Source organism: Xenopus tropicalis, chromosome 4 (genome assembly GCF_000004195.4).
Source record: "Xenopus tropicalis strain Nigerian chromosome 4, UCB_Xtro_10.0, whole genome shotgun sequence".
NCBI classification, from domain to species: Eukaryota; Metazoa; Chordata; class Amphibia; order Anura; family Pipidae; genus Xenopus; species Xenopus tropicalis.
Genome location: NC_030680.2, coordinates 31,691,033 through 31,807,260, shown reverse-complemented (window position 1 = coordinate 31,807,260; position 116,228 = coordinate 31,691,033). Strand labels below are relative to the sequence as shown.

General features: G+C 40.7%; 2 protein-coding genes across 4 annotated transcripts; one reads left to right on the top strand and one right to left on the bottom strand.

Annotated features, from left to right (window-relative positions):
• The first annotated feature begins 5,617 nt into the window (after positions 1-5,617).
• Positions 5,618-87,201, top strand: eps8l2 (EPS8-like 2). 2 transcript variants are annotated; one of them, XM_002937505.5, is made up of 21 exons: positions 5,618-5,800; positions 49,641-49,692; positions 50,541-50,572; positions 58,074-58,138; positions 62,874-63,035; positions 63,250-63,396; positions 64,146-64,225; positions 69,659-69,774; positions 70,601-70,680; positions 70,769-70,895; positions 72,026-72,114; positions 74,270-74,344; positions 75,378-75,526; positions 76,186-76,330; positions 77,123-77,214; positions 78,066-78,177; positions 78,278-78,406; positions 79,120-79,240; positions 79,414-79,591; positions 81,227-81,359; positions 82,764-87,201. In XM_002937505.5, the coding sequence occupies exons 2-21, from the start codon at positions 49,652-49,654 to the stop codon at positions 82,833-82,835; spliced, it is 2,145 nt and encodes a 714-aa protein (XP_002937551.2). In that variant the 5' UTR covers positions 5,618-5,800; positions 49,641-49,651; the 3' UTR covers positions 82,836-87,201. The 2 variants fall into 2 exon arrangements, with proteins under 2 accessions (XP_002937551.2, XP_004913724.1); XM_004913667.1 differs by lacking the exon at positions 5,618-5,800 and adding an exon at positions 16,316-16,379.
• A 13,007-nt stretch (positions 87,202-100,208) lies between these two features.
• Positions 100,209-113,857, bottom strand: cdc42ep2 (CDC42 effector protein 2). 2 transcript variants are annotated; one of them, XM_012961273.3, is made up of 2 exons: positions 113,654-113,857; positions 100,209-101,442 (listed from the first exon to the last, which is right to left on the bottom strand). In XM_012961273.3, the coding sequence occupies exon 2, from the start codon at positions 101,340-101,342 to the stop codon at positions 100,701-100,703; it is 642 nt and encodes a 213-aa protein (XP_012816727.1). In that variant the 5' UTR covers positions 101,343-101,442; positions 113,654-113,857; the 3' UTR covers positions 100,209-100,700.
• Positions 113,858-116,228: the final 2,371 nt, after the last annotated feature.

The window sequence follows — 116,228 nt, the reverse complement described above, 5'->3', positions numbered from 1 at the left end:
AAAGTGCAAGCTCCATAATATCTCTGCTATTCCCCCAACAAAGAAATAATTCCAGATTTTCTCTACTGAGCTATTCAGGCAAAAAACCTTACTGACACTATAAAATATATAAATCTTGTTTACAACTTTAAGTCTTGGAATCCACAGTCATAGCAAGCAGGCGCCATTTTGTGAACACTGTTATTAAGGCAAGCTCTGCATCACTAGAATGGGGGACCTGATACCCATGCACAAGATACACCATTATAGACCCTCAGAATGAGAGGAGTGCAGTGACATCTAGGAAGTGCTGAATGGAAAGTGAAAGTAACTGCCTGCCCCGTGTCTAGGAATAGAGACAGGGCAGGCAATATATGATAGGCAGCTAAGATTTTAAATACTTTTCTTTTGAAAAGAGCTTTTATTATACAGCTTTTTATGTCTGCGTTACAGGTCCCCTTTAAAGAATGTGGGCCCTAATTTACTTACAGAGCTGGTTTATTCTTGGTACTTTATTGTATGGTCATATATACATATACTTTACCCTGTTGAGCATAGTTCGTTTATATTGTGGTACAGATGTTGTAACATGATACGTTGTCCTGTTATTAGCCCATAACAGCTCTGAAGGTATATAGCAGAACAACTTGTGAACATTGGAAAAAGATTTCTATGTCAAAGACACTGTTTTTTTCTCCCCACAATCCGTGCATCGTACATGGACAATTGTCATAATATTGGCTGTTCTGTCTGTCCACATATGGCAACGTTTAGCCAGGAAACAGTTGGGCAAACACCAACAGATAGGCAGAGGCAGGGCCGGACTGGGGGGGGGGGGGCAGGGCTCACCGGGGCTCCTGCCTCAGGAGCCCTGCAGGTGCCCCCGCCGCCGTGTCACCTAACCCCCTTCATCCCCAGGGTCCCCCACCCGACGTCCTCCCTTGAGCTCGCGCAAGTTTAACGCATCAGGGGAGGAACGGTCGGGCAGGGGGAGAGCCAGCAAGGGTTGGGTCTAGACCGCCGGAGCCCACCGGGATTTTTCACAGTGTCTCAGCGACCCAATCCGACCCTGGGCAGAGGTTTGCGTTTGCATTAAAAAAACTCTGAAAAGCTCTGTGACAAACAGGTTTATTTCCAAAAATTGAACTAAAATAAAGTAAGTTTACAAAAAACTGTGGCCACAATGTGCAAATTGTCACAGTTCTTATGACCGCCAGATCCGTGCTGCTCTGTAGTTTGCCATTAGATTACTGATGCATTTTAAATAGAGGTCAGCAAACATAAAGGGTAAAGGGATGTAGCATGGTGGAGCCAAGCAGATGCATTCCTGGAATGGGAAGCCCCGTTTGAGTAGGGATGAGTTAATAAGTAGCTTTTTGTAGGAAGGACACTATTTAACCAGCACAATGGAGGACATTAGCGGCACCATTGATTGCAAGGAGATTAAAAAACAATCATTTTGACTAATCATCCTGTTTTCTCAGTCTCATAATAATAAATATATTATCAGGGGGTATAATATATTGGGCCAGATTCAATTTCATGAGAAAAGCCATATGTAACTCAATGAGAAAAACTGATCTCAGTGTTTATCGCAAAAAAACTCTATTAAAGTCTGTGGGAAAAAACAGAACTAAATAAGGAGAAAAGTCTTTTTCTCTTCAAATTGAAGTTTTCATGAGACAAACCATTGAATTCTGTCCACTGTAAGGGCAAGCATACTTATATTTCAAAACCAAGTCATGTTGTGTGAATTTTTATTTCATTTTGGGGTTTTGTATAAAGGCTGTGGCGGGGGCCCCTGAGGGCCCTGCACCCCCCAGTCTGACCCTGGCCTTTAATGCCTACGTGGGTTATGACTGTGTAATTACTGCAGTTAATGATTGAATGAGAAGCCAGAATTTTTGTAAAAGTTAGACTTTGTGTGTAGTTAGACTTCCAGCAGTTCTGGTTGCCTAGAACTTTCAGTAATTACAGTGACAGATAATACTTGTATTAGAAGAGTGAGATCAAAGATGCTACGCTTAACATTTATATGTGGCAATAGGCCATTGCTTAATTTTTTTGCATTGGAGGGGGGCACAGGAGCAGGGGGTGCAATAGTGCTCTTTGCACTAGAAGAGCTAAACTTCCATTAGAAAAATCAATTTTTTCTCTCTAATCCTCCAGAGCGCCTTTTTGCCTCCTTAGGCCTGCAGCCTTGCACTTTTATTTGGTCAAGGAATTTTTCAATGAATTCTTATATCATTATATTTTCCAGTATGGATTACACTATATATATGACTGGTTCTATATGATGATTATATACACAACACCAGGGTTGGACTGGGCTGGAAGGACACCAGTTAAAAACGCAGTGGGTCACAGCATTTGTGGACTCCGTGCCCAGGCCCACTCCATACTCTGAGACAGGAACTTTGGGTTCTTCACCCCAGGGGCTTTTTGGGGTACTTGGTACCCTGAGGCTTTCCTTACCAAGTGACACAGAGGTGCAGGGGGGCGCTTTGCTAGTGTAGAGACGAGCAGAGCCAAAATTCCGATTTAGAAATTGAATTGGAATTTCGGCTCCTAAAGTTACCAAGAGAGGCTTTTTCCGCCCCTGGTAACTGGCAGGCTGCTCCCCTCCCATCCCCATTCTTGGCTACAAATAAGAGGAACGCTGCGTGCCGGGGGCTGGGGGGGTGGTGTAGGCTGGCAGTGTGTTTTGGAAATGGGGCTACACCCTTATGGGTCCTCAAGACAGTCTGACACTGCAGTCCAGCATCCTCAGAAAGGCATACTAGATTCATATATGTTGTTTTTATGAACATGTTAGCATTTCCTTGCCTCATACCTTGATAGTTTCATAATAAGGAGTAAAGGTTGCCATACACGTGTCAGATCTCGATTGGGCGGGTTTGGTTTTTTCGTCTGGTCTGGGCTGCCCCGGCACGTTGATGCGGTCCCCATTCTGACTGGAGCCTGTGTCCACCATTTCAATTCGATCGTTTGGCCCTAGGGCCAAACAATATAATTAGCCCAGTATCGCCCACCCGTAGGTGGGCATATCAGATCAGATCTGCAGCAGATATTACAGTGTATGGCCACCATAAGAGTAAGTTCCAGAAGCTAAAATTCTTACAGATTGTCCCACAAGAGGAGAGAGCTCTATATAGGTATTCGGTGCCATAAGACAGTATATAACATACTAATTACAAAGTGGCAAAAGTGTACAGATCACTATGCAGAACAATATGTTCTTGCGCAATAATAAAGACATATAATTGTTCTGAGTATGTATAATTACCTATCATTATACAACATAGTTACATCATAAACATTCCCAGTTCACATACCCAATATAGCTGTCACCAGGAGATGAAGTATTTAGAGATATTTAGCGTAATTATATAGTGCAGTGAATTCAGCAGTATAAGGAAATAGAAGTGTTTTGGGATGCACAGTAACATTAAAAAAAGAGGCTTGTTTTAATGAAACCCAAGGGACTCCATTTATCTTTATAGTATAATTATTATTCCTATCTCAGCATGCCTGAGCCCAGTGGTGTACATTAAAGTTACAGGGCCCCACAGCAAAATCCCTTTAAACTTTAGGAGTACATTTTTTTCCATAATATATATTGAACCAATCAGTGCTCTGCTGGGCCCCTATATCTTTTGGGCACCCCAGCATCTGCAGTGTCTGCTTACGCCCCTACCTAGGCCACACACAACTAGGCAAGTGATGTTATATATGGGGTGCTTGATCCAGTGCAATCCTGGGGTTCTTTGCCTTATGCTTCTCATGCTAGGCTGTATGGGCAAGTCATTAAGCTGTAAGGGTTACTGCAATACAATATGCAGAGTATTATTCCATGGTGTTGCAGCTTGGGTGGGAAAATATTGGCAGTCCAGCTACTGGCTGTGCTGTTACTGGAAGATGTAGTTATGAACAGAGCCATTTTAATAAATGGTCAAAATAGGCCCAGGGCCCACCAGGAATGGGGGCCCACTATCAGATTTCATCTGCTATGATTTTTGACTGAAGCGTCCCCCAAAAATGGGAAACCCCTGGAAGATGTCATCTACTTAGATTTTGCATTTGATACAATACCGCACAGAAAGTTAACGATAAAACTGAGGAATATTGGCCTAGAACATAATATTTGTACTTGGATAGATTAAACATAATATTTGTACTAGGACAGATTACAAAGAGTGGTGGTAAATGGAACATTTTCTAATTGGGCCAGTGTTGTTAATATATAATCTAAATGTGAGTTGCACACTAAGTGCTGGGGGATCTTTAATGGAGAAGGATCAGGGGGTTTTGTAGCTAATTCCAGGCAGTGTCATTCAGCGGCTACTAAAGCAAATAAAGTGCTGTCTGGTATAAAAAAAGGGCATTGACTCAAGGGATGAAAACATAATTTTGCCCCTTTATAGGTCCCTGGTAAGGCCTCACCGCGAGTATGCAGTGCAGTTTTGGGCTCCAGTCCTTAAGAAGGATATAAAAGAGCTGAAGTGTGCATGAGAGTGTAATGTCAGGGGCCTGGATGAGTTCTTCAACAAGCATAGTATCCAAGGCTATTGTGATACTAATATCTACAGTTAGTATTAATGTTTGTATATATAGTTTATGTATGTGAGTGTATAGATAGGCCAGTATGAGTCTGTATGTGAGTGTATAGATAGGTCAGTATGGGTCTGTATGTGAGTGTATAGATAGGTAAGTATAGGTTTGTGTGTGCTGGGTTTACTTGGAAGGGTTAAATTTGATGGACTCTGGTCTTTTTTCAACCCAATGCAACTATGTAACTAAAAGTTTCTTTGAGGGTAGCCCCGGTTCTGAAACCTGCTATAGTTCCCAGCCAAAAGCTGTCAGAAGACAGTGCAACTTGTATTTTATGTTCCACATTGGTGCTGCCCAACTCACATATTAGCTTGATTAATATGTACAGTGTGTTTGAAAGAAGTCTGAAGAGTTGCTGGCCAAAATGAGGCCTTAGAGGGGCATTTGTGGCCCGTAGGCTAGTTCTGCTGTACCTTTTCATACAGTACAGGATTGTCCTGCCATCTGAGGGACTTTTAGCATCTTTGTAAATTAAACCACATTTATTTAAAAAAAGGCAGACCGTTATACAGAAATACCAGTGATCAATACAGGTATGCGATCTGTTATCTGGAAACCCATTATCTAGAAAGTTCTGAATTACAGAAAGGCTATTTCCCATAGACTACATTATATGCAAATAATTCTATTTATTTTTAAAAAATGATTTCATTTTTCTCTGTAATAATAAAACATTAGCTTCTGCTTGAGCCAAACAAAGATATAATTAATCCTTATTGGAGACAAAACAACTCTATTTTTTAGTACACTTTAGAAAAGACCCCTTATCGGGAAAACACCAGGTCCTGAGCATTCTGGATAAGAGGTCCCATACCTGTATATGGTGAAGGAAAAAAAAATAAATACAAATAAAAAAAAATATATATATATATATGATAGTAGAGCCCAGATGCACTTACTCCCACTGGCACAGGATCCCACACAGATTCACACAGGCTGTGGCTGAGGCACAGGTGATCCCTCCCTGTATCCTACCCATTAGACCTGTCCTTCTGGTTTCGCTCCACCTCCTCCTCCTCCTCCTCTATGCACACTGAAGCAGTCACCTGCCTTCAGAGCCAGGACTGATAGTAGTTAAGTGGTATCCAGACCCAGTAACAGGTACAGGGGACCCCTGCACAGCAGGTGACTTTTCCCCTCCACCCAGTGGAATTACAAGAGAAGAGTTTTTGAGAGGCTCCCAGAGAAAGGCCAGAGGGGAGGCTAAAGGGTAAGTCACTTTCTATTCACTATTTTTTAATTAGCAGCAAGTGAACCGTTGTATCGTAGGAGGCCTGGGAGAGGGGCTGCAAGACAAACAACTGACAGTGACGGGGAGAAAAGAAAGGCAACAAATGAGTATACAAAGATAAAATAAAATCTAAAGTCAGATAGGGAAAGTGGTGATGGGAGCAAGGTGAGAGTAAAGACAGAGAGACGGAGATGTGGCAGTTAAAAAGAGGGGCAGAAGGAGAGACAGAGTCCCAGGGAGGGGAGACAGACATGGGAACAGAGAAAGGGAAAGGGAACCCACTGTATTTATAAGAGGTAAGAATAAGCGGAAGAGAGAGAAGATACAGTTGATAAAATAGGGAGCATACATGTAGGGTTCCCCCCTATTTTATCTACTGTATCTGGGTAACTTTGTTTATTTCTGCTGTCGGGTTCCCCCCGAACCCGACAGCAGAAATAAACAAAGTTACCCAACCCAGGGATGAGCATGCACTGAGTTGAAATGACATATAGACAAACACAAAAGGAAACAATGCATTATTTATACGCTATTCACTAAGCTAGTGGGCAGTGCAGAGCTGTTGGGTACAAGCCTGCTCAGAGTCTGTTGCTTTGGCCGCAGCGGTTTCTGACATTGGTTCCATTTAACTGCTGAACTGCTTGTCTTGTGGACTTTGTGTTTTTGTGAGGTGGGAGCTGCCAGTGCCACTGCCTGGGCTGTATCTGTGCAGACAAATGCATGTAAACAATGTTCACGTGAGCCACACAGAGTATATAGATATGACCAGACCATGCTTGTAATGTGCGTTCAGTGTAGCGAGTACTAAGGTCCCAGCACTGGTACGTACAGGCTCACTGACAGCCCATTGATCTCTAGAAGGTGCCCTGGGTGTAGCACTTTGGATGCAACAGAGCTTGGCACAGCAAGTGTGTGGAAAGGAAAGCCTGCCCACACTGCATTTGAAACCACTGTCTCTGCCTGTATTTAATATGAACTGAGACTATGGGTCATAATGTAGCTCAGAGATGTTACTGAACTACAACTAACAGTGTTTCTAGGTGATGGGAAGTTAAAGTTAGATTTCTACTTCCTGACTCGGCTACTCTTCTGGCCCTTTGGTGAGAAGTGACTAATGAGGGTTGGAGGTTGTCAATAATATGGCCCCACGTTGTCTCTATTGTTGGGCAGGAAATTCTGTAAGATGAGAGGGGGTGCTGGCATCATAGCTGGAGCAGTTTTGCATATTAATGCCATGCTTGCCAGGGACATAAAGAGAAAGTAGATACGACCATGTGCTCCAGAAATTTGCCTACCATGGTGTGCCTGGACTAGTCAGACTAAAAGGAAACATAATAGAAGAAATACATTTATAAAGTGATATGTAGTACTGCATTAGGTGCTTTATTGCCAAGGGAGGAAAGTACATGTCGTTTTATTACACATCATTATAAATTGCAACATATCCATGCAGGTAGGTAGACGCGCATTGCTGCACTCTTCATTACAATATCGTGCATAATGTTTATGATCAATGGGTGGGAGGAAACGCAGACTCCCTGTACCTGGTTTTTATATGGAGATGAGAGGTTATACAGAAACTTGGCATCGGAAGGAAATACAGAATGCAGTAAAGGAAAAGTGTACTAACCAATTACAGCGTATGCAAACAATAGGAAGAGGGCATTTCTTGTCTTGCTTGGTAACAAAGGCATTTGTTTGGATACACACGTGCAAACACAGGCTGATAGAGTTGGTTTTCACCCAAATTGGCCAACATTTCCCTGTTTGTTTTTTTCTGAAACAGCCTTGCTCCTCCAAGAGATCTAGGCCTGTACTGGCCAATTTGTGTGTAAGGGGAACTGACCTGCCCCTTTCAAGCCAAACAGTTTTATCAGACCATGTGTATCCAGCTTAAGAGATGGCACTGACTGGAAAAATCATGTCAACATGCCAACATTGTTTTCATAATGGTGTACTGGACACTGCGGGCACTGTTTTGTTGATATCTGTGGCTGTTAATTTATTTTACATTAGCAGATCAAGCAGTATGGCAGCACTCAAAAGTCAAAATGTAACAAAACATGCATAAAAACAAGGCTGTCTATGCAGAATTACCTATACCCATATCCATTGAACATAGGGAAAAATACACAGTATGTATTTATTAATAGGGGTCATTTGGTCATGAAGCATCACCAAGCTTGGCAGGTACAGAAGGTGGGTCTGATTACTAGTTAAGGGCATAATGTGCAACACACATATTTACAGAACACTAATACAATAAGGGGGGTATTTATAAACATTGGAGACAGACATCACCGGTGATGTTGCCCATAGCAATCAGAGTTCTTTGCTTTTATTTTCTAACTTGTAGGTGTCCATTTAATTCAAACTACTGAATGCTATGGGCAACATCACTCATGTTTGTCTCCAGTGTTAATAAATTCATAACTCACTTGGTTTCATATAATAACAGCTGTAAATGTGCAAAGATCAGGTCCCATAGCAACCAGTCATATGCTTGCTTCCAAACAAGTTCTACTTACATGCTAAATTGTTGCTATGGGTTACTAGAACTTGTGCAAGCTGTGCTTCTTTTATTACAGTGCTACAATAATACATATTACTGCTATAAAGCACAGTGTTCTCAGTATAAAGGATTGGGAAACTCTCAGTACCATGCAAACGTTGCATTATCAAGAGATATCAGCACTATGTGGTTTTTTTTTTTTTTTATCGGGAGTTGGTATAGAAATGTATAGAACAGCGTGGCCTACAGTGCACAGTGTCAATAAATCACTAGTGATTATTAATGCATTTACACACAGAATCACATTTCATGCTGTGCAGCTTCCACAGTAGCCAGAAAGATATGAATAAATGCTAATTGGTAGGGCCAAGGAGTGGCTGAGTCACTTGTACAGGTCTTACCTGAGCTACAGGCGAAAATTCCTTCTCAGCAATACAGAAAAGAAACCACAATAATGTGCATAACCTCAGCATGCCTACGCAGTGACCAACACAACCGTGATGCGACAGCTACACTAATACAGCTGCAGGCATAGTTGTCACAGTCATGGTAATGTCACGGCGGCTCCCAGGAGGGGCAATAGTTCATCCATTGGGCCTAATAAACAAACAAGCAAGTACAGGGGAGGGGAGCCCTAAAAATGCATCATTTCATACCAGTATGGGGCCTGTTATCCAAAATACTCGGGCCCTGGGGAAGGGGTGTTTCCATAATTTGGATTATTATACTATACTACTACATTTAAACATGAAATAAATCCAGTAGGATTGTGTTGCCACCAATATGGATCCATGCAGATTAGTTACCATCAAGTACAAGCTACTGTTTTATTATTACAAAGAAAAAAGGAAAGATGTTTTGAATTATTTGATTAAAATGGGGTCTATGAAAGATGGCCTTCAAGTAATTTGGAGCTTTCTGTATAATGAGTTTCTGTATAACAGGTTCCATACCTATGCATGTTTGAACTTTAGGTTGTCTTCCCGGGGTTAGGGAGGCCCATGAAAAGATCTTTCTGTAGGAACCAATAATCTAGATGGTCCACTGCCTGTGACCACCTTAAAGGAACAGTAACACCAAAAAATGAAAGTGTGTAAAACTAACTAAAATATAATGTGCTGCTGCCCTGCACTGGTAAAAGTTGTGTGTTTACTTCAGAAAGTCTACTATAATTTATATAAATAAGCTGCTGTGTAGCCATGGGGGCAGCCATTCAAAGGAGAAAAGGCACAGGCACATAGCAGATAACAGATAAAACACTATTGTATTCTATAGAACTTATCTGTTATCTGCTATGTAAGCTGTGCCTTTTCTCCTTTTTTCCAGCTTGAATGGCTGCCCCCATGGCTACACAGCAGCTTATTATATAAATTATAGTAGTGTTACTGTAGCAAACAAACCAATTTTACCAGTGCAGGGCAACAGTGCATTATATATTTATTACTTTAAAGCTCTTTTATTTTTTGGTGTTACTGTTCCTTTAAGAAAAACAGAGAAGTACCATTGCACCATCTCTTCCCTCCCCTAACAGCAGGGGTCGCCAAACACAGCCCCCAATGTTCATTTATTCATGGCAACCCAAAATCACCAAACGGGTTTTGAATAAATAGGGAAATATGGGGTGGGGTCTATGTAGGACAGGGTATAGTTAGTTGAATTGGGGATATAGAGTAAAATGTCTTGTTTTCCTTTTTTTCAAATATTTCGAGGTTTGGTGTGGTTCTACCAACCGGGTCTGTAGCGATGGCCTGAAGGCAAATTAGACATTTAAATTTAAAGGCAAGTGATATAGATATTACTAGACATAGACCAGGGTGGCCATTCTAATCGTATTTAAATTATCTTTGACAATGTTTTGACAAAAGAGAATCACATTCATTCACAGTGACAATGGCAGGAATGATCTCTGACTCTCATGCTATGGCGTCACTTAATGACACAAACAATAACAAGCTGTTATATAACTGGCTACTTCTACAGCAAATTGAGGCCCTAAAGGTTATGGGTTCAAAGCAATATATTGACAGCCTGAAGAAGTTGTAATACCTTTTCACTCAATACAGCCCACGTTCCTAAAATGATGCCCTGGTAACCAGAAACCCAAAAGTTACAGTAATGCCTCAAAGTCAAAAGTAAAACTGTCCTCTGTTTACAGAAATCCTAAATAATCCTAACCCTCTAAAGGAATTACCCAAGCCCTTAAAGCTCATAAAGTAAAATGCATCGCCTAGTGTATCAGTGCATGTTATATATATACGTATATATATATAGAGAGAGAGAGAGAGAGAGAGAGAGAGAGAGAGAGAGAGAATAAGTGCCCCTATTGGAAAGTATAAGGATATTATAAGTCATAGAGGAGTATCATGACAATATAAAGGCACAAGTTCAAACAAAAGTGCTTTTATGCAGGTCATGGAACTCCAAGGTGAGGGGTACAGGGGGTACATTATGTATTATAATACACAAGTTTCAGTGAGTCATGTGACAGAAATTACATCACTAAGCACCAATTATAACTGATGACATAACCAAGCACTTTTTATAAAAATCTAATTTACAGGATATTCGTGGCTTTTGGGTATTGTATATATACATACATACATGCATATACATACAGATATATGATCTGTTATCCGGAAGCCTATTATCCAGAAAGCTTGAAGGTGATCTCTCATAGACTCCATTTAATTCAAGTAATTCAAATTTTTAAAAACAAATTTCTTTTTCTCTGTAATTATAAAACAGTACCTTGTACTTGATCCCAAGTAAGATTTAATAGATCCTTATTGGAGGCCAAACAAATCAATTGCGTTTAATTAATGTTTAAATGATTTTTTAGTAGACTTAAGGTATAGAAAAGACTGCTTATCCGAAAACCTCAGGTCCCAAGCATTCTGGATAACATGATACAAACTTATATGCATATATATATATATTTTATATACAACCGCAAAAAATCCTCTGCACTCACCCATTATCAATATGTAGAAATAGGACATTAGGACATTTCTGTGCATTTAGCTACTAAGAAATGCCTTCCCCCACCCCCCAGACCCAAAAGAGGGATTGTTTGTCCGTACATTGCAATATACTTCAAGCTGGCCAACTACGTCAAAGTCATCCCTTCTGGCCATATATATGTAAAAAATGCTGATGCACACCAGGAAAATTTAATCAAAAAAAGATACTTATTTTATTTAGATCAACGTTTCGGTCCTCACCCGGGACCTTTATCAAGATACTGTATATATATATATATATATACACTCATTCACATTCACTAGTGCAACACTACAGAGTAAGGGATCATGGCTTAAAATCCTAATTATGTTCTGCTGTGGTTTGGATGATCAGTTTCTTTTTGGGCTGTATATTATGGGCTAGATTCAATTAAATTCAGTTCCAGTGTTCCCTATAGATGTCAATCGGGTTTTCAGGTGATAAACTATGAGATAATTTTTACTCACAGAACTAAATCTGGCCTTATATTTGGGTCAACTCTGAACTTAATGAGCCAGACCTCATTTAATGAGGGCAATATATCTCCAGATTTTTCTATAGCATATACCAGTTTCCAAAAGATATATTATGATATATTTCTTTCTCACCGAATTCATTCTGGCTTATTTCCAATGTCCATCCTGTAGTGTAAGACACTGTTGCTAACTTTTAATTATTTTTGTTTCTATATTACCTATAATACGTAGCCTGTTTAAGCCCTTATAATGGGTAAAAAAAAGGTATAAGGATGAGCTATACTGCCATAGAACATTGCTTTATATTGGGCTTATGGGTGACTCTGTATACTTGAAATGCCAGGGTCTATTTTGACTCCCAGTCCAAGCATGGCTCATGTTGTGTGTCATAGAGCTAATTATTTATCATTCTTGAAAGATAGTATCATACAGCACTGTCACATTAATGGGAAATATAAGCTCAAACTTAAAGGGCTACTATACCCCCTTTATGGGCCATGGTTGCATTTGGAGTCTTGTAAGGGGACTCTAACAGGGCTATGGGAGGTGATAAAGGTGTGGCCAGCTAGACTGAAAAAGACTGACAGATCAGACAACAGTGAAGCAACAAGAAAAATAGCTATACATTCACCTCTTAATATTTCCCTTAGACAGATACAAAGAGAAAATAAAAACATGACTTGTGGTAGCCAGTTTAAGTGACCCATGAGAGTTATCAGATGTTTCCTTTCATTATACCAGTTATACCTCAGACAGATTGTTTGCTATAAGTTACTAGACCTAGCCAAATGATTGTCCGTGTTAATACACATCCCCCAGACTGTGCCGTTCCCTATATAGCAGCATTTAGCAATGTTCCTGCTGTTTTAAAGATAAGTTTGTAGTTACATGTATATGTTTGTAGTAATGAGATAACAAAAACCCTTTTCTAGGATGCACTTCCCTATAGTGATAAAAATGATCAGCCTATGGCCTGTTTTATCAGGGCAATTTAGCAGTTCACACATGTAGGCAAACTGAACAACATCAGACAGGTTTGCCTTTAGGCTGATGGCACCCAGGGGCATACTCTAGAGCAGTGATCCCCAACCAGTAACACGTTGCTCACGAACCTCTTTGTTGTTGCTCCCAGTGGCCTCAAAGCAGGTGCCCGTTTTTAAATTTCTGACTTGGAGGCAAATTTTGGAGGCATAAAACCATGTGTACTGCCAAACAGAGCCTTCAGTAGGCTGCCAGTGCACATTGGGCTACCAGTTAACCAATCACGGCCCTTTTTGCGCACCCCTAGGAACTATTTTCATGCTTGCGTTGCTCCCCAACATTTTTTATATCTAAATGTTGGTCATGAGTAAAAAAGGTTGGGGATCCCTGCTCTACAGAATCTCCAGAAATAACTGCCATCTCCCATGGTGGAAAACCCATGACAGCACCGGAACTGGTGGTTTTCAGCCCAAAAGACAGCAGTGCAGGACACATGCCATAACCTTCAGCCAGATGAATATTATATGCTGCACGTTTGTCAGCCTGTAACCAGCTCATGGAAACATTTCCCAATCCAATTTAATGTAAAATGCACATTGACTCATAACAGGAATAATAACTCTCTACTGCCCGTGTTTATTTAGAAAGCAGCTGCTTTCAAACAAATACCCAACCCACTTGATATTACGAACTGAAATGCCATGCCGACTACTTACACCTACTGAGCAGATGCCTGTTTTATTTGCTATACCTTATACAGACTGCCATCTATACCATTGGCATATCACATCATGTGTCAGCAGGAACACTAGCTCCAATCACCACATTCTCCATCAAATAGCACAGACAATACCATTTAAATGACAGAGAGAGGGAAGAAGGGTAGTGATGACTTTATGGAAAGGAAATGGAGATGTCTCTTCTGTACTTGACTCAGCAGTATTTATACAGCTGCATAAAATGATTCAGTGGAGCACATGGGCATTATTTTGGCCACATCCATTCCTGTTGCACAAAATCACCAGATTCGCTTGCTAATGACTGCTGAACATTATCTCAGCACATGGTGAATGCAGAGCTGCATATTTCCAAGCTGGAGCTTGGATCAACTGTGTGGTAGGCTACATTGTAGTAGTATTGTGAGCTAACCCATAGAGTGCTACTAAACCCTACTACTACATACACAGGGGATTGAATATGTTTCAGAGATGAGGCCTGGGGTCATCTGTTTCCTTTTCCATACTCTTTAACCTTAATTCACACTCTGTCTTAGGCCTGAACTGTCAACCTGTGGATTCTGGCAAATGCAAAAGAGGCTGCTGTAAGATGCCATAGACAGTCACTATTTAGTGGGCTGTTGGGGGGCTGTTCAGGGCTTTTTTGTTTACTTAAAATGCCAAGGCCTATTTTAAATCCCAGTGCATGTGTGATCTGTCCTTCCATTACAAACATAGTGCCCTTGCACTGCTAACCCTTGAAGAACCAGTAAATGTGTAATTAACTTTACAGTGGGTGGTTTTAAGCAGAAAGTATCAACTGGGGTGATTATCTGACACAGCTTCTAAACTGATCTTTTCTTTCATTTTCCAAGCTGCAGTACATTGATTAAACTAATTGCTAATGGTAACTGCCTCAAACCTCTACATATCATATCTTGTGTAACACTCACATTTTAGACTCACCCTAAGACATCTGCATGCACACAGCTATATTTTTGGTTCTTTCCTCTATTAATTCATTACTGCTGGGAAGTCATTAAGTGTGACATTACCTGAGAAACCACTTTATTTATAATCCTAGTCAGTTCATTATTGCCACCCAGTGTTGCACAGAAATAAGGCTCGCACCTTAAAGAATCTATAGAATTTTATATAAGTCCCACAAGAGGCCTAAGGGATCTGATGGGATTTGTAGTCTGGCAAAATGCTGTAATGAATATATTGGCTGGGAACAGGTGAAAAACTCCCATGAAGACATTTCATTAAATATAAAAAAGGTAGTCTCTCAGTATTCGGCTAGGATTCGGCCTTTCTCAGCAGGATTTGGACAATGGAAGTGGAACATTTTTCATTTAACCCTTCCTTCGGTTCAATATTTGGCCAAATCCCTTATGGTGGATTTGGGGGTTCAGCCAACCCGAAAAACTGGATTCGGTGCATCCCTAATAAAGATGGAGGTAGAAAAAGCATTTCAGTATTCTACGCTGCTCTTTGCTTTACAAATGTTGCCATAAAGCAGAAAAACTTGAACTTTCAAACGAGGCACTAAAATGACCTTTAAAGGTACAGTCCCTTATGACCCAATGCACATTTATATAACCAGGGGACAGCATTCCTTTCTATAAAGTCATCTTCAGCATAGTAACCAAGACCGCTATATAGCGTGCAGGTTAATAATTCAAAAAATAATTGTAAAAAAGTGAAAGCAGTCTGGTCTGGATTTTATTTTGATGTGCACCTTTGAGCCAAGAAGTGTAGTGATAAAAAGCACGTGTGACAGTTTTATGTTTTTGTTTTCAGTTTTACCTGCAATCTACTGTATGCCTGTAGGGATGGTAAAATGTTTTTGTTTATATAAAACAATATTTTCAGCTTTTTTTCTAACCATCTACAACTCCTTTCCTTGGGCAGTATATTAATAAATAAACCTCAATACTGTAATGTATTATTATTATTATGTAATATTATAAAATAATTTACCTGAGAAATTAATGTAACAAAAGTGTGACAACTGGGGGGGGCAGACCGTGGGAAAAGGGGTAAGGACTTATGTTCCGCCTTCTCCTCTACATCATGTATAGTAGTGGTTTTGGGACCCCCCTTGGAGGTCCAAGCCCCCCTGGATATTGGAAAAGGTCATTGCATCAGCCATTTAGCCACAGTTCCAAGAATATCTAGCATAGCAAATAAGTTTTCACCCCACATCTTAGCTCAGTTAGCCTTCAAATTGGTTAATCTAGGACAAAAAATAAGCATTCTTCACAAATCTAAGTGGTGTTCAGGCTGAGATCAGGTTACACCCCTGTTTTGGAAGTTTGCTTTAGGCCTTTTAAAAAAAATAAATAATGTAATGACAGATCTTAAAGAACACATACAATTCTCAAGTCTTGTTTGCCTATCAAGACTTACGTCAAACCCAGCACCCATTGTTGTAGGCTCTGCCCCGCTTAGTTTCTCAGTGGAGGACTATCCTGTATAAACAGGGTTCCCAGTGCAAATGGCTTTTCTTCCCTACCTTAGAAATGACCCTGTACTCTAACAAAATCTGAAATTGCTTTGACACTCAGTGGTAACGATCTTTCCCCAGGTCCTATCTCCAAACACTGAGGCAATTTTCGGTTCCATGTTTGCAAAATGACCAATTGAATTTATAAACCTCGTCCATCACTTTTTTTCAAATAGAGCAAATGAAGGAAATAAAAACATCCTTTAAGACATGGAGTTGCAGAATTTCAAGTTTTGCCTTTCTTGGAGGAACTTATCTTACATTTTGATCTTGAACGTTCTGCTTCCATCAACAGGAAGCGTCTGCAGCTTCTGCCTAGATACAGTAACAGCAGTGACACAGGAACATCAGGGTTATCTTACAGGTAACTAAGGTTCAAAACCACAAGCCTCTATTTGGTTCACCTAAGAAGGAAAATAACTGGCTGAATGTCAAAGTATTTTTGGCTTTTAGACAATAAACAAAAATACCTGCAAGAGGGCATCATACAGTTGAAAACATATCCAATTAAAATATCTGGTGATTGTTATCTATTTATTTATATACTAATACATGAAAAGGCAGACATTGGCTGATGACTTGCCTACTCCAGTCTATTAGCCCCCACATTGTTCTCCATGATCCTTCATGATGGATATATGATTGGGGCTCATTCAGATTTCAGGTCCAAGACTAATGGGTCTGCATGGGCTCCAAAAACATCCAGTCATGGTCTCCGATGTGTCTAATGACCCTCCCATTATATTTTCCTGCGTATTTCCTGTAGCTTACCTCAGCTGAGGTATTAATATAAATGCTCTACCATTACTTGTAGTCAAAAGTATACAGAGTCTGTCTACAGATGCCTTTGGATGAAATATAATCCATATATAAACATACAAAACCACTCGTACTTCACTGCCAAAGTAAGGGAGAATTTGAAACAAGGCCGAGTGTTTTTGTAGGGGTTGTGAAACTCCGAGGTGACTTCTAATAGCCTCATATTTTGTTATACATAAGTTTTAGTGAGTCGTATAATTAACAGAATATTCATATTCATTCTTGCGTGATATATATATATATATATTATCATAAAATTACTTGTTAGTATAGCAATGACTTTATTACTGGTTCCGCAAAACATAATAAAACAACATATATGTATTGTGGCTTTCCATTAAAGGGACAAATAGACTATTGCAATGTATAATTTTCTCTGAACCCCAAACATGCACCATGACAAACAGTTGACCTCTAGCTATAAGGAAGTTTTTATGTTTCTCTTTGGTTGTATTAGCTTTAAGTTCAAAGAAAGATAATATGGGATGAGGTATATGGTAACAAGCAGTTCCAGCCATGGTTTTCATAAGTATAAGGCCAGTAATTACTGTATATTACCAGGAATTCTGTGGAAAGCCCATTACCTGTGCACATCAGCAGATCTTTGTATTGGTGACTGACTATTTAGTAGAAATCATTTCCATCAGTTACTAAGTAGGCTTTTATAATATTTCTATATATATTTTTAATCTAAGGTTGGGGATAATAAATGTAATTTGCTGGACTTCACTGGCTGTGGTTAAATACAATCACCGCAGCCCATCTAGCTGGATTTATCAAAATGTTTTTCACATAAACAACCTTTGTAAAGAGCTCCCCCCAACCTTTTTTTTACCTGTGATGAGGACCTTTGGACAGAGGCCCCCCAACCAACCACATTCAAATGTATAAAGTGATGGGCAATTGCTAAATAAGCTTTGCGACTGGCTTGTTTGCACCATGTGAACTCAGTTTGGTAATACGCTATGCTTTATGCCTCCAAAACTTGCTTCTTAGCCAGACATTCAAAAATGAGCACCTACTTTGATACCACTGGAAGCAGCACCGAAAAGGGTGATGATTCGGTGTTAGTGCCTTAGTCTAATCACAAGCAGTTTAGGGTTTTCATCTAATTACTGTATATACAGTATACACTTGGGAAGTAATTCCCTTATGTGTGGGGTAAAAGCAGGTGTAACAGGAAGATCAGAATTCAGCCATTGCAGTTCTTTTTGCAAGAGATAACCATTGCTAGCATCCTCTTAATGAAAGACATTACCGGTACTTATATAGATATCACTTATATAATCTTTTGAAACAGTGTTTAGCACTGATGCTTTGAAGCTCTGGGGTTCTATGTTCAACATTAATATAGTGCGAGACATTTGTATTGCCAACCCACAGTTGCGTGGTTTTCTTCTGGGTACTCCCACACTCCAAAAACATATAGGCAGGTAAACTGAAAGTTTGTGAAAGCAATGGGTACCATAAGGTGGCCATACACTATAAGATCCACTCGTTTGGGCAGGTCATCAAATAAGTGGCTGTTTCTAACTATCCCACCTAGGGTGATGATATTGGGCCAAACAATCGAATTACAATGACTGAAATAGCACCCGTTGGAGCCAGGACCACATCAATGAGCCAACGTGGCCTCTGATCTAACGGGAAAATCAAACCTACCTGATCAATATCAGTCTGAAGGACCTCTGCCCACGTATGGCCACCTTTAGACTCTAAAAGAAGCTCTACTGGGGCAGGAACTATATAAATAATGAGTAATAATAGAGCCAATGATCAGGCTGAAATCTTCAGACATAGTCCTGGGACTTTGAAAGAGAAAAAATAATGATTTAGCCAGCAGACTCAGCTAGCTTGAACAACGTGGACGTTGCTATGTTACTGCTTACCATCTTGCTGACTCTGATATGGGTGGTTGGGTTTAGGCAAGTCAAGACAAAGTCTTTGCTTCCAAGGAACTTTGTATGATTATATGGGTTAGATAGGGCTTGTGTACTTTTATACATTGTGTTACATAACCCTTCCCAACAAGGATTCCGTTATTCAGTGTAAAGTATACATATCCTACAGATTTTTACTGAATGACTCAGGTTACCAAAGCACTTGAAAAATCAGGGACACTTCTAATAAATGCACAATGATGGGCTGCACTGATTGCAAATGGATTTCATAAAATTAAATGCACTTGTGCAGCCCATCTAACTGGATTTTCAACAATTTGTTACATGAAACAATGTGGTTCCAGTTTAGGGTAGATTGCTGTTTTTAGTGTTATGTAAAATATGTACTTCCTCAAGCAGTTTATAATGAGAAAATATTGCTCTAAAGCCTTCTGAGCTAAGTTTGCCATGCATGTAAAGATAAAACCACATGGAACTGTTTATGGTATATATACGCTGGTCAGACAATTCCGACTGAAATCTATGTACCTTGGATAACAGTGGGTTTGTCTGTTTGGCAAGTTTGAACATGATGCATGATGATGAGTGCATGATGCATCAGCTGAGGATCTGCAGCTCTTCTTCACTCCCTAATGTTCCAATTATTTAGGACCTTAGCTACAATGAATGGAGCAAAAAGAATGGTGGCCATAACATATATGGCCACTCATAAAGAATATGGCCCATTTGGTCCTTCAGCCATTCAGTAGGATACATGAGAGCAGTGATAACCAACCAGTGTCTCACAAGCAACAAGTTCCTCACCATCCACTTGGATGTTGCCTACAGTGGCCTCAAAGCAGGAGCTCATTTGTGAATTCTTGGCTTGGAGGCAAGCTTAAGTTGCATAAAAACCATGTGTACTGCTAAACAGATCCTCTTGTAGGCTGCCAGTCCACACAGGAATATCAATAGCCAGTCACAGACCCCCGCTGTAGAAGGTTGGCCAGTGTATGGCCACTTTTTAGACACAATTGTCATCATATTAAAATATCATATGAAGCCAGCCAACAAATCCTTAATGTTGCCTTCATGATTCATCAAGCTGGGAAACCATGTAATCCCATCTATTGTCCAAAAGCCAACAAGAGTTTTGTACCAACAGCTCATAGACACAGGCAGAAAGATCTGTGACTCAAGCAGTGCTTCCCAAGGCTGTATCATAAGTAGCATAACCTCTGTGTTTCATGTAGTTTTCATTCCCCACCCAGTTAAAAGACCTACAAGCACCAAGCTGTTATGGAGCACACAGACAGTTCTTTATCATCATGAAAGGCAACACAGCAACACTAACAAAAAATAATTATGGGTCATACAAAGCGTGCATCACCGTGCAATTTAACACAATGGCAGCGGCCTCAGGCATTTCAATCCACTCCTCCCCACTGCATGGCACTTTAAACACAAGTGACCATCTCATTGACATGATACAGAAGAAGGAATCTGCTGAAATGTCACATACCCACACCTTTAAACATAGGTTTAGCCTACACAATAAAAGGCTGTGACTGTGCTTTCATTTCAACCTCCTCAATATTCACGCAAACACAAAGAGTGACGTCAGTCTAAACTCTAAGAGCCATGCTTAATGGATCGGTCTGTGTAAGAGGGTAGGGACAACAATGTGGACCGGTGCTTGTAAGCAATAGCTTCCCAGCCAATGGCAAGCATTCAGTAAAGCCACAGCATCAACAGGCATTATACATACAAGCCTTCAGCATTATACCTCCTTATGTGCTACCGAGAGATGTCCTGCAGACATTATGGGATTTATAGGATAATCTGATCCTTATACAGCTAAGGGTTGTCTTTGCACAAGTTGGACTTTCTACTCATTGAGATATGTGTAGATTTCAAACATTTAAAAAGGACAGGAAAAGTACCTAAAACACTTTAAGCCAACAGAAGACTATGTCAGCCCCTATTAAACTATTAAACAGACTTTAGGCTAGTGTTTGTCAAGTCTATGCTATTATAACCACTAACATTTTATGCCATGTCTTGTCACTCTATGATTTGCTCCTACCAATTTTTGTGTGAGTCTTGTTGCTTTCTGGGTCCACAGATTGGAATAACCTCACTTAAACACAGTTGGGAGTATATGTTCCCTGTTCTGTAGAAAAAAATATACTATAGGTATGGGATCCGTTATCCAGAAAACTCAGAATTACAAGAAGGCCACCTCCCATAGAATCCATTTCATTCAAATAGTTCAGATTTTAAAATTGATTTCCTTTTTTTTTTTTAAACAGTACCTTGTCCTTGATTCCATTTAATGATATAATTAATGCTTATTGGAGGCAAAACAATCCTGTTGTGTTTAATTAATGTGTTAATGATTTTTTTAAGGTATGGAGATCCAAATTACAGAATTAGCAGAATTAGCTGGCTAAAATGTTCCAGATATGGATCACTTTACTGTTTCAAGTATTTCCAGTTCATATAAAAGCCTGTCTCAGTTGTACATACACAGACCAGAAACAAGAAAATGTCATTTTGGAGGCAGATTTATCTAAATTAAAAAAACTTTTCTGTATTCTTTTCTCATTGCGTCACACGTGTGAGAAAGGTTGCAGAAAGTTTCTTGCTTTCTCAGGTATTTAGCATTTTTGGCATGAATACTTTTTGAGCGTGAAGACGCCCGACGCATTGGGAAAGTATAACAAAGCAGCTTGAGAATCAATGGCAGCATTTGCGAATTCTCAAGTAAGTGGAATGCCAGGAAGACGTCCATTCAGTCATAGTCTGATTGCGTGCCGTGTCAGCCAGATACTCAAATAGGGTCTGATCTAACTGTAATAAGTTTATTGTATGAAGTGTATAGCGTATGTGATACTCACCAGGGTCACATCCCTGACAATGAAAGATCTTGTTGGTACCTATGGTGATCTTGAAGCCACAGACTGATAGTAATAGGCAATTTTGTTGCCATGGATTCAGGCAGGCCAGGACTGGCCAGACGGGGACTGGCATTCGATACCATAGACAGTCACTATTTATTGGGCTGGTGGGGAGCTTTTTGGGCCTCTGTGTACTTGAAATACCAGAGCCCATTATGAATCCCAGTCCGGATCTGGGTTCAGCAGTCCCAGTCTTGCTGAGTACAGCATAGGCTGGCTTGATAGTAATCGGTGCATTTCTATGCTAGCTAGCTCTGCTTAGATGTGTTTTGGTTGGCTGCTTGCTTTGCATCAGTCTCACTGTGCACTGTGTTATGTTATAAAACATGTTTGGTAACTCTGCCATAATACACAACTTGACTACTCAGGGCAGGAAGAACCTATATAAAGATCACCCTGTGACTAAGAAACATGTCAAAGATAATTATAAGTATTCAACCAAATTGTATTTATCTTCTGATGTTCAAAGCCTGTCTCTCTTGCACTTTAGCTTGCCCTGTGAGTGAGACTTCCCCCAATCACCTACACTACACATACTGTACTTACGTATAAATATACAGTATATATACTGCAGAGGAAATAGCAGTAATTGCTGTGTACATCCCCAAAGAGATAATCAACACATATAAGCCTTGACTGTAAGTGATGTGCAAATCCCCAGAGCTAATTGACACACCATAGCCCCAATGGAGAGCAGGGTATTGACAGAGAGTGTGCCACATATAATTAGCACAGTATTACAAGCACATCAGAGACTGTTATTTTCAGCAACAAGAGGCCCTTTTAAAGATCATGCTGTGTGTAATCAAGCATGGTAAATGCCCTGGGCTAACCTGCCCTGTTACCTACTCTTTCTACCTACAACTGCTGCTCAGAGGGGCCTCAAAATGTGTGGAGCCCAGGGACGTTGTCCCTCAATAGACTCTTATGCACAGATGCATAAGATCTGTCCCAAACTATGTAGACTTTCCACAAATCTGGGTCTGGTTAGCCATAATTACCTGCGATTACAATCTCACTTCTGATCAGTGAAATTAATTGCTCCAGTTATAAATAAGCTTCAAGCAAAATTTTTACACCCAGCCGAACAATTTTTTGGCCAATAATGCTGGGGCAGTTAGTGGCCAGATGATTGTTCATATACCATCAACTATAAAATAAGTTAACGAAATTATTGGATCGTTCTGGAATCGGTCGTTTTAAAGTAAAAAATCGGCTTGTGTATGGCCACCTTTACTTCTTCCTGATTCCTCCAGTGTGCAGGACTGCCTCCTCTGTAGGGGTGCTGGGCCGGGTACCACAGCACCTTCAACTGCAGGTTGGGCACTGCTTGTGTTCTTAGACCTGGGTGAAAAAGAGCAAGTTGGGTGCAAGAAAAGAGGTTCCTGCAATGTCTGGATAGTGTCATGTGACTGTACTCTCTCAGAAAACTGCTGCAGAAAGTGTATTTTGGGCCCCACATTTAACCATTTGGGGGGCTTCATATGCAAAGGCGGGCAAAGCCAGCCGGGGGCCCGAGGCAACCCAGCCAGCCACCTCGTCCCCACCGCTGCTTCCCCCACGCATGTACATGAACGTGTACATGCGCGCCATTGAGGAGGAGCGCAGCACTAAAGTGTGGAGACGCAGGGGGGGTAAGAGATCCCAGACTAGGGGTGGCAACAGAGGTACCTGCCCAGCGCCCCTTCACTGTTGCGCCCTAGGCAGCTGCCTCTTCTGCCTACCCCTAGTTCCAGCCCTGTTCATATGCTCTCATAAGTAGGCCTGTGTGTGGAAAATGAAAGGAAAAGGTATATAATTTAGATGTGTATTATTATGAAGAGTTTTTTCCACATGATTTTCAGCTCACACAGTTGCCATTATCAAGCAGCTATAATTAGGCCTTATCAAGCCGCAAGATAAAGGCTGACCGGAGCCAGTCCCTCTGTAAATCATGTGTATGGATAATCCAGCTTAGGCACCACTGCTATTATATACATTATATATATATATATATATATATATACAGTAACCATGAAAATAACAATAATAATAATGCAGCTCTAACTGTAACAGGAAAAACTGTGGGAGTACAAGATAAAACTTTAGTCTATTTACTGGCTGATGTGACCTAACGTGTATGTGTGCCCTTGGTTTGTTTGTGCGCACTGTGAATTGTATGATCCCAGGAGGCGGCCCTTAGAACTTAAAATGGCAATTTTCTATTTACGAGTACCCAATGGCACATAATACTAAAAAAGTGTATTTTTATAAAAACTGTTTGGGGGTGTAGTTTTTCTTTAAACCTTCTGTTAGATTATAGCTCCAATGAGCAGTACCTCCCTACCTTTCCATATGATAACTTCTAACCCTATTAGACATTTAAGAGAGGCCTATAATGCCATCCTGTCGACTCTTTGAGCATTTTCTAAAAAAAAAAAAAAAAAGGAATTATAATAACATAAATGTTGCAGATTTAATGTGACTAGCACAGAATATTCCCTATATATATTTGATAACAATATATTATTAATATCTTAGAGACAACTACAAAGATTCATTGCAGTGGGACTTGCAACGTCTCGTACAAATAGCGGGTATCACCATAACCTGCAGAACTCTCCCTCCCAGGCTGCAACACAGGGGCGAAACTTTATCCCCCTTCACCTAATGTCTCCAGCAGAGGATCTTTGGCAGGGGAACAGAAGGACACCTGCAGGCCCGATGAAATATTAACAGAGAAGGGCGTGGGGCACACGGCAGGGAGGAACGCCTGGTGTTCTGTTTCTCTGCCTTTGTCATCTACACATGGCTGCTGCAGCTCATTGTGCGCACTTAACCCCTTCCTAAGGGATTGCCGGCCACCTGGTAGCTAAGGAACTGATGGATAAACGCAGACCCTAAATTTACACTTTTTGTAGTAGTCACAGGCTAGCGGAAAATTGGTATATTTTACAGTTTGCTTAGTACATGAAGGTTTGAGGCTCTGTGCTTCTGTGTTAAAAACCTGTCTGAGTAAAAACTATTGGCCTGTGGTCAATAGGCTTAAGGGGCCCTTGGCAACAACTATATTTCTGCAAAAGGAAAATCACCTGTGGAACAGTGCGTATGAAAAATTACACTATCATGTTAGATTTTGCATCAGACATACCACCCTGCAGTGCTCTAGCTGTGTTGAACTATCAGCAGGCAATGACAGATAAGGGATGCAGGGAGTCGCAGTATGAAGCCAATTGAAAAGTCTCCTGCTGGAATGAAATGTTTCTAAGTTATGGTAGGCTTGGTTTTGTTTGATAGTGGCCCTGGATAACTTTGCACAGCTACACACCAGTTCTGTTGTGTCCCTATCACACCAGTCATCATTGTCTTGGACTTTATCCATATGATAAATGTATTTTTGCTTAACTGTATGACACACATTAATATTTCTGTTTTGAGATCTCATGTGAGATTCTCTATTGATCTGACACCTGTCCAGTAATTCATGCTACACCATTCCTTCTCTTTCATGGTCCCATAGCAACCAACAGTATGTTTTCTTTCCCTATTCTAACCACACTAGATTGATTTAAGCTAACTACTAATTGGTTGCTCTGGGTACTGGAGGGCATTAACATTTTCCCAAGTCAATGCGCTGGATGAAGAGAGTCAGTTGCATAAATAAGAACTGCTCTATCATTAATACCCAGGGTCGGAGTGGCACACCAGGAAACCAGGAAACATAGTGGTGGGCCCTGACAATGTTGGGCCTTGCCACCTGTTTGCAAATCATCCGCCCCCAGTCACCACAGCTCCACACTCTGCTGCCGTGCATTCCACAGTGAAATGCACAGCCATCTTTATTGTTTAACAGCAAGTAAGTATCGAAGCAGGAGTTGTGGAGGCTGGGGTTGAGCAGGAGCAGAAAGTAGTAGCTGTGTGGTGGGCCCTTAGGTGGCTGGGTGGTGGGCCCTTGAGTTGGGTATTTGGTGAGTCTTGGGTGCTTCAGTCTGACTTTATTAATACATAATATATATAATTGCGTTTGTATGGAGGTCACATTCAGGTGTAGGAATCCATATCTAGGGGTAGTGCCCTGATTGCACTTGCACTGATGGCTCGGATTTATTTAGCTTAAGTCTGAGAATATAATAGAGCATGCAGCATGCGTTGCAAGTTTAGCAAAAAAAAAATCTGCACAAAACATATATTATAGGAACAAAGGTTGCTCCAGGTCTAGTAACCCATAGCAACCAATCAGATTTGCTTTCAAACAGTAGATTTTTAAAATATAAAAGCATTTTCTCATCCATATGCTAAAACAACTAAAAAAAAAATCAAAGCTGTAGCCAACAAGAAACTGCTGACAGCCAGGATTCCTAGAATAATATATGGTTATGTAATGTATTATGTATGTATATATATATATATATTTATTTTTTTAAATTGGCTTTCGTACAGCACAGGCAATTTATATATGTATATATATTATATAGTAAGCCTGGGTCAAAATACAAGCACATCATTATGGGTAGTGCAATATAAACTATACAATAGACACCAGAATGGTTATATAAACGGCTTGCTGTAGAAATCAGACCTCCCTACGACAAAGAGATCAGTGAGAATAAATGGTTTAAGTAAAACTTAGACTTTATTGTTCAAGTTAAAATGAATAAAAGCAACCTATTAAAAACATAAACTCCTGGTGGTGTAAAGTAACAGGCTATTGTCTCCACGTAGCCAGCAAAGTAACCAAGTGTGAGCAAGGGTGGAAATGCTAAACACGACAAAAAAATATGCAGTTCCTGCCTAAGTCCAGATTTCAAGGTCTATTTTAATTTTGTTTTCCTCAGCTTATTATAAACCCTGTTAACCCCTAATTTACAATCTATGGTGGGCTATGCAGTAACCCTAATAATGCAATATTACATAAGAAAATACAAAGTCATTAATAAAAGTAAAATCAGAATGCAAGATGAAGAGTGTTCCTATTACACTGAAAATACACTGGCCAAGATCCTTGCATATCAGTTGGACAGCCCTACGATTTGGCCGCACAAGAGTATGCTGGCATTGTAGTGTAGGCCTGACACATGACCTCACAAATGCACTAAACTGGCCTATCATTCTGTGGTTGTGTGTAGTGGGCATTTATTTAGGCATAAATCATATATAAAACCATAAACACAAATAGTGGTTCACAGTTACTTTAAACTGTGAATCAGGCCCAGACTGGCAATCTGTGGATTGTAGCAAATACCAGAGGGGCTGCTGTAAGATGCCATAGACAGTCACTATTTATTGGGCTGGTGGGGGGCCGTTTGGGCCTCTGTGTACGTCAAATGCCAAGGCCTTTTTTAATTCCTAGTTTGGACCTGCTGTATATTGATTATATTTAGTCTATAGGTCCTCTAATGCAATTGTTTTTCCGCGTGAGCTAAACTTTTATCTTTCAGAGCTTTGCTCTCCTCAATAATTTGCACACAATTTAACTGGACTCTTAGTCTATAAAGGTGGCCATACACGTAAAGAACCGCTCGCCTGGCGAGGTCACCTGGCGAGGTCGCCACGCGAGCAGACCTTCTCCTGGTATCCCCACCTACAGGGGGGAGATATCAGGGGAATTTGGGCTGATTCGGTTGTTTGGCCCTGGGGCCAAACGATCGAATTATAACATCTGGAATAGGCACAACAAGTCGTTGTGGTCCCCGATCCAACTGAATTTTTTAACCTGCCCGATCGATTGGAGACCAGATATCGGTCGGGCAGGCCCGTTGTAGCTGCCCCTACACGGCCGATAAGCTGCCAAATCGGTCAATATTGCCAAAATTGGGACCATTGTTAGGGTGATGGCACATTAGGCACTCAGGGTAAATCTGCACTACCTTGAGCGACTAATCTCCTGAAAATGCTTTCCCACCATTAATAATGTAAATTGCTGCAGAGGAAAAACACACAGCTCACTAAGGCAACTTAATCTTAGTATGTTATGGGCTAACCGATTCTTAGCAAATTTTCAATTAGTCTTCATTTTTTATAGTTATTGGTTTGCTTTATTTTTACAGCTTTCAAATGGGGGTCACTGACCCCGGCTGCCAAAAAACAGTTGCTCTTTGAGCCTACAATTTTATTGTTATTGCTACTTTTTATAGCTTACCTTTCTATTTAGGCCTCTCCTATTCACACTCCAGTTTCTCATTTGAAGAACTGCTTGGTTGCTATGGTAATTTGGACCCTAACAACCAGATAGCTACCGAAATACCAAACTATAGAGCTACTGAATAAAAAGCTTAATTATTAAAAAAAAAACATAAATAAAAAATGAAGATTCATTGCAAATTGTCTCAGAATAGCACTCTCTATAAATTACTAAATGTTATTAATTTAAACCCCTTTAATAGCCCAGATTTCTAGTTTTTCATAAATGCAAATGTACTGAAATGCACTTTGAAATGCAGTTTGATGACTAACTAGGCAAAGACTTTCATGCATGGGAAGGTTTCCTGCAACTAACTGGTTGGGGATCACTGCTGTAAGCTGTGTACTCATGTGCACACACACAAACTTTGAGGCCAGCACAAACAGCAAATTGTGGTGTGCACAAGAAATTTGTGTGAAAACACCAAAATGTACGCACCAAAGAATTCTTTTGCGCACATAGCCCAGAAGGAATTAGAGGGAACATTGTCTGCGGGGTTGTATTGTGTAGCTGCCATTGCAAACATTCTGCCTTTCCTATGACCCTGTTTCATTTCACCAGCTTGTTATCGCTGCTTATTTTTACTTTGGCAACAACATAACTAGGAAAGATCAAGATAAGCCTTTGAGACAAGGGTGTTGGTCTTTCTTGAAGTAAGGTTGCATGGCAAGCAGATTGTTTTCCAACAACTCAGAGTCCTGTCTGACAACTGTGTATGGTTTTGCTGTTTAAAGTGTAAGTTATTCACCCTTCATAGTCAGAGTTTTCTGTAATATAAATTCTATCCTATCAGCGGAGAAGTGTCCAACACCAATGACTGCCTCTGATGGATCTCGTTTGGCCAAACACATGCCATCGGTCATACTATTCTAGTTTAGAATTCTGCTACCTTTATGCTACCCTACCCAAAGATCATTGCAGATATCGTTTTCTGCTTGGCATGAAGATTAGCACAAATCTGAATGCTTCAAACCAAACTGTCAAAGGCTTGGCTTTTATGTAGCAGAGGTAGCACATCTTGATGATCAGATAACCACATATATAAAAGAGGGGGAACTGTCTTTTTTACTCCATTAAACATAATAGGCTACGGCACAGGTCACATTAAACTGCCCCTGAGGCTGGCAGAGAAATTGGCTGCATGCAATTTAGATAGCAACACTTGTTTGCTGATATTTTAGCTCTCTTGTGCTACTGGATAGTACATGAGCTGTTATTGATCTTGTTATTGATGTCCAGTAGTAATCAGTACTAGACTGTTATATTGAGCAATACTTCTTTGATGTGCTATAGTAAAGGCTTAGCAAAGTAGGATGTTCATTATGCAACATGTTGACCTGCCATCAGAATTGCTGATATCTTTCCAACTGTGAGTTTTGGACAAAAAAGTTCACACTTGGCACACAATTGCAAACCCAGCCCTTTAGAAGGGAAGATCTGTGCCCCCAAAGATGCCCCAGAAGTTCCCCATCTTCCATTCTGCTGATTCCCTGCACATGCTCTGTGCTGCTGTCACTTACTGAGCTTAGGGGCGACTCACAATATACTGTATATACAGAATAGAAATGTCATAATACAAGGCCAATTAGTAGTTTATTCATATTATCATTATATGGCAGCCCAGAACCCAGTGCTGATTATTCAATTAGAATGGAATAATCAGCCCTGCAGCATCAGCATCTATGGCAGGCCAACCTCATTTTTTGCATTGAGCATGTGCAGTGTCAATGACACTGGTGCATTAAGTTCAGTATATAAAATACTGCTTTCTAGCCAAATTCATTTTATGATTTAGTTCTCCTTTAACTTTCCTTTTACATTTCATTTAAAGGAACAGTAACACCAAAAAATGAAAGAGCTTTAAAGTAATAAAAATATAATGCACTGTTGCCCTGCACTGGTAAAACTGGTGTGTTTGCTACAGTAACACTACTATAATTTATATAATAAGCTGCTGTGTAGCCACCGGGGCAGCCATTCAAGCTGGAAAAAAGGAGAAAAGGCACAGGTTACATAGCAGATAACAGATAAGTTCTGTAGAATACAATAGTGTTTTATCTGTTATCTGCTATGTGCCTGTGCCTTTTCTCCTTTGAATGGCTGCCTCCATGGCTACATAGCAGCTTATTTATATAAATTATAGTAGACTTTCTGAAGTAAACACACAACTTTTACCAGTGCAGGGCAGTAGCACATTATATTTTAGTTACTTTTATACACTTTCATTTTTTGGTGTTATTGTTCCTTTAAGCATTTATAAGGGGTGGACATCACAGTCCAAACAGTAAGCTAGTATAGCATGGAATAGGTCAGTGACTGGGATGACAAATTGATTAAGTACACCAAACCCAATATATATTATCATATCCCCATATTTTATAACAAGGAATATATTACTTAATATAATACTCATGTTTCAGTGAATCATGTGACAGAAATGAAATGACTAAGCACCATTTATAACAGATGACATTACTAAGCACTGTTTATAAGGATATAATTTACAGCAGGGGTCCTCAGACTTTTTAAACAGGGGGCCAGTTTATGGTTCCTCAAACTACGGTCTGCTCCCCGCTCCCTGCTGCGTCCTCAAACTACGGGCCGATCCCCGCTGCGTTCTCCTGCTCCCCCTCTCCCCGCTGAGTCCTGCCACAACCTTCTCCCCGCTGCTTCCTCACGTCATGTCACCGCGATTAGGCAAACAGGTAGTAGCCAGGGGTGAGGACGCAGCAGGGGCCGGGTAATTACCTTGGGGAGCCGGCCCGCGGGCCGTAGTTGAGGATGCCTGATTTACAGGATATTTGTGGCAAACATACAAAGTATTACTGTATAGGCAGCACTGGGCATTTTTACATTAATTACAGTAATAGAACAGTGAGGCATGCACTACAATAAATACACAGTAACATAGAGCTTACAGTCTAAATAATGACCTCCTAAGGCATCAGGGATATCTCAGAGAGTAGAGGTAGAACTTCCTGCTCAATCAGTTAAGGGCACGTATTCCAGGAACCTTTGTTTCTAAGCCAATAAGGTGCAGCTGTAGCTAAGTGCAGCACAATAAACACATTCCCTGGATTCTGGGAGTCTATAAATGTGGTTGGCATGAAGGTCAAGTGCTCTGTAAATGCAGCTATAAAACCCTTTACTGCCTAAAGAGCAAGCAAGACACCATGTACGATGCCTGCATTCTGTTGCTAGTGTCGGAAGGAGGCCTATATAATGTTAGCCATAATCATGCAGCAGTGCCATGGGAGGCAGCTAATAAAATGGCGGCAGACAGAGTTGCAGTACGGCGCTATAAAGATTACTAGCACTAGTATTACTACTATGCCTCACTCGTTGCAGTTAATCTACAGAAATCTACCCAGTTGTCTTTTCTGATATCACATTACGAAATGTCAAGTGGCAATACCTGTTTGAAAGGAAAGAAAGCAACACCCAGTGTAACTCCAAGCTGGCATGCAGCTGTGTTTTATTTACCACAAGAAGGAGCACTGTTCAGTTTAACACAAAACATTCGCTAATAAACAAATTAGAGTCCATTTTTTACAATACTAGAACAGACTGGTCCACTGGTAGTCTAAATCCCTAGAAAACCAGCTTTCAGACAGGGCTTCAGACACTATCACTGCAATTCAAGCCAGTAAGTCAAATAATTCCTTTACAGTGTCCTCACTTCCTGGACAGAGTGCTCACTTCCTGCCCCACCCATTTATTACCAATTAATTCCAACACCAGGACTGGCGTTTCCGCCTGAGTAACCACACAGCCCATGTTATTCTCCACATCTGCTGTCTCAAAGAGCATTCTGGGAGAACACACTTTACCTTCCCCCTAGGGCTTTACTAGTTACTGCACACAATATATAAATATATGTGTGTGTTCTCTTTAATTGAGATCTACATAGCGTGCCAAGTTGCTGACCATTACTTTTGAGGCCCACAAAACCAGTAAATTTGGGATTTTAATGGGTGCAGAAGCAATTTGTCTCTCTGGTCCTGTGTATTCCAAGAGTGCTTTTCTTTTGATTGTTGGTGGTTTTTGCACCGAGCCATGTGAAACTCTTTAAAAACAATTTCTTGACAGTAAGGAAAGGATTAAGAGAGTAAAGGTCTCCATACACTGGCAGATCCGCTCACTTGGCAATGTCGCCAAGCGATGTCACCAAGCGAGCGGATCTTCTCCCAATATTCCCCACCTACGGGTGGGTGATATCGGGAGAATCCAGGGTCCCTGGGGCCAAACAATCAAATTATAATGACGGGCAAAGTCGGTCCAGGGACCGCATCAGCGAGCCGATGTGGTCCCCGATCCAACTAGATTTTCTAACCTGCCCGATCAAGATCTGGTCGATTTCAGACCAGATATCGGTCGGGCAGGCCCATCGGGAGTGCCCTTACACGGGCCGATTAGCTGCCAAATCAGTCCAAGAGACCGATATCGGCAGCTACTATCGGGCCGTGTATGGGGACCTTAAGAAGCCATATATTACCGGAGATCGCTCAAAAATCCACATGTAAATTGTGAGTTCTTTACTTTACCTTGATAAGCTTATCTCAATCCCAATGACAACTACTAGAATGTTTTGGCCGCCATGTCCTTTACATTATTAACAGTAGGGGCCCATAGCCTAAGGGCAATGTTACACTGGCCCTTTTTGCCACCCACATGTATTGTAGCCCATGGGCAGGCAGCAAAAAACTGCTCAATACCCTTCTATCAATAGTCACGATACTCACACTGACCCTGCCGGCACAATGCAGGTGAGGCCATTATCACCCAAACATGCATCAGAGAGCAACCTTTGTGGCATAAATATACTTCTAAATATAGGTAGAATTTAATGTTTCATAAATATAGATAGAATATTAGCCACAAAGCACACTAGAACTGCTGCTGTATTAGGGAAAGGAAGAACACTTTACCAGTTAATTATGTTTCCATGTGCAAAGCCAAAAGTGACCAGAATGTAAGCAAACCAGATACAAAGGGTTTTGTGGATGCTTTGATGAATCTTTTTAAAGGCAATGGTACATGGGGTGTTTTTGTTGACTAAAGGAAATCTTCCCTGCAGATGACTACATTCATGTGAATGTCTTTGTATTGTTGTCTATGGGAATCAAGAAAAACAAGCTACTGGCACTCCAAGGCAGTTGGCAATAGGGAACTAGTCCCTTGTGTTTATTGTGTCACAAATTAAACAATGTTTCAGGGTGCATGCCTCTTCCATAGCTGCCCTTAACACTTTGTTATGGAAATCACCAAGCTCATTGGAAGCAATGGTATTTTCAGGTGTTTGGTTGTCTGCAGAGAGCTGATCCCCCATACCCCATGTGCCAGTGCCCAAATATACTATATAGGCATCTGAGCCTAGGGCAGCACTCACATAAATAAAAAAGTTTGTGAAAAGGAATAAAAATCAGTGACAGAGCTGAAAGGTACAGGGCAATGTTCCCTCATGTGTGTGCTGGCCTAAAATTTGTATGTGCATGTACAAGTGCTCACCTTAGAGGGAGCACTGGAGCGGGTTGGTTAGTGCGGGAATACTATAGGAACGCGTACAATGATCAGCAAGGGAAGGGGGAAGGCTGAGGTTGGTGCCAAGGTCAGCACCAGCCCTAAATACAACCCTGGCCCTAAGGGGCATGTCTAAATCTCAGCTTCCGCAGGCAACTAATCTCCCCGAAATGCCCGCCCACTGGCAGTAAAATCTATCGCTGGTGGGAAGGCATTTCAGGGGAGATTAGTTGCCCACGGTAGCCAAGATTAACTGTGGGCCATGGCCCTAAATGAGTAAGATCTTGGCATCCTTAATAAGAACCAATCTTATCTACATTGCACAACACACTAAGAGCTAACAAGCTTTTATGTATCTGCCCTTCTTAGGCTTCTGTTCCAACGAGCAAACTCAAGTTCATTTCAAACATATGATGTATTTAATGTGCATTCTGCCAAACACTCTGCTACGTTTGACACAGAGCCCTCATGGCTGTAGGCAAAGGCTATCACGCTCATTTCCTATTTCAAACATAGACAATGTTTACTTAAAACAGGTTTGATCCTAGGTAGTACTTTAGTATTTTCCTTTGTGTGCCCAATACACCAATGTATCCTGAGTACATGGTTAGGCAGCCTTTGGCATTGTAGTCCTTGCAGCACTACGCTACAACTCCCAGAAACCTCCACCAGCACCAGAATATTCTTTACTTTGACTAAAAAACAGTAAAGTTGCTGAGACAGGGGTAAATATTGCAAACCTCCTAGTTTTTTTTTAAATTTGAGACAATTTAGTCCATGCCTGTAATCTGCCTGGGCCACTGTAAATTATGCCCTAAGCCCTCTTTTCAGTATGTATTTCCTGTATCTTTTGGGTGCTGTGATATGGATGTTCCGCTTAAACAAAAGGAAAGTCATTTTGGCATTTTACTGCCATTAGATTAGCCACAATAGTGCCACCTAGAACACTATATTTATTCTGCAGAAAGCAGACTTTACTCATACCTGAGTAAAGAGCCCTAGAAGCTTTCTCTGTTTAAGGTTGCAGCTGCCATTTTAGCTTGGCCTACGTAGCTTCCTGCTTGCAGCAGTGGTTATAGCTCAGATTACACATTCCTAAGGGTGGGGGGAGTGAGTTTTATGAATTCTATTGGGAGGGGGAAGCAGGAGAAGGCAGAGAGGAGAGAACTGGCCCCAGGAATGAAGGATTTTTCTTTCTGAGAGAGGAAGTAGGATACTCTAGGATACTCTAAGAACATGTTTACAAAAGGAGAAAAGAAAATCTGCGTTTCTTTTGATAGAGGACTCTGTCTATTAACACAGGTCTTTCTGATAAAGATTACTTATTTTTTACCTTTCCTTCTCCTTTAAATCTATCTGATCTATATTATTTACAGAATTATTTGTCTGACTGGGTAACATGGTCCCTGGGTGCCCCGAGGCCACCCCTATTGCTCACCCCCCCCCCCACGCATATGCATACGCTCCATTTAACTCGCCTACGGAGCAGTGGGGAGAGGACGCACTGAAGTTTTCTGCACGTCCGGTCCCCACCGCCCGTATGCAAGCAAATTTTCTGTGCAGCTTGGGCAGCATGTTGCCCCTAAATCTGAGCCACCCTAGGCCTGGGCCTTTGTGGCCTCGCCACAAATCTGGACCTGCGTGTTTATCATAGGTGGCTGTATTCTTACTCATCTGCTCTGCAACTGATCTGCACAGTTTGGCTTTCCAAAGTTAGGGAAAACTTGAGGGGCCTTTTTGAACCTTTATAACTATATAATTAGGAACAGTTTCATGGTGGACACAGTATTTCTACTGTGTTGCACAGTCACAACTTATTTCTCAGTGTGATGCCGTTTAGATCTAATAAGTTCAGAACTTTAAAGAGATACTTTAAAGCATTATTCCATGCTTTCTACTCTGATTTGAAGTAAAACTGTGGTATGGTGTTTGGTATGTTCTGCATATGCATCTCTGTGGTGTTACCCCAATTACCATCTATAATGAGTAATTTCAGGTCAGGCCCTTGAATAACCATTAGATATAAAATTTACTAAGTGGTGTATTAGCACATGGTTCGGGTCAATAGATTCTTCTTCAGATTATACTGTTAGCTTATTTGTGTGACTTTTATCCTTTCATTTGGAATGTATACTGCAGGACTGAGAAACCAGTGACCCTTCCACTGGACCTTATAGCATGTGCACTATGATATTAGATACTGGAACGCCTACTAAGTAGGTCCCTGTGTGCCTGAATACAAAGTATTTATAAAGTTCTCCTCAGACCAATTAAAGATGGTCAATGTATAACTTTGTACTACTTTGGAAATCCAGGATACCACCTGGATTCTTGAACTTGGAAGGCATTCTCTTCCTATCTTGTAATCTTTAGTATTATAATATATATACGTCAATGGAAGCTATACCTTGGTTATCTGTCTTCTAGGTACAAAGGGTTCAGTATGGTAAGCCTTCAAGATTACAGAGGCAGCTATTTTTGTTCCATTAGGTCATTTTTGTTTTTTGGTACAGTTATTATATAGGCACCATATTATGGCCCAAATGGCATGGTCAGCAACATGGGAATGAGCAATAAACTAATACTTACTTGGCTCCAAGAGCAATTTTATTTGACTGAACATATAAGTATCAAACAAATACTGCATAGATGTTTAGTATTTGGCCAAACCCCAGTCTGAATCCTGGATTCAGTGCATCCCTAGTAGGCCCATTCAGTTATGTTTCTTAATATAACTCTTCTGTACCAAATGCAGACTGTATCTTAGTGTTTACTGGTTTAGTCATACATAGGAACTAGTGTATATATATAATGGGCTCAAGTAGGGCTGTCTATCTGGAGGCCTCCTGAAATGCAGGATAATTATCCAGTTCTGTTTGTACGGCCTTTCGCTTCTTTAGTCTGGCAAAATGACAATTGACTGAATAAATTAAGATGGAGTAGTGACCAGTTAAAGCTATTAATTTATTTCACAAAGAGGCAAAAACAGGGACAGTGAAGTACAGGTATGGGACATGTTATCCAGAATGTTCGGGACCCAGGGCTTTCTGGATAAGGGATCTTTCTGCAATTTGAATCTCCATACCTTAAGTCTACTAAAAAATCATTTTAACACCATTTAAACCCAATAGGATTGTTTAGCCTTCAATAAGGAGTAATTATATCTTAGTTGGGATCAGTTACTGTACAAGGTACTGTTTTATTATTACAGAGAAGAAGGAAATTATTTTAGAATTAAAATTATTTTCTTATACTGGAGTCTGTGAGAGATGGCCTTTCTGTAATTCGGAACTTCCTGGATAATGGGTTTCCGTTTAACGGATCCCATACCTGTATTAGTAGTCACCTCTGTATCCTGTTTCTAATAAGAAAAACATTGATTGTGTATTTTGGGAACTCGGCTTAATATACAAATTGAAACTATGAGTCCCTGGTAAGGCCCATGTAGGCTTTTTGCCACCTATACATGGCAGCACCTGTGGCTATTTGATGATAAGGTATGTTTAATATTTGCTAGACACATCCAGCTTTAGACAGACTTTATTGTCCTAATATCCTGATCCCTTTTGATACCCTAATATCAGATTATTAGTGCAAGTGGGCTACACATATAGATAGCCATAACTAGAATGGACTTATGTAACCAGGCACTGTACGAGACATGACACTTCTTGAAAATCTCCTAGGTCTAAACAGACCAGTGACAACCAATACAGCCTTTATTTCACCATGCTACCCATTCATTGTCTTTGGTGTCCATCGTAAAGACGGTCACACCATGATGCCCATTTATTGTTTTTGGTGCCCATCAGGAAGAAAGATCTATCTTCTTCTCGATATACAATGAATGGGAAGCATGGTGGGATCCCCCTCCTGGGCAGCTTGGTGGAATAATTGCTATCCTGCTTGCCATTGGTCTGTTTAGACCAAGGAAATATTCAAGGCAGAAGTGTCATTTCTTGTATAGATTTAAAAAAAACATGCAGGTCAATTCTTTATAATTGTATTCCTTTTATGTAAATCTGTTTCCATGCACACAAGTTATAGTGCACATTCGCTTTCAAGGCTATGTTCATCAGTAATGCAGACTAATATAGCAGTTCTATATAAAGAAGTAATTTACTGCAGGCCAATAAAAATCAGGATAACTGAGATACTTGCAAATTCTCAGAGATAAGATTGCACACACACACACCAAAGCACAGGGGATAAAAGAAAAACAATCCTCCGTTCCGTGTTTCACTCTCTCTCATATTATTGAATTCAAGGAGAAAGCTTTTAAAGACTCTCTTTAAGGGTTTGACCACCAAAAGAAGTTGCATAAAATTGAAAATCTGTTTTGGCCCATGTATTTATGTTAATACTCTGCCATTTACTAAGGAACTAAGCCCTTAAATTAGGTGAAATGACCATCAATAACTTCAATTTGGTAATTAGTAACTTAAAACCAAGCTGAGTTCTAAAATTAGTTTTATTTAGATACCTGCTTAACTGAACACAAACCCTGAAGACTTGAGACATAGGTTCCAATCTTTGGCAGACACCCATGGTCAGACCTGAGGAAAAGAACTTGTGAAGGTAGCAATAGCTGATTCCAGCTCTCTCAAAACCTCTAACTACTAGCAGTTTGTATGACAATAAAATAACTTCCCCTTTGTTTGTCATAACTTCTCTTATTGCTAAATATAACTTTTTCCTCTAATGCTTGTATCATAACATGTTTCCTAAAGCTCCTCACTTTGCTCCATAAATGTGCTGGCTGCATCTCTGCACCCTGATTGGTATTCAAACGTTACAAATTAGAATGGTTCCATGCAGAGCTCATTATTATTATTGTCTCTTATTTATATAATGCCAATACATTTAGGCAGCGATCTACAGAGACTGGTCATCATTCACATCAGTTCTTGCCAGTGGAGCTTGCAATCTAAGGTCACACAGTTTGAGTACCTTTTTTCTTTTACTCTTTAGTATTAGGTGCCATTAAGTTTTTAATCAAGGCATACACATGCCGTCTTATGGGGTAATTTGATCAACGTCTATTATTCTTTTAGTCTCTTAGTCCTTTATGCCAATGCCTCATAAATGTACTAGAAAATAGGAGTGGCAGATTGGAGTATGTATCTGGACAGACTGAGTACAATGTAAAGACTGGTTTGTCCATATTGCTTTGTGATGGGCCCATCCATTCATTGATGGTTGGGCAGGAACCTAAACATATTGGAGCATGTAGACTTAACTCCCAGGTATCGCTAAGTGTGTGTAGATGCTATACTACTTACTGTACTTTATTTTTGTTAAAATAAAAAGGAATTCTATGCTTTCAGCGTACAAATAGTAGCTTGCCTTTACTGGGGCGTTGCTTATAAATAATCCTTTTTTAATATTATTATCAGTTGCATAACTAGACATGACTGGGCCCCAAAACATTGGTCATTTGATCTATTCTATCAAAAACATTGCTTATTATTATTTAGGCCCCTGCACTCCTGGGCCCCCCTGCAAGCGCAGGGTCTGATTCTTCTGTATTTACCCCTGATTTTTTATTATTATAATGCAGAGACTGATATTGTTTGATATTTATGTCCTGTTAATTTTCAATTGAAGAGAGAAATAAATAGAGTTCCCGTTACACTCACTTCTCTCTTTAGTGACGTACTGGGAAGCAGAGAAGAATGTGTTGGCGACACGGATGCCAGGGCTGCCCGGGACACTATTTGTCTTCATTCCTCAGGACTATGATTAGCATTCTTCCACTAAGGCTGATAATTATTATTTGTAACAGCAAAGTGGGAGTCACTGCCTTAGACCTGGAGGAAACAGACCGGTTATATTTTCAAATAGCGGTTTCTTTTCACCATGTGCTTGAAGGCATATATTTAAAGGAAAATTATACCTTAAAATGAATACTTAACCAAAGCGAGTTTATATAAAGTGACCTTTTAAAGAATCTTGCCAAAATTGAATATATATATATATCAGTAAATATTGCTCTTTTACATCCTTTCCCTTGAGCCACCATTTAGTGAAGGGCTGTGTGTTCCCTCAGAGATCAGACAGGAAATAATGCAGCTCTGACTGTAACAGGAAGTAGTGTGGGAGCAAAAGGCGGAACTCTATCCAGTTAGCTGATGTGACCTAATGTATGTGTGCCCTTGGTTTGTTTGTGAGCCCCGTAAATGGTATGATCCCAAGGGGCAGCCATTAGTACTTAAAACTGCAGTTCTCTATTTATGATTACCCAGTGGTACATACTACTAAGAAAAGTGTATATTTATGAAAATGGTTTATATAGATGTTTTACATATGAAATATATTTTTATAGAGACATACATACCTCAGAAGTATAGTTTTCCTTTAAAGGGTAACTGCGCCTGTTATCCAAAATACATATTAAGAACCTAGCCTAACTTAAGTACATAGTAATGCAGATATCTTTATTTGCTTGCATGGGCAGGGACCTCTGATATCTGATGTCTTTTATTTATGCTTCTTCCATCACTTATAACTGTTTTGTTTCTGCCTTTGGCACAGCGTTTATTCTCTCTGATGGTACATTGTCTGTGGGGGCAACAGAGAAACAGGTATAGAGCTTGCCTGGTAACCCATAGCAACTAATCAGAAATGTTTTTTTCTTTAGTAAATGCTACTTGTTGATAAATGCTAAGGGTAATTAGACCTGGAGAAGACATTGCACCTCTTATTGTATTCCCTCAATGTTTGTTTAGTTCCCATGAGAAAAACATGACTGAACCTTTAAATGTACCTCAATAATTGGTTTCTCATGTTGCACCTCAAAGACTGATTGTCTGTTCATGTGCCAAGCCTCGGGATTCAGTGTTGCACTTATACATGAATTACTCGACCATCACTTGATATGAATGTCCATTCGCCACTTCTCTGAAACACAGATAAGCATGGAGATGCAGAGTTGGTTTTGTTAGATCTGTCGTGTATAAAAGCAAGCAGAATCATATATAATATTTTGTTATTTGCCATAGCTATAAAAATGGGCTCGGCAGCAACTCCCTCCTCTTTAGGCACATCTTGTCCAAGTACGAATCCGAATCCCGAAATACAGTCATTTCCGATGATCGAAAATGTCACGAAAATTCTTTTCGTTTCAATATGAAAATTTTGGAACTTTCAGATCGTAAGTACGAAATTTTGGTATTGAAACTATCGTAAAAGTATTGGCTATCCGAAAATCACTAATTGTTGTATCCCAACGATCGTAAAAGGCTGACTTTAAAACTTCAATGCATGCTTTGGGAAGCCTCCCATAGGGCTCAATGGCACTCCACAGCTACAACCTGGCCAAAAGAAAGTCACAATACGGAAGCTTGAATGATTTCCGAAACTTTCATACTCATTGCGATAAATACGATTTAGTCGCACAAATTGTCGCAAAGTACGCGGAAATTAACAAAAAAAAATCTCAGAAAATACGCACAGTTCTAAAAGTTAGAAAAAATACAATTTTTTTCTAATCGTAAATGGGCCCCTTTAACTAACATATCTACAATCTTCAGGTTACTAGTTTGTCATGTCATTGCAAAGTCACCAGTTTTTACCCTTTTCCAGCAAATTCATTTTTAGGGCCCCACTAATCTTTAAGAATAAGACATTTATTATAAACGTATACAGGTATCGGACCCCTTATACTGAAACCCATTATCCAGAAAGTTCTGAATTACGGAAAGACCATCTCCCATAGACTCCATTTTAATCATATAATTCACATTTTTAAAAATGTTTTTCTTTTTCTCTGTAATAATAAAACAGTACTTTGTACTTGACTGCCTGACCAATTAGGGATCAGGTTTTTAAATCCCTGTCTCTACATAGGCTATCACTGGGCCTGGGAACCCATACCTGCCTAATGTGCTAAGTGGGTTTCTAATGGTGATTCTGTTTTTTTCTGTTACCTTTGTTCCTAAATGCATTTGCTGAGGTGTATATATACAGAACAAGGAGTAACCCAGTGTGAAACAGGCTTTGCTCTCGAATTTTCTTAAATCCTCTGCCAAGCATGATACCAGTTATATAGAACTGACATAGCAACTTTAGTAACAAAAATATGTATCAATATATGAACTGCCTGGGGACTTGTGGTATGCAAGGAATGTAAAGAGGGCCCTTCAGGTATACAATGAAAACAGCCATTTTGTTCAAAGGTAACTTAATCAATGAGTAAGCCATTACTTGCTTAGCACAATACCATAAATGTGGGAGAGCACAGTGAGCACTTTTGTAACCAACTAGCTATTGCAGTAGACGAGGAGGTATAGGCACACACAGACACCAAAGATCCCTTGTGTTTGTTTGTTTTTTTTTACCAAACCAACATTCCTTCTGCATTAATTTTAATTATTCTAATTATAAATTAAAACCATGGATTGTTCATGTTTGTATGGGGCGTTACTAGGCTGTATAACCTTTCTGAATTATGGCAACTTTGCCAACCCCACCATTACCTAAAAAGATATAAACACATAGTAGTGGAATAAAGTGACATAGATATTGAAGATGAACTCAGAGCCACTTTCACATCTTCAGGAATATACAACCCTACCCTCCTGAGATTTTGTTTTCACTAAGGGGCCCTCTTGGCCTAGGATGAAGCATCTACTAAGAGGACTTTGGTGACTTGATGTTTTCTCTAACATCAACCAACTACTTACTCCTTTACATGGACCAGGGCAACCCTCTCCCTATTAACACTGAGGGACCACCTCATACCAGAACTATCCACTATAAGGGTATTACCTGTTTCACATTGCCACCTAGTGACTGGAACATGTAATAACAAGAAGTTATAGGAACCCCTCTTTCCCTTCCTGCCATCTTAACGTCAATGTTGCTATCTATAAACACATACATTCTTAATGACTCTTACATGCTATTTTTAAACATTTATGCCACAGAATTCTGTCCTTTCCTATAGCATTTGAATGTTGTACTCGATCTCAATCAAGTGCAATTCAGAGTATATATATTAAGTATATATATATTATTATAGAATAGCCTTTATTCTGTAAATAATAACTCCTCTCTCCCCCATCTTTCCTCTCTCCCTCTCCCCTCTCTGCTGTGTAATCTGAGTTCAGAGCTGTTCCAGGAGCAATGTGCAGGCAGGGAAGTAAAGTCAGACCAAACTAAAATAGCAGCTGTTATTTTAAACTGAGGGAGTGTCTATAGTCAGTTATGGTAAAGCATTCTGCAGCGTAAATATAGTGTTCTAGCTTGCACTATTGTGACTAATCTATTGGCAATAAAATGCTAAAATGCCTTTCCTTCTCCTTTAAATAAACCCAATACAATTGTTTTGCCTCCATTAATATTAATTATATCTTAGTTGGGTTCAAGCACAAGTTACTGTTTATTATTACAGAGAAAAAGGAAATCATTTTTAATTAATATAGAGTCAATGGGACCTGACCTTCCTGTAATTTGGAGCTTTCTGGATCACGGGTCTCCAGATAACCAATCCTATACTTGTACTAGTGAGAAGCATCTCCTCTGCCAGTAATTTCTTATTGGACATAAAATCAAATGATTTTGCTTTATTGCCTTTCATAAAATCCTGCCCACTGACAGGTCATAGCATTACAGGCATGGCACCCCCTTCAGAAAGAAAGGCTCAAAAAAAATCAAAAACATGTCTTGAACCATTTATTTATGAATGCAATAAAACCAAACAAAAAATGTAACCTAATTGCACCAAATGTCTTAACATAGAAATAAAGCATATTTTTCTCCTATGTGCAGCCCTCTGAAAGATATTCTTCCCACACCTATGAGATTATTTATGACTGACAATAAAGAAGAAACTTTCCATTTCCATTCATGGCAATGCCTTATTACTCCATAGAGATGAATGAGCATGCAGCTAGAAGTTCAAATACTCATGCTGGAGATAAAGTGTTCTGTATAAACAAACCCCTTGCTTACTTAAAATGCAGCATTTGTAATACAGAGCAGCTCAACAGACAGAGGAAGCCCTTTATAAAATTAGCTGGTTCTTATTACAACAAATGTGGACAGGTGATTTGTTTTATAAGCTTTCAGTCTGCAAACAGTAACTTGGCAGACAGGAACATTGACTAGGAGTCAGAAAATGGAAATATTTTTATTCTCTTTAGTGCAACAAACATCAAGAAATATAGATGTTACTCAGTTACAAGAATAGGCAAGAAGTATGTTCATCACAAGCCCCATTCATTCAGCTCTTGTTCAAGAAAGTGTGTATACTTCCCTTCCCAAATAAGATTACAGATATTTGAATGTAGATGTTCACACTGATTGATTTATTAGTTTTCCATTAGGAAATTTGAATTACTGGTGCTCCTATTCTAGTCAGGGTCCCTGACCCCAGACAGCAAAGAACTGATCATATTTGGTTTAGTTCCATTATTACTATTTTTTTCACTGATTATGTTTCTTTTTCTGGCCCTCTCCATTTTATCTTCCATTTTGACTTTCAAACCACAGCCTGGTTGCTAAAGAAATAAAGCCCTAGCAACTAGACAGCAGTTGAAATTCCAGGCATAAGAGTTGCAAAAGAAAACATAACAATAATTGTAAGTTGTTTTTGAATACTGCTATCTACGTTATACTAAAAGTTACTTTCAGGGAACTATCCCTTTAACAAGGCTAATAACAAGGTACTCTTATGTTTCAGAGTAGCTTTGTTCAATAGCTGTTGCTCAATAAAAGCTCAATGAGCACAAGTCTTGTAATGATTTAACCACGGGGGCACTGTTTGATCAAAGTTTATCAGGTGAACAAACAGTACAGCAGCTTTCGCCCCAAATTAAGGGCTATGGCACAATATGTGTTTTTTCAGCCAGTGTATATGGGCCAATATATATATATATAATATACATAATATGTTTGTTTTGACAGGAGGGGAATCTATCAGCAAAGTCGCATAGTGTGTCACAGCCCACACAATCTGCCATAGCGTCCAGCTATACGATACCCTGCATGTCAGGACAGTGATAAACTAAAACAAAGAGACTCTTGCTTAGAGCCTTCTGTACCCATTGAGAGGCTGCTCATTTGTGCTGTCAGGTTTCCTTTAAATTTATAGTTTGTTTTGGTTTCTCTGAAAAAGAAAAAATTACTGGGCAACGTTTATGTTTCCTTTAACAAATTCCCTGACAACGTGATGACAGATCTTGACAGCCACACGCAGAACTGAGAATTTAAACAGCCAGTAATAAACAAAGGTTTTATGAGACTGGGTGGTGCCCTACTAGCTGGACTGACAGTAGGAATGTCATTGTTTGCTTTTTGCCTAATAACAATGTGCAATATTGTGCCCTTTACTTCTAATATAAGTATAGATCAAGCAGTTTCTACTTGCTACTGTTCTCCCTGTGTGCCATCAAATGATCAGATCAGCCTAGGGTTGCCACTTTTGCCAGAGGCTACACCCAAAAAGGGGCAGGGCAGATGGCACTGGGGGTGGGGCAGTGATATTGGGGGATTATGAGGCCAAAGCAGGGTTATTGTATCACTTAGATGCAATTGGCTGGATTTCTGTCCAATTTTCTCAGTGTTTTAAACTGGAGAGAACATTTTGAACTAGACAGCCCTTTGAAAAACTGGGATGTCCGCTTTAAAACCACATGGGTGCCAACCCTATCTCTATCTATATTCTGCCTGATGAGTAAGTCCAATCCTTTAATCAGTGGTATTAATTGATTTGCTTTTTTTTGTTTCTGTAATAATAAGAAATGAACTGTACTTGATGATAACTAAGCTATGTTGGGGTGAGTATTCTAAAGGAGAAGGAAAGTAATTTTGGCATTTTACTGCCAATAGATTCGCCACATTAGTGCCACCTAGAACGCTTTATTTATTCTGCAGAAAGCTTTACCATACCTGAGTAAAGAGCCCTAGAAGCTCCCTACGTTTGTTTAAGATAGCAGCTACCATTTTAGCTTGGTCTTTTGTAGCTTCCTGCTGCAGCTTTAGACATTGGTAGAATAGAACACACATTCTTAAGGGGGAGTGAATTCTTATGAATTCTTATGGGAGGGGAAGCAGGAGAAGGAAGATGGGAGAGAGCTGCGCAGACTCTGGCCCAGGGATAAAGGGTTTTTCTGAGAGAGGAAGTCAGATACCAAAGAACATGTTTACAGAAAAGTAGACAAAAAAGCCTGTTTCTTTTGATAGAGGACCCAGTGCAGCTTTTCTGTGAGTGCTTATGGCTGTATTTACAGAGACCTTTCTGATCTTTCAGCTCCACACCAAGCTGAAGCAGTGACTCTGAGTGCAGACACATCAGAAAGCTGATACAAGTGTAGGGGCTGTTTCTTGGCCTGCATTTATCTGCAGGCCAAGAATCAACCCAGTGTGGCCACACCCTTAGGGGTACAAATTCACACCCCTTATAACTCATCTATTGGTCACTTGCATCCATGTGCAGCCTGCACTTCATCCCTGCATGTACAAGGTGCAGAGCCCAGCACTGTGGGAGTAACAGCCCCTCACATAAACCCTGCTATAGTACAAGGCCTGCTACATCTTGCACCCCTTGCCTTTCCTCTTATGTCTCTTTATAGATTGCAGTTTAAAATCCTATCTTGTTGTTGGGGGGGGGCACTGATGTCTGTGGACAAAAAACTGTTGATGTGTGGGGCTACAAATTTATTGTTAATGTTACTTTTTTTTCTGTCATTCAAACCACTGCCTAGTTACTAGGTTAAACAGAACTATAGCAACCAGATAGCATCTGAAATTCCAAACTACAAAGTTGCTGAGCAAAAAGTTAAATAATTAAAAAAAAACACACACACACACACAAATGATAAAGAGCAAAATGTTTGTTTAGGCAAAAATATTGTTTTCTGTGTAAATTGCAGTGATTTCCTTTATTTCAGGATATTGGAACAAGCTGTGCCTGCAGCGCCATCTGCCAAATCTCATTTGGTGTGACCTGCAGACTTTGATACCTCTGGGTATTTATCGTGCCACAGATTAGCATAAACACGCTCAGGCTTCAGCAGTCAATGAATAATGATCTCTGGATCACATTTCATCAACACAACCTTGATAAAAACCCTGCTCGTTATCAGACAGCCACAGACTGAGTCGCAAGGATTTGGATTTGACAAAGGCAGATAGTTAAAGGAACAGTAACGCCAAAAAATGAAAGTGTATAAAAGTAATTAAAATATAATGTGCTGCTGCCCTGCACTGGTAAAAGTTGTGTGTTTACTTCAGAAAGTCCACTATAGTTTATATAAATAAGCTGCTATGTAGCCATGGGGGCAGCCATTCAAAGGAGAAAAGGCACAGGCACATAGCAGATAACAGATAAAACACTATTGTGTTCTACAGAACTTATCTGTTATCTGCTATGTAACCTGTGCCTTTTCTCCTTTTTTCCAGCTTGAATGACTGCCCCCGTGGCTACACAGCAGCTTATTATATAAATTATAGTAGTGTTCCTGTAGCAAACACACCAGTTTTACCAGTGCAGGGCAACAGTGAATTATATATTTATTACTTTAAAGCTCTTTAATTTTTTGGTGTTACTGTTTCTTTAAAGGGAAAACACACTGGAATACTTTTAAAATAAAAAAATGGGTATAAGATATCTGTAGTTATCAGCACATTGGTATTTATTTATCTTTGTGACAGATTGTTTGCTCTAATGAGCTAAGCTGAAATGGCTTCTCCAATGCAGTTAAAGGGCCAACATAATGTGTACAATAGTAAAGGTCCCTTATCCGGAAACCTGTTATCCAGAAAGTTCAGAATTAAAAATGATTTCCTTTTTCTCTGTAATAATAAAACAGAACCTTGTACTTGATCCCAACTAAGAGATATTTAATCCTTATTGGAGGTAAAACAAGTCTATTGGGTTTATTCAATATTTGAATTATTTTTAGAAGACTTACGTTATGGAGATCCAAATTATGGAAAGATCCCTTATCCGGAAAACCCCCAGGTCCCGAGCATTCTGGATATCAGGTCCCATAACTGTACATGAAGGTGTTGCAGAAGTGTGTAGTATTGAGGGGGGTGAGAGGAAGGATGGGGCTCACCTTGTAACCCACCCACTTGCCAATCTTTTGCATTGGCCCAAACATAAGCAACAGCTTCAGTTTTGGCCGTAGTTCATGCATTGCTGTAGTTTAGTCAAGGGAGCAATATACAGGTATAATGACCTTAGCCCAAAGTTATAATCATTGGTCTAATGATTAAGCTACAGTGATTTGCAGGGCCACATTTCCCATCAGCAAGGTCCCAAATCCCTTATAAAACATAAAAATGCTAATGGCTTAACCATCAAGGGGCTGTTTCAATGTACTGTGACTGCCTAGCTGACTGAGGGTGGGGGCATTTGTCAGGCCTAAATCTACCATTGTGACTAGTATGTGAAAATCTACCTGCATTAGGCCTGGATTTGATTAGAATCTATCTACATTTACTCGGCCTCCCCCACCCTTCAAAAGGTTATGCTTAGGTATGTGCCTAGATTACAAGGCCTTGTAAAGTGATGCACTGATAGCCCCACAAGCACAACAAGTGCATTGTTCCCAGCCTGTTTGGCAGCCGATGAACCTTGGGGGCGAGATCTCGTCTCACTTGCAAACAGGGTGAACAGAAACTGCTCCTGCTACTGCTTGAGGCAGCCGTGGGAACAACATATATTGTTTTTTCTCTCTAGCAAAAAGGAAAGGGAATTTCTGTCCCTTAAAAGAATAAATAAAGGACCGGTAGAAATACAGCTGCTGGGTGCAGGTGACGTTAGTTGGGTGCTTGTAGATGTACAGCTGTTGGGTACAGTACCAAGTGTATTGTGCAGTAGGCTGAATGCCATTCTATACAAATATTGCATATTCATTCTTTAAGCAAAAAGCGTAACTGGAATAAATGTGACTTCTTAGCATTTTCTCTGTCTACGAATGTACATGTGATACCCCAGAATGGGTAATGTCTATACCAAGGATATACTAAGCTACTGATAGCAGGGCCATGATCAGGGAATTGCAGGTAGGACTCTTTCTAACAGCTTACTATTAAAAGTTACCTGCTAATTGGTTGCTATGGGTTACTAGACTTGTAGTGAGCATTCAGCATTTGTTACATTATCCCCTATGTACACAAATCAATTAAAGGGATACTGTCATGATTTTTACGGGGTAGTTTTTATTTCTAAATTACACTGTTTACAAACAAATAAATTCACACCATTTTAAATTTTATTCTTAACCAACAAATTTTTTTTAGCTGTAATATTGGTGTGTAATATCAGTGCATTGTGCCTGAGTCTGAGCTTTTAAAAGGAGCCAGCGCTACACATTATTATTACTGCTTTCAGTTAACCTAATGTTTCTCCTACTCCCATGTAACTGGAGGAGTCCCAAGCCGGACTTGGATTTCTTACTATTGAGTGCTATTCTGATATCTACTAGGAGCTGCTATCTTGCTACCTTCCCATTGTTCTGATCATCACCAAATTCACACCAGAAAATGCAAGCTTGGGTAGTAGTTAATCGGACAGCACATATTGGGGAGAGCACAAATAGTGGCAGGTTCCACCTATATTGTATTTAAAATAACAGGACTTCCTGTTTCAAAATGTTGAATTTTCATAGCTCCATGGTGGAAATGAAAGACTGTATTTCCCATCTGGAGCCATCTAAGGTTTAACAGATTTTAACAGAGCTACTTTAAGGTTGATGCCACACATAGCGTATGGCATATATTTTCGGCAAGCAGAAAAACGATTGCCGAAAATATCGCCACACTCTCCTACCTGTGCCTGCACCAGAATAAATAAAAAATATGCTCGGGTGCAGGCACATGTGAAGTCTCGCAGTTTTTGGCGGATATCGGCTACATGTGCCTGCACCCGAGCGTATTTCATTCATTTGGGTGCAGGCACAGATAGGCAAAAACTACAGTGGGGGGGCGTATTCTCAGCAAGCAGTTTTTGGCCCTTGGAAATGCCTCTTTTCCTTTTTATTAAAGCAACCCTATATGTTAATAAAACAGGCGGTAAGAATTATCTCATAAATCTACAAACACTCTGGCTGATTGCTCTACAGGGAACAAAGTGATATGGTTGATTGGCCAACTGTCAGATGCCCAGTATTTCAAGGCAAATTTTGCCCAGCATGTCTGTCTTCAAATTGTTTGGCCACCAAGAATATTAAAGAGGAAATTGGTATAAAAGAAAGACCTGCGATAAATAAATGTATATTGTTGTATAAGATATGTCTATTGCATTTAATGACTGCAAACCTTTTGTTTCCTTACAGTAAATGCAACAATGAGCCAGTCAGGATCTGTCAGCAAGCAGGGGTCCATAAAGTAAGTATTGAAATACAATGTACTGTGCTGGCCTATAGGCCAGTACTTTTCCGTCATTACCTGCTATAGTTTAATTAATTAAAGAATAAAAATGTTAAAAGCAGTGCTTATAGTATTTTAGATCAAAATCTAATTTTACTGAATGTTGGGTCACACTCAGGGTCAGATTTGGGGGGGGGGGGTGGCTGCAGGGATAGTTTTGGTTGTTTCTCATAAGTCATATTTAGTGTTTATTAGATAGCCTTAGTATGTAAGGAATGCCCAACCTGTCAAATGCTGTTGGAGATAGGTTAATGGTAGTTGCAACAACAGTTGAAGGGTTGTAGGTAGGACATCCATGATTTAATATATTTTCCATTATATTTGGCCTAGTTTTTATATGATACCCCACACTGGCAGTAGCTACATAGAGCCCACATTGTCACGTTGGTTGAGTGATAATGAGAAGGCATGAGGTCTAAGGCAAAGACAGAGACACATAGTGTATGGCACATATTTTCACACTCCTACCTGTGCCTGCACCCAAATGAATGGAATACGCTCGGGTGCAGGCACATGTAGCATAAAAACGCAAGAAAATGCAAAGTCTCAAGTTTTTATGTGGAATTCGGCTATATGTGCCTGCACCTGAGTGCCTTCTATTCATTCAGGTGCAGGCACAGGTAGGAGTGTATGGCGCATATTCTCAGCAAGCGGTTTTCGGCTTGCTGAAAATATACGCCATATGCAATGTGTGGCATTAGCCTAAAACATTGTGCAGTGTCCAATTATGAGCATTCCTGTGTCTGTGCATAGTTATGCATTACATCCCTATATATTGATTTTAACTGTTTCTTTGTTTGTTTCAGTGGGGGACGAATGAGTGCAAAAGATCTGTTTGGTAAGTTTTTAATTTCTTTTTATTTTCTTTTAACTTTTATATAATAACATAAATGCTAGTTATCTGCTAAATGGTAGTTTGTTGGCGGCCTCCTCAATTGAGAAGAATTTAGTGATTTTTGTGAATAACAAGCTGTATAACTCTAGGCACTGGCTACTAAGTGAATAAAACTGGCAAAAGTGGAAAAAACTCAAAGAAATGACAACATAACTATCAGTGCAGGGCAACAGTACATTATATTTTAAAGTGGACCTGTCACCCAGACATAAAAAGCTGTATAATAAAAGTCCTTTTCAAATTAAACATGAAACCCAAAATAATTTTTTTATTACCACATCCATACCCATTATAAAAGCATTTTAAAATCCCAGCTGTCAATCATATAATGCCTTAGGCATAGAGGTGTGGCAGACAGTTACTTTCGCTTTCAATTCAGAACTTCTTAGATGTTGCTGCTCTCCTCACATTCCCCCTCACTCCTCACCATCAAATTGTATAACCAGTGCATGGATATGGGCACCAGGTCCCCCCATACTGGCACAGAAACAAGATTTTGGCAGGATGCAATGCCTGCTTTGATAACAGTGTCCACAAAATGGCCCCTGCCTGCTTGCTGCAATTGCTGCAATTCCAAGGCTGAAGAAAATAAGATTAAAATAATTTATATAGTGTAAGTAAAGTTTATTTTGCTTGACAAACACAATAGAAAATAATTTGAAATTATTTCTTAAGGTGACAGGTCCGCTTTAAGTAGTTTGAGACACCTTCATTTTTTGGTATTACTTTTTCTTTAAGAAGGATATTTATGAACTGGAGAAACTAAATTGGAAAAGGGGATGGAAGATTTAAACCATGAGGTTAGACTGTCATGGTTGGGGGTATTTTCTCAGAGGTAAAAAGGAGCCCCCCCCCCCTTCCTTTAGATTAGAGGAACAGAACTTTCAGCTGAAGCAGTGTAGGTGGTCCTTCACAGTGAGGGCAGTGAGGTTGGGGAATGCCCTAATGGGTGATATTGTAATGGCAGATTCTATTAAAGTTGTTGTTTACCTTTAAATTTAGTATAATGTAGAGAGTGCAATTCTGAGACAATTTGCAATTGGTCTTCATTTTTTTATTATTTGCTTTTTTTTTTTGTATTATTTAGCTTTTTGTGCAGCAGCTCTCCAGTTTCTAGGGTCCTGTTTAACCTAGCAACCAGATAGTGGTTTGAAAGAGAGACAGGAATATGTCTAAAGATAAGTAAATAGAAAGATAATTATTATTAATAATAATAATAAAATTGCAGCCTCACAGAGCAATAGTTTTTTGGCTACTGGGCCCAAATGTAAAAGTTGATTAGAGCCAGTAGAGGAAGGCAAATAATTTAAAAACTGAAATTTTCCCGCATACGGAACAATAAGTTAAGTGGCACACATGCGCGCATGCCTGGGGGGTGGGGGTGGTTGAGGTGGGTGGGCGGCAAAAGGGGTGGTCACAGGGCGCCTTATTCAGAAATCCTGGGTTTGGGTGACTTCTTGAAAAAAGCATAATATCCAAGACGATTGAGATCTTAAGGTCCACAGTTAGATAAATATAGGTATATAGTTACATATATTGATAGGCCTGTACAGGTATGTGTATATGTACACCCCACATTTTGAGAATCATTGCCTCAATGGGAAGAAGCTGCTCCGTAGAAATGGCAATCAAATGCCCAATGTAGCAGCAACTGACACCAAGGGAGATGCACAGCTAATTGTAAAGCTAATTCTTCGTCATCTATACACAGAGATGCACTCGAGTCTGGTTTTACCTTGCTTCTCCAATACCCACTTACTTACTGCAAAATGCAGGCTTATTGTCTATAGGCTTTACCTTGGTATCATTACCTTCACTGCACTTATCTACAGTCAGTTGTGGACAGACAAAGGGGCCAGATAGGATAGTCCTGCAGAGAATGGAGTGAAACAGAGTAGCAGCGATGCCAAAGCAAGGAACAATGAGAGACAAATTGTGAAAGGGAGACACAGTACCCTATAGTTAATGACAGTTTCTTTCCTATTGTTTTATAGCTTAACATGACAAAGTCCATCCCAATGACAATATGAAAAACATCTGTGACAACCACACTAAAGGAGTTCTGTGGCTTATGGTGGCCCCCTCCCATCACAACTATCAGTGCAGCAGTGCCACAATAGTCTGCTTTCCCAACATACATTAAAACATTCCATGCTTTGTCATTTCTATTCATATATACCCGTGAAAAAGCTTGCTGTCTTTTGGGGCTGGGCCTGCGTCATCATTGGGAACAGGCAACCTTTGGCACCCTGGCTGCAACTCCAGCAGTTGGAAATGCCTGGCATGCTTTACATACTTTAATTCATGCATGGCATCATCTGGTAATGCTCCATACCATTATGTGGAGGTATAGAAGCAGACCTGGGGTCACTTTTAACATCATTAGTGCTCCTACCTCCCTTAAAGCTGTAATGCCATAAGCTTAATTGCTAAAGTAGCCTGACTGAGCCCTTACTGTATGCACATAATAAATTTTCCCCCGTCATATTTACAGTAAATACAAAGGCACAGTGAAATACACAGTGAATGAAAGCCTCGTTATATCAAGGGCAGCAGGGTGGCACAATGGTTGCTTATCTATGATGTTACGACATGCCCCTATAGAAAGGAACAATGGAACAGAGTTGTTGGGCAAAGTGTTAGGAGTGACCTGAGGAACATAGGCTAAATTGATCTTAATGCAATATTGGAACCTGTTGAATGCTCAGTTATAAATAAGCTACCTAAAGAGCCAAGGCTAGTCCAAGGGCTTGCAATCTGTAGCTATCCTGTTACCCAGCTACTATTAAGTTAGTTAGTTAGGGCGTGCTGGGGCTGAGGTTAGTAGTTCAATAAGCTGGAGAAAGGTTTTGAGATCCAAGTTGTAGAACTTGTCTGACTACTGTATGCTACCTGCGTGTCGCTGGATTGGTATCTATTTGTCTTTCTCATCGTAGTTGCTTTCCCCCTTTAGAGAAAGTGGCACATTTGTTGGCACTGGTTACTTGCCCGAGGGGCACAGCTTGTGTTTTGAACATGACACAAAAGAGTCCCCTGTATTCCCTCTCTGCCGCTCCCTCCCTTTCCTGTTTGTCTTTCCAGCTGTAAATCAGGCAGTAACACTTTAACTCCCACAGAGACCTTTAATCTTTTAAGATAACCTGTTAAAATGCTTTATTGGGTGGTAAAATGTCACATTTAACCTCTGGCTGTACCCAATAATTGCACAAGCCAATGGCTCCTTTTCAATATGCTTAACGTTAATGCACAGATGTATTGCTATGGATTGTTTATTGAGAATTGAGTGCATGACAGATTTTGGGGGGCATGTTCAACCATGTATGTTGCATTGCAGAACAGTAGTAAGCATTGCAGCTCAGCAGGGCAGGGATTTCCCTTGTGACCAGGGCCTTACATGGAATATATATGGAATTTGTGTTTATATTGATTTCTTATGGGTGCTATTGTTTCCTACAGCTACACTACATCCCTAGTAAGGAGCTTGAATTCCACCACCAGGTCCTAACTGTCAAACTGTGGATTATTATTATTATTAACATTTATTTATAAAGCGCCAACATATTTCGCAGCGCTGTACAATAAGTGGGTTTCATACATTGGACATACAGAGTAACATATAAAGCAATCAATAACCGATACAAGAGGTGAAGAGAGCCCTGCCCAAAAGAGCTTACAATCTACAAGGAGAAAGGGTTGAGACACAAGGTGTGGGATTCTGGCAAATGCCAGGGGAGCTGCTAAAAGATGCCATAGACAGTCACTATTTATTGTGCTGGTGGGGGGCTGTTTGAGCCTCTGTATACATGAAATGTCAAGGTCTATTCTGAACTCCAGTCAGAATCTGCCCACCACATACCCAGAATTCCTGCAGAGAACATGATCATACACATTAGATTGTATGGTTTTACCATTTATTCTAATGTAGTTATGTGCAATGCAGCATTTCAAATATGGAAGGAAGGCTCAAGGCTATGGTCACATTATACCTGCCTGCCCAGCCAAAAGTGGGGAAAATGTCCCACCCAATGCAGAGGTGTATCCATGCATGCTCTGCTCTGCTTTCCTCCCACAGGCTGAAAATACAGTATATGATGAAATTGGCCCTAGTGGGTTTGTGTTCCAGCGGTTTAAACAAGACAGTCAGTTGTCAGTGATTTATTCTTTGGAAAGATGTGTTACAGGTTTGCCATTTCTGCTTAGTTCAGCAACACAAGAGGGATGTGGTTTGGTCTTCCCTAGTTATGTTATGATTTTGTTCCAATATTTATATATCTTAAGGTGGCCAAACACATAATGATCAAAACAGCAGGGTCAAACGATCAAATAAAAACGCAGGGCATAGGCTGACAAAAAATCTAACCTGCCCTTTGGAGATCTGGGCAACTTTAGGACAGAAGTCAGTCGGGTAGGCCCAAGGGTGCCCATACATGGGCAGATAAGCTGCCAAATCAGTCTGAAAGACCCAAATCTGCTCATGTATGGCCACCTTTATTAGTGCTCAACATACCAAGCAGGCAGATAACGTGAAACCTCATACATTTCATAGTAGCTCATAATGCCCCACATATCAAATAGCACTACACTGTGTATAATGAATGGACACTGAGATAGCTGACCTATGAACATCTCTACATATCAATTACTAAAGAAAAGGCCTGTCTCTAAAGCACCATTACACCTCTGAATACTGCACAATATTATACGGGTATGGGATCCCTTCTCCAGAAACCTGTTATCCAAAAAGCTCAGAATTTGTGGAAAGCATATCTCTCTTAGATTTTAAGGAAATAATTCTTATTTTAAAAATTATTCTCTTTTTCTCTGTAATAATAAACAGTAGCTTGTACTTGCTGGTAACTAAGCTGCATGAATCCCTATTGATGGAAAATAATCCATTGGGATTGTTTAAATGATTTTAATAGATTTGAGGTCTAGTGATCAAAATTACAGAAAGATCCCTTATCTGGAAAACCCCAGGCTACAAACATTCTGGATAATAGATCCCATACCTGTACTGGGTGTCTGATCAACCATGGGCTGAAATTCTATGACATAGGGCACCATTTTCCTGCTTGTGGCTTTTATGTCCCAGTATGTATGGTTTCATGTACATGATAAAGGAAAGCTAAAGGGTAATTTTTAAACACAGCCACAAGTAAAATCAATGTAATTGCACCATTTATATAGTAAATAATGTACCCCCTATTGTAAAATATGAGGAAATTATACTGAGGTGTTCCACAGCCATATTAAAGCACAAGGCCAAAGGCTGAGTGCTTTTTTACAGGTCATGAAACTCAGAGGTGACTTCTTATATCCTTATATTTTACAACAGGGGGTACAATATTATCATACACAAGTTTCAGCGATTCATGTGACAGAAATTACATAACTAAGCACCGATTATAACTGATCACATGACTAAGTACCAATTATAACCAATGACATCACTAAGCACTGTTTATAAGGATATAATTTACAGGCTATTCAGGGCTCTTTATTTTTTTTTTAAAAAAAATGCCTGCTAATTCTACATATAATATGTTTCAGAAGGAGCATTAGAGGCCCCTGATGCTTAAGCATGCACATTTACACTGTCCGCAATCCAATAGTGTATATAAAATATGTGCATAAACCTGAGAAAACCAGCTGTACATGGTCTAGCCAATTTAATGGATAAGAGAAAAGGGGGGTAACACACAGTGAGCCCCGGGCTCCGATTCAGCAACAAGCACACAAACATAGTCAGTTTATATTCTGAGTAGGGAATTTGTTTCTATCAACAAAAGACTGATTGTTCGCAGATAAGCTATAGTGATATATATATATATTTATAAACCAGTGCTGAAGCATGCTGGGAACTATGGAATGCAGGTGGAAATGCTAAGTACAAAGAAACAGCCATAAAGATAAAAGAAGCTTCTCACACAATTCTGTTACCAAATAAGGGTTCAAAAAATGATTCCATGCTCTCGGAAAGATATTCAGGAATATAAATCTCAAAGGGTGAAAATACAATTCTCAATAAAATCCAACTCCATGAATTTACTTGTGAGATTTGGACTTTATATCAGAAACTTTTTGTGCAGAATTGCTCTTTTTACTTTTTAAAAATACAAGTATAGGACCTGTTATCCAGAATGCTCAGCACTCGGGGCTTTCCAGATAAGGGGGCTTTCCATAATTTGGATCTCCATGCCTTAAGTCTACTAAAAAATAATTTAAACATCATTTAAACCCAATAGGATTGTTTTGCCTCCAATAAGGAGTCATTATATCTTCAATGTACTGTTTTATTACTACAGAGAAAAAGGAAAGAATTTTTAAAAATTAGAATTATTTTCTTGTAATGGGGTCTATGGGAGACGGCCTTTCCATAATTTGGAACTTCCTGGATAACAGGTTTCCGGATAAGGGATCCCATACCTGTACAGCCCAATATGGTGGTCATGAATAATACTAGGGGGCGATGAGTCAAATGCACTTTATTTTGTTGGAACATGAGTCTACATTTTGTGCAGTGTTGAACCCCCTGGGTGGGCCAGAGGCAGGGCAGGGGGGTTTAGACTGAAGGACAGTTATCTTGAGACAGGCCCTGACTGGCAATGTTTGGATTCTGGCAAATGCCAGAGGGGCTGCTGTAAGATACCATAGACAGTCACTATTTATTGGGCTGCTGAGGGGTGTTTGGGTCTCTGTGTAAAAGTCCAGAAGTAGTAAGCTGGGTATATAGTCACTTGTAGGTCCCAGGTTTCCTTCATATGCTGTGCCAGTTTATTACATAGGGAAAGTAGTGCTGGACAACCCCACCAGATGTCAAGGGGGTCTCCTTGATCCTACATATTTAACCATGTTTCCAAGCTAAGGGGGCTCAGATTGCACCTCCACTGGGGACCTGAAATGGAAAATCTAAAGAACCATCCAGCTGAGACTATGGAAGAATGGTGCCTTTCTATCTGGGGACACCAATAGCAGCTTGACGTAAGGCCTGTAGCGCTTCAATGAATTGCCGAGCCAATATAACCATGTACTTAGAATAGCAATAAAAATCTATTGCGCAGATTTGTATTTGCTAGCTAGTTCCTGACTGCTTCAAAGGGAGGGGACACCGGGGTTAATGTACAATGAAGTGTGTTCTAGTGCACTTGCTTCCTGTTATGAGAGATATTGGAGAAAAGTCTAAGAAAACGTTTAGATTTGCGTATCTGTTACGAGACGAAGAACCCAAATCATACAACTGAAGGTTTTACTGCCTAGCCAGAAATCCTATTTTGGTGTCTGGTAGCACCTATGAGAATGCCCGGTGTGTAAAGACCTTGATTACCTGAACTCATTGGCTACTTACACTCTGCTGATGGCCGTCGTTTGAAATACAGCAGCAAGGGAAATTAGTGCGAAGAAAATTGATTATTCCGTAAACTTAGTATCATGTCTTATTTTGCAGAACAAAGGAAGAAATATTCTAACTCCAATGTCATCATGCAAGAAACATCACAGTACAACGTGGAGGTGAGTGCGTTACTGCTGCTCTGTAAACCATGAACAATGATGTGTCGCAGAATCAGAAGATCAGTTGTATGGGACCTGTTATCCAGAATGCTCGAGACCTGGGGGTTTCCGTATAAGGTACTTCTGTACCTTGTCTGCTAAAAAAACATTACTTAAACATTGAATAACACTGAGAAAAAGGTAATAGTTAATTATTTTATTAAAATTGGTTTTATTGGAGATGGCCATTCCCATAATTCAGAGCTTTCTGGATGAGTTTCTGTATAACAGATCCCATACCTGTATGGGTTATTCAGAGAGTTCTGAGTTATGGGAAGACCATCTCTCAAAGACTCCACTACAAGCAATTTTTTAAAAATGATTTCCTTTTTGTCTGTAATAATAAAACAGTAGCTTGTACTTGAGCCCAACCATGAAAAAAGAAATCTTTATTGGAGGCAAAATAATCCTATTGGGTTTGATTAATATTAATCATTTTTTAGTAGATTTAAGGTATTAAATAATGAAAACAGGTATAACAGGTCCCATAACTGTATGTGGATTATTTCTAGAGTAAAAAAACAATTTGCACTAAAAAGTAGATTAGAAAGAGTTAAGGTGGCCATAGACTTTGGAGTTATCATCTTACAGGCGAACAGATCTTGTCTAATCTTGAACTCATGTGGCTGGACAAATAGCACAGATAGACACATTTCGCTTTTTGACCGAACTGAATTTTAGTAGAAAAAGGAAAATTCTGCATGCCTTCTCACTTGTGGATCCGCTAATGCCCCATACATTAACCAAGAAGAGATATCTCTAGATTCTGTACGGAGAGCACTACTGGTTATAAATTAGCTTTATTTTTCACATTTCCCCAAATTGTGATCACATTTTGATCTATTGGGAAGGTACAGGATAAATTGTCCAAACTGCCCCCTAGACTCCCACATGAGCACCAAAGCATGGCCAAACTATTATTATAATATTGGTGTATTCATGGCCACCTTTAGTTAGCTGGTTGTCAGAGTGGGTGAGAAATGCTAGTGTAATTAATTGCACCAGTGAGGTCAGTAGAGGGGGAAATTAGGGGAATATTTATCAAAGTGTGAAATCAGAGCTTACTCCAGAAAAAAAGAAGTGTATTTATTTATGGGTGAAAGCTAGAGTTCAGCATTTGATAAATATGCTTTTAAAAATCCCATAGGAATGAATAGAGAATGGGAAGCTTTTACTTTGGTTAGTTCTAATTTCACACCATGTAAAACCTGCCCAATAAAGTGAAGTGAAGTGGGACTTGATGACACCATGGTGCTAACCGCATGAAACTGACAGCTCAGTGTGCAGTAGGTTATGTGCAATGCTTATTATGGAATTCTATCACCGACCTTTAGACTAGTAAAACACATGCCACTCCTTTAAAGATGTTGGCTAGTCCAAAGGTTTTAAAGGGAAGATGACATTAGGAAGGAGGAGCTCAGAGCATCGATAGAGACATAGGAAATGAAAAGGTTTTGATGTATAGTGATGCTTTCTGTGTGGCTCCTATCTAGATTAACTGTTTTCCTGGCGGTCTGTAGGTCTATAAAAGCAGCAATAAACCCAATATGGTTTTATCACTTAATGATATGATTAAACATCATCAAAACAATCTCTCTGCAAGTTTCTATTCTGCATGTAATTCAATGGGGCATCTAAGCTTCATTTCCTGCTCCACCAACCCTCCCTGTTAAAAGAGAACTATTTACTTTCTATTTTTAAAGGGGTTGTTCACCCTAAAATTAACTTTAAGTGTGCTGTAGCGTGTGATATTCTGAGGCAATTTCAAGTTGGTCTCCATTTTTTATTATTTGTGATTTTTTGAATTATATAGAATTTCAGCAGCTATCTGGTTGCTAATGTATAAATTAACCTAACAACCAGGGTCAGACTGGGTCCTAGTGGCCCCGGGGGCCTAGACCCAATCCCCGCAGGGCATTCCCCCATTGGTCATTGGTCTCTCTCCCCCAATGCGTGGAAGTTTCATTTATGTGTGCTCGGGGGTGGGGGTTGGGGTTCGGTGGGTGGTGAGCTCCTGTGGGGGTGTGAAAGCTGCAGAGGGGACCTGTGGGGGGGGGGGGGGGGGCAGGGGTCCCTGAAGCCGTAGCCCTGGTGGGCTCTGCACCCCCCAGTCTGACCCTGCTAACAACTGGTTTGAATAAGAGACTGGAATATAAATAAGAGAAGGATTGAACAGAAAGATAAGTAATACAAAGTAACTATAACAATAGTGTTGTTGTTTTGGCTGCTGGGGTCAGTGACCCCCATATAAAACCTATAAAGAGTCAGAAGAAGAAGGCAAATAATTAAAAAACTATACAAAATAAAAAATGAAGACCAATTGAAAAATTGCTAACAATTGGGCATTCTAACATACTAAGGGGCTGATTTACTAACCCACGAATTTGAATCCGAATTGGAAAAATTCCGATTGGAAAACGAACATTTTACAACTTTTCGTAAATTATCGCGACTTTCTCGTTACCAATACGATTTGCGCGAAAAAACGCGAGTTTTTCGTAGCCATTCCGAAAGTTGCGATTTTTTCGTAGAGTTAAAAAATCGCAACTTTTTGCGCAAGTTTTAACGCTACGAAAAAATCGCAACTTTCGGAATGGCTACGAAAAACTCGCGTTTTTCCGCAAAAATCGTATTGGTAACGAAAAAGTCGCGATAATTTTCTGAAAAAATCGCAAAATACCGATCATTACGAAAAAAACGCAATCGGACGCATTCGGCCCGTTCGTGAGTAAGTAAATGGGCCCCTAAAAGTCAACTTAAAGGTGAACTACCCTTTTAATTACTTTGCCAAAATTCTTTTGGAAAAAAATGTCCTCCCATAAGCTGGGGGCTCCAGTTTGAAAATCCCCCCTCAATCTCATATTTATATTTATTGCTCAGAAGGGAACTTTCTAGCCCATGGTTCTCATTTATAAGAAAGATATATTTTTAGGTGCATAGAAAAAGCTGTAAATTTTAGAAATGACCTTTTCCTGAATGCATACGCCCGAGGCTATGTACATACAAGTTCTTCCGAATCAGTGAGGTCAGCCAATTTGACTTTATATTTACATGCGCAAAACATCTACATGCGGTTTATGGTGCACTCAGAGGGCATTAGGAATGCAGGTACAAACAAGATGTATTGTGCTGTGGTATGTTTGTATGGGGATTAGGGTTATATTTAATATACGCACTTAGAGGTGAATCTGCCCCCTGGCCATAATACAGCTTCATTCCAAACAAATAAAAAAATACATGGCTCGCCTATCTTTACAGACCCCAGCACAAACCCAAATATACCCATTTTTTGTTTAATATGTTTTATTTTGAAGGCTGTTTTTTACAATGTATTTACATTGTAAACAAATACAAGAGAAACATTATAAAAGACAGCCTTTAGGTAGCCATATATGCCCAGATTTGGTTATGTAATATGACGACTTCAATCTTTCTGCCAGACCATTTGGGGCATGTATGGAATATCAGGTGGATCAATTTCTTGGGCTTTTCTAGCCGCACATTCAGCAGGACCCCTCCTATATTCCCCCTATATTTCCCCTCATTACACCCCAAGTCCAAGTTTTATGGGTTCTATCTGGGGGAATGTAATTAAAGTTGCAAAGTTTGCACAAGGTCTAGTAACCAGATGACCCATAACTGCTGCTTGCTGATTGGTTGCTACAAGCTAATTCAGCTGGTGCAAACATTATCGGGGTTATATAATAAAAGGCATTAAATTTGCCCAGGAGCATTAACCCATAGCAACCAATCAGTAGGTAGCATTTACTAGTCACCTGTTTAGAATGTTTACACTATCATGTAAGACTTAGGGGTATATTTATCATGCTGTGTAAAAAGTGGAGTGAAGCATTACCGGCGATGTTGCCCAGGGCAACCAATCAGGAATTAGATTTCAACAGTTAGAAAACCAAAGCAAAGTATCTGATTGGCTGCTATGAGCAACATCACCGGTGATATTTTACTCCATTTTTTACACAGCATGATAAATATACCCCTTAGAGTGTTTAGGATTAGCGCTTTGCATATGATGGAATGCATAATCTACGGATACAAATAAGTTGTGGAAATCAGGTGGTGTGCAAAGGGTTAAACCATAGTATATAGTTAGGTGTAACAGGCAAATCAGTATTAAAAAAGAGAGAAATAATTGTCTACACTCAAGGTTGGCCTGTGTAGGTAAATATTACAATAAATGATGTGTTAGTACCATGTTAGCACCAAGCTCATGTGCCACGTCAAGGCTTCTCATTATACACGAATTCTACATTGTCCATTGGTGTACTCATTTTTATAAAGCCCTAGTAGCAATGTGAATTCATGGAGCTAAGAAGTGAAACCACCTTTGCTTATCCTTATTAGTGAAAAGCATTAGTGAAACAGGCAGGCAGGCAATCTGTGGGTTCAGGAAAATGCCAGAGGGGCTGCTGTAAGATGTGATAGAGAGTCAGTATTTATTGGGCTGGTGGAGGCCATTTTGGACCTCTGTTTACTTGAAATGCCTGCGCCTATTTTGATTCCCAATCCAGATCTGAAAACAGGGAGGGTATTAAGCCCCAGCTAATTAAGCCAATTAACCTTGGTATATACCCAGAATGTGGAAGGATGCAGACAGTCTCCCAGCACTTGAGTTGAGTTACTGTAATTATTTCCAGTAAGTAAATGCATAACTAGACTTTCTTCTCTGTCTCCAAAGCATCTGGCCACGTTTGTAATGGATAAGAGTGACTCTCTTGGCACAGTAGACGATGCCATCAAAAGGTTGTTTCAGTTGGAGACCAAAGACAAAATCTGGGCCCAAGAAATGATTCTGCAGGTCACAAACAACAATATCAGGCTGCTGGACAGTGTGACACAGGTATGTAACCTGAATGTAAACAAAAATACGTCTATTGGTATGTATTTAAATGGAATATGGTGCGCTATGAGGTATATTTGTTCCACGTGTGTTTTCTGTGTATGGTTTGAGATGCTTTTAATGGATACTGTGCATAATGAGTTTGCTATAGACCCACTGCTATAGATGCTCCAGTTACTAAATGGCGATATTTGTGTCTTTTGTTCTTTGTCAGGAAGAGCTGGAGAACTTTCCTTTGCCTATTGTCCAGCACTGCCAGAACTTGTCAGGCCCTCACCGCTACCCACACGTCGTATTACTGGTGTGCCAGGATGCAGACCAGCCCAAGCCCGACATACACTTCTTCAACTGTGAAATGGAGGTGAGTAGAATAAAGAGAGGTGTTTGAAGGACACAATATTTAGTTACTAAAGGGAGCTGATTCTGTAGCATGAAACATGGCACTAATAATCTCTAAGGTAGCCTACGCAGGATTATATGGATAAGGGGTCTTTCTGTAAAGTGGATCTTTATACCTTAGTCTACTAAAAAAGAATAATTAAATTATGAATTAAACCCAGTAGGATTGTTTTGCCTTTAATCAGGATTAATTATACCTTAGTTGGGATCAAATACAGGATATTGTTTTATTATTACAGAGAAAAAGGAAATCATTTTAAAAAATCTGAATTATTTAATTAAAATGGAGTCTATACAAGATGACCTTTCTGTAATTCGGAGCTTTCTGAAAAACAGATCGCATACCTGTACTGGGAAATCCATAGGCAGTCATAATGACTTATGTTTACTGAAAGATAATACTTTGGATACAAAGTGGGCCGATTATGTCTTATATAGCATGACACCCAACTCCGGCATGCAGAGGGAATGGAGAGACAGATGATGAGAGGGGGAGAGTGAAGATAAACTTGATTATTTTAGAAACAGTACAGAATTTTGAATTGATTATATTTAGAAGGTTTCTTCAGCATGATATAAAATTTTAATTTTCACAAGACTTCTCCTTTAAACATAATTTTTATATATAACTTTATTTCTTATAGTGGGAGGAAAACTGAATGTTGCATTGCATTTTTTACAATACTGATTTATATCATTGCATTTGCACAGGCTGAGGTTATTCATGCTGACATAGAGAGCGCTCTCGCAGATATAAAGCAAAGCAAGAAGATACGACCACAGACACTCAAGTAAGTATCCTTTTCCAAGGTAGTAGTTATGGGGGGGATTCAAGCTTCACTCTGGAGATTTCTTGCACCCAGGAGTTCCAATTACAGTGGCTTGCAAAAGTATTTGGCCCCCTTGAACTTTTCCACATTTTGTCACATTACAGCCACAAACATGAATCAATTTTATTGGAATTCCACGTGAAAGACCAATACAAAGTGGTGTACACGTGAGAAGTGGAACGAAAATTATACATGATTCCAAACATTTTTTACAAATAAATAACTGCAAAGTGGGGTGTGCGTAATTATTCAGCCCCCTTTGGTCTGAGTGCAGTCAGTTGCCCATAGACATTGCCTGATGAGTGCTAATGACTAAATAGAGTGCACCTGTGTGTAATCTAATGTCAGTACAAATACAGCTGCTCTGTGACGGCCTCAGAGGTTGTCTAAGAGAATATTGGGAGCAACAACACCATGAAGTCCAAAGAACACACCAGACAGGTCAGGGATAAAGTTATTGAGAAATTTAAAGCAGGCTTAGGCTACAAAAAGATTTCCAAAGCCTTGAACATCCCACGGAGCACTGTTCCACCGATCATTCAGAAATGGAAGGAGTATGGCACAGCTGTAACCCTACCAAGACAAGGCCGTCCACCTAAACTCACAGGCCGAACAAGGAGAGCGCTGATCAGAAATGCAGCCAAGAGGCCCATGGTGACTCTGGATGAGCTGCAGAGATCTACAGCTCAGGTGGGGGAACCTGTCCATAGGACAACTATTAGTCGTGCACTGCGCAAAGTTGGCCTTTATGGAAGAGTGGCAAGAAGAAAGCCATTGTTAACAGAAAACCATAAGAAGTCCCGTTTACAGTTTGCCACAAGCCATGTGGGGGACACAGCAAACATGTGGAAGAAGGTGCTCTGGTCAGATGAGACCAAAATGGAACTTTTTGGCCAAAATGCAAAACGCTATGTGTGGCAGAAAACTAACACTGCACATCACTCTGAACACACCATCCCCACTGTCAAATATGGTGGTGGCAGCATCATGCTTTGGGGTGCTTCTCTTCAGCAGGGACAGGGAAGCTGGTCAGAGTTGATGGGAAGATGGATGGAGCCAAATACAGGGCAATCTTGGAAGAAAACCTCTTGGAGTCTGCAAAAGACTTGAGACTGGGGCGGAGGTTCACCTTCCAGCAGGACAACGACCCTAAACATAAAGCCAGGGCAACAATGGAATGGTTTAAAACAAAACATATCCATGTGTTAGAATGGCCCAGTCACAGTCCAGATCTAAATCCAATCGAGAATCTGTGGCAAGATCTGAAAACTGCTGTTCACAAACGCTGTCCATCTAATCTGACTGAGCTGGAGCTGTTTTGCAAAGAAGAATGGGCAAGGATTTCAGTCTGTAGATGTGCAAAGCTGGTAGAGACATACCCTAAAAGCCTGGCAGCTGTAATTGCAGCAAAAGGGGGTTCTACAAAGTATTGACTCAGGGGGCTGAATAATTACGCACACCCCACTTTGCAGTTATTTATTTGTAAAAAATGTTTGGAATCATGTATGATTTTCATTCCACTTATCACGTGTACACCACTTTGTATTGGTCTTTCACGTGGAATTCCAATAAAATTGATTCATGTTTGTGGCTGTAATGTGACAAAATGTGGAAAAGTTCAAGGGGGACGAATACTTTTGCAAGCCACTGTATACTAGAGCTGATTATTAGCTTTATAGGTTGTAAGTTATGAGTAATACAATGTATTATAACATTGTTCAGCACTGCAGCTATACAGTATGTATATCTTACAGATATGAGAGCAGGAGAAACCTGAGTCAGTTTGGTCACACTTATTATTGTTTGTTATGAGTAAAAACAATGAGAATGCTTTTTCATGATACAGTAATTTGTTAGACTCTGTCTGTGCTTTCAGTCATGCTTTCAAGGTTACTGGGTTAGAGGAGGCAGTTGAGACCATAGAACAGGGATCCCCAACCTTTTTCACCCTTGAGCAACATTGAAATATAAAAAAAGTTGGGGAGCAACACAAGCATGAAAAATTTTCCTGGGGGTGACCAAAAAAGGCTGTAATTGGTTATTTTCTAGCCCCTATGTGAATTGGCAGACTACAGGAGGCTCTGTTTGGTAGTACCAATGGTCTTTATGCTATGCCTCCAAATTTGCCTCCCGGTTAGAAATTCAAGAATGAAGACCTGCTTTCATGCCACTGGGAGCAACCCCTCACGAACCACTGGTTCGGGATCACTGCCATAGAAGATGAGATGGGGGCATTATGTTATAATAGGGCCAAAATTAAAGGTAGTCAGAATAAGCACTTGCCTAGGGCACAACAGTGTGAGGGGGCTGGGCATTTTTAGTTACCCCTACGTTAGGACCTGTCTGGGTGTGACTCTGAACTCAAAATAAAAGTGGGCCAGAGACACAGTGAAGGTTCCATGCCCTAACTGGCAGATATCTGTGGATTCACAGGAGAAAGAGAGGATGCTGCAACTGAGGCTGCAACTTGAGAAATGGTATGCACACCTATGGCGACTGTGGCACAGCTTGCTAAGCAATAATAGAAATAAAAACTAGCATATATAGACAGTTTTAGCTTTGCAGACAATAGCACAACAAAGCAGACCAGGCAAAGTAGACCAAAGTACCATACAGTAGACCAAACATAGAAGCACATTTCGCAAACAAGATAGCAGAACTACAACTGGTGGAAATGGTCCAACATCTCAAATGAAGCCTCAGGAGTTGTAGTATTGCAACGTCTGAAGAAATGACTGTATTCCTATTTTTGTGTTAGATTGTCTGACCATTGTGGTCACTATTTGACTTATGAAGCAGTCTATTATACACTATTATTCTCTCCAGACAAAACAGACTTCAGCCATTCCATAGATATGGGTAAAGTCAATTTTATACGGAATCATTGCTTACTAGGAATGCAGTTTAGCCAGAACCTCCAGAAATAACTACCTGGCATTGCCTGAAATATCACTTTGAATTCATTTAGCAATAGCTGAATAAACATCACAGGTTTGTACAACAAATTGGTGACCTCATATGACAATATGAGTAAAAAATGTACTGTGTAGTGAGTCAAAGCAAGCCCTTTTTGAAATCTGTCCCAGATATTTTTTGGAACTATGCCTGAATGGCTATTTCTGCATAGGCGGATGGTGACTTTTTTGTTTGGGGAGGCTAAAGATGGCCCATACATAAACTGACCTAAAGCTAATGTGAGACTTAGTGGATTCGCTGGCATAAAAATGAATCTCCCAACTACCTCTTGCGGTTCCCACTCCCAGGGATACTGTAAATTCTTATCAGTCTTCATTTCTGCAGTGCCTTCAGTTTGTAATATCTCCCCAGCCCTGCCCACACCTGTGCCTTGATTGGTCAATTTTACTGGCTGTCAAGAGAGCTGTGCTTTGATTGGAGAAGCTCAAGATAAAAGATCCAAACAGAGCATAGCTGATTACAACAGAACCGGAGCTTGAATGCAAGAAGATTTCCTGATGTTAAAGGTTCCAGGGCAGTGCATTAATAGAGGGAGTTATATATTTTTTTTTAAGGGGCCAAGCAGGGTTCGGGGAGGCTTAGCCTCCTCTACATATCTCTGTGACCTTGTTATGAGCTAAGGGAGCCCCTGATGTTGAACCTCAAAAGTGGCATTGAGGAAAGTGTCTAAAAACCACTTTGTTAAAAGGCAAAACATTATCTGGAGTGGAGTACTTTGAGGTCTGAGGATACCACCTAAAGGCAATATTGCCTTATTCTGCACACATTCCGACACTAATCTGATCAGTTGCGCTAAGGGGAGATACTATGGAGATACTATGGTAATATGGAGATACTATGGTACTATGGAGATATCTCAAGTATAGTATCAAGTACTATACTGTATAATATATCAGCATGTTATGTTAGATTTCAGAAAACTTGCAATTGGTCACTTTATGTTGATTGCTCAAATATAGCAGACCTGAGTTATTGGAGCCTGGTTTGTTTTAATGATGTCTCAAACCTGGACCCTATAGGGTCAGCCCCCTAGCAGATGTACATCAGAATCACCTAGCATCCAGGGATTTGTTTCAACGTTGAAGAGAAGCCACACTCAGTGTATACTATAAGCTGTGTTCTCACTCTCATATAATTAAAGGTGCAGTTTGCCCTAACATGACCCTAGGATGAAATCCTATCTCCCTATCTTATCCTCATATTGTTGTTGAGTGCTCACTTTTCAGTACTGTATGTCCTAAAGCCATAAAATGTTGGCAGTTCTTTGGCATGATAAATCCATTACAGTTATCAGTTATTAAATTAGAATATATAGTTTGGCCAAATGTACTTTGTGACATCTCTTCAATTTATATATATTTTCAAGGAAACCTTTCGAAGAAGAAAATATACAGCCTATACCAGCCATTGGTCCTGTCTCCTCATATATCTAAAGTTTTTCATCTTTAAATTACCTTTATGTATAATGTAGTCAGTGATATTCTGAGACCATTTGCATTTGGTTTTCATTTTATATTTTTTGCGGTTGTTGAGTTTTTTTTAGCTTTTTGGTTTAGCAGCTCTCCAGTTTGGAATTTCAGTAGCTATCTGGTTGCTAGGGTCTTGTCTACTTTAGCAACCAGGCAGTGGTTTGAACAAGTATGAATATACTACTATGGAATATGAATAGGAGAGGGCCTGAACAGAAACATAAGGAATAAAAAGTAATAATAATAAAACTGTAAGCTCACAAAGCAATAGTTTTTTGGCTGCCAGGGGCAGTGAAATGAAAGTAGGATAGATGTAGAAGAGGAAGGCAAATTATTAAAAAACTATAAAAAAAAAAAATAAACAATGAGGACCAATTGCAAAGTTGCCGCCCCGTCGCACCAAAATCTTTAAATTTTGCGCCCATACAGAGCAATGGGGACTTCTCCCCACTGTCCTGTATACAAGTGTGGACTTCCGCGCATGCTAGATATTCTTCTGTTGAGTGGCTTGTTCCTGGATTGAAGACTCTCAAGAAAGAGATGACAAATCAGAATTGTTATATTTTGCAGTAACAAGTTATTTCTGGAGAGAAGATCCAGGCTTGAGTAGTTGTGGTCAATGAGTAACTGCTTGGCCGGAGAGGTGCAGTGTATCTCTGGGATTCATACTCCCCATTTTGGGGTTTTGTTTACAAAGTTAGGAATTCTGCATGTCTGGGATTAGTCCCAACTGTCATTTACACTCTACTATATGCTGAGCGATTGTGTTTATATTTGTGCAAGATGAACACATGCTGGGGGTGCTGGGTGTCATTCACTATGCCTTGTGTGTACATATGAGAGTATCATTGGCAGATCATTGACAAAAGCAGAGAACAGATGAGTTTAGTGTGAATTTAATATGTGCCTAAATCCAATCTCATATATGTTTAATATATTTATACTGTAGGATTAACCAGGAGAAAATCAAGCAAAGGGATTCCATTCTGCCTCCTGCTACTGCCCCCAAACCTCCCAGAGACAACAGAAACAGGGTGATGAACCCACCTCAGCCCAATGACATTGGTACGTATTGCTATTAGGGTTGCCACATTTTCCCCCCAAACTTATTGGCCAGAAGGTGGTGGTGATGTTGGGGGGTGGTGGGGGGTGAGGGGGTTGGCATGTCGGGGCAGTGAATGGGGGTTGGGGCTGGCAATTGGCATGTTGGGGTCTGTGAGGACGTCCTGGAGAGTAAATTGGAGTGCTTAAAAGTAAGTGCTGGAGGGGGAGAATTAAGGAATCAGGGGAATGACAAATTTATTGGCAATTACACTGTCTGTAAATTTGTAACCCTAACCCCGGCTCTAGCAAATGATTTACCAACTTGGCTGGTGACTTACTGGCAGGGTGTCAACCCTAATTACTATAATAAAAGGGAAAATTGTGCTCAACACTAGTGATGAGCGAATTCTTTCGCCTGGCATGGATTCGAAGTGAAGATGTGACTTTGTCGTAGTTGGCTAGTTTGAAAATATTGCAATATTTGCACACAATCCCTGTTTTGTTTAAAAGGTAGGGCATTTTTTGGTAGCATACTGCACTTATGGGTTTAAGTTTTAAAAGGCACTAAATTTGCCCAGGAGCAGTAAACCATAGCAACCAATCAGCAGGTAGCATTTACTGGTTAACTGTTTAAAAGCAAGCATCTTATTGGTTGCTATGGGTTGCTGCTCCTGGACAAATTTAGTGCCTTTTACTACATATGAGGGGTAATCTTTTTAAAGAAAAAAGCAGCCTTATATTTTTAAAGAACTTAGCATTTTTTGAATACTGCTCTCACAGTACTAAATTATTTTAGTGTACGCTGCTAAGCTAGAATTGTCTCACTGCTGTTTCACCTCTCCTTTAGAACACGACCGAAGAAGCAACGTCTCCCAGGAACCCGAGGAGCCCCGAGAGGTTTTAGCACAAAAAATTGAAAAAGACACAGTAAGAAAGACAAATTTATGTAGAAATGAACAGATTATATATATATAGGTATAGATAATATATCCCTGTGACTTCTTCTTTGTTACAGCAAGTTTTAAACTGCACATTGGACGACATTGAATTCTTTGTAGCCAAGCTCCAAAAAGCAGCGGAAGCATTCAAACAGCTGAACCAGAGAAAGAAAGGGAAGAAAAATAAAAAGAAAGGGCACGCAGGTAAGTCATATTTTAAGAAGATTTGTCTGAATTAAGGCGGTAGAGAAAATGTGGTGTTTACGTGCTCAACTTGGTGAAAAACAAGCTCATGTATAATATGATTTTTAGACGGAGTGTATATAAATACATATAATAGCTTGTATTACCCCAGATCTCCTTGCCTTTGAGAAGGATGCCATCCAAATGATTCCCCCCACTTATTCTTGCTCTGCAGATATGATTGATCTCTAAAAATGAAATACATTGACTGATCTCAGTTTTGGCCTTCGTGGGCTTTATGGCAGATAGAGTGTTGTATGCCACCCCATCAAAGCATGAAGTCTCAGACATTACAACACCATTTATTGTGCATACATGTATTATAAATAAACAGGAAGCTACCAAAAAAGAGATGGGATCTTAAGTTAAGCAAGCAACTTAGGGTCATGTAACAGAGTTGTGACCAGGCTCAGGTATCCAATATCTTGTCCATTGTGTCTAGAGCAAATGACCTTGGAGACTGTAAGAGAGGTGCAATTGTTGGTACAATAAAGATAGCTAGAATTGCTGATGTTGCCATAGAAATCTTAAAGGATAAGTAAACCTTTAAAATAAGTGAATGCAAAATTGATGAGAGTGCTTTTCTAATTTAAATGAATTATTGTTTGTAAAGATTTAAAGATATAAGTAGAAATAAAAGCATTTTGTTACATCACACGCTTACTGTGATTCAGTTGAAGAAAGAAAGAGGGATGATTTGATGTTTCCCTGGTTAGGAAAAACATTACAAACCTCAGATAACTTTTCTCAGAGCAGCCCTCTTTCTTTCTCCTGGCAACATCCTCAACTATTTCATGGTCAGAAACTGACCAGCAGGTTAAGGAAGGACATCATAATTTAGGAGAAAATGTGACTGAAATTGTCGAGGCACCAACTTCACTTGTCTGGTTTTATTCTGGCAATGTGTGGGAGTCATGTATGTGTATAGGTATGAATGCATACAATTAAAAGGTTTGCTTTATAACTAGACAGATAAACTATGATAAAAGTATTGATCTAACAGGAATTACATCCCATATCGGTAACGGTCACTAAAGTGTAATACATATGCCATATTACTTACTCCTAAAAGTCTTATCTTACTTACCCAGAGGGAATGCTGACATTACGGTCAAAACCACCAACAGAGTTCGAATTTGTTGACTGCTATCAAAAGATCAAGCTGGCCATTAACCTCTTGGTAAGACTTGATGTGCTATTTTATGGTACCAATTGTATGTGTGCAGCCCACTTCTAGTTACACCAACATACCATGACTCTTAGGGCAAGGGTATTGCCAGGCACAACAAGAAGACTACAGAATTGTACAGGCAGATTGTCTACCTGCACTTATCCACAGCCTGACAATACACTACGTGTGCCCTTGCCTTTAGGCCCTTGGGGGTGGCAGCACAGTACTTTCTAAAAGTAAATCTTTAATTGTGTATAATGAACACATTCAGTTGTCTCTATCTGTGGATCTACAATAGCTACATTCGCAGTCATTTTCGCTGAGGAGGCGAACCGCTGTCTTATGATTGCAATAATAATAATATCATATAGAGGAATTGGTGGCACAGTCAAGTAGCCAAAGCACCTCAGATATACAGTCCCCCAGTAGATGTAACACTACAGACGTTAAGAGAATTTGTGTGAAATGTCTCTTGTTGCTTTCATTGGTTGCAAAAAATATTTTTTTGAGAACATAGGGAAAGATTTTGCGTTGCCCCAAAATAAGCCCTACCCAGGGTCTGACTGGGCTGGGGGGGGGCACCAGGAAAAAACCCAGTGGGCCCAGGCCCAATACCTGCCTGCGCTCCACCGTCGCTCCCCCACTGCCCTCCCTCCCCCAGTTGCAGAAATGTATGTATTGGTATGTCTTGGGGGTAAGAGTCTGGTTGTGAGTGGGTGGGCAGCTGGGGCCCCAGAGGGTGTGTGGGGGCCCCTGGGATAGCAGTCCCGATGGGCCTTGCACACCCCAGTCCAAGCCTGACTCTACCCACTATTAAGGGATAAACCCTCTTTTAATGGCGTACCCTTTCAGAACCTTACATAAAATAACACAACCCTAACACTGAGTGCTATAAGGAATAAACTGTTGCAGCTTCAAATCCTAGCAAAATTAGTCTAGATTAAATATAGTTACTTTCTATTTAAGCTGATTACCGCTTATTTCCAGTACATTACACGATGGGATTTATGGGTAACAGTGTCGCCATTGTAGGAGAGCAGTCGCCATTCACCCCAAGAATCATAATGCAATGGATACTGCCAACCCAGGAACTTTATATACAATGACATGCAGTGGGTTCTGGCACCCTCATGAACACTATCTATCTATATATATATATATATGGTGAAAAGGAGTGGTCACAGCCATTCAACCCATTCTAAATAACCTGCTTATCATTGCTAACTGGGTCAGTAGGGCATCAGGACTAAAATTCTTCTGTTTTGATACAACGGACAAAAATGGACCCAGTGATACTGATGAAAAGAGAAGCAGCTTCTGCCATCAAAAAGGAAATGTAATCACAGCAGAATAATGAAAACAAAAAGGAACACCAAGAGCCCCAATAGTGTAATATGTTTTTACAAGGAGTAATGGTAGAATAAACAAATAAATACTCACAAGCCAGGGTTACCAATAGGCAACCACTGTATAGGCAGGTGGGGAGATTGTCCTGACCCCACTCAGGAATAAGAAGTCGCTCTCTGTAGAAGGAAGAAAAATGGGGATGACACCCCTCCACTCGGGGTGGACTCGGTATAGTGATAAGACAAAACAGAGGCGCCAAAAGGATAAAATTAGCTAAAAACACTTAAAAACCCAATGGGTAATTCAGAGGAGGTAGTAGTAAGCTTACCTCCTCCAGGCAGACACCAACAAAAGTGGTAATTTTCAGTAATAGTTTATTCACAACAATAATAAACTATTACTGAAAATTACCACTTTTGTTGGTGTCTGCCTGGAGGAGGTAAGCTTACTACTACCTCCTCTGAATTACCCATTGGGTTTTTAAGTGTTTTTAGCTAATTTTATCCTTTTGGCGCCTCTGTTTTGTCTTATCACAGCAGAATAATGTTCTTCACATTGTTTTATGCAATATTATGGGTTTAATGTTCATTTATTCAAGCTGGTATATTTAAATGTATTTATAAAGGAAGCCACCTGAACTGACCAGCTAAGAGTAAAAAGAAATCCCCTGAAATCACAGTCTCTCATTTAGAGACAGATAGAGGATAAATAATGTATTCATTTGCTTATATGGGTTTCTTTTAATACTAGCAGCTGTAATAGTTATTTTGTTCTACACGTTTTTCCTTGTTTCACTTATTTTCATGTCACTTTTTAGGCTAAGTTGAAAAAACACATACAGAATCCAAGTTCTGCAGAGCTGATTCATTTCCTATTTGGCCCCTTGGAACTGGTAAATATATGTATAAATATTTATCTGTATCTTGTGGTTAATAAAGCTAAGTTTTTAAACACGATGTTCACCTCTGAATTTGACGAACCCAGGGCAGTAAAAACATTTTTGTAAATCATCTTTATTATTTAAAATGTTTAGTTTGGAAGTTACAGATCAGGATCAGCGCTGCTAAAACTCTCTCTCTTCTGCTCTCTGCTTTCTCTTTGTAAGGAAGCGCTGACACAATTTGCATTCTACCCAAACAAGTATTTCACACTGGTTACTGAAGGTTACTGGTTACTGCTTTATTTGCATTGCATTGATCCAGTTGGCTGAATCTTGCCAGCCAATGTGGAATGAATGGGAAAGGGTTCTGTGAGGAAATAGGTAGAGGGCGCTAGAGAGGGTGTGGGAATATTGAGTTTTTAAGGCAGGGTGTAATAAAGTACTGACAGAGCAGAACAGGATGGGACGGAGCGGCAAAGGGTCAGCCCTGATTGGCTGACCCCACCTAACCAACAAGGCTGCTGGGGTGATGTCAGAAAGCCCAGAACACAAATCCATGTGAGGATAAATGGGCAAGAAACTCTTGCCAGCTGCTCTACTGGCTCAATAGTTACTGAGAGCAGCCAGCAATCAGAAGGGTCCGGAGATCAAACCCCAGCAGAGCCTGACACAATGGCATCAAAGGTATGCAAATGGAGCAAGAGAGGCAATACAGGACCAATTTAGGGTGAACCTTTTTATTTGGCTGCCTGTCAAGTCCTAGTCTGTGAAATCCACTACAGAGAGAGCAGAGAGCAGATAGGTGAAAGTTTTAGAAGTGCTGATCCACAGCTTATATGGTTTGTAGCTTTAAAACTAAACATTTAATATAATAAAGACAAAGGTGCAGTTCAAATTCAGACTATTGTCTAAAGGTAAACATCACCTTTAATATGTCTTAGCGGTGTTCAATGCCATTCATATGCTAAAAGTTTTATATATTGATAGATGCCTTTATTGTTTTTTTACTTAACTTGCTAACCTCTGTTTCTGTTGATCTTTATAGATAATTCAGAGCTCTGGAGGCCCAGAACTTGGTAGGTCCATCTTAGCTCCACTGTTATCCAGAGATGCTACTGACTTCTTAAGGGGACATCTGACACCAAAAGAGATGGCCATATGGGAGGTTCTGGGAGACAGGTGGACCAAATGCAGGTGAGCCTGAATTCAAAGGACACATTTCTCCTTGCCTAATAGGCCATACAATTACTGCCACTAATATTTCTCTTACTTAGGGTTACCGCCAATGCCATCTTGAAAATAGCTCTCAATATTTACAGAGAATGAATTATTTATAAAAGAGCTGCAGGTCTATGTGCTTCTATTGTTTGAGTGCAGCATATCCTCCTTTTCTTGCTATTGGACTAGATGGACATTTGTAATGGGGGATAATGGGGAAACTTATATTTGGATAACAGAAAAGAGTAAAATGGAGGGAATGGATCAGACGCCTGCTCTTATTATTCTACCTGCAGCTTACTGAAAAAAAACTAATTACTGATTAATCGGGTTGCCATAGTTTACTGCCCAGGTGCAAATTTGCCCAGTGTTTATAACTGAGCCCCTTATAATATTCTTATATTTTTACAGTAGGTCACTAGGAAGGTTGTCAGGAAGAAATGTTACTAAAATGTGTTTAACATTCATTTTTGCCTGCATGATTTCACTGCTACTATTGTAATTTAATATTAAAGATTGCTGTCAGGCCCAAAAATATGTATATTATATATTATGTATTATTAGTTAAGCATTTAAATATAAACTAAAAAAGTGAAGACAATTGTCATTTGTCAATACAAATGTCTCTTTCTCAGGGCAGAATGGCCTAGGGAACCTCCAATTCCACTGTACATCCCCAAATTTAACAATGGCTGGATACCTCCAGTGGAGATCTTCCAGGGAGCACCCTGGGAAACGGAGGCGCACCCACCAGAGCCCAAACCCAGGATACAGGAAGAGGTGAGAAGTCCTGCTAGCATGGCATGTATGCAGATATTAATTCATAGATATATATCTCTATAAAAGGATGCTATTCCTGTTAAGCAAGGGAAGAAACCATCTATGTGGCTATAGTAGTCTTGCCAACTATAAAGATAAAGATTATATAGGTAGTATGATACCTTTAATTGTACCAGCATATCATCCCTTTACGGTGATGGCACAATGGGGCCATGTTGCCATGGGAAAATCGTTCTCCCCACCCAAAAAATACATTCTCCCCCAAACTGCAGATGGCTGCTCCTTCCTACTAACTTTTTTTCACTTGGAAGTCAGGTTGCTTCAAAAAAATAACTATAACTGCAGCTCCCCCAAACCCCAAAATATTTGCAGTAAAGAGATCCATAGCAACAACTGAAACTCCTGCAGCAATGCTGGCTAATGTTGAAATAAGTTAAAGGGAATGTGCACCCAAATTGGTTTTCACATAATGAGAAGTTTTTTGTAATTGTAAAGCAGTATGTGTCTGAAAGTTTATTTTACTACCATGATATGCTATTTGACTGTAGATGCTTTAAATGACCAGCAGGTGGCGCGTTTGTTTCAAATCTATTATATTGATTTCCTTTAATGGGTTTCATTCCTATACAAAGGTATGATTTTTACCCTGAACGCAAATATACTACTACTATATATATATATTTATATATACATTTGTATTCAGGGTAAAAATCAAACCTTTGCAATCAGCATGCCTATATATATATATATAGACCTGGGTCTAACTTTGATATACAAATATTCTTATTTCAGGCTTCCCCTGCTAATGGCAATCCATACAGGGCAAATTCATTCAAAAAGCCCCCTCCCGACAAGGATCTCAGCACCAGCCCTCAGATGAATAGGTGGGTATGGCTATAATTTTCATTTGGAACAGGGATATTCTCTAAGATTTATATTATATTATTTATATTTATTTTATATTTATATTATTATATTATAGGTGCCTCCATGACACCTGGGGGTATCTGAATAATTCTCCAGTACAATTAATTTAACCCTATCATTGCTACCACTAATCCCCTTATTGTTCTCCTATCCAGGCTCAATAGCATTTTTATCATTTGTTCTGCAGAAGGCAAGCTGCAATAAGTCTCAGCTAACTTGTATAGCCTGCCTGACTCGGGTGCCTCCAGGTGTATTGCTGCAGTCAGATTGGTCATACTGTAAGATGCCTGTCATGGAGGCCTCTGTATGTAATAAAAATGCATAAAATAAATACACACAGATGCTCCCTTGACATTATATTGTTATTTAATTAGATGCTAATATTAAGTTGGTAAAAGAAAAGTTTACATGTCATTGAGCACATGATAGCTCTTCTTTATGACATTGGCCTTTACTGGACTTTTTATTATATCTGCACTTTGATCATAATATTTCTGTGTCTTTATTTATTGAATTTTTTATTTGTTTATATCATCGTGATCTTCAGCATCCATAAAATCCCCATTGAAAAGATGCTTTTCTTGCAGAAGTGTAAGGGCCAAGGCATATGACACACTTTTATCGCTGCTACTTCTGGTTAATTGCCATTGGCATAAAAGCCCAGAAATACATGCCTTTTGTGCCTTGGCCTATAAGACATATCCACACCAGTAGTTGTTTAGTCACTGTGTTAACAATGTCCACAAGGTAACTGCTTAGTAAATATAACAATAACCTGACGCAGCCAATCTTGCTTTTGCTCTGGTAGGAATTATGAAGCTCCAGTGCCGGCCCAGCCACAAAAATTGGCCAAAATCCGTTATGACTTTACTGCTCGCAATGCCAATGAGCTTTCCGTGCTGAAAGATGAAGTTCTGGAGGTAAATGACTTAGTTATGACACGCTGGGTGTTTGTTCTTGCTTCTAACATTAGACATACATGTTCCAATGCTACGAGTGACTGAATGTGCTCTTGTGTAGGTGCTAGAGGATAACAAACAGTGGTGGAAGCTGAGAAACAGGATCGGGCAGGAAGGCTACGTTCCATATAACATCCTTGACATAATGTCAACTGAAGAAGCTTCCATCCAAGATGGGACTTATGGAACAGTAAGTGGGTTTGGTATTTATTAACAGGCCTCAGGTAGCAGAAGGCCCTAACCAGAACACGGAAAAAAACGGTGGTTTACATCATATGAACTTTTATACACTGTGTCTGTAACCAAGTTTATAAATGTGTTAAAGAGAACATATTGTGTGATCCTGTGCATCTTTTCCCATTGAGAAGATGCAGCATAGCACACTGCACTGTAGGATAGGAACCAATCAGCACCTAGACTGACCTGATAGGAAACTGAATCCTGCCTGTCTTTACTTGTGTGACTGCAGGGTTGTGATTGGCTATCCCCCTCCTACTGTGCTTCTGGCAGGGACTGTTAGGACATGCCAACCCCTCATTTTTACAGAAAGTATTAATTTTAAGAGCAAAGTAAATCAGCACCATATATTATTTATAATTGCCTACAAGGTTAGGCTTCTTTAATATCCTGACTGGCTTCATGCTGGATTCGCCCTGTCGCTTACTAATGCTTACCAAGAAATATTTATTTTAGCTGTAGTTGCTGATGTATTTTCATACATTTCATGCCAACATCTCCTTAGTCGCTGTTCAGCTTTAAAACATCAATAAAAAATGGTTCGTCACTAGCGATCACCCCTCACTAGGATAATGGATAATGGGTCCTGTACCTGTATGGCACTGAAGTACCTAAAAAACAGTTATGTTAAAGGGGATAAAAGAATGGTGGTTTTGTTTTTTGCAGAACAATTCCAGATACAGAGAAGACATGAGTCCTCGGGGTGTGGGTCCTTCTAGCCCCGTCTACAAACACCCCAGCACCTTTGCAGGGGACAAGTGGTCAACCAATCCAAGTAATAAGGAACGTAAGTAACAAGGGCTTGAATGTGGCGCATGTAGTTAGAACTTTGTTAGTAATGTGCTTTTGCAATATTGCCCCGTTGCCTAGGAACTGCACTCCAAGTCCTACATACACGGCATTTTATAAAATTAGTACTTTTTTTGAGCGCATCTTGATGTTTTTATATTTTTTCTGCAGAGTTAATTCACCACATGGATGAAGTGAATGACGAGCTTCTGAAGAAAATCACAACTAATCAGCCTGCCAAGAGGAACTTCAAAGTAGATAAACCTCAGGCAGTGTATGTCCCCTTGAACTATCAATCGGAGCCAGAAGAGGTCAAAGCCTGGCTGGAGGCCAAGGGTTTCAGTAAAGGGTAAGTCCCAGGCAGGTTTGAGCCAATCTTTGCTCTATAGCAGTGATCCCCAACCAGTGGCTCGTCAGCAACATGTTACTCCCCAACCCCTTGGATGTTGCTCCCAGTGGCCTCAAACCAGGTGCTTATCTTTTGAATTTCTGGTTAGGAGGCAAGTTTTGATTGCATAAAAACCCAGTGTAATTGCCAAACAGAGCCTTCTGTAGGCTGCCAGCCCACATAGGGACTGTCAAAAAGCCAACTATAGCTCTTATTGGCACCTCCAGGAACTTTTTTAATGCTTGTGTTGCTCTCCAAAACTTTTTCCATTTGAATGTGGCTCACTGGTATAAAAGGTTGGGGATCCCTGCTCTATAGTAATGTTTCCATGTAAGTAATGCTTACATGTTTCTATGTTATCTTTAAGTACTGTATATGTTAAAATATATACCTCTTTCCTTTTTTTATTGTACAAACTGTAGCATTCATAGGGGAACATATCCCATATTTTAGCAATTTTAATACAGGTATAGGACCTGATTTCCAGAATGCTTGGGACCTTGAGTTTTCCAGATAAGGGGTCTTTCTTTTCTCCAAAAGTACCTTAAACCCACTGAAACTCTGTAGGATTGTTTTCCCTCCAATATGGGCTCATGTGATGGCCTTCCTGTAATTCAGAGCTTTCTGGATAACGGGTTTCTGGATAACTGATCCCATACCTGTACTTTCTAGCAAGGTGCCATCTCGAGCACTGGGCAAATAGGATTATTGTGGTCCCAACATCCCAATATGTTGCACCACACATATGCAAACTAAAACAGCGGAGCTCCAGCAATGAGGTAGGTTGAGAAACTTGCCTCAGGTGGCAGCCATATAGGTTACCACAGGTGGCAAAAAGCTGTTCCTGGTAACTTTAAAATCAGAATTTTGTCTCTTTGCACTAGATGAAGATGTGATGCAGACCCCCCTCTCCCTGCGCTGTAAAGCTGAAGGAAAACTTACACCCCCGGAAATACTACTTAACCAACAGATAGCCCACTTAATATTATATAAACAATTAAAGAATCTTGCAAAACTGGAATATATCTATCTATCTGTCTATTAATTGGCTGATGGGGCCTAGTATGTATGTTGGACTTGGCTTGGCCGCCCTTAGTACTTAAAATTGTGATTTTCTATTTAGGAGTATCCAATGGGACATTTTACCAGAAAAGTATATTTTTATGAAAATGGCTTATTTAGATGAAGCAGGGTTTTACATATGAGCTTGTTTATGCAATATATATGTTTATAGAGACCTACATTGTTTGGGGGTATAGTTGTCCTTTAAGTGAGGAGGGGTGAGGTGGGGTGGCATCACAGTAAGGCCCCCTGCATGTCAGTAGCCCTTTAAGTACAGTGAAAGCCTTTTTAAAATAAGAAAGTATTTATATGTCTCATGCTATACATGTAGATGAATTATGGGTAGAGATACAAATTGTTTCTTAAACAGTATATCCCTTTGTCAGTTGGTTCCTCTGTGCAAGTGGCACTGCCATATGTGGAACCAGAAGAAATGACAAGAGATGGCACCCTCTGCTTTACCTGTTCCTTTCCTTCCAACATTTATTAAATAATATCAGCACCAAAGAAAACCTCCTCTGTCTTGTTTTATAGGACAGCCTCGCAGTTGGGTATCCTGAATGGGGCACAGCTTTTCTCTCTGAACAAGGAAGAGCTAAGGAAAGTGTGCGGCGAGGAGGGAGCACGAGTGTACAGTCAGCTGGCTGTCCAGAAATCACAGTTAGAGGTAAGAACTCATAACCCTGGGGATGTGAGATTGGAGATTTCAGACCATGAATACCTGGGAAATACAACTCCCACCTATACTAAAGCATATCTTTATCAATATCTTTTCTTGAGACAGAGTTATCTAAAGTATCTGTCAGCTCATTGCTTTTGCTTCACAGCTTTCAGTGTAAAAAGAAAAAAAAACCTTTACCCATCTGAAACTTTCTTTTTTTTTATAAAAAGACATGTCCTTGTGTCCTCTGGAAACATCTATTAGAAGCTGAGCATTTACTGCATGGCTTTTATATATATTTAAGCAATATACATTGTAACTAGTGATGAGTGAATTTTTTCGCCAGGCATGGATTTGCAGTGAATTTCTGCATCTCGCCATTGGCGAATTGTTTTGCAAAACTTCTGTGAAAATTCGCCACGGAATTATTTTTTTGTCGCGCAAGGAAAAAATAGACACGGGCGACAAAAAAATCTCGTGAGAAATGCGTTTTGCGAATTTTTTCGCCGTTTTGTGAATTTTCTTGCCGTTTTGCAAATTTTATGGTAAAGTGAAACGGGACAGATTCGCTCATCACTAATTGTAACATAGTAAGTTTGAAAAAAGTCAAACGTCCATCAAGTTCAACCTTTTATGCCTATATACACCTGCCTAACTGCTAGTTGATCCAGAGGAAAGCAATCACTTTATATGAAGCCTTGCTATACTATAGCAAAGAAGATCCCTCCTTTCCCATAAATCTGTACACCTTTTTAACACAGTATATATCTTTTTGGCCCTTGCTGCTGCTGACTGGCATTGCTTGCTAATACCAGACATAAGTGCTCCTAGGTCCTTCTCCTTCAAAGATTTGCCTATATAAGTGCCTCAGTAAGGGCTTAATAAGCCTTCATTGTTTTCAAATATGTGGAGGCAATAACGCAGAAATTCTGGGATAAAATGCAGTGGGAAAAAAAGCCTACGGCTATGATAATAATCTTGCTAGCCTTGCTCATGCAATCGTAGTTATGTGGTTGTCAGGCTAAAATGCGTCAGTGAGCAGGGTTGGTGTTACTTCCATTATAGTGTGTAAGGGTACATAAGAAATTGAATGGGCAACAAAATGCTGCCATTGCCCTTACAATCAGAGTTCTTCCCTCATCAGAATGTAGTCCATTTTTAGTTAGGTATAGATTTGTGTTTCTATTACAAGCTGCTGAACAGCAGTTCTTTCAGTTACTTTCTTGTCTAGTGTGAAGCTCTGCCCCCTTTTGCTTTCTGAGCCCTCCTACTCTCTATGATGAGCTCTAAGAGGTGCCTACTACGCATGCCTAGACAAAGAAGTAATTAATAGAACTGCTGTTAATAACCAATAATAAGTACGGTCCCATCGAGATTCAATTCTCAGCTAATTCTTTCTTTCTCTTCCAGAAAAGTCGAGGGGACACAGAACTGCAGGAAATCATGAGGAGGCGCCAAGAAAGGATTGACTCAGTCAATTAGCATTTCCTCTGCATCCCTATTTTTTTTCCTTCCTGCAAAACTTTTAACATCCGGGGAAAACGGCGAAGCCTTGCGCAGTGCTATGAGCGACGATGGCTGAAAAACGACATTCTCATTTCTTAGTGGCATGTAAATCTTTAAAGGAACAGCCAAGTAAACACCGCATCTATGCTATATATACATTTATACATATAAATACAAAGGTGTAACAGGGGTTACTAACCAATGTAGTGGGATTTGGGAAAGAAAGTCGGGATATTGGGCACAGTCCTTGCCAATTATCCAAGTGTAATACATTTTGTTGTAATGAAGTATTATCTAGATGAAAGGCCTACTACACCTGCTTGAGTGTATAGATTTATATATAGGAACCATATATTTATATGTATATCTTTGCTGAACTCTACTCTATTGTTATCTTAACATATCATTTAATACTCTCAACCTCAGCAGCTGGAACAGGGGGTAGCTTTAAAGCGATACAGGCACCTGTATGAAACCATTCCCATTAATAAACTATCTTGAGCTCTAAGTTCTTTTATTGGTGCCTCCCCTCAGGCCTCCTGCATATCTAAGATAAACCAATCCAGAGGTGGCATGCAGGGTAGATGGCACGGCACTTCAAAACACTAGCACTATCCACAGCAATTTGCAGGGAGGCAGAATGGGGCAAGCAATCTTTAAAAAAAAAAAGTGTCAGCAGTGCTCAAGATTTTTTATAAATGTGATCCTGGTGTTGTGTATGTGCCTGTGTCAGTATTGCATGAAAGTATTATTTTTATACATACATACATACATACATATATATCTTTAAAAAAGTGATCCTGTGTAGAAGCAGCTTCAGCTAAGTAAAAGCCTTGTTCTCAGTCTGAAGGTAAGAAACGCTGTTCATGTAGTTATTCTGGAGGGTTTGTATGAGGTTATATATTGTTTAAGTGAGAATAATCACTGGGTTCCCAAGTATATAGATACAGAGGCAACGTTCAATTACTTTTCCTTTATTTGGCTTCAGTTACACAGTGCATTTAATGCTACTAAATGTCTGTACATTCAGCTACTAATGTTTTATCATGCAGCACAAAGGGTTTTACTATACCTGATAATGGGCAGAAAAAAATTGGGATGAGGGAAAGGGATTGAGGCATTTGCTTTCTATGTGATCTTAGATCTAGCAGGTGGGATACTGCAGCCGTCTCATGCCATACCCATTCCCACGCAACAGGGGGCAATCTCAGATGATGCAGTAGCCTGATAAAGCTCCCATTTTCCCACCATGGCCCTTTTCAAGTGAATTTTGGATACTGTGGTGAACCCAGGCATGTTAATTCAATGCTGCAAGTTTTCAAGGAAATTGGTTCCTTTTTTTGTATTATCTGACTCAGTCTTACTGACCCGTTGAGCCTCTTAATTACTGACAATATTTTATTTCTGATAGTTCTATATATTGTTACCTTCTGCATTTGTATCACATTCCTTGCAAACACAGAGATGCTTGCAACCAAAAGAAAGATATAAGGACTCTATGCCCAAATGGCTATTACCAACTTTCATTATAGAAAATCTCTCTCCAGGAAAGCTCTTCCCTTAGAACCTCGGCATATGGTGCCTTGTGATAGCAGCTGCTTGAAACCCCCCCCACCCCCTCAAAAAAAGAGATATGGGAACTACCATATTGTCAAAAGCAGTGGTCAAAAGAGTGGTCCATAAAATGCAGCAGGAATATAGGGCTTTGGCGCTGTGTTAAAGTTCTACATGGGCAAAGGCCATTCTTGAAAAATGTAGTTCTTATTAGTTTTTCTACCTTCCCTTGGTCCTCCACAGTTGGCAGGTTGTTCAGTATGTGAATATCGCAGAGTTGTACAGTGACAAATTTGTAAGGACGAATATCATCCAGACTGTACACGCGCTCAGATTAAAATGATTGAAATACTAAACACAATATTTTAGAAGACTTTGAAGATTGTCAACACAATACCAAAAGAGGCCTTACTCTGTCTGCTTTAATTCCTTCCTATCATGTGCTTTTCCTAAGTACCATGTGTTGCTATGTAACAGTGTTGGATCCTGAATGTCAGATGTGCCCTTATGTTCGCAATCATTAAATATGTTTTCCATAACACAGAGCAATATGATCAAGTTACCTTTATGAGAAAAATTTGTTTTTGTCTTAAGCCGCAGATTGTAATTATACTGTTGCTAATATATTGATACTGTCATTCCCTGTATGTGTATGTTTAGAGTTGCATGGAAGTGGGAGTGGTGAAAAAACAAAACCATATTGAATTAAATTTTAAATACAATATTTGCATTTGAAATAAAAAAGGTAAAAATAAAACTATCAATATTGAGAAACACATGTATACACATCTGAGAGAACTATCAATATTGAAGCAAAACTACTATCTAAATATCAATGGAACTAAACTGATCAGGATTATAACGGGGTCACTTCCACCAATCATGTTCCTCTGCTCTAGGGCTGCTGTTGGGGCTCATTACACAGCAGTGTCTCCAGTGCTGTAGCTTTTAAACACAGAAACCTGACTACTCAATGGGGCTATTTATCAACATTTGTATGTATTTGTTTTCTGTGATTCAAGTTTTAATAATAACCAAGATTTGAAATTTTTGATATTTATTAAGTAAGAAAAACACAAAAAAAACTGTAATGTAATTCGCATTAGAAAAAATGACTAAAATGACAGGGTAATTGTCTATTAAAGCTCTAGCACAAGAGACACCGTTCTCTGCTAAGAAATAAATGCAACACAGCCCAGGGTTCAGACATATTAATAGAGTATTCATATCAAAATGATGCAGACAAATATGTTATGTAACTTGGAGCCATTTTGCTCAAATAGATTATCTAAAACTACTGTAACTTTCCATCAAAAAAACCCGACTCTGACGCAAAGCCTGTAGAGAGACACATAGATGAGAGGGGAACAGGGAAGCAGGGTCGGACTGGGAGGTGAAGGGCTCCCGCCCCAGGGGCCCTGCAGGTGTCCCCTAACCCCCCTCGCAGGGCCCCCCACCCGACGTCCTACCCCGAGCGCATAAATTTAACGCATATGGGGAGGAGCGGTCGGGCAGGGGGATCGCTGCAAGAGTTGGGTCTGGGCCCACTAGAGCCGGGGCCCACCAGGATTTTTCCTGGTGTCCCGGCGGCCCAGTTCGACCTGCAGGGAAGAGTCACTTCTTTATTTCAGACTACATCATTTTCAATTGATTACATGCAGAAATGATTATATTTTCTTCAGAGGAAGCTTATATTCCCTATAAAGTAATAGTTCCCATTTAAAGATATGGGAGAAACAAAGAATCATGGAGGCCATCCACTGCTAACCTATTTCTTACCAATAAGATTACTGAATGGCAAAGCAGCCATGTACAGGTTCCAGTAGTTCCGCTTTTGAAATTCCGTGAATGTATTTTCGTGTTCGATAAGATATTTTTCCTTTATTGGTTTGCAAGTATTTTCCCTGCTGCACTACACAAGCTGATTGTTGTTAATTGTCGGCTAAACCAGAGTTACTGAACCAAATTAAATTGTGATCCTCTAGAACATATTTTGTGGGACCCTGTGATGACAGTGTCAGAACCAGAATGGAGATCCCACTACTGACAGTCTTAAGATTTTTTTGGTAAAGTTATTATTTCATTATAAAGTGATAGCTGATTTTTTAAACTGCCTTTAACAATGCAGATATGTTTAACGCATAGGGGGGGTTATGTAATAAAAGGCACTAAGTTTGCCCTGGAGCAGTAACCCATAGCAACCAATCAGCACTTAGAATTTACTTGACACCTGTTTAAAAGCAAAGTGTTTGCTATGGGTTACTGCTACTGGGCAAAATTAGTAACTTTAATTACATATGGGGGATAGAGATGTTTTATCTTTTTATTACAGGAGGTCTGATATTTGAACATAGGTGCTAAATTGCTCGTTTAGCACTTTTGTTTATAAATAAGGCCTAAGACATCTTTTGTGGCTTGAAGTTTAAATCCTCTGAAAAGAGAATAATGGGTTCCTTGAGATGCTGCCATAATGGAATGTTTTTGGTCACATTTTCTTTATTAAATACCATTTATCTTGAACAAAACACTGATGGTGCATTTGGCAAAGCAAGAGATCTGCCAGCACCCCCAGCAGCATATATTTAGGGCCGGTCTTTAAAACACTTTCTACATGCATACACACCAGATGCCTTTATCTTCTTTTTTTACTATATCTGTGTATCTCCTGTTTGTATTAACAACGTATTGTAATTATTCCATACAAAAAAAACACACTTGTACAATGTAAGACTGGATGATGAACTGATATGTTGATATGTTAAAGATTTATTAAACAGTTTAAATTATACATTTGAGAGCTATAGTGTTTTTATTATCATTCTGATGATCATCAGATTCATTGACTTTTCATGGTTTGAACAGTCCATGCCACCAGACTACTATATCTGACTGATGTCCATTCCAACAGCTGGATATATGCACTCACTGCAATGCAAGCCAGGAACAAGCGGCCTCAGTCTCTGTCTGTGTGGAGCTTTAGGGTAAATGTTTCATTATGCTATCTGCAAAGAGGCGATATACAGTGGAGGAAATAATTATTTGACCCCTCACTGATTTTGTAAGTTTGTCCAATGACAAAGAAATGAAAAGTCTCAGAACAGTATCATTTCAATGGTAGGTTTATTTTAACAGTGGCAGATAGCACATCAAAAGGAAAATCGAAAAAATAACTTTAAATAAAAGATAGCAACTGATTTGCATTTCATTGAGTGAAATAAGTTTTTGAACCCTCTAACAAAAAAAGACTTAATACTTAGTGGAAAAACCCTTGTTTGCAAGCACAGAGGTCAAACGTTTCTTGTAATTGATGACCAAGTTTGCGCACATTTTAGGAGGAATGTTGGTCCCACTCCTCTTTGCAGATCATCTCTAAATCCCTAAGGTTTCGAGGCTGTCTCTGTGCAACTCTGAGCTTGAGCTCCCTCCATAGGTTTTCTATTGGATTAAGGTCCGGAGACTGACTAGGCCACTCCATGACCTTAATGTGCTTCTTCTTGAGCCACTCCTTTGTTGCCTTTGCTGTATGTTTTGGGTCATTGTCGTGCTGGAACACCCATCCACGACCCATTTTCAGTTTCCTGGCAGAGGGAAGGAGGTTGTCGTTCAGGATTTCACGATACATGGCTCCGTCCATTTTCCCGTTAATGCGAATAAGTTGTCCTGTGCCCTTAGCAGAAAAACACCCCCAAAGCAAAATGTTTCCACCCCCATGCTTGACGGTGGGGACGGTGTTTTGGGGGTCATAGGCAGCATTTTTCTTCCTCCAAACACAGCGAGTTGAGTTAATGCCAAAGAGCTCTATTTTGGTCTCATCAGACCACAGCACCTTCTCCCAGTCACTCACAGAATCATTCAGGTGTTCATTGGCAAACTTCAGACGGGCCTGCACATGTGCCTTCTTGAGCAGGGGGACCTTGCGAGCCCTGCAGGATTTTAATCCATTGCGGTGTAATGTGTTTCCAATGGTTTTCTTGGTGACTGTGGTCCCTGCTAATTTGAGGTCATTAACTAACTCCTCCCGTGTAGTTCTAGGATGCTTTTTCACCTTTCTCAGAATCATTGACACCCCACGAGGTGAGATCTTGCGTGGAGCCCCAGAGCGAGGTCGATTGATGGTCATTTTGTGCTCCTTCCATTTTCGAACAATCGCACCAACAGTTGTCACCTTCTCTCCCAGCTTCTTGCTAATGGTTTTGTAGCCCATTCCAGCCTTGTGCAGGTCTACAATTTTGTCTCTGACATCCTTGGACAGCTCTTTGGTCTTTCCCATGTTGGAGAGTTTGGAGTCTGCTTGATTGATTGATTCTGTGGACAGGTGTCTTTTATACAGGTGACTAGTTAAGACAGGTGTCCTTAATGAGGTTGACTAATTGAGTAGAAGTGTCTAACCACTCTGTGGGAGCCAGAACTCTTAATGGTTGGTAGGGGTTCAAAAACTTATTTCACTCAATGAAATGCAAATCAGTTGCTATCTTTTATTTAAAGTTATTTTTTCGATTTTCCTTTTGATGTGCTATCTGCCACTGTTAAAATAAACCTACCATTGAAATGATACTGTTCTGAGACTTTTCATTTCTTTGTCATTGGACAAACTTACAAAATCAGTGAGGGGTCAAATAATTATTTCCTCCACTGTATGGGGCAGAAGGTGGGAGCAAATAGACAAAAAGAGGGACAGGAGAAAAATAAAAGTGTGGCAAAGAGTATAAAAGAAAGGATAAATAATGATGGAGTAAAGCAGAGGAGGAAAACAGGGGCTGGGGAGAGGAATATATGAGTAGAGCATGGCCTTATGGGAAGTTATAGTTGGCTCATTTGAGGGTTGGGGCCACCACATGTTGGATTCCTGTATTTTCCAAAATCACAGCAGATTTCCAGAACACATGTGAGTAACTTTAAGTGGGGGGCAGGCAGCAAGATGTGTTCATTTCCACATACCTTCAAACTCTAGTTCATCGAAATTGCAGCACTCCCATCTAGTAATCATAAAAACGCCTTTATTTCACGTATGACCTGTATACAGCAATACAAATAAAAGCCTAACTAAAGAAGTAGGGCAGAAATGTTGTAAATTATGTTTTTTGCTTCTGTACCAGCCAGAAAATTTTGTTGTGAGGGGCCCCGTGATTTTTGATGGCGGCCCTGGGTATAGTCACTTTGTTGAAGGTGGAGGGTCAAGGCATAAACTGAAAAGGGACGGCAGCATCAGCCGAAGGATTGAGCCTGGAGGGGGGGGAGATGGAAAGCTGAGGGAGGGGGAGTGCATAGGGAATACATAATGCTGAAAGTTATTAGTGAATTAAGCAGAGCTGAAAATCTGTGGCACAGATGGACAAAAAGGGGATATTTTTATAGGTAAAACTCCATAACTCCCTGAGGTGCTGGTGATGCTCTAAAAGGATGATTCACTTATTTGTTATACAGCTCTGCCACCCAGTGGCCAGTGAGAGTATTGCAGCTGATTATTGATTCCTATACAAATACATTTTTTGGAAAGGAATTGCTGCTGCTCTCTAGTGGTTATAGTGTTGAAAACCAATAGGATACAACATTCCACCATTAATCTAAGCACAATAACAATGTACAACATTGCCCTCTAATGGCTAATAGACAAAAACATTTTATCAAATTCTGCCAATAGATACAGGTATAGGACCCGTTATCCAGAATGCTCAGGACCAAGGGTATTCAGGATAAGGGGTCTTTCTGTAATTTGGATCTCCATACCTTAAGTCTACTAAAAAATCAATAAAACATTAATTAAATCCAATAGGATTGTTTTGCATTGGACTGTTTTAAAATTCTGAATTATTTGATTAAAATGGAGTCTATAGGAGAGAGGCTTTCCGTAATTCGGAACTTTCTAGATAACGGGTTTCCGGATAAGGGATCCCATACCTGTACAATGGAAAGGAGCCTATGCGTTCAATCTCCCTTGTCGCAGGTGACTAATCTCCCCAAAATGTCATCCCACCGGCTAGAATGTAAATCGCCTGTGGGATAGCATACCCGGCGCAGCGATTTGCCTAAGTCACGGAAGTTTCCTCTCGATTACTCGCCCACGACAAAGAAGATTTGTCGCGACTAATCTCCCCGTGTGTCACAGCCCAAAGAAATACAAAATAAGACATGATTAAAAAACAACCTGAGCCATCAATTTGCCTAGTTCATATTCTTTATTTAAACACTAAGTCCCCGATCTCTTACTTCACATCTTAATAACAGTTTCCCACCCACCCTAAGTTTGGGGACATGCTGCAATATATGGAAGTGCAACTGACCAACCATATGTCCTGCATCAACAAAATGGCTCACAAAAGGACTTTGTCTTACATTTTTCTTAATATCGGATTCGGGCTCCCCTATTCTTTCTTTCAAATGCTTAGTTGTTTGGCCAACATTCATCAGCCCACGGGCATTTTATAGCATACACCACATAGGAGGATAAACAGATATGGTAACCCTTTATCTCAGTGATCCCCAACTAGTGGCTTGGGGGCAACATGTTGCTCACCAACCCCTTGGATGTTGCACTCAGTGCCCCCAAACCAGGTAGTTATTTTTGAATTCCTGACTTGGGGGCAAGTTTTGAATGAATAAAAACAAGATTTCCTACCAAATAAAGCCCCCTGTAAGCTGATAGTGTGCATAGAGGCTGCCTAATAGCCAATCTTAGCCCTTATTTGGCACCTCCATGAACTTTCATGATGCTTGTGTTGCTCCCCAAGTCTTTTTATATTTGACTGTTGAGTAAGAAAGATGGTTTAGATGTTATTTAACTTTATCATCTCTCAGTCACCCCTCTTACAGGACTATTGCAGTGTCTGCAAGACAGACAGGGGAAAGTATCATTTTTTTGACCACCTAACGTACTTTGTCGTAATGTTTTACCCAGGCCAACATCAGCCCTAACTAAACTACCTCTTAGTGATTGTGCTTTGTTATATGACATTAATGGGGGGGGGGGTTGAAATGCTGTCACCCCCCAGTAAATCAACCCTCAATATATCCCAATGTTTACTCACTATGTTACCAATTGGTCTAGGTGGACTGTTATGCCCACTAACAAATGATAATCGATTACAAGTTTTTGAATTTTCTCTATTATTAGTTATCACAGTGGGACATCGCTTCCCCTTTACATCTCTCTTAAGCCTTCCTACAATATCCCCTCTTTACAAATTCATTCTCCATTTCATCCAGCCTCCTCACCAGATTTTTCCCTTTCAGATACTATCCTTTTATCTCTTGAGAACTGAGATTTAGATACTGATCTCTTAGTATGGGCTGGATAAAATAAAGAATATAACAATATAACAATATTCATATATCCTTCCATGCCACTAATTACCCATTAGCTGCTAATACACTTGTACCCATGCCACTGGCACCAAACTACCCTTATGCTCAAGATGGCGCATTCACATTGTCCATTAAACTACTCAAAACTTGGTATAATCCCCCCCTTTATTCAGCCACAGTTTAGGGGTGACCAGTTTAGGAGATGGTTCTTTTAATACAGGAGAGCACAGTAGTTCTATGTACATATCAATCTCCCCTTTTCTCCACAAAGTCCAGACCCTGGCATTTCAAGTACCCAGGGGCCCAAATAGCACCACACGGGTCTGATAAATAGTGACTGTCTATGGCATCTTACAGCAGCCCCTCGGACGTTTGCCAGAATCCACATTTTGCCTGCTTTCCCCCAGGCTAGCAGGTAAGGTGATGGGGCAGCAAGGCTCTGCCACTTAGGAAGGCCTGGAAAGTCCCTAGCCTTAATTAGTCCATAATACAGAGAGCTGGTAATGCCCCATCAAGAATATGCAGTGGAGTTTTGGTCTCCAGTGCTGAAATTGGATATTATTGAAGCTCCAGAGAAGGGCAAATAAGCTGGTAAAGGGTATGGGAAGCCTTGGTTATAAAGAAAGACTGGCCCAGTAGGGTCTGTTTATGCTGGGGAAGAGGCACTTAAGGGGGGATAAGATAACTATGTATAATTATATAAGGGCATCATATAATAATCTCTCTAATGCTTTATTTACCAGTAGGCGACACAAGGGAATCCATTCTGTTTGCAAGAAAGGAGGTTCCGTCTAAATATTCAGTGTTTGTTACTGTGAGAGCTGTGAAATTGTGGAATTCTCTCCCTGAATCAGTCGTACTGGCTGATACATTAGATGATGGTGACATATTTGATACACCCTGTATAGATACATGCAAAGTTGAAATGGTTTGGAGTGAATGTGTGCCAACCCAGCCTGTGGCAACTTTACAAATGCCATCCCACCGGCGAGTATGTAAATCGATGATTGGTGGGATGGCATATGCAGCGCAGCGATTTCCCAGAAATCACGGAAGTTTAATCTCAAAGCGCCGCCTATGCCATCCCACCAATCATCGATTTACATACTCGCCTGTGGGATGGTATTTCGGGGAGACTAGTCGCCCGTGACAAGGGAGATTTGCCGTGGGCGACTGGTCTCCCCGCCTGCCACAGCCCTTGGGGCTGTGGCAGACAGGGAGATTAATTGCCTGTGACAAGGCAACTTCTCAAGACAACTTCTGCGATTTCAGGAAATTGCGGCGCCACATATGCCATCCCGCCAGCGATTTACACTCAAGCCGGTGGGATGGCATATCAGGGAGATTAGTCACCCACGACAAGGGAGATTTGTCGCGGGCGATTAATCTCCCCGTCTGCCACGGCCCTAAGGGTTGGTACTCGCTGGCCTGGCCTCTGTGTTTTCTTCCCTATTGGTTGGTCCTACTCTTCAGAAGCTTTGCACTGATAAGATCAGAAACAGGTTGTCTGGTCCTGTCAACTGAGAAATGTGATGATGCAGGAGCTATAGAGTTGTTTACTAATGTGCCTGCATACTGATGCACATACCGGTTTGGGCACATACCGGTGTGGGCATGTCCTGGAAATGGGTGGAAAGGGATCGTACTAGTAATATGTTTCTGTTAAAGATTTTTCTTTTTTTGTTGGCATTGTAATTATTGTTGGGTTTTTTTATACTAACAGGGCAGTAGATATCACAAGTAAAGCTGGCCATACACTACAGGGTGGGCCATTTATATGGATACACCTTAACATAATGGGAATCCATTCCCATTATGTTAAGGTGTATCCATATAAATGGCCCACCCTGTATAATATCTGCCCATTTGGCAGGTCACCAAATGAGCAGATCTTTCCACCGATATGCCCACCTAAGGTGGGTGATATTGGAGTAATTGTATTGTTTTGCCCTCGAGCCAAACAATTGAATTACAACTATGGGAGTAGGACCTGACAAAGTGAGGACTGCATCAATGAGACAATGCAGTCCCTGATCAAACCTGCCCAAACAACATCTGGGCAGATATTGGTTGGATAGGCCCGTCAGGGGTCCCCTTACACAGGCAGATAAGCTGCCAAATTGGTCTGAAATTGGCTGCTTAGATCTGCCCATGTATAGCCACCTTGTAAGTCATCTAGACCTTCAAAATGCTTTTGAGAGCTGTTGCCTTCTGGAGGGGTTCCGCACCAAAAGACAAGGTATTACTTGGTATAGAGGTCTTGGACCTCTTTGGTGGGATTCTAGCTGAAGGCTGATAATGTCTGAGTCAAGTTAACATACATTATATTTGATGTATAAAGGACATATTCTACTGTGCTGCAATGGTGAGATATTTTCCACAGATACATCAAGGATGTCCAACCCTCAGCCCTCCAGTTGTTATTCTCTTGCAAATCCCAGGAACCCATTAGCCAGGATTTTCAGTATTAGTGCCCCAGGCCAATGTGATATGCTTCTGCTAATTATGTATCCCCCCCCCCCCCCCCCCAGGCAGCACCTCACATCTGCATGGCACTTCTCCCCCAGCAATGATGTTCCAGTATTTGCACCCACTGCTATTCACTTGGCCAGCAGAAACCCTAGGCCTGGGGACCACAGGTTGGATTCTTTATAATGCCACCATGCCTGTGGGGGTTCCTACACTTTCTACATGTCCCACATTTTGACATATGCCATTTTGGCAGGGCACATAGAATTGCCCTGCTGACCCACTGAAACCCACTCTGGCACAGGGTTGTACTCCTTCATATTCCTTCTTTTACAGGAAAAAAGACATTGTCTTCTGTTAGCTCTCTATTAGATTTTCTCATTTTAGCAAAACAGCGCCCGTAGCTGGTATAAGGCTTACCAAAGTAAAGCAAATGGTCCAGGTGCTCCAACCGGACAAACCGTTAAACATCAAAACCAAAAAAAGACAGGGGAAGTGCACACTGGTAATCCAAAAACAGGCCATTCCAATAGTAAAAAGAAAAAAAGCTTTATTATATACTCATCTCAAAAAGCCTAATGCTTTTTATGTCCATCTGGCACTTAATCATAGGCTTTGATTAAGTGCCTATGATTAAGTGTCAGATGGACACGAAATGCTTCAGGCTTTTTGAGATGAGTATATAATAAAGCTTTTTTTCTTTTTACTATCGGAATGGCCAGTATTTTGGTTTAGATTTGGATTGTGCACTTCCCCTGTCTTTTTTGGTTTTGATCCTTTTACTTCCCACAGATAAAGGAATAAATGAAATGACCTGGTATCGATTCCCAAGCCTCTAGAAGCCACACCCTTTGAGGGTTGTCAGACACTCCCTTGTGCCATATTCTGTATGGTTCCTATATGCTATAATGGAAATCAATTGAACTGCCATTGCTATGGTTTCTTCCTGTTACTTAATTTGACTCCACAGATGTGCAAGACTGTATCACCCAAGGGGTCAAAGTGAGGTAGGCAGAGGCACAGCAGCGGGCAGGGGTCATAGTGAGGTAGGCAGTGGCACGGCAGCGGGCAGGGGTCAAAGTGAGGTAAGCAGAGGCACGGCAGCGGGCAGGGGTCATAGTGAGGTAGGCAGTGGCATGGCAGCGGGCAGGGGTCATAGTGAGCTAGACAGTGACATGGCAGTGGGCAGGGGTCATAGTGAGGTAGGCAGTGGCACGGCAGCGGGCAGGGGTCATAGTGAGGTAGTCAGTGAGGTAGGCAGTGACATGGCAGTGGGCAGGGGTCATAGTGAGGTAGGCAGTGGCATGGCAGTGGGCAGGGGTCATAGTGAGGTAGGCAGTGGCATGGCAATGGTCATAGTGAGGTAGGCAGTGGCATGGCAGTGGGCAGGGGTCATAGTGAGGTAGGCAGTGGCATGGCAGTGGGCAGGGGTCATAGTGAGGTAGGCAGTGGCATGGCAGCGGGCAGGGGTCATAGTGAGGTAGGCAGTAGCATGGCAGCAGTCATAGTGAGGTAGGCAGTGTAGTAGAAGAAAACCCCGCACTACAACTCAAAAATAGGGTGCTCAGTGTGTAATAGTAGTTAAAGCAAGAAAAAGAAAAAAGAACACATTTAGCCTGGCACACCTATAGTTACCATAAAAACAATTCTTTATTATATACCAAGTAAAAAGGTTTTAAAATAGGGGAAGACAAAAAGGAAATCAATCCAAGTCCTAATTTCCTCCTTGGACTCCTTGGATTTCCAGTGTATTTGATACTTACCTGATATATTGAATCAATTACAGTATGTTATGACCTAAATACATAATTACACACAATCTGGATAATAATAATTGATGAGTACTTAATCTCACACAAACTGTGGTATTGTTTTTTATTATATAGAAAAACGGAAATATATGTAACACAGCAATGATAAATTTGGGAAATAGATTGGATACTTACCCGTGTTAAGACAATCTGAGTGGTACGAACCCGTTACATTTGTTGCAACAAAGTACAAGTCCCCTCTATCTAAACAGGGAATTGGTGTTTGGTAACACATTTGCTACTTATCTGTTAGATTTGATTAAAATAGCAACAAACCCTGATATATTTCAATAGAGAGTGAGGTAGGCAGTGGCATGGCAGCAGGCAGGGGGTATAGTGAGCTAGACAGTGACATGGCAGTGGGCAGGGGTCATAGTGAGGTAGGCAGTGGCATGGCAGCGGGCAGGGGTCAAAGTGAGGTAGGCAGTGGCATGCATGGCAGTGGGCAGGGGTCATAGTGAGGTAGGCAGTGGCACGGCAGCGGGCAGGGGTCAAAGTGAGGTAGGCAGTGGCATGCATGGCAGTGGGCAGGGGTCATAGTGAGCTAGACAGTGACATGGCAGTGGGCAGGGGTCATAGTGAGGTAGGCAGTGGCACGGCAGCGGGCAGGGGTCATAGTGAGGTAGGCAGTGGCATGGCAGCGGGCAGGGGTCATAGTGAGCTAGTCAGTGACATGGCAGTGGGCAGGGGTCATAGTGAGGTAGGCAGTGGCATGGCAGTGGGCAGGGGTCATAGTGAGGTAGGCAGTGACATGGCAGTGGGCAGGGGTCATAGTGAGGTAGGCAGTGGCATGGCAGTGGGCAGGGGTCATAGTGAGGTAGGCAGTGGCATGGCAATGGTCATAGTGAGGTAGGCAGTGGCATGGCAGTGGGCAGGGGTCATAGTGAGGTAGGCAGTGGCATGGCAGTGGGCAGGGGTCATAGTGAGGTTGGCAGTGGCACGGCAGCGGGCAGGGGTCATAGTGAGGTAGGCAGTGGCATGGCAGCAGTCATAATGAGGTAGGCAGTGGCATGGCAGCAGGCAGGGGGTATAGTGAGCTAGACAGTGACATGGCAGTGGGCAGGGGTCATAGTGAGGTAGGCAGTGGCATGGCAGCAGTCATAGTGAGGTAGGCAGTGGCATGGCAGCAGGCAGGGGGTATAGTGAGCTAGACAGTGACATGGCAGTGGGCAGGGGTCATAGTGAGGTAGGCAGTGGCATGGCAGCAGGCAGGGGGTATAGTGAGCTAGACAGTGACATGGCAGTGGGCAGGGGTCATAGTGAGGTAGGCAGTGGCATGGCAGCGGGCAGGGGTCAAAGTGAGGTAGGCAGTGGCATGCATGGCAGTGGGCAGGGGTCATAGTGAGGTAGGCAGTGGCACGGCAGCGGGCCGGGGTCATAGTGAGGTAGGCAGTGGCATGGCATGGTTTGACACAGTTGCAGACGAGGCTCATTGGTACGTGTTTAATGTAAAGAGCAAGTAATCACTAAATTGCACAGGTGATTTTCATCCTGTAGTGTTGGGTGAGGGCAAGGGCTAGTGACGTGTGGGTCAAAAAAAAAAAAAATGCCGACCCTACCCTAACCCGTCTGCTCTCAACCCACACCCCACCCAGGAAGGCAGCTGTATTTATAGACCTGTGTTAAGGTTGGCCCATAAGGGGTTGACCTTCTCTCCGCTGGATGTAAGCAAAAGCTGTACTTTTACGTTTTTAACGGCGCTGGGGAAAGGAACGGATCCGCTTCTCTCAGTGTGGCCTCAGCCTAAGCTTCCGGTAATATATCACTTGTAATATTATTAGTTCTCATTGGACTGGTTATGTAGTTGAGCCGCTATGGAAGCCACATATCTATAACAGGTGAAATTGCCACATTAAGTGAAGAGAACTGACTTCAGTACCACTAATCCAACAAGTAAAGCCTTTGTCATAAAACCATACACAGCCAATGTTGCCAGCATTATAGAGGCCAACTTCTTTTGCATGGGGAACGACAGATTTCCCCACTAATAACACAGCCATAGCTAAGAGTGGTAATCCTAAGGCTATCCTAACCTGGCCTAAACTGGGATTCAACATAGGACCTGGCATTTCAAGTACACAGAGGCCCAAACAGCCCCCACAGGCCCAATAAATAGTGACTGTCTATGGCATCTTACAGCAGCCCCTCTGGCATTTCAAGTACACAGAGGCCCAAACAACCCCCACAGGCCCAATAAATAGTGACTGTCTATTGCATCTTACAGCAGCCCCTCTGGCAGTTGCCAGAACCCACAGATTGCCAGTCTGGGCCAGATCCTAACTGCTAAACAGGCAAGTAGGTCGGTATATACTAAACCCTACTAGGGTAAAAACACATGGGGTGATTGTCCTTGTGAAAGGCTGAAAAACTTGTGGCATGTGTTGCTTCCCCTTGACATAAACAGGAATGGCGCAAGTCACCTTGAGATTATTGCAACTGGGCATTTTCAGGGAATAAGCTCTGGTCCGTGCCTGCTGCTATTAATGTGAAGCTGCCCATAGCAAGTAGAGGGCGCTACTAGTAGCAGCTATCAAATCAGCCCATGTGCTCCTGGTCCTTAAGGTGGCTATAAACATTAGGAGAGGTTGCCAAACAAGTGAATCTTCACCGAATATGCCCACCTAAGGTGAGCAATATTGGGCTAATTCGATCGTTTGGCCTTAGGCCAAAACAATCAAATTAAAACGGAAGATATGTGGGCCGTCAGATCGAGGACTTCATCAACAAGCTGATGTGGCACCTGATTTGAGGTGAAAATCAAACCTGCCTGATCGAGATCTGCCCAATTTTAGGCCAGATATCGGTGCGGTAGGACCCAAATCAGCAGCTGAAATCTGCCCGTGTATGTGCACCTTTAGGCATCTCCAAGCACAGGTCTGAGAGCTAGTAATGTATCCGGGTTATCAAATGACTGGTCAGAACTAAAGCATGGAGGCAAACGCTGTCTGACACATGGGGAAACTGGAGTTAAAATGTAAGATACTGGCTACTTGCCCTTTAACTTAAAGATTATGTAATGACTTTTATACATGCTAAATTATTTTGTATCTGGAAATAATATCCTGTTAACCCCATCCCCCCTCTAACAATACTTGTTGAAGAAATATTTGTTTTTACAAAGTGTGAGATATCTGATGGGAACTTCCAATAAGAGATTTGTGTCTCTGCTTTTTTCGTGTAATGGGCTATACAATTTCCCAGGGTTCAAATGAACAGCTCTCTTTGACAGAATTGTTGGAGACAAGTGTTTTGGAAGGGGGTAGGCACAGACTGGGATTGCTGCACTGCTTGAAAACACCATGAAATGTGCCCAAAAATAAGAATAAATATATATATACCTATGAGAAGGACCAGCACACCAGGTCACATCAATATCTTTTTTCCCCCAATACCCTTAATCAGTGCCAAAATGTTAGGCACCCCCCCTCCTCCATGGGCCATTGCTTCTGTTCGCTGAAATCTTTGCCATCTTCTTTGGCTACTTCCTTCTTTGTACTGGTCCGAGTAGAACACACAGAGTAGAGTGGAAAGCTGAGCTTAGCTACCCCCGCTAGTGCAGTTGTAAGTGAACAGTATACTGGCCTGGGGTATCAGGTATAAGATTATAACCACTGGGGGTGCCTAAAACTTAGCCCCACCAACGATTACACCTTACAAACAAGTATAAATTATTTGCCTTCTCTCTTTTTCCAGTCACTGAACCTCAGAAAGCTATTCCTCTGTGTGGCTACTATTTTATTGTTATTTTTTTTACTTCTCTTTCTGCCTGTCCTGTTCTCTTTCATTCGAGATCTGTCAAAATTACAAATTGACCAGTTGTAAATGGTCTTAGAATATCACTGTCTACATCATGAAAGTGAATGTAAAAGGGGGGTATGTGGGGGTCCATATAGCCCCATTTCATCTTGATTGGTGGTCCCTATGGCTTCACGGCAATGTTATACTATTTATAGTATTGTTTGCAAATACAAAATTTTACCAGTGTGTTGTGCCTTATCATAAGCCAATGTAAAAAATCTCACAGCTTGGCCAATTTATTATTACTAATTACTATTCATATATACTTACAGCCAGCAAAAACATTACTGTTACTTTTACAATGAACAATCTGACTTTTTTATCAGCTTCTAGACTCCCCAGTTTAATCTTTTGCCCCTGGGTTTCTTCATTTGGCCTAATTTTGTGTTGAAACAGATTGAAATAAAGCCCCAAACACTGTCAAAGCCCTCTGTCTGTATTTGGCAAGATATACACATTTTGGTCACAAAAAAATTCAAATAAATGCTACATTCAGTTCATTCCGACTTAAGGCGACGGGTGTAATATATAATAGCATTTAGAGAGGGGGTTATTACTTCAATAAAAATGTCCCAATGAAGATATTCATTACCACTGTATATATAGGCTGTGGCCACTGTAAATTAAAATAAGTGTCCCGTGGAGTGTAAGCACAGCCACCACCATTGCACTTCAGCACGACAAATTCACTTACATAATAAAAAAAAAAAACATTCCGAGCATTGTACAAAGCAATGTGCTAATTTGACTGCTAAATAGAATTGGTTTTCAACTTAATAAAGCACATTACGCAGCTTATTATTCCAGTCTTAAAATTATTTAGTGTTTAAAAATATTTCTCTGTTTAAAAAAAATTAAGCCCCATTGTTTAATACTGATCAGTCCGACGCTACACCAGTGCAGGCCTTTAGCTCTTGTCCATGATCTGCAAGACATCATCCATAATCGATGGTCCTAAATCAACATGAAGAGACAAAATAGATCCAGCATGGGCGAGAATGCGTTCTTCCCTCTCTTCTGCAGTGAAACGATTGTTTGCAGACACATCTGTTGAATGAGTCCCCCCTTCTTCACTCAATGTGCTCTTGGGTTTATCATCTAGGTGAAGCCGCGGGGGTTTTGGTGGTGGAGACTGGGGAAGAGATAGAGCCTGTGGTCCCCCAATAGCAGGTAGTGAAATAGCATTCTTCAGCAGAGGTGAGAGAAGATCTGGGTGGCAGGGTGGTGGATTGAGAAGATCCGGATGGGAGGTGGTTGGTGTTGCATCTGGAGAAGAAGTTGAGGATCCAGGCATTGACTGAGGAAGAAGGTGAAACTTCCCTTGTAAGAAGGAAATGTCTCCAAACATATCCCCTTCCCCACTGCCAATGTGAATAGTGTGCCGGAAATCTCCAAGTGGCGGGCTAATCATGTCCGGTGACAGAATGTCTCTCAGCTTTCCTTTACGGGTACTTCTCTTTAGGTATATCGGGGCCTTAGCTGACATCTTTCCAATCTCTTTGCTCTCGAGACTCATGAAATTCCTATTAGAACTTATATCACATTGCATCTGTGGAAATCTACAAGCAGGATGCCTTTATGTAGTACTAATATTATGCGTTGCAGGTGTTTACTTGCTTGGATTAAAGGCAGTGGCTCATAGAGCAAATCTAAAAAATAAAATAAATACAGAAGACAATTAGTGAGAGAAATATATGCCGCCTATGTTGCATATAAAAAAAAATAGTGTGTGTGTATGTATCTATATATGTTTTATGAGAGGAAAAAGATGTTTTTATTTAAAGATAAACTAATGTTTCAGCTACCAATCTTGTCTTTCTTAATGTGAAAACATACACTAAACAAAGCCAGGGAAAGTATGGAGAGTGACGTCATGAAGGCGGCAGTGCAGTGAGACATATGTATGTGGCTGGGTCACTATGCGCACTATGTAGGTGATGCACTTATGTAAGTAGGTACGGAAGTCACACAAACAGGGGAAGAGCAGGAAGAAAACATATAGGGCAATGAGATTGGGGAGAAGGCATTTATTAACTTCTCCCATGTTGTGGTCCAGGAGGCTTTCACTCTATCCCCCATATGTAATAAAGGGCACAACATTTGCCCAAGTGCAGTAACTTATAGCAACCAATAAGATTTTACTTTTTAAACAGGTGATCAGTAAATGCTTTCTGCTGATTGGTAACTACATGTTACTAAACCTGTAGCAAACTTATTACACAACAACCTTACACAATCCTATTGGTGTAGGACACTCCCTGGCCATAAACTTTTGACTTAGTAAAGATACTTGTGCACATAGGAAGAGCTAGTACTGGAACAGGTGCTGGGTGGGAGGAGGTGAAAAAGGCATGTTGTTTTGGGATAATCCACATGTCAGGCAGGTATGGGCTCAATTGTCCTTTTACACACTAACGGGATTCCATTCATACATTAAATTTATATGTTCATATTTTAACACAATTGAATAAGCTGGTAGTTTATTGGGGAGAAAGACTGCTTTGTGCATTTATTAGCTTGTATGGGTAAAGATGGCCATACTTGACAAGATCTCATCGTTGGTCAGCTTTACTGACAGGAAAAATAATGGCAATATAAAAGACATGTTTTAAACAGTTTATATAACCACAGGCAAAAAAATGCACTTGTAGGGTTTTCACCATTTGACCTTAAATTCCTCAGTATCTAAAGAAGCTTCTCTAAAGGTGGGGTCAGTGGCCTGTCAGATTAGATCCTTTGAAATTCTTGGAATGTCAGCTGCAATGAAGGTTCTGTATGAATCCTGCCACACTAGCAGATCTTGCCATGTATGGACAGCATACGTTCATTAAAAAAGCATAGATTTAAAAGTTTATAAAGCATCTGCCAGAATGGACCTAGGTCTCTTTTCACGGAGGTGCAGCCCTTCTACTAGGGAGCCCCACCAGGAAGTCTATATCTTCTCCCTTCAGATATTTTTATGGAGGGCCAATTAATGTTTGTATACAGGCATACAGCTTAAATAATTCACATTGCTGCATTCAATTAAATTCAATACAATGATGTCTCCTTAGGTAATTACTAAAATAACTCACAATGCTGCACTCTACACATTGTGCAACATTTTCAAAAATGTGTGCAATGTATAAAGGTGCAACTCTGTAATTGAAAGGCATTATATTGTGCTATTAGCAAATTATGTATGCAGCCCTTTTAAATACTCAAGGGGCCATATGTGAAACACATAAAATCCAGTATGTTGACAGTTACAAGCTAAGTGCTAAGTTAATGATGCCTTCCTCTGGTTAGGAAGCAGGGGACAATGTAACTGATCTAGCCAAGATAGTCTACTTACTCACTACTTAATTCTGGGGGGCAGATTAATATACAGAGGTCTATGGAGATCTCAGACATAGAGCCATAAAAGCTTTTGGAGGGCTTTATCAGGTCCATAATACCTCCAGTTGGACATCCCTGCTGTAACAGTATGTTGGTGACGACTTTTACATTGTGGCTTCTGGCTTCTATTTATCATTAGGGACATGCAGGCTTGACATTGAGCAGGTACCCAACTAAAGACAATCATACACTGAAAGATCTGCTTATTTGGCAAGGTCGTTAAATGAGCGGATATTTCCCTGATATGCCCAGCACAGGCCAAATGATTGGATCAAATTAATTGGATGCAAGCCACTGGGGCATGGACCACATTAACAAACCAATGCTCTCCTCGTCCCAACTGGATTTTTAAACATGGTTGATTGAAATCTAGCCAATTGTTTCCCAAATATTAGTGGTATGACAAAGAAATTTAAGGGCAAGTGTGGCTGCTTTAGAAACCAGAGGGCAGGTGCTTTGTAGAGACCCTTATAAATTCTCCTGGAAAGGAGCCAGGAGCAACATTCCTGTGACTGTCTAGTACCCAGGATATGTCCAGTCCTGCATAGTAGAGCAGCAAAGGGCCACTTTTACAAAAAGAAAATTTACAAAGGGCAGTCATGTAAAAGTACATGCTGTAACAGGAAAGCTGGTGTTTATTGTTACAACACGCTTATTTAGAGAAAGGGCAAACTGCACTGTTGAACAAATAACTACATAGTGTATTATCAGCTGCCTGACAAGTATAGGTGTGCTCCTAGGCAATAGCATCTCACTTCTGACACTTCTATTAATGTCTGGATGAACTGAATGGAAGACTAAGGCTACTGCCACACGTGGCTGAATCCACCCCTGTTCCCGTTGATGATTATAGGAATGGATTCTCGAACCTGCGGTTATCTACAACCCGAGAATACTCCACATGTGGCGGTAGCCTAAAACATTACATACACTAGTTACACTAGTGGCACCGACAGCAAGCATTTAATTGATAAATATCTGCTAGCGCTAAGATGGTCATATATTTAAAAATCCACCCATGCTCAAGCCAAATTAAGCAGATTAGATTGCAGGCCTGGGGGCCCACAATCTAATCATTCTGCGGGCCTGTGGGGACTGGATGGGAAAAGACAATCAATGCTCCAATGCCGTCCTTGCCCCATGGGATTTTTAAACCTGCCTGACATATATTTGCTCAGCAGTCTGATAACCCACTGACTTGGTCTAGAGAGGCTGAGTATGCAGCTTTTCTTGGCTGTGTATTGGCAGCTTTAGAGAGACTTGAAGACTTAACAGAATGCCATATTTAAAGAACATATCTGCATAATAAAAGAAAACATAATTTCAAGCAACTTTCCAATGTGAATTAACTGAAAAGTTTTAGTGCTTTAAAAGTTATGTGTAAATATAATTGTACTGAAAGCAGCATTTGCTGAACCCCTGGTTTTTACTTTTTAAACAATGTCGCTCCTCCAGCAAGTCAGGTCTCTCAGCCTGCAGCCTTGTGTTACATTCTTTCAAATGTCAGAGCCACATGGGCAAACAACAGAAAAGGACAGGCAAACACTGCTTCTAATAGCAATAATATAAAGAAATAAGTTAAAAACCATAGCAAATTTGTAAGTGAATGTATACTGCAAAGTTGCTTAGAATTATTGTTTCTTTTATTAGGCAAAACATATTTTTGGTTGACTTATCCTTTAATACAAAAATGACAGTCTCTGCATTGAACAATATATTAAGACAGGGGTCCTCAAACTACGGCCCCCCCAAGGTAATTAACCCGGCCCCAGCTGCGTCCTGTGTCCCTTAGAGTGGTCCTTGCGGCCAGTGTGACGCAGTTACATGATGCGCTGGGACCGAACTGGCCCCGTTTAAAAAGTTTGAGGGCCCCTGTACTAAGGTTACAAACTTCATAATATCAGGGGTGCTCCTGCCATGAGGCAAGCTGAGAAACCTCGTAGGCTTATTCTGTAAAGCTCTGCGTAAACTAATGGTGCTATATAAATAATAATACCAGAGGCATCAAGGGGGTGGAATAACGCCTGCTTAAACACATAGACTGACACACCAACCAATTTCTATTTCACACACACACACATGCATAACAAGTAAGCTAGGGCACTTGTTCACTATGCACATAGAAGTAAGCTAGGGCACTTGTTCACTATGCACATAGAAGTAAGCTAGGGCACTTGTTCACTATGCACATAGAAGTAAGCTAGGGCACTTGTTCACTATGCACATAGAAGTAAGCTAGGGCACTTGTTCACTATGCACATAGAAGTAAGCTAGGGCACTTGTTCACTATGCACATAGAAGTAAGCTAGGGCACGTGTTCACTATGCACATAGAAGTAAGCTAGGGCACTTGTTCACTATGCACATAGAAGTAAGCTAGGGCACTTGTTCACTATGCACATATATGTGCCCCAATACGGCCAACCGCACCAGGAGCTCCCCTCTGGTAGGGGGCAAATCTTAAGTGTTTTTATCCCATCCATAGTGCGGGTTCTATTAGCACCTCCAGTCATGCAAGACTTTTTGCACTGGTATTTTTATTTACTTCAGTCCCCAGGCTGATGCTTCTCTTCTTCCAAAAATTCATCACACCATGATGGATTTTCTTTTCTGCGTGCCGCCATACTCTTTTGCTGCCCCAGCATCCTTTGCGACTGCACATGTTCAATACAGATATTGGCAGGGAATCCGTAATACGCATGCACACTACAGAGAAGAGGATGCCATAAGGGTATGTTGCTGTGACACAAAGAAGAAAAGTGCCTGACAACTTTCCACCCCCTAGATTTTCTACTTTTCCTTTAATTGAATGTGTATATCCATATATCACAGGTACACAGGGGTAGAACACTTTGCTTTAAAAGGGTAGTTCACCTTTAAGTTTTCTTATGTTCAATATGTTATTCAACATTTTCAGTTGGCCTTCATTTTTTTTTTATATAGTTTTTACAGTTTTTGCCCTTTTAAGCGAACACTTTAAAAACATATAAAACTATTGTTCTGTGGAGCTACAATTGTATGTCTTTGCAGAGGGGAAGCAGCACACCAGTGTGTCAGTAATGCCTTTAAATCATTTGGTATTACACCTGAAGAAGGGGTTACCCCCGAAAGCTTGTGCTGTTTGTTCATTTCTGCAAATAATTGATTTAAAGGCATTGCCGACACACTGGAGTGCTTCTTCCCCTCTGCAAAGATACATGGAAAAAAGGCTTGGGAGCGGCCGTGGAAGTTAAGCACCCTCTGAGAACATGTATGTAAGTGGTGTGCTGAAGATTTCTCTTTATGCTACAATTGTATGGGTATTTATGATTTCTGTTTAGGAATCTTTTTATGTCTCCCATTTAAATCGCTGCCTTGTTGACAAGTTAATTTGGACTCTAGCAACCATTTTCAAGTTTCCTTGAAGATAATTAAATGTTTCCACAGTGTGGGAAAATGTTTCACCTAGGGGGAGAAATTCAGTCACACCCAATGCAACAAAGCATATAATTCAGTACTTGTTCTGACCCACTGTTTGCACAACTTTAAAAAGGGCACGCTTCCTACAAGAAGCTAAAGGAAACAGTGTTTGTAAGTGGCTTATTTTATAATATAACAGACCGTGACAAGCACAAGAGCCAGAGCTCACAGAATGCACAGAAGGCAGCAGCTCTAGAAAATCCTGCCCCAGAATCCCTTGCCGTTTGCTAAATGAGAGCAGGCCGAGCGAGACGTGCATCTGAATCAGCAGTTTGCATGTCACACAGAGGGAAGAGATTATGTTGTGTAGATGGTTCACGTAGCTTGGGTCCAGTATTATATACAGCAGAGCAGCCCAACTGGGAGGCTACAAACAGAAACCATCTGGATTTTGTTGGCTGGCAGCCTGCCTGACGTGCCTGTCCTTTTAATATTCAGGAACCCGCTTTTTCCCCAAACCATATCCATACAATTCCAGATTGTTTGTTTTAACTAACAATTATTTAGGAATTTTTTTCTTGACGACTGGTTTTCTGTGTAAACCAAAGGATAATTTATGATTCACGAACCAGCTCCAAAGGAGATCTGTTCCTTTGTGCATTATTTCTTTCTAGCTATGAGTACAGAGACATATAAACATCCAACAAAGTCGTGAACAAGGTTTGAGGTCAGAGGCACACGGGTCACCAAGTTTCCCAGTCTTTCTAAAACTGAAACTGTAAATAAATCTGGTGAAGATCCAGCTACAAGGAGCTTAGCCAGGGGCAGAGATTCACAGCTAATGGTTCAGACCCCATTCCAACCTGGGCCAGCTTAGTACAGAATACTGTGTGTATATGAATGTATATAAATCCCAACGGTTAGCCACACTCAAGGCCCATACACAGGCAGATAAGCTGCCAACTTGGTCTAAAGGGGATAAATCAGCAGTGTAGATCTGCCCTTGCACAGCCAGCTGGAGGGAACTTCATCTGACTTCGGAATAATGAAGAGATGCAATGGCTTTTCCACTGGCCACTCTTATTGTTGGTGGTGAAAAGGCATTTCAAAGTGGTTAGTCGCCCGCGATAGCCTTAAGCTGCCCATACACATAGCAATAATGATCATGGTCGCACAAAAGATTGTTCCCACCCTCCACTGATGTTTAGGGCTGAATCGTCAGATATGTAGGTAGCAACATTAGAAATTCTACCTTCACCTGCCAATTCAGCCCTAAGCGTAGATTTTGATGTGACGCCTTCAATGGCACCCGATCAAAATCGTTTAACATGCATGATCGATGACCGATATCCGCAGCTTTTGTGATATCGGTCGCCTCTTCAAGCCACCATACACGCACCGAATATCATACGAAACGAGGTTTCATACGATAATATCAGTGCGTGTATGGCTTTAAGCCGGCCATACATGTTCAGATTTTAGTGTTTTCCGATGAACGTTCGGATATCGGTTGTACATTTAAATGCAACAATCTAAAACTAACATTCAGATTGAAATTGCAGGAATAAAAATACAAATTGGAGGATGTTCTGAACATGAAATAGCTGGCAGATACCAATTGTATGAAAGTGACTTCCACTGTAGGTCCCCCAAGGATATCGGCCAATACACAAGAGATGCACAGATTTTATATATATCTGACCAAAATTTTCTAACCTGTCGGAACTAAGTGACCAATCGCCTTGGTCTGAAAATTGTACAAAACTAGGTTTCATTACCATTTTATCGGTAACCTGGTGGCACCTGGCCCACTGCAGAACTCTACCTACAAGGCCAGCACTGAAAAGCAGTAAAGCCAACTACTGTGCCACTGTGTTAGAAAGTGCTTTATCTATTCTATCACACTGGTACTTCAATGTGGTCATTGACATATTGATATTTACATGTGATGCAGAATCAGCATTAGGTGCAACCAGCGGTGATGATTAAAAACCGAATAAAACACATAAATCAATACATCTTTTATATGGAGCCTATTACAAAGAAAAGCATCCCAGTTTGTAAACCTGACATACACATAGACAGAAGAGCAGCGGAATTCTCAGGCATTACTTCGCTGATGAAGTGACAGAAGATTTTTTTTTAGGATAGCCAGACACAGGCTAAACAAAGCTGGCAACACACTGCAGCTTATTGGCCTATGTATAAAGCTCTTCTGATGGCCTTCCTGGCCCACATCAGTCCAAAAAATGTCCAAATATCTACTTAACAGGTTGGCAAATCCATTGGGCATGGACTGCAACAGCACATTGGTGGTCTTCCAAGGCTTTCATTACGAGCCAATAATTGGCCCAGGGGCCAAACAATGGGGCCATTCTGGATCTTACCTAAGCCAAGGATTCTCCCATGTCAGAAATGCTTTGTTCAAAAAATATTTCTCAGTAAAGACAGGACACAAACTTGTAGGCAACTGCCTTTCAGCACATTAAAAGATAAGTGAAATTCACTGGGGGTGCCAATTTGTAAGGGGTCACTGTTGGGCACCTCATAGTGAATACCCTAACCTTACATTGGCCGGTGTGCAGTTTCTTCCACACAGCACTGCCAATGCCCCACTGATCTTCTCTGGATCAATTTCACTTGTCCTTTAAGGCTTCTTTACAGCATAACCTCTATCATTATGTTTTATTGGGGGGTTAAAGCAGAAGTGACCATAAGCAAAATATTTCACTGCAAAGCAGTTTTTTTCAGTAACTGTTACTGTACTGTGATAAGTGTAACTTTATTTCACAAAGTGACTGATAATACACTACCATAGGGCAAGGGCACTCTAAGCATATGGCCCACTTCTCTCCACCTATGTTTTGTAGCAAGGGATCTGCTCCTATATACATCCAAGTTTACCTGCACTGACTGCAGCTATGCGGAGAGGAGCAGAGACTGGCCCAAAAACACATGCTTTTCAGGTTGATCTCCACTCAGGCCAAAGCTGTGCCTATCAGTGCAGGTAAACCTAGAAATGTATAGGAGCAGATGCGCTTCTCTCTGTCTGGCTACAAAACACAGGCAGAGAAGAGCAGGCCATGCACTTCATGTGCCCTTGCCCATAGTGTTATAATACAACAGCTTGTACTTGCAGTGGTAATCTGTAGAAGCCTTTTTGGTCTTCTGGTCACCAGCTCTCCTTGTGCATTATCGCCCTCACACTTTTTCAGACCTGGGGCATGTGCAAACCCTCAGGAAGGTTTTATACTGCGCACAGCCCAAGTCTGAATAAGGCACAGGGGATGTCTGGGAATCTGGCAGCAACCCCACTTGCTGAAACAATAGGTGTGTGATAACAAGCACTGGTCCACTACATTTAGGGCCATGGCCCACAGGAAGATTGGTTCTCCACAGTTAATTTTGGCTAGTGCCTTTCCACTGGCAATAAAGTGAATCACATGTGGGTAGGTGCACAAGTCACTTCTTTTTTTGAAGTTGCACATCGTTTCCTCCTGCTGGCCCCCTGCTTATGGCTCTTTAAGCAGCTTTTTAAAGAACAGGGGTAAAGTGCTATTGTGAATGCCATTTTTCTTGGATCAGGCAACTTTCTCCTCTATTAAGGTGGCTATACATGGCAAGATCCATTCGCTTGGAGAGGTAACCAAGTAAGCGGATCTTCTCTCAATATCCCCCACCTACGGGTGGCGATATCGGGCCAATTCGAATTAGAACGGCAGGTATAGGTGCTGTAGGCTCAGGATACAAACCTGCCCGATCGAGATCTGGCCAATTACAGGCCAGATGTCAGTTGGGCAGGTCCGTTGTTTGTGCCCATACAGGGGCAGATAAGCTGCAGAATCAGTCTAAAGAACTGATATCGGCAGCTAGAATTGGCCCGTGTATGGCTACCTTTAGATATATGCTACAAAATGTATGTTTTTTCCATTGTTTAGGTTGGAAAAACCTGCTAACATGATGATTTTGGTAATAGCAACAGCATGGGGAAGTAAGGGGATGGTTCACCTTTTGTTTAATTATAAGAGAGGGCTGCACACCCAGCAGCAGGTAAGTTAACAATCCACACTCTACTCCAGTTATAAACACAACATTAAGTGACATATATCCTGTATGTAAACTGATTGTCATCTTGTAATTGTTTCACACCAGTGTCGCCCATTGTATGCAATTGCCAACTGTGTGTGAAATTACCATTTGAAATGGGCCATACAAGTTTATCCAGCATAAGGTAAGCAACTGTAAAAGCAAATCTTGCTAATTAAACAATAAAATACCCGAGAGGGCTGACTTGTTTTCAATTACCAGTCTGGAAAAATAAATCAGCATTCATCAAAAAGATATCACAGTTGCATAATACTATTCAGTCAGTTTTAGACCAAAATGCAGGACTGCCTATACATAAAACAAATTGCAACAAAGTGATCTGCCCAGCTGGTTGGATCAGTGCAACTAGGCCACATGTACTGAAGGGAAATACAAACATGGTTGGATATCCACGTTCTGGCCATTGTGTTCCCATACTCACAGCAGAAGAAAATAAAAACAGCAATGTGCTGGTGGTAGTTGCAAAGAAACGGACACCAATCCTGTGATCTAAAAAGGAACCACTCATCTTTAACTAAATCGAAAAACAATGAATATATTAATAGACGTTTTGCCTTTATATATGTAATGAAACCCACAACATTTTACATTAGTAGTTCCCAAACTATTGAGCAGGGGGGTGACAGCTGGCCACCCACGTGCTAGGCCAAAGTAGGACAATCCTACCCCATACAGAGGGGACTGCAAGTCCTGTCAGATGAGGACTGACACCAACATGCTGACAGGGTCCTTGTCAAGTATAAAAATAAAACCTGTCCCTTTGATATCTGCTCTATTCTCATCCAGATATCATTTGGCCAATCCCATCAGTGGGTCCAATACATGGGCCAATAAGCTGCTGACTAGGTCTGGAAGGTTAGCTTTTATTGGGTTATGTATAGCCACCTATGTATGGAACTAAATGGCAGATAAATGAATGCTATCCAAAATCTATGTAATGAACTATGTAATGAACTATGTAATGAACTAAAAGCTGTATGAAGCCTTTTGTACTTCCAAAAGAAACCACCCCAGGGGTGGTTTCCTAACCCTATAGCTCTGGTGGTACCAAAGCTGCTGTTGTAGCCCCTGGCAAAGTGCTTGACCTGCATGGAATTATATATTTTAATAAAATTTGTAGTAAACATGAATTTGCATGGTGGCACATCAGGTTCAGGTAACATCGTTGTTCTACGTGTATTTTGTACACTCTCCCAATTTCTGCATGGGGTGCCTCCTAGAAACAAATGATCACTGTTTGACAGGGACCCTAGATCGCCACTGGGAGAGGGACCGAGTTGACATAATCTTTGCACAATGCAGCGGCTTTATATAAATAGAGGTCCATTTTTACTAGAGACTGTGCTATAGTCCAAAGACTGAATGAAACTAGATCATGGCCTGGAAATATGCTCCCTTATTGAAGTAGAAAAGGTATCTATAGCATTTTCATAGACGGTAAACTGTTCTTATTTCATTATTGACACTATTTAAATTTAACAAGAGCAATTCAAAATCTAATCATTCTATACCTGTTATTATAATATCCCTTTATTGTGTTGCAGCATACCTCAATGGCTTACGAGAATTGTTTTCCACTGCCATAAACAGAGTATTATAGTTTGGCTATTTCGGGTCAAATTGCAAAACCCTCACTCCATGCCGATTTCCACTAAATCCCCTATTATAAAGCACCTGGCAGAAGGGAAGGATCTGTTATCCGCAAAAGCCAAGGTTATGAGCATTTCGGATAATAAATACATGATAGTTTCCCCACAAGGCCCAGACTGGCAATCTGTGGATTCTGGCAAATGCCAGTGGGGCTGTTGTAAGATGCCATAGACAGTCACTGATAGTTAATGGGCTGGCATGGACTATTTGGGCTTTTTTTGTATCCCAGTCTAGACCTGTCTACCAAACCCTTTCATATAATGGGAAGCGACAGATACCACGCCTCACTGCCACTTCCTTTGAGAAATGCGTGTTCCCACATGTGTATCCCGACTGTACAATATGACGTACAACTGGCCAGCTGGTCCCCCAAAATCAATCATCCTGTGGTTTGAACTATGAACCTTACAAGATGGCTTTTATTTAAAAAAGCAACTTACTGTTCCTTTAAGATTGAAATGGCAGTGTGTAATATGAGGACAAAGTAAATTGATATACTGGGGCCTCTTCCTGTCACAGAGGCCAAACCATTGCTCATCACAGGGACTTACTGCATCAGAAAAGATTCCAGGTAAAGCACTGCCGATAACCGGTAACACTATATAAGCTGGATTTGTCAATTTCAGCACAGAACCTCCTATTCAGCCTTTCTAATGGCACTGAGAGCAGCATGTGACAGTGACTGTTTACAGTGGCGGCTCACGAGGTGGAATGACATTCACCCATCATGTGTAAATCCGACGAACAAATTCACATACAGTTGGGATTATTAGTGTATTCCTGGCAGACTTATTTAGGCCAAAATAGACAAGAATTAACCAGCAAAGTCCTACAGGTCCTAAAAGAGGGGAACTGGGCAGAAATAGACCTGAGTAAGTGAACATTTCAGAGTAACACCACTATGTAGGGAGTATAAGCACTATAATATATATATAATATATACATACACACACACTGGGTGCAACTAGCCACAAACAAATCTGCAATGTGACTAAAGAAAGATCTGTACTTCCTGGTTAGCACTAACTGCCTGGTACATGCAGGAAATGGCTTACCTGCTAGCAGCCCTACACAAGGCAGCACATTTAGCACAGATTTACAGAAGTCACAATAAAATGAACAGAAGTCGAACAGAAACACAGTACTTAAACATATGAAAACTGTCTGAAGGAAACTGACAGTTGTTACAGAACTTCAAAGGAGTCTGGGAGCTGTAGTTGCACAACATCCTGAGAGCTAGCGCTGTCTAACACAGTCCTTAATGTAACTACGTCAAAACAGCGTGGGAATAACAGCATACATATATAGAAGTGTATAGAAAACGCACTCACTACACGTCTCGTCCCAGAGTTCGCAGCCGGAGTTGGGAGCGGCTGTAAGCCCCCTCTATCTGTCGCTCAGGGTCGGAGTATCGCACAGCCACAGTAGGGAACTCACGCAGCGCACATCAGCCAGCTCTGCTTCTCACAGCCACAGCCCCGCTGCAAATTATTTGGGAGGAACCTAAGGGGGAGGGGCTAGATGCTGGCAGCCAATAAGCGAAGAGACATTCTGGGCAATAGTATGTGGCGGGATTTTATGCTTTCCCTTTCCGTCAGTATTTAACTCCTTCCCTGGGATGTGTATACTATTTACTGCACTCTATTTCTTTCAATTAAGCCTTAACCCTGTGTTTTTTAGGCTCCTTTAGGTAAATATTCAATTTGTTACTGTTTGACATAATCAATTTCTAGTGCAGAGCACAATAACACTCTCTGCACTATAACAGCCAAAATTCTGATTTCAAATGTAAGCTCTTTAAGTTACCAGAAGCAGCAGCAACCCTGCCTGGATGTATGAAATAGACCTGAAAAGTGCTGCAGCATTGTCTGTTATCAGGTGATTTATATACAAGGCTATAGGGCAGATCATCTTTTCTCCATTTGTTTCCAGAATCCTGTTATGACTTATCTCCATCTGTGTAGAAACAGCAGGCAGAGAAAAGCCTATAAACAACTCTGTGTGCCAGTAACCTAAGGCTAATGCCACAAGGGTGTGCAGGCAAAGGAAAATGGTAATGCCAGTATATGAGTTTATCCCCAGGCCTAGAATCAGCCCTGTGGAAACGACCATACTCACCTTTCTTTTGCTTTACAGAATGAGGGGAAAAAAAGAGACTGGAGTGCCTCATGAGGAGAAAGATTGCCTGGCTACTAGGGAGCTGGAGGAAGGGGCCATACCGCTGAAGGGGGTTTGAAAGAAAAATAATCCATCTCTCCCATCAAAGCAGGCTCAGGTAAAACTGATGCCACAAGTGGCTGATTTTTGGCCTGCGGGGAAAAACACAGGCTGAGAAGCTGCCCCTCCACTGGCATCAGCCTTTGCCAGCTTTGATAGCTACTCTAAGCAGGCATATTGTAGAACCACCAAGCAGCAGTTACACATAGGCAAGCAGTATAAGTAGCCATATAGTGCCAGTGGAACTGTAACCGGTGATACAGTGATGTTTAGGTCATTTCCATCTAAAGCCACCCAACCCATGCATCAGCCCCTCACATGACTACAGTGATAGTTACGTTCAGTAGCAACTTTGGCCATCAATGTCACCACTGAAATATGCAGTAGAACCCCAATTCCATTGGGTTGGAGCCCCAGCTGGACATCATCACTGGGGTATTTGTTTCCCCTTCTCATCCTAAGCTCTGCTTACTGATATCAGAACCAGCACGTGCTGCAGATTTCATCTATGCGGCAGCAGTTTAGAGCACTGCAGATCAGCAACAACCAAGAGCTACATTGTGGAATGCAACCATCAACCCCAGGGGAGCAAACGAATCAGCAAGTACTGCAGAGAGACTACAAGAGCTATGAATACACCTACATTGCCATTCCTTAATCTGCACAAAAGTCTGCAGAAAAGAAGGTAGGGAAATGAGAAAGACAATAACTACCCAGCATCTCACTTAAGAGGTTTGTTTATGGAGTAAGTCGGAAAAATTACTCTTACGTAGTGGTGCCTAGAAGAAAGGACAGAGAATGGGAGAGATGTACACAATTTAGATGGTTTTAGTGGCCCACCATTTTCAGTGTGAAAGAAAGTTAAAGGGGAAATAAGGCATACCGATACTACAAGGGAAAAAATATTTTGCCCAATGAAACAATTATATATCTCAATATTAAGACTGACACCCTTGCCAAACAATGCAAACTTCAATTGGATAAGGTTGTCAAGATGCAGCTGGAATACAAGGAGACAAGGCCACACTGATCTACAGACTCTACTGGGACTGCTAATTTTGATTCTACAATAATGATTAGATGGGTTATAAACAGCCACTATAGGAGCTGAAATGGAAATGCAAACTCAACCAAATGAGTAGATTTTTGCCAAATTTGTTCACCCATGGGCTGGGCCAAATCAGCTGATCATCTGGTCCCTGGGTCAATAATCACATCATAATGTTGGCTAATGCAGTCCTGTCTGGAGGGGACCACATCAACACACTTGTTCAATGGGATTTTCTACCCTGCCAGATTTTGCTCAGGATGTTCCCCACACACAGGTTCATAAGCTTTTATCAGCCGTTTCATGACCATCTTTAGAGCAAAACATCAGGGAAACATGAAATCTGAATTAATTGTGCTAGCACAGCTTTATGGTGAAACCTAGTTCACGGGAACTAGTTATTTACTGATGCAGCAAGCATCAGGGCTTGGCGCATATTTACTGGGTAAATAGTGCCAGCAGTATCAACACGTTACCACATTAATAAGGCATCAGGTTCTCTGCAGCATACAGTACAACATAACATTAAGGGTGATACACACAGAGATAAATGTACTCTACCGCAGGCAATTCATTTCCAAAAAAACTGGTTTCCCATCGGCAATAATGTAAATTGCAGGTGGGAAAATATAGGGGA

Bases quoted from the DNA above. Each gene is read 5' to 3' on its own strand.
- eps8l2 (XM_002937505.5), top strand. From the start codon at position 49,652: ATGAGCCAGTCAGGATCTGTCAGCAAGCAGGGGTCCATAAA. The intron at 75,527-76,185 runs GTGAGCCTGAAT...TCTCTTTCTCAG, and splicing joins GACAGGTGGACCAAATGCAG to GGCAGAATGGCCTAGGGAAC. The intron at 79,592-81,226 runs GTAAGTCCCAGG...CTTGTTTTATAG, and splicing joins GCCAAGGGTTTCAGTAAAGG to GACAGCCTCGCAGTTGGGTA.
- cdc42ep2 (XM_012961273.3), bottom strand. From the start codon at position 101,342: ATGCAATGTGATATAAGTTCTAATAGGAATTTCATGAGTCTCGAGAGC.